Here is a 144,179-nt window from a genome sequence, read left to right on the forward strand (position 1 = left end):
TACCAGGTTTGCACACACAGTAGCTGGTATTTTGGCCCATTCCTCCATGCAGATCTTCTCGAGAGCAGTGATGTTTTGGGGCTGTCGCCGAGCAACACGGACTTTCAACTCCCGCCACAGATTTTCTATGGGGTTGAGGTCTGGAGACTGGCTAGGCCACTCCAGGACTTTCAAATGCTTCTTACGGAGCCACTCCTTTGTTGCCCGGGCGGTGTGTTTTGGATCATTGTCATGTTGGAAGACCCAGCCTCGTTTCATCTTCAAAGTTCTCACTGATGGAAGGAGGTTTTGGCTCAAAATCTCACGATACATGGCCCCATTCATTCTGTCCTTAACACGGATCAGTCGTCCTGTCCCCTTGGCAGAAAAACAGCCCCATAGCATGATGTTTCCACCCCCATGCTTCACAGTAGGTATGGTGTTCTTGGGATGCAACTCAGTATTCTTCTTCTTCCAAACACGACGAGTTGAGTTTATACCAAAAAGTTCTACTTTGGTTTCATCTGACCACATGACATTCTCCCAATCCTCTGCTGTATCATCCATGTGCTCTCTGGCAAACTTCAGACGGGCCTGGACATGCACTGGCTTCAGCAGTGGAACACGTCTGGCACTGCGGGATTTGATTCCCTGCCGTTGTAGTGTGTTACTGATGGTGACCTTTGTTACTTTGGTCCCAGCTCTCTGCAGGTCATTCACCAGGTCCCCCCGTGTGGTTCTGGGATCTTTGCTCACCGTTCTCATGATCATTTTGACCCCACGGGATGAGATCTTGCGTGGAGCCCCAGATGGAGGGAGATTATCAGTGGTCTTGTATGTCTTCCATTTTCTGATGATTGCTCCCACAGTTGATTTGTTCACACCAAGCTGCTTGCCTATTGTAGATTCACTCTTCCCAGTCTGGTGCAGGTCTACAATACTTTTCCTGGTGTCCTTCGAAAGCTCTTTGGTCTTGGCCATGGCGGCGTTTGGAGTCTGACTGTTTGAGGCTGTGGACAGGTGTCTTTTATTCAGATGATGAGTTCAAACAGGTGCCATTCATACAGGTAACGAGTGGGGGACAGAAAAGCTTCTTACAGAAGACGTTACAGGTCTGTGAGAGCCAGAGATTTTTCTTGTTTGAGGTGACCAAATACTTATTTTCCACCCTGATTTACGAATAAATTCTTTACAAATCCTACCATGTGAATTCATGGATTTTTTTTTTCACATTCTGTCTCTCACAGTTGAAGTGTACCTCTGGTGCAAATTACTGACCTCTGTCATCATTTTAAGTGGGGGAACTTGCACAATCGGTGGCTGACTAAATACTTTTTTTCCCCACTGTATAAGCCATGTTACATGCTACGTCCATATGATCTTCTGCAGTCTTGATGTGGGTGGCATGGATACCAGGAACCAAGGTTTCCAAGCAAAACATTGTACACTAAAAAGGTGCCTAAAGTTAATACCCTTTATCTTTCAGTCATTTTAATCTTGTGGTTTTTTTATAGATCATAAAAAACACCATGACTTGCTTCACCTTTTAAATTGCTACTTATATAATAACGTATTCTCTTTTTACAACAATATTTCAATAATTATAACGCACCAACATAATAGGTAGTTTCAACACTTTAGCTGAGAAGGCTCTTTACTTTTATGGAGGTGGAATATCGAATGAAGGACTTTCTAAGTGCTGGTGCACTTTCTGTGTGGAGTTTACATGTTCTCTCTGTGCCTGAGTGGGCTTTCACTGATTTCCTCCCACAGTCCAAAGACATCCATATTAGGGTGATTCTAAATTGTCTGTAGGTTTGGATTTAAGTGGTAATTGTAGTCTGTCTGTGCGTACTGGCAGCCTGCAATACAACATGTCTATCTAGCAGACAATCATTGTCTCTCATGTTAACTGTTTATGCAGAGCCACTGTATTGTACTGTCCACTACATTTTATACTCTGTAATACTGAGACACTTTGTGGACATCTGATATCTGCTGCTCATTTATTTATTTTGACTGTATTTAGTAAATCATTTTTGCTCAGTTTTATTGTGAATTTTAGCTATTTTACTTAATAAATCCACTTTCTCCTTCTTTTGGTTGATCCCTTTGGGGGTCATCACAGATCATCTGCCTCCATTTTACCCTATCTCTAACAGCCTTTTCTGTCACACTAAGTTCTGTATATCCTCCTTCACAATATCTTCTCTTGTACTCCTGCCTGGGAGCTTCATATTTCATATTGTTTGGCCAGTATATCCACTATCCCTCCTCTGCACATGTCCAAACCATCTGAGCCTCATCTGTCTAACTTTGTCTCTAAATATCACCTAAGCTATCTCTCTGATATGGTCATTTCTAATCCTGTTCATCCTGGTCACTCTCAACAAAAATAACCATCACTAGAAATACACTGAGTGAATTTATGAAGCCAGCTTTTAAAATAGTTTTTTAAAATACTGATGCATTGTATTTTATTATTTTCATTTATATTTTTAAATATTGAGCACCTTTAATTAGCTTTTAGCATAACATTCTGTTGGATTTTATTAAGAATTTTGCATTTGGGCCACCTTCATTTTTTAAATGTTATTTTATGTGATTAATTGAGCTCATTTCTTTCTTGCATTTTATTGTTTCCACTTTATTGAAATATTTGTTTTGCTTTGTATTTCTTAGATATGTATTCATTCTGCCTTATTAAAGGTATTTTGTTTTAGGTTATGTTTAATGTCATGCTGACATTGCTCTTTGCTCATATGCTTTTAGTGCTATTTTTTGTTTTGTTTTTTTTTCTGTTCCTTTCTTTTCTCATTTCTTTTCATATTTCTCACCGTGTTCATTATCTAATAGTTTGCGTGTTGTTTAAATTAACTGATTAGAAAGTTAAAACGAGACATTTGTGTGCGCATGCGCCATGACGAAACCAAAAATAAGGAAGTTGATGTAGTTTATAATAGGTGTAAACAATGCTGTGTTTGTGGCGCCGCTGAGAGCATTCCGAGCTACATGGACACAAGTGTGCTGTTTGTACATACCTCAGATAATGGTGAGAGAAGGAAACGCGCATTATGTGTTCGCGACTGTCTGTTAATGTTTGCTAGCTTTTGATAGCATAACTTCTAAATGGCTAATGTTCTAGCTAATTAGGTAACCAAAGTTCGCTAGCATTAATGCGCACTGGTACACAGTAAAATAATGGCGATTTGCTACGGTAAGTCAGGGTTTGTGAATTTAAGTGATGCTAGTAACTCTGCTTTATGTCGTATTATCGTAGTTCAGTGAATAAGGGAAGTCAATATTGCACACGCACCCCTACCGTCTTATTAGTTACATATGTGTATATTATATTTCCTTTAATTTCTCACAGTGTTTTTTTTTTAATCATTCCCCAAATTACTAAAGTTAATTTTTCTTCATTTAAAAAATAAATGAAGAAAAAAAAAGTCATCAAGATAAGTCCCCCTGAAAATAATTTTGTGATTCACTACGACATTATTGACATAACCCTGAGCTTTCCTGATCACAAATGGCTCTGTGTCGAATCGATGTGACAGCTGTCAGCAAAATAACAAGATGTTTCTGATTGCTCCTGTATACTGTGTTGATATAGCGTCCACAGTTTTTATTCACTGACTTAGTCTTCCTTTTTGGGATCCAAATTAAACACAACACAGGCCTTAAGAGAAATCAGATCACAGGAGTACTCAGATTTCTCTGAGTTCTTCTGGGGTAGGTCAGTGTTGCTGTATTTATTTTGGTTTTTATATTTTCTTTATTTTCTTGAATGGATGCTGCGTCATGTGAAGCAGAATAATCGGTTAAATTGTTTTTATTAACACTGACTTGCTTATTCGCGATGCATACGAGAAACTGTGTGTGGAATAGAAGCAGTGACCCTCACAAAATTCTCTTGAGTTGTTATCTGCAAGGATTTGTTACTGAAAAGATGGGGGCGGGGGAGTTCCCCTATTCCTTTTCACAAAATCTCTCTTCTATAATAAATACTTTAAATCAAGCTATTCCATGACCTTGCCTGATTTGAATGTTAACCGGTTTATCTGAGGAAGTTATCTGTTCACTGTTTACATGTTCAAGCAGAAGTGGAAATGAAAAGAGCAGATGAGTGTATCCCGGTCACTGGCCTCTCTGTCTTTTTACTGGGATTGCCATTTCAGCGGCATTTCATGGTTCCTATAAAACGTATCTGTGTTGAGAGCATGTATAAGTTTGACGACTGTGATGGATGTTGAGTAATCTTTTCTATTTCTAAATGCTTTGGGCAGTTTTATAAATCAGTGAGCAGAATCCTTTTTTTTTTCTTTCCCTATCAATGTTGAGCTTTAGTTGTCAGGTTGTTTTTCTCTGGATAGATCAAAAATAGACGGCTCTCCTTCAGCTCACGACACCGAACGAGATAAATGTAGCCATCTTGGATGATTACCTGTCTGTGCTTCTCTCTCCAAACAGCTTCTATGCCATAATGATGACAACTAGAAGCAACATGCTCACTGCTGGAATATCTAACAATAAGGTCAAATACTCACGGCTGGCTGCTGCTGATGATGGTTACATAGACTTACAGGTGAGAGACTTTGTAGATTGATGACAGAATGTTACTAAAACATTTCTCCACCACCAGCAGTGATTTGTTATGAATCGTTAAGTAATGATTCTGTGTAAAAGCTGAGGCCCTCTGTAATTAAAATGACTTTGCAAAAGTTTTAGGCATGATAAATGAAGCTGCTTTCAACAGTAATATCATGAGTAGGTTGTACATAGTTAACTTACAAACAAAGTGGAGTAAACGTGGAAGACAAATAATGAAATTACTGGGTAGTGTGATCACTGTTTGCATTTAAAAGAGTGCCAGTTCTCTTTGTTATATTGGCATTATTTCTAAATTACTTGCCAGGTAGGTTGTTCCAAGTATCTTGGAAAATGTTCACAGTACTTTGGATTTAGGCAATCCCAGCATCTTTCCATGTAATCTTAGGAAGAATTCATGATTTTGATATTAGTACTATACAGAGGAGCTTTCCAATTGTCATGGGGCAAGAGATATTTCTTGTTGCTAAACATGGAAGCAAGCTGATCTGGAGATGGGGAAATTCTAATTGCATTAAAGTAGATTAGATTGAGTAGCTGCCTCATGAAATCATATGATATCAATATATTCTGATGTACAAAATTGAAAAGTAACTATATTTTTCCACAATTTCACTTTTCACAGTTCAAGAAACCCCCTCCAAAGATCCCATACAAGGCGATTGCACTGGCAATATTCCTGTTTCTGATTGGCTCTTTACTAATTATCTTTGGGGCCCTTCTTCTGGCAGAAATCATACCGGTTGAGGTGAGTTTGGTTAGTGTGTTTAATATCTGTTCAAAAAAATTTACATTGATGGAGCCTTTACACCAAAAATAATTTTACTGTAAAGAAATGAAGGACTTTGTCCTTAAACAGAAATGATGTGTGAATTCACAGAAAATGTCATATTGTGCACTTTGTGAAAAAAAAAAAAAAAAAAAAAGAAACGTTGAATAAAAAAAATAGATACTAAAAATTGAAAAATAAAAGTGTATTTGTTACTTGCTCTGGTGAAATGCCATAGGTTATATATTTTGTTATTAAGAAGAGTAAAACTTATGAAAATACAGTTTCAAAGTTTAAGCCTTTAAAATGATCCGCATTTTCCAAAGCCATCCTGTGGGCCAGATTGGGACCCTCTGGTGGGCTTTTCCTGGCCCATGGGCCATACACTGACTTTTCAGTGAAACATGTCTACAGCCTTTAGGTTGAAAAACAATTTCCTTGTCTGCTGCCAAAAAACGGTTAGTGTTTACCAAGTCATTTTCTTTTGTTCCTCTTTTCTGAAATCCAACGGTAAGGCTTGTGTCAGGAATACAAGCCCCCAGAAATTCATTTGTGAAGGAACTCCTGTCTGAGCCGCTCCTGTCTTCTTCTGTTTAAAACGTATTTAGAGCTACAGATGGGTGACAAATCAAAGGGAAAACAAAGATAAATGTTTAGCTTCCAAGACTTGGATTATGTCTCATCCTGGACTAACTACTATTTCTAATGGGGATTGTGATTAAATGTTCTTTTTAGTCTAGGACTATGCTCAAAATGATTATGAAGCAGGCTGAAAGTTAGGTTTTTCACTGCCACATGCTGCCAGAGCAGCTTCAGTGTGCTGTCATGTTATCACTGATATAACAACGCTATGCCTTATTTAGCATGTACAACAAAGACACAAGCCAAACATTTGTGAGAGCGCGAGCAGTGTGTCGGCCTGTGCTAAAAGGGTACTACTTCAGTAGTATTGGCTATAAGAGATCAGACCTTCAGATAAGCACAATACTTTATAAATATGCAAGAAAACTGTTCCTGCTAAAATGTGGAAACAACAAGCTTGTTTCACCATTTCAGGAAAAAATGCAGTCGAGTGCACCCAGGCTATGAAAGCACGTGAGGAGGTGATGTGCAATCCAAAATTAAACAAATGACTCACCTGAGCATCACTGGAGCAATTAACTGCACTCATATGACTGGAAGAGTAATCACAATACAACACGACAGATAATAAAACTGAAAGATATTTTATATGTGACAACAATATACAGTTCCTTACAGAGTTGGACTGACAATCTGGTGTTATCTATACTTTTGTTGTTAAAATGTTATGTCTCAAACAAGTACTGAATGCTTTTTATATTTTTAGTAGTGTGTCACACAAACAGTAAATATTGTCAAAAAAATTAAGACGTCTTTGGGGGTGCTATGATTCATTTTGAGGTATACTTTTACCTCAAATTTCCAGGGAAAACTTTGCCAAAGCTACTTTTGTGATTACATTTGATTCATGCTGTGTCACTATTGTTGCAAAATAATGCTGCTGCTCCTGCTGGCACCTTGTGGCAAAAGATTCACACTTCAAATTAGGCAGTCTGTCAACATTGACCGGAACTCATTGGAAAAGAAGGCTGGAATATTCCCTTTACTTTGTATTCACTAATAAATGTTGCTGCCTGCGAGCTGCAATCACAGATACAATGTTCAGTACTTCTTCTATATCAAAAAAATGTAATTATTGCATAATTTCCATTGTGATATATTGCGTGTAATTGTAAGACTATGTTGCCCACCCCAAGATGGAATGCAAGTCAAATAGATATTGTCCTATTTGGGACTTTGATTAGTGTGGTGGGCACCTCTGTCTAACACAAGTTCAGTTTCTCAGAGGAATTCATTAAACCATGAATCGACCCCTTGTGCCCTGTGGATGGGGGCTTTGTTATACTTAAAGATGAGAGTAGGATAGAAATGTTTCTTCAAAGAATAACCATGATTACTGAGACCAGCTTTGTATCGATCCTTTGCGTGGAAATGCTAGAGAAATGCAACCGCATGCCCTCGCTGTAAGGGTCAAATCATCACCTCTCTCTGCATGTTACTTTATGTTCGTGTTTCTTCTGCAGCTTCCCTAAGATTTATGTATCCAGAAAATGTTTTCTACATCATTTGAAGGGCATCATCTATAATGCATTTCGGTGTTTGAAGAATAGTTTGTAGCAGTTTTGGAAATATGTGTTTCCTTTCTTACTGACAGTTGAAAAACTACCCCATTCTCATTTGAAGGTGGAGTCACCAGCTGGTTAGCTTTGTTTACCTGCTTAGTTGAACGATAACAGGGTGTGCTTGCCAAGATATGAAACTGATTAATGAGCATCTTAAATCCACACATAATCTGAAATGAATCAAAACCTAAAATGACTCACGTGCCACAGTATTTCTGTCTGTTTCTATGTTGTCTTTGGACAGAGCAAGAATCACTATTTGCCTGTTTTTTTTTTTCTTTTTTTTTTTATATAGCTGCTGTCTGTATTTATATGCTTAGCATACAGCCATTTGTGTGATATTGTTCTAAAGATGTAACTCTGACAAAAGAGAACAAATAGTCTTAAACCACTCCTCATTTCTTTGTGTTTTGAGGGCAAAATGGGAAATGAGTATAGCGATTTATGGAAACGTACAGTATATAGGGCAGAAACAGTTGGTAGAATTGTATTGAGCTTGTAAGTCACTGTTTGGTATGACCACCTTTATTCTTCAACACAGCCCAAACCCTCTGAGGCAAGCTTTCTTGCAATTTCTTTAAGTAGTCTTCAGGAACAGTTCTTTAAGGACATTCAGAGCTCTTCTTTGGATGTTTGCTGCCTTTTGTTCCATTCTCTGTCAAGATGATCCCACACTGCAATGTTGAGGTGCAGGCTTTAGGGAGGCCAGTCAATGACTTTCAGTGTCACATTATGTGTTTTTCTGCCTCAGCCTTTTCTTCCTGTTTCCCTTCCTCAAGAATGGCTTCTTGACAGCTACCCTTGTACAGAGACCATTTCTGATGAAGCTTTGGTGAACAGGTGATGGATCAACTGAAAGGCCAGATGCATCTCTCAGGCCATGTGCCAGGTCTTTGCTGGACCCCCCCTATTTCTTAAGGACATAACGTTCAGAGACCGATCATCTGTTGTAGATGTTCTTTTGTTTGTTTGTTTTTGTCAGGCCTGTGCTGCTTTTGTCCTCGTCCTTGTCTAGTTTCTTCAAATGCCTTTATTAAGCACACACTGCATAGCATGTGGAGATACCCCAAGTTATTGGCTAGCTCTTTGAGAATAATATAAAATACTATTATACACTTTTAAAATGTGTTATCTTGGATATTTTTGACTCATATGAAGTAAGTTGCTAGGTACTAGTAACAAAGGACCTAAAGATACAGTTTGACTGGTTGTTTACGAAGTTGTCTGTTATGTGTAGCCTTTCCATTCCTTGAGTTAGATGTTATCTGCCTGACTACTTGTTAACAGAAATATCTCAAATATCTAATCAACTCAGTATATCTAAAGCAACTCAGTGCACTTAGCCTTCAACTTAGAGAATGGTCCAAAAAAGAGAGCATATCCAGTGAGCATCAGCTGATAAATTTGCAGCAACTGTGTGATGCTGGCATTGTCAGTATGGACCAAAATCTCTAGAAGTGTTCTAGAGACTAGACCACAGACTCCTGTACCTTGATGAATCCATGCCAAAAATAGATAAGACAGTTCTGAAGGCATAAAGGGTTCCAGCCTGATTTGCTGACAAGAATAAGTAAACAAGACGGTCAACAGGGGCGATTTTAGCCCATTTTGGGGGTGCTGAAGCACCCCCAAAATGGGTACAAGGTCAGGAAGAACCAGGTAAAAAAACAGACAGGGAATAGTGACAGGCAAAACAGAAACTGTTAAACTGCTTGAGAGAGTTGATCACCAAAAAGTGATAGACAGATTTGCCAACCTCAAGGTGAGGCGACATAGTTTAAAATAAAATAAAAAATCTGCAGAGCCATATTAGTGCAGTAAAGATCTTTTCATACATTGTATACATTGTACCATAGGCAAAGTTGCCTCCATTTTTATAATTTTATTTATCAATATTTTGTACATTTCAAGGACTCTATTTTTGGGAGTTTATTTTTATATATCTGTATTATATTATACATACACATTAAAAGTGAATCTCTGTCCAAAAAATGCACTCGGTTAACTTCTTACTCACTATGATCATAATTATCATTTTCCCCCAGTAATTAAGGTTAGGATATGTATTTTTTTTATTCCAATCCATTCTTCATTTGCAGCATTTAAATAACCTTTATCTGATTTGATGGTTTTGTTACTGACTTTTCAAAATATGTGTTTTGCTTTTCTTTCACAAATGTGGGGATTAAATTGTTTTAAAATGTACAAAGCAGTAATGTCATGTTTTGTGACGAGGACCCAGGCACAGAGAGACTTAATGAATTTAAAAATCTTATGATTTAATAAAGAAATTTGCAGACTTACTCAGAAATGGTAAAATTATGATGACTGATAACGGAGACGAAGACAACAGACTATGAGGACAGGGAGGAACAGGGGTTTAAATGCACCAAGGAAACAGTCAGAGGGAACTTGGGACAACTGGAGACATTTAAGGATGCAGGAACTGACAGACATGGGAAGACGTCTCATCGTGACAAGTAAAGTTTATCTTGCCTGGCTGGGCAGCTCTCTGGGTGCTCAGCACCCCCAAAGCTCTGATCCTAGAATCGCCCCTGACGGTCAATCTGCCAGATATTCTTGTTATACATGACTGTTTTTGGTACTATAAAGACACTTCTGTCTGCACTAATAAAGCACTGTTGGTATTACCCAGCCCTACTTTTGACACACAGTTGGAGAGCCAACAAAAAATCCAAACTTTCATCCTGAGCAGCAATTAAAACACCCCTGCTGCTGTTACTCTTGTTCTTAAATAGCTATAATTGAACAGCTGTCCTGAGATTTTATAGTCCTGCTGTCAGATTTGTGCTATGCTCTTGCTTTTACTGGTCTCAGTGCTTTTATGTGTTTCTGAATATAACTAATGATTTTGATATTTTATAGCTTGGAGTTTAAACTTCAGTGGAACCCCTCCTTTGGGGTTTTTGCTTCCTAAATTCATGACACTGAGGAGATAACTCAGCCTACACATATTCGCATTATCAGTGGGAGGGTAATGTGAATTTTTTTTAACCTACTCTGCAGATGGTATTTGCAGAAAATTTGATCTGACGTGAAGGCAGCATCAGAGTATATGAGTCTGTTGTACTTGCCAGTTATCCCACACAAGTTAAAATGGCATATCTAATACTAGGAGATTATCCAAGGTTCAAGCGATAGATACTACAGCAATAGAAATCAGACAGGTTTGTTTGCAAGAGGCTGCATGGGTTTGGGGCTAAAATAATGTTTGATCTTTGTGTGTGTGTGTGTGTGTGTGTGTGTGTGTGTGTGTGTGTGTGTGTGTGTGTGTGTGTGTGTGTGTGTGTGTGTGTGTGTATTAGATAACAGTTGTTATACAACTGGAACCATGTCAAGGGCTTCAGTGAACATTGTGTTGGGAACCTTTGACTCAGCCTAGTCAACCATTGTAGTGGCAAAAACAAAGAAATTAACCAAGGGAAAAGAGGTTGAAGGAACGCAGCCAATTTAGGCAATAAATTCCTATTTATTTATTTTTGAAGAGTCAAGGGTCAGTTCACCCAAATTAATGCAAAGAGACTGAAATTAAAGATCTTTTTTTCACTTCCTGATCTTCTGGGACTTTTGTATTCTTTGCCTGTTCTTCCTTAATGATTGGAGCTTGCTCACTTCTCATGGTGGTGGCTCAGTTATCATGTGGCCTAAATATAGGGCATCTGTCATGCCAACTGAGCCATCACGTTTGGCGGGTGAGGAGAAGTCGCCTGCTGACATCCATCAGAAAAGGTGCTGTAAGTGGACACTTTACAAGACAGATAAATAGAACATTTCAGAAGCTTAATACAGACAAATGATCGACATTACCGCAGCCCAGTCCCTGTCTTTAAAAAAAAAAAAAAAAAAAAAGAAGAAGAAAAAACTGGTTGAGGGTTACAGTGACTCTGAGCACAAGACTGCCATCTGGTGGTAAAATTAAACAAATTAAACACATGTCTTTGGTGTTGATGGCCTTTGCCTCCTGGTTGTTAGATGCCATGCATATGAAATGACTTATCATTTACATGAAATCTGATGTCAGACTATGAAGTCATTATGGCTGCATGCCTCATCAGCGTAGAGTGTGTTCATGTAATGCTGACAGGCAGTGTTGAGGTAAGTATGTCAAAGCATGATGGAGAACATTAGTCTTTAATGACTTCCTCTTGCATTCTACTACTAAATGCAATATTTGGTATTCAGTATGTATGAAGTCTATCTAAACTTGGTTACAGAATGTAATAATGTGAGCATTAACGAGTATTTATTTAGGTAACTAACTGAAATCATAGTGTGTAAATTCTTTCTGATTACCAGATTTTCTTTATTTTTTTCTTGATGTTTTTAGCATCCCGACCGCACTATTCCTGTCATCATCATAGGGATACTCGTTTTTCTTCCGGGATTTTACCATTTGAGAATCGCCTACTATGCTGCAAAGGGTTACCGGGGTTACTCCTATGATGACATCCCAGACTTTGGCGACTGAACCAAATACCATCCAATCATCCCCTATTTTTCCTCATTGTGTATCTTGGTGCCTGCTGTTTTCTGACTGAATGTATGTATCAAAGAGTAAAACCATATAATTTTAGGATAGATATCTGTATTTGTCTGGGTGGGCTTACTGAAAGATTTATGGTGTGTGTGTGTGTGTGTGTGTGTGTGTGTGTGTGTGTGTGTGTGTGTGTGTGTGTGTGTGTGTGTGTGTGTTTTGTTTTTTTTTCTTCTCCTAACTTTCTTCCTAAAATGTGGCTTGTGTGTTCACATATCTGCCAAAGCTTTACAGAAGTTAGAGACTTTACATATATATGCAGCTTTATTAATATTAAAACACTCAGTGACTGGTGGATATCAGTCCATCTGCTTACCTGAAACAGCACATCAATGTTTTTGCTGTTACGCACCTCACTACATACATTAAGAAATGATCAGTGAGTATAGATTTTGACAGATGCCTTTAATTTACTATTCCTAGAGTGCACGACTGAGAATCGGTGTGATTATTGTATAGTACTTTAATGATGTACAAATAGGCATCTTGTATTTTAAATTTGTGGCTTCATAATGTGTTACATCGTAAAAGACGATGGGAACTTGCATGTCTCCTAAAGATTGTATTTGTATTGCTATCAAGATTTATTACTTTAATGATGTTAAGTATATTTTTTAACCAAAAAGTATCACTTCCCTTAAAAAGTATTGCCTTTTGTCTACATTTGCTTGGTTTTGAATATTTACCAAAATGTTATTTTGCATACACTTGCTGGAGTTAAAAATATTAACAACAATAAAAATGAGACTACAAATCTACAAAAAAGTTTGATGTTTTTTGTTTTTTTATCCTTTGTGATTGTTGGGTACAGCTGGATTACATCCTCTGCAAAGTCTTTTTTTTTTTTTTTATGCTTTTGATGTCAGACTGCATGAATCAAAACTTGAGTGTTTAGCAAAGAATCATGACTCACTTTAATAAATAATCTGTGTTAACATGTGTCTATATCAAAAAGCGAAAGACGGGGATCAAAAAAAGCAATTTTAGGAAAAACTTTCACTAAGTTAAAAAACAAACAAACCCCCAAACATCTGTCCTTTGTCTAAGAAGTACATCTGTTCTCCCCGTTTGGCCACCAACATCAGGTAAAGGACACCCTCTTGTGGTTACCGCTAAGCTGGATGCCATCAAGGGATTAAGGGCTAAAAAAAAATCTCCTTTCATCCTCTGCCTGCACAAACAAACACAGTTATTAAATCAGCATTGGCTCAAACATCCAGGGGCTTATAGGACTATGGTCTGTCAGTTTACTTTGTTTTGCTTTGAGCCATTTGAACATAACAAGGAAACAGGAGCAAGCAGCGGAGGGAGGAAGGAAAGAAGGGAGGGGGGAGGTTGGACTCGGGCAGGAAGAGCACAGTACGTCGATCCCTCGCTGTCACCTGTAAGTGAAATGAACACCTGTTGCCGGTGGGCTTTTAAAAGGAAAACGCTCAAATTTCAGGTAGTTTGCAACGCTACAAAGGAATAAGGCCCGTTTTTAATTTTTCAGCCACTGACCCGGTGTCTACAAACTCGGGCACAAGTTGGACTAATACTCGAGAAGGATGTGTTTTTAAAAGCAAAATCTGCCAGCGGCTAAAACGGAGCTACAGGTAAGAGAAGTAAGAAAAAATAGAAGATGTTAATGATTTTGAAAGTGTGTCTGACTTCCAGCAGCTTTAAAAGGATGAGAAATTAATGCTCGGAGCTCAAACTGTGGAGTGCCAAGTTCCCTCTCAATCCTCTGAACTGTGGCATGCATTTAAACGTCAGTAATGAAGTTTCTATGGGGGGATTTTCATTCTAATGCGCAATATGAAACTGACAGAAACTCAGGAACAGCCATTTGCCATGAGTAATTTAAACGTCCCAATGCAAACTTAAGTCTGTTTTCTATTGTTTACATTATTTATTTGTATGTTGTTTTTCCTTTATGGCTGTTGCTTTAATTGAGAATGACAACCTTTAGATTATTAAAGAATTTGGAGTCACGTTATTAGAGAAAAACAGGGCTAAGATATTGGCTGTTAGAGCGTGAGTAGATAAACACCGTACATTCACAAGGAGGGGATTTTATGCCGCATATGGATACAACTTTCACAAGTAGCAGTGCAATATGTAGAGCCAGAACCAGCATATAAGAGCTCATATTTTTCTGCTATTGTCTTTGTATTGAACCCACCGTCTATCTTTATTTCACCACTTATGGAAGAAATGGTCTCATAACTTTCCGAGACAAGCATCATTTAATGGTTTGAAATTCTATTCTTGGTTTGAATTGAGGTTGCTGATGTGCCAGATGGGTGCAGTTTCCCGTTATATATTATTTTCCATAAAGTTTATATCATCAGAGGGAGCAGAGTGGCAATTAATTCAGCAGGACTTGGTGGCACCTGAATAGTACATATGCAATAAACACTTCAGATCTGACACCTAAAGTGGATTGAAGTAGATCATTCTCTACAAAACTATTTCATTCCCAGTGGGTTTTTTTTTTTTTAGCTTCTGCGTTCCAGTGAGCCCAGTACTGATACTGGAGAAAAACCGACAACAGTGTAAATAAAAAAAAGTCATTCTTTAGGTTGAATAACATACAAAACATCTATGCAAGGTGGTTTCTTCAGTGTAATACACCTGTGGAAACCATCAACTGCTCAGTGTTTGAAATTCTAGTTAAAAGTGCAATGCACCACAATACAATGGTCCTTTAAAAAAGGAAAACGTAATGTATTAGTGTATCCCTTTACAAAACAGACAGCTGGGACTACATGAACAAAAATCTAATCTACTATGTGTTTATGCATTTAAATTTTGTAAATACAATAGTGTTATGATTCAAATGTTGCTAAGTCATGATTGGTCCCTTATTGTCACCTGTTAACAAACTCAGCCCCTCCCACTTTAAACCACAGAGAAGAGCAAAGGCAGACAGAAAGAAAGGAAACGTACAAGCCCCTACTATGGTGAAATACCCAAAACGTGTGTAACTTTGGATGAAAATTGTGTACAATGTTTAGGATAAAGCTGAATTTAAAAAGAAAAAAAGTGTTTCAGGAATTTAAAGCAGAGCTGTTGTGATCATTTCCAACTTGATATTTTTATTCTTGACTCTGCTGAGTTTCTTTGCACGATTCTTGCTTCAAAGTACTAATTCACTGTGGGAAACAAGCAGTTTCAGTTCCTCTCCCTTTAAGGCCACTCTCCCTTAAAGCAAACAGTAGATTTTGAACAGAAGCATTTAGAGCAGTCTGAATCCTTAGATTTGGACTTACAAACATTTGTACATATGCTCACCTCATTTGAAACATTTGGCCTTGTATATTATGAGCAAACACTGCCCTAATGTTTGAATTTCATCTGATTTTAAACCTTGAGTTGAATGAAAGCAATGCTTTCATGTCTCTTTTTTAAGACATGAAGACCTTAACTTGACACCAATGATTTAGACTTTCATGCAGAGTTTATCCCTTTCATTTGGAATGACAACAGCCTCTCCAAGCCCAAAGATTAAACACTTTGTCATAAAATCTTTTCCCTAACAACCACAGAGCTTTGAATGATTTCAGCAGTGGCCAGTCATGTTGCACGAGCTTTGGAGAAAGGTGCATTTGACAGTGCAGAGCAGCAGACAGACAGCAGATGATACCTTGTGTTATTTGATTCAGATGTCAAGACTCTGTGGTTATCAACAAAACACAGACAGTAGCATGCATAACAGCAGAGAAATGACAAATACTTGCTCAAAATTGGACCATTAGTTTACAGAGAACTGCATTATCTGAAATGTTTGGTAGCATTGTTAATATAGATGGTAGTTGACAGTGAATTTGGATTTATAACAATTTATTTATGGCTTGAAAGACAACATTTATGACTTCAGCTTAACCTGGAACTTGCGGCTCTTGATTTGGGACTCAGCTCTGTAACCTTTATATGATGGATTAAATGAAGTAAAGATTGTGGCATTCACCTGGATTCACAAAACGGCTTCTGAGCAGAGAGATGCAATACCCACACTGCAAAAAAAAAACAAAAAACTTTATTTTTCCAGTTTTCTCTCTCAATTCGAATGCCCTATTTTCGCTTAAGTGCACATCAAACCAAGCTACACAGAGAGGTTCCTATTGTGATGGAAAGTGTGTGTTTGACTTTGAAAATGGGCTTTTTCTAACCCATGTGCAAGCCATGAAAAAATACAATGTAGACTTACAGGGTGGGTTAGAGCAGGTTGATTGCCAATGCGCAGTATTTATGAACTCTGAGAGGGAGCTGACAGTCAGCACTCATGACATGACAGCTCACATTTGCAAAATTGTCAGTAATGAGATCAGCACATGGTCTTGGGATGGGTCCACGAGTCATGGGAGCTTCCTGTGGTGCCTGGCACCAGTGGATTGGCCGGAGTTCCCTAGGGCTTTTGTTGTCTGGCCACATCTGTGCTTAAGCCATGGGACCTTTGGGGCTAGTGGAGGGCACTGCTACCTGGGAAGCTGCGGAGACAAGGGTGTGTGGTTGGCTTGCATTAATGTTTTGGTGCATGCTACGTGTCAAAGAAGTATCCATGTGAATGCCAGTGCACAGGAATACCACTGCAGAATATTGCACTGTAACAAGATGATGTCATTTTAATGTTGTGGCTGATTTGTGTATATGCAAACTCAGTAGGAAGCCAGAACTGTGGGACTTCAAAAACCTACTTATTTTAGATCAAATGTTAAAAAGTACTTTTAACGTAAATCCGAACTCTTTTGGGAATAATTAAAGTTATATAGCTTTTTTAAAAGTTGTGTGAATACTATATATTTTTTTCAACTAGTTTGAGACCAAACCACGCAAAGTACTAAAAAAGAAATACTCTAGAGAGTTGGAAAATTTCGAGTCAGCGTTCCTTATTTCAGCCCACAAGTCTTTAAGGAGGGAAGTAAAAAAATCTGGTTTTATAGTAGTCCACTACAAAGCAGGACCATCGGTTGACATATATATATATATATATATATATATATATATATGTCAACCGATGGTGATGACATATATATATATATATATATATATATATATATATATATATATATATATATATATATATATATATATATATATATGTGTGTGTGTGTATATATATATATATATATATATATATATATATGTGTGTGTGTGTATATATATATATATATATATATATATATGTGTGTGTGTGTATATATATATATATATATATAGAGAGAGAGAGAGAGAGAGAGAGAGAGAGAGAGAGAGAGAGAGAGAGAGAGAGAGAGAGAGAGAGAGAGAGAGAGAGCGAGCGCGCGCGCGCTGGATGGTGTAGTGGTTAGACTACACACCTTTGGAACAGAGGATCGCAAGTTCGATTCCTGCCTGGGGGCGTCTGTATCCAGTAAGGGTCCTAAGGCTAGACCCCTTATGCTAAGCAAGCCTACCGCAGACATGAGCGAGACAGATAAATATGAAGGCATGCATATTTATCATATATATATATACATATATATATATACATACATACACACACACACACACACGGGGTGCAACGATACACAAAGTTCACGGTTCCATTTGGTTCGATACTTTGGTGTCACGGTTCGATATTTTTTTCGATACAAAAAAAATGTTCATGCTTTTTTAATTTGTCATTTATTAAAATCACAAATAAATATTTTAACTCAAAAGTGCAGTTTTTAAATTTAAACAACAAATGCTGACGTAATAAAAAATAAATAAATCTATCTGATCGAGGAATCACTCATCTTTGGAAAAGAGAGTTTATTACAGAGAAATGGCTCTTTCCAAAATAAAAGCTATACTATACGCTTCTTCTGGGCTATATTCTCAGCAGCATATTAAACATATATAAGGAGAATCATGTGCTAACAGCTGTTTAAATGACTCGGGTAAAGTTTGTAGCATGCATGCTTGTTGTTTTTGTCTGCTTCCACTTGTCTTTGCACTAGGATGATGTCAGAGTAAATGTGCAGTCATATTCGTTGTGTTCCCACTAGTGCTGTCAGCGTTAATCTGAAATGACGTTAAGGCCACAACACGGCAAATCTCCGTTAACGAGCTACCGTGGATCTCCCAGTGCATGGGGCTGGACGGCCAACACCTTAACGAGCTAACTGCGCTAACACAGTAATTCCCACCCATGTAATTGAGCATTGCTTGGCACATCCGAGATACTGTTTTACTTTTGTCCATGACGCGCCTACCTTCAGGGTCATACTTCACATAAAGACCAAAATAGTTCCAAAGGCCAGATCTGAATGAGGGTGGGGGAGGTTCAATTTGCCATGTTGCAACGAGCTTAGCTTCTGTCTTGCTAGCTTGTGCTGCGCTCAGTGAATCTGCGCTAGACAGTGCAGTCTAGGCGGAGTAGTCGAACGCAGATCCACTGAGCTCTCAACACAGACAGCATCGTCAGAAGAAAAGTTGATAAAATAAATTAAAATTTTAGTATTGTTCGATACATATGCGTACCGAACTGAAAGCACTGTATCGACCGGTTCAATATCAATACCAGTATCGTATATATGTATGTATGTATGTATGTATGTGTATGATAGCTTTGCCATTGTGAGACTATGCCATCATGCTATTATTAATTAATGAACCGATGTACCTAACTGTTAGTATTACGATGACTACACATTCTTGGGCTTGCTCAGATTTAAATCCACATACACTCTACCATAACAGCAACCTTGGAAATTCTCTGCGTGTCACGCTGTGTGAGCACACTTTGAAAACTCTTCAAATATGTGATGAATACCTGATGTTAAAGTATGTGTTGTATTCATCTCAGTTGGAGGCTGTTTGGTGCCCTGAGCTTTAAAGTGTTGATGGACGTGTATCACATGTGATTCACAGCGCAAGCTTTGCTTTGGATTACTGTCTTCACTGTGTTTCCCTCACAGTTGCACTATAATCTGTTTAAATCCAAATCCAACCCCTATGGAGGCCTTTTAGTGTGATTCGGGACCATGCCTGAAGTTTGAGTTCTGCAGCGCTATAGGAATTTAATATTTATAGTCATGCCTTTGGATTAATGATTTTGTTTGTCCAAAGCTGAAGCACCATTTTCTGTTAAACGCTGTTGTTTACCTCTTTAGGTCACAGCAAATGAGCAATTTGACTTCTTTCCCCTTTCTACTTGCACTCTGGTCAGAGGCTAATGTCCAATTTACTGTAGCTTGCTGGCAGATACAAACAGCCTTGAACAGTTCTAACCCACAAAACAAATACCCTTGGTTTCATATTCTCTAACGGATGCAGCACCTGTTGTTTTCCAAATCGATACCAGTGCTATTGTAACAGACATATTTTGAAAATAGGCCCAAACAAGCAGGGACCACAGCAAAATGCATGGATGAGAAACAGAATGAAAACATTTATGCAAGAGGAGCTCCTTTATCTTTAAGTTTTAATTGTGGTAGGTAAAAGGAGAGCTGGCTGCTGATAAATCTGTGACTGTGCCCTCTGTGATGATTAATCAGCTGCTCCCCATTTCTTTCCTTATGTAGATTAAAATGGCAACAACGCAGAATTTCAGCAGCAGCATGCCTGTCACTGACTTTTCTATTTCTGCCAGCTGATAAATCTATGCGAGACAGGGCGCTTTCTTTTGTGAGCTACTGGCTCATTTAGTATAGCTTTATACATTTTCCAGAGTGCTGTGCTGTCACCATGCTTGTGTTTATGTGCATCCTTTCAGTGTCAGAGGAAGGGATAATACGTCTGTGGGAAATGTCTAGAGACCATCTGTGTTACCATGGCTGAGAGCTTCACCTGTGCGGGCCGCTTTGTTTGGCATCTCTCTGAATTTTTGGTTCAAATTTAATGATGGAAAATGTCCTGCAGTTGATTTTTTGCCCCCCCCTCTTCTTGCTGTAGCCTCCCTTTCTTTTCCCTCTCTTTCAAAAATAATCTTTCTTTTAACTCATGTGGATCCACTTTATTGCCTTGCTATTTCACCATTCACATAAATAAGCCTTACCTTGTCAAGCAGTAAAACTATAAACATTTTTATTCAGCTGAAGCTTGCACGTATTTGCCAGATGCGGGGCAGAGGTCTGGTTATAATTCTTTAATCAGTGACTTGATGACTATCTGTACTCTGTGTTGAATCCTTATCATCTCCATTCTTATTAGTTAACAAGAGGCAAATAAGGGTGATAAATAATAAGTAGATGATGCTGAGCATCTGTTCATTAAGAGCCAAATGGGGAAGCTGAGTCATGGCAACAGGGAGTCTTCATTTGTATGTGTGTGCATGTTCTCACACTGTGTGAGGGAGAGAAGCAACAGATTCATAATGTTGAAGCTTTACCTTGGCTTGTCATACTCAGTCTCAGCAAACATGCAAGGCCTAAATCCAGCATAATAAGTTCAGGATAGACTCTGTTGTGTTGCTTTGCATGAAGCCATCTGGATGAAGGGCAGGAGCAGGGGAGTGTTCACTGTCAAACACTTTGCGATCAAATTTTTTATTTTTTTGCCTGACTTTCACTTTGATTTTGTGGAAAATCTGTGTGTGTTGTTCTGTTGCTGAAGTATGTGAATATGTTGGAACAAGCGCAGCAGCTATTGACAGCCTGTGTAATTATTTGTCTTGAGTTCAGACTTTGTCCTGGTCGTGAAATGAACAATCCAATAAAAGCCTTATGGTTATAGAGAGCTGATAAGGCCTTTGCTGCTCCTGCTACTGGGTCAAGGATAATAACATTGCTAATTATCAGGAAGTACAGAGATCACTCAAGATGAAATCATCTTCATGAATCTGTTACCTTTTAAAGTCAACACTGTGCTTACACCCAGTTTGTACAAACTACATAGTCATTATACATTAGAAACAACAAAGTTTCCATATATATTTGATAATATTCAGGTGATGTGATTCTATACTGATCATTTATTGTTGATACCTACAATTTTTAAAACTTTTGAAATGTGAAAAACAGATTTCCATCACAGGGGGTATTTGGGTCAGTACTGTATATCGGCAAGAAGAAATACAGTCTGAAAACTGTCAACGAAATGGTAATAAATTTGAAATCCTGTGAGTTTTTGACTCTCGTTTAGTCAAGAATTTCAAAAAAGAACAGGTTTAAAGTATATTTGGATTTCCATTTTATGCTTTTTCATAAATCACCTGTGACATTATGAGAGAAAGGACATTATTTTTTTTTTCACGTTTATCACTTTTGTCCCTTGCTCGGATGTTAAATAAGAGTTTAAATTTAGCCATTTACTGGTGTTATAATTAGATACTTTGATTCATCTTTGTAGTTTTCCCTCTGTACACCACAACAGTCGAACCACAATCAAACAATTGAGATGTGATTGAAATGCAAAGTTTCAGTTTTAGTTCAAGGGGTTTAACAAAAGCATAATAATAATAAATAAAGCAGATAAATATCTGAAGTTCATTCCAAAGTGTTGAACTTTTTGTTTTGTTTCACTGAAACACTCATTATATGATCCAAAGAGATTTTGATGCAAGCAAAGGAGGTCATCATCAGGCTGAAAACCAAAATAGATCTATCGAAGAAAAAGCAACAACTTTAAAGGTGGCCAACTCAACGTTCTGGTACTGTGTATGTTCTTAAAAATGAAAACTTCACTGGCCGGCTCAGCAACACCAAAAGGCCAGACCAGAGAAGATAAGTCAAGTTGATGATAGCAGAATTCTTTCTTTGGTTAGGGAAAGCCCTTTCACAACATTCAGCCAAGTCAAGAACTCTCTAAAGATTGTAGGTGTCCAAACTACTGGTTATACTTAAAAACAGGAAGGACATTCTTCCTAATACATTCTATCACTAACAGATGATTATAGTAAGAGGAAAAAGTATGAAGAAGGAAAGGAACAGCTCACAATCTGAAGCATGCCACATCATTTCTCAATGGCATGGGAATGGATGACTGCCAATGGACTCGGGTCACTGGTGTTTATGGATGAAGTATAAGGATGAATTCTGAAATGTACAGGGCTGTACTCTCTGCTCAGATTCAGCGAAATGCTGCAGAACTGCAAAAATGATTAGATGGAGCTTCACAAGGTGATGGATAGTCACCTGAAGTATACTGCAAAAGCAACACAAGAGAGTACATGGAAGGGAAACGAGGTCAGTTGGCGACCCTGTGTGTAGAAGCAGAGCAGAGAAAAGGCCCGGACATGACACAGGAGTTCAGAGCTTTGTCTTTCATCAGTTGATGGCATTGTTTTGCAATCTGCAACTAAGGAAATCAAAGGAATTGAAAAGCTTGGCAGAAAGCAATTCCAATTGATTGGACATTTTAACCTGAATCTTAGATCTGAATTGGGACAGTTCCAATGCCCTAGTCAGTAATGTGCTGTTGAATAATTTAGGCAGAGTTTTCATTGAGCAGCTTCCATGAAACTGAACTGACCTGAAAATGACCCATCATCTTGATTTCCTCACTCCTGTGTACATATTTGATCACATCTGAGCAGGGATTACTTTGACTGGATTGAATCAGCTGCTGCCTTTTGGCATTAAGTTGCACTCCGTAATGCTTAACTGTAGCCTGCGCTCCATCAGCTCAGCTCATCTCTGTCCTTGAGTGCTGAGTCTCCTGGCTGCTTCAGCCAAATGTCTTCATTGATGTGCTCTAAATAAAACACTTAGATGTCACTTTGCACGTGACTTGCAAAAGATTTATTTGACATTTATGACATTTACTTTCAGAAAACGATATAAGGCCGGGGAGCTTTCTGGCTGCAGAGGCCGCTCTGCCCATTTGTGTAATGATATGGGATGAATTCCAGTTATTGGAAAGCTGTATAAAAATCTGAATGCTCCTTTCCTCGTGTCTGTAAAATTATGACAGAAGTGGCAGCTCTGGTGTAGACTTTTTAGTTTGGAAATCTGTCACAGATGGCTGTCTTCTTGTGTGCAGCCAAGCAAGTAATGTGATTGTGACAATTGTGTCTCTTTTGCCTACAGATTGAACATGCTGCAGGTTGTATGAGTGACAGATATGGGGTCAGCAAGATCTTATTTGCAGACTTTCACTGTGGCGGTGGTTATTTGCCAATTTCGTAAGTTTTTTTTCAAATATCATTTTGCATTCCAGTGTACTTTCTCCATTTGCTCACTGTTATCCTTTGCTTTGTGAACTAACTGAAGCATATTCTCTGATTTTGCTTACAACAAACCCAACAGTAACCACTGAAGGTTTGACCTCTGAGGTGCAGGCAAAGGCTGGAAGCTCCGTGGAGCTCGAGTGCAGACTTCCGTCATCAGACCCAGCAGTTGTGTCCTCTGCATCCCAGCACGTGGTTGAATGGATTCGACAGGGATTTGACATTCCTGTTCTGATTAAATTTGGATCTTATGCACCTCGGGTACATCCACAGTATGAGGGTAAGCATCTGTTACTACATGCATACACTGTTTGCTGTAGTTGATGCCATTGTCTCAAGTAGCTTATCTTCATACTGTACATACATGCTACTGATGTAAAGTATAATTATTGTATTTTTATTTTAGGATTTACTCTAGATATTGTATTGTAAGAATATTAGCTTAGCTGAATTAGCTTAAGAAGCTATTGGACAGACTGTAAGTGAATCACGTAGAGAAAGTTTGTTTCTCCTGTTAATGATGGCTACTAAATTTGATGATCCCCTGCATGTTGGTACTGCTCTTATTTTTTTTTTTTTACAGGTGTTATAGTTGTTTCTGTATGTGAATATGCTTTAGTAAGGAACTTAAAACAGTGAAGGATTCTTATTTGTTGCCATTGTCAGTACAAAAGACACTCAGTGAATTTAAGTTGAAAATATTAGAATGATGGCTGAATATGACATGGTTTGGTCCAAGTTTCTTTTAACTGAAAGAATGTAACCAATATCAGGTTCTCAGAATACACTCAGTACCACACCTTGATGTCCTTTTCAGACCAATGTTATATTTGGAGCTACTGTTAAAGGAGGTGAAACATTGCATCATCGCCTATTGTGCGCACTCTGCACACAGCACAGAGAACAAAGAGTCTACAGGGGGAAAGAGCCTCTATAGTCCAAGGATACCTTTGTGTGGCTCCTGTTATCCTTTAAAGTTGCAAACAATGGAACAAATGTGGAGAAAAAGAAGGCATGTCTGGGTTAGTCAGATCTTTCTTTTGTCAGGGGCATTGTTTTTCTTTTCTGCTGTGCTGCCTGAAGAAAAGTTCAACCTATGGACCTCTTCGGTGTTTTTGAATTTCTGCTTGAGAACAATGTCGTCATAGAAAGAAAAATGCCAAAGGAGGCATGATGATCCCACTTCAAAGAGTAAAATTAATTTAAACAGTTCAGCTGGTAGCACAAAGCAGACAGCTAACTAACACTGAGTTGTTACCTTGTCATTTATTTTCAGTGATGAGAATACCGATAGGGGGTAGATAGCAGCAATCAACATTTCATTTGTATAATTACTGCTATAGCAATCCTCTTCTGCAATATTCTTCAAAACCCTTCTTACCCACTGTTGCATCAGTCTCTATAAACTCATTCGATGTGACTAAAAACTGTTCATACCGACACGAATCATTTTAAAATTCTGGCAGAGCTTCCAAAGCCACCAGATATATCAGATTTTTTTTCTGAGGAATGTGTATTAAAGATGAGGAACAAAAAATGTAGACTGTTTTGATCCGGTGCAGTTTCAAATATTGCACTGACTTTAAAGGTGCATGCGAGGAACTAAAAGAAGAAGTGGAATCAGAACTAAATGAAGTATGCGAAAATATAGATCACTATCACTAAAACTTAATTACCGATCATTTTAAGTTTCTTTTTGTGTCATTTTCAATATGTGATATTCAATTCAATTTCAATTCAATTTAATTCAATTTTATTTATATAGCGCCAAATCACAACAACAGTCGCCTCAAGGTGCTTTATATTGTACAGTACATTGTACAATAATAGATACAGAGAAAAACCCAACAATCATATGACCCCCTATGAGCAAGCACTTTGGCGACAGTGGGAAGGAAAAACTCCCTTTTAACAGGAAGAAACCTCCAGCAGAACCAGGCTCAGGGAGGGGCGGCCATCTGCTGCGACCGGTTGGGGTGAGAGAAAGAAGACAGGATAAAGACATGCTGTGGAAGAGAGACAGAGGTTAATAACAGATATGATTCAATGCAGAGAGGTCTATTAACACATAGTGAATGAGAAAGGTGACTGAAAAGGAAAAACTCAATGCATCATGGGAATCCCCCAGCAGCCTATGCCTATTGCAGCATAACTACAGTAAGGGAGGATTCAGGGTCACCTGGTCCAGCCCTAACTATATGCTTTAGCAAAAAGGAAAGTTTTAAGCCTAATCTTGAAAGTAGAGATAGTGTCTGTCTCCCGAATCCAAACTGGAAGCTGGTTCCACAGAAGAGGGGCCTGAAAACTGAAGACTCTCCCTCCCATTCTACTTTTAAATACTCTAGGAACAACAAGTAGGCCTGCAGAGCGAGAGCGAAGTGCTCTAATAGGGTGATATGGTACTACAAGGTCATTAAGATAAGATGGGGCCTGATTATTTAAGACCTTGTGTGTAAGGAGCAGGATTTTGAATTCAATTCTGGATTTAACAGGAAGCCAATGAAGGGAAGCCAAAACAGGAGAAATATGTTCTCTCTTTCTAGTCCCTGTCAGGACTCTTGCTGCAGCATTTTTGATTAACTGAAGGTTTTTCCGGGGGGTTTTAGGACATCCTGATAATAATGAATTACAGTAGTCCAGCCTGGTTGTCACAAAATTATAGATGTTAAAATGCATCTACAATTCCTGCTCCCTAAGGACTTTTCATTTATGTCAGTCTGTCAGTTTAGATTTCTTGCTTGAGCTCAGGGCAGTTAAAGAAATCAATGGATTAAAACGGGGCTGTCTGTTAGTCACAAACACAACAATGCTATTGGATACAGGTAATTGCTGATTCCTAAATGATTATTGCCTACAAATCCCATAAAAGATTAAAAACAACAATTTGTTGCCGAACTCACTAAATCAATACTTTTAGAAAAGTTGCTGGACACTGTAGTACCTTGCCAGGGGTAAATGGTGATTTGTTGAGGACTATTTTCACCTGTGGATTACACATTGTGTGCTGTGTTTGCACTTACAGCACCAGGGATGCTGTAATGCATTAAGAATTTACTCAAAATAAAATGCAGGGCTTGTGATCAGAACAAAAGGCCACCCAGTGCAATGCAAATACACGGTCGGACGATGAAACTCTATCACCCAGAGGAATGAGATAAACCAGTTTTTGGATGAATAAACAGTAACAGGCAGTTACATCAATTCATTGTTGGTGTCGGACTATTCATTTTTTAATATAGAATAATTCCAGCTTCATTTTTGAAGTCACTTTCCGTGTACAGTGTACCAATCTCTTTGGTGTCATGTCCATTGATTGCTCTAGGATACGGTAATGAGCTGCAAACACCGGCATTACGTGTTTCTTTGTCAAAGGATCAGAACCTACTTTCAGCTGAGTTAAGGCCTTTGTCATGCGAGCTGGATGCCACTCCCTTGCCCAACCCAGGCAGGAAATATGACACAGACATTTACATAGTAATAAAGTCGGGGCAAACGTTAGCTGATGAATTATCGTAAGTGGGAGTGGGGCAGACTTTAATTCCAGCCCCGGCTCATAAAAAGCAGTAGCCTTTTGTCACTTACTCTCAAGACAATCCGTCAACGTGCAGCTCATTACACTGCATGTTAGTTTTCAGACGAAGGCTTCTAGTAAAAAGCCCAATAAAAATATGCCTGCCCTTCAACCCATAAATTACACTATTTGTACTCAACTCGACTCAACTACAAAGCTCTCTTCAAGGAAAAGCAGCAGCTTTAATAGACGGGTTTGCTAATCACATGCCTCTCAGGCGACAAACAAAAAGCTGCAGTTTTATACAGGTTTGAAAAAGATGCTTTGTCCCATCTGAGGCAAAGCTTTCTCACAGGTACCAGCCGGTGTGGGAGTAACAGGTGCAGCATGGGAAACCAACGCTTTAGAGATGGAACGACTGGTGTGTATTTCACCCCCTCGGGCCATGAATGTTCTCGGGTGTCTCAATAGTTTGGCTTCAGGACTCAGTCTCCAACTGTTGTTTAGCTGTTGTGATTCTAATGGAAGTTATCCAAGTGATTCACTCTGCTGAGGCTCATTTTTTTTCGTTCCATCATTCCTCCCTTTTCATCACCTTAAACTGATTAAACTTCTCTACATGTAGTCCACCTCTCCCATCAACATTCCTTGTCTTTTGGCCGTGTTTGTAGCTTTGCAAAGTGTGAGTTACTTTAGATTTTCATCTGATTGCTCCCCTGAGAGGGTTAAGGGCTAAAAAGGGCTTAAATAAATTTGTGTAATAGAGCTGTAAAGATCAAAGGATTAGCATCTTCTCTGTGGAAAGGACAGAAAGTCCCTCAACACCCATACAGCTGCTGACTATAAAAAAGTAAATACAGCTGTATAAATGCACTGTTCGCAAGCTCTTCCTATTCAAATCCCATCATAATCAGCCTGTGTGCAGGAGCAACACATTACGCACAGCTGAAATGGCTAATACTTCCTTTTTCACATGGAAAAACATTAGAGCCTTCACTGGGATTACTCATGTTCGTTACAGCAGTGAGTAGACCTCAGCGTCTGACAGGGACAGAGACCTTCAATACCAAATTTAAAACCATGACACAGAAGAGCTTAACACACACAAAAAAAACAAAAAAACAAAAACGAGGAGTGAAACCTTATCGTTTTCTTTTCTCTAACCGAAACCAGAGTGCCTCTGCGAAGCTTGCCAAGAGCTGACGACATCTTATAGAGATGATGTGGGCTTGCTGCCCATGAGTATCACATTCTCAGGGTCATAAATGTCTGGGCTGCGCAAAATGGTATTGAATTTAAATAATTTTTCATACAAGCCCCTGTCACAGAAAACAAGACACTTTCCCCCTGAGATACGTCCCACCCAACCGAAGCCTTTCTTTAGAATTTGAAAACGTCATCTCCAAAATGTTACATATCCATTTTGGAAGAAAGAAAATCAATATCTCTGGTGCATCCTTCACTCTGAATAAAACTGGTAAAAATAAAAAGCACACTCCGCAGTCCTCCAAATGTCCCTTTTGTCAGTAAAGTGCCTGTTTTTTATTGAGCTCTATTAAGGACCTCAAACCTGTGGTCTTTTCATAAGAGTAGGTGTTTTTGTTTGGAATTTTAAAGCATTTTGGTACTGTGATCCCTGCCCTGATTTTCCTTTTTTTTTAAAACATAAAATGTATAAAAATTACGTGGTACTGTGGCTAAAATACAATAATGATGAGGCATAAACTCTTTAAGGTTCAATGTAAAAAAAAAAAGATCTTGAGCTGATGTGATTTTTGTGAAAGATCTTACTTCGTCTTAGTCCATCTGAAATAAAACGATGCCTTTTAATTATCTCTACTGAAGGAAAAGAGGCTCCTTTCCCCCTCATAGAGTTACTGTCTTGAGAAAGACGATGACCATCACTTTTAATAATGTATTCTAGTAGACTTTTCATTTCAGACTTAATTCCTTCATTTGTAGAGAGTTGTATTTCTTCACAGCACTGAATGGTTTCATGTTTCCCTGTCACCTGAGAATGTATTCAGGAATAATGCCTTTAGGCGGCTTCACTTGGAGACACTATATTCACTATATTCAGCCATGTTTTTGTGTGTGGAGTATGTTGAATTGAGCTGAAAGGAGGATAGCTGAATGAGTCTCAGACCTGCAAAGCTGCTCTTTGGCTAATTTATAATGTTTTTAGTGTGTGGAGCAGTGAACATGACAAGGAAAAGTATTGAGTCTTGTTGGTGCAGGCTGGGTGTCTGTTTTTCCAATTTAGGTTCATCATCACATTTTTTTTCCAGGTGAACACTGTTTCAAAGCAAGTTTTTTAGGGCAAGCTTTCAACAGTTTTTCTAAGGTACCTGTAAAGATCTGCTGCTATGCAGCCACACACTATTGGAGACTGCTGCATTTGAAAGTAGAATATGAATGCAAGAAAAAGAGGAGAACTTAAAATTCACTGCCTGTAATATAGACATCAGCATAGTCTGAGCATCAGAATCGGCAAAACAAACGAAAAATCTGTTAAAATCTCAATTATTCTATATGACTACAATTTTCCATTAAAAGCAGATACGCAATATCTGTTTTAAATTTGGATGATATCCTCTTTACCTCCTTATGAAACTCTGCGTTACTTCCAGCACTGCTGCTACGTGTGGCTCCTGTCTGGTCCTGTTCTGACCAGTTTTACGTGTGCATTTGCAATATGTGGATCTCTTCTCCTGTGTGAAATCAGCCGACCATCAGTTTGGATTTTCCTTATTTGATTTTGCGTAGATGGAAGGGGGGCAGGATTGCAGAGAGATAGTAGCACAGGTGGTAATGATTGCAAGATTCCATCATCTTCAGTGGTTGAAGCAGATCCTCATACAGTTCAGGTTGTTTGCACCTGATTTGTTCCTCAAACACTGAAGGATGTTACAGTGTATCTCTATATTTGCACAATTTTCATAGTACACAATCCAGTCACTAAAGACTGCTGTTTATTTTATGGGTCATAGGAGACCCAGCTCTCATCACCAGGGATGATCCTCAACATGCCAGTTTGACACTGAAGTTGATATTTGCTCTCTACCCAAACATCAGCATCCCAGCAGGGATGAGAGCACTGCAGCACTTTACAAGTAAACAACCTTCAATGAGATAGCGGCCAAATTTAAATCAGGTACGGTTTCTGCTTTTTATAGGCCGATTAGCAGATCCTTTTGATCCCACCTCGTATTTAACAGTTTATGGGTATAAATTATTCCATTAGATAGCCACTTATTATTTAACAATATAGTATCATAAATTATTCTGACTGATTAACACCCTATATTTAATAGTTGGTGTTATTTTTGATGGTCAGGAGTGAGTTTGGCTGAAGGACAAAAATGGAAATGCTGTTGTTATATTTACATCAACAATGCAAAGCCAGACTGCCTTCATTTTACTACACTCCTGATTTGTTGGCACACTTTACCTTTCGTTAAAACTTGATTCTCATGCATGCACACATTTTCAGACAGTGCCTCTCAGCACAAATAATCTATGTCTGACAGTCTGAGTCGTGCACACTGTCTAAAGTCTAAATTTCCTCTGTCTCTGCCTCTGTGTTGTATTGTTTCTGTGGCCTCACACTTAATTTACCTTTCATTCAAATCCTTTGCTATCACGCATTTTTCAAACAGCAGCAGTGATGGCAGTAGGCCATGCTCTTGTTTCCCCTCCACCCCTCTCTTCACTTTTATCTCATCACTCCCAGTTATGTTTCCTCAACATCCCTGCAGCACTACAACCCTTCCTCTTAAGGTGCAATAGTGACCCATATCAAACTGATCTCGTAAACAGGCAAGCAGTAGAAAAGGTGCCAGAGGTCAAAGGGTGGGATTTTAAAAAGTGTTAATCCCCTGAGTGTATGCTCATGTGTACTTTACTCTACCTTAACCCCCACCTCACTTTTCCCCTGTGGATTTTGTCCCCTTTGGCGGCTTGGAAAAGTAAATACACTGTGTTATCAGTGTCAGCATACCTAACTCCAACTTCCTGGTTCTTTTTGACTGTCAGGGCTTTCCCTCCCTGTCATAGTAAACAGAAATCAGAGCCTCTGTTAATAATTACCATCATAGCACAGGGATCCCAGTGGGTCTCAGGCTTCCACGGGGTAGTCTGCTTTCTGTTTACATGTCTTCATTTTGAGATGGTGCAGTGAGAGGCTGTGTGTTCTAACACAGTGCGTTCATTGACAGTTTCTCTTCGGCCATGCTTTCCCATGCTATTGGGTCACCGGACAATTGCGTGTCTGTTAAAGTGTGAAAAACTAGATGGACATGGAAAGATGTGGGCTGCAGACTGGAAAAGATAAAGGCTTGATGTTGCAAGCTACACTGGCTCCAGGGAGCCGTCACCTGGCAACAGGGAGATCAGATTTCTAAGTTTGTGCGTGCATGTGTGCTGCAGTTTGCGTGTTTGCTTGTGCATATGTTGCTGTGTGGTCATTTTAAGGCACCATTTGAGGACACTATTCATTTCCTGTGTGACAAAGCATCACAGACCAACAGATGCACACACCTGAGACCTGACAAGTGAAGTCACAATTGTCTGCGCTATTCCTCTGTCACGTTCCATGCACCTACCTTCTCACTTTTTTCCTGCACTCTGTTTCCGCAGGGCGAGTATCTCTGGTACGAATCACCACCCTCAGGCTGGAGGGCCTGCTGCTCGCTGACCAGGGCTTGTATGAGTGTCGAATCCTCTCACTGGATAAGCCAACAGATGAGCTGCAAAATGGCACCTGGACTGTACTTTCTGTTACTGGTGAGGTTAATGGAACAGCTTGTGTGTGTCATCATGGCTGCTCTCAAAGAAGAATTTAGTTGGCTTTTTTACAGTAAGCCAGAGATCAAAATGTAAATAAACGACAGGATTGAACCAGATTCGAACAGTAATTTCCATCTCAGCCCCCTGGACCAGTTTGTCACTCAAACCACTGAAAATGAGAAACGCTAACTTTTACTACAGCACAGGAAAGCCTGCCTGAGGCCTTGGTACTATTTTGTTACTAGCTGAAATGTTGCTCTTATGTCTTGTTTGCAATTTATTTGATGAGATTGATTTATTGCTATCATTACAACAGAAGCACACATCCAGCTTAGAAGTTATATTTTGGTCATGTTATACCAACAACTTTAGATTCTTTAGCAGCTCAATGGTGTATTTACCACATATACTGTATATAAAAGATGGACATAACGTCAGCCACTCAGCCATCCATTTGTTGTTTTATGTCTGCTTCTTCAACAGTAGTCTTTTTCGTTCCTCCTTGTTTAGTGAGGGTTTGATTTGACTAAAAAGACAAAAGGACACTGCTGATGCATATATTTGACTTAATAATCCTGGTCTAAATCCTGCCCTTTTTGTCATTTATTTTACTTTAAATAGGTTCTTAATTCACAAAATTACCATGTTCTATTAAATAAAAGAACATGTCTTTAAATTTGTTTTATCCTGTCTTATGTTTGCAGCCAGTGGAGTTGCCCCTTTCTGAGATTTCAAGGAATGCAGTTTTTAGGCACATTTTCTTTATGGCTTTACTTTTAAGACCCCTTTTTATATCATTCACATGCATTTATTTATATATTATACAAATCAAGAAACAAAATGTAACATGAGCTATATGCCTCTATTATAGGCTCAGTTGTGATGTTAGCAAATAACCACGCTGATAAAACGTAAAACAAAGTAGTCAGTCCTGAAGTGCTGCTAGCAACATTGACCACACCACAGTTATTAGAGGAAATTAAAAAAGATAAATTGGTAAGAAAAACTCTTTTTAGGCAAGTGAAGTAAAAAGAAATGCTTGAGTATAGAAAAAAAAATTACTAAATGAAGCAATATTATGTACTAACAATGCTAAAATAAAAATACTAATCTAATTTAGGCCTGTAGAGTCTGAGTTTAACCTCTTGGGTATTTTGTAATTTCTCTGAGCAATACACGATCTGACCTTTGGGTTAATTAGCTAGAATAGTCACTCCTGGGAACATTGTGGCATTTTGTCTACACACAAGTGAGGGTAGACTTTCTTTTTCACATGACTAAATGCGTGTTTTAAACTGAAAATATTTTGAGTGCTTCAAGCATAAAAATGGAAATGACTAGAAATGGAACCAAAAATGAGCATGCAGATAGATGTGTGTCATACAGCTTTTTTATCTACATTCAATTTTAAACCAATTACCAGGCAACAGCTAACCCCTCATGCTAGCAACAAATGAAACTATAATGCACTAATGCAGACTGCTCACTCTGCATTCCTGTAGCTTGGGATGTGGCAGTATTACATTCAGTGATGGGAGAAGGCGGGAGGAAAGGCGGTGCAGTCAGAATGGAAAGCAAGACCTGGGGTGTGGTTGAATAGTCAAATTTGCTTGGGAAGGTTCCCAACTAAGCCGAGTAAGCTGGGACTATCTGCGCGGCAACCATGATAAGAGCTTTTTTGCGTTCTCCACATACTAAGGAAAGGTGCTTCAGTGCTTCCTTTATTGCCACTTTTAGCCCAGGACCCACACGACCATCCTCAAGGAAAAGAGAAAAAGGTCATTCTATCCCAGAGTTCTGACCAGTTATGAAAACAACCAAGAAAAAGTGCTAAAGTGTGCAGATCATGTAAATGTTAATTATCAACATGTTTTCCAGACTTATCGAAGTGTCTGAAATGTAACATTCCAACTTCCCCCTTAGTGTGTTTGTTGGGCAGCTTAGATAATGTCACTTCAGAAAAGAATATCGCCCATATGGTTTTCACTGCCCTATGCATAGCCAAGAAAACAGTCCTCATGAACTGGAAAAATAAAAATAATCTTAATTCTAACCAATATAGAAATTATCTATTAGATTACATTAGTCTTGATACAGCCTCTGCCACCACATCAGATCAATTGCTCTGGGCTCCTTTGATCAGCTCCATCACCTAGTGGGGGTGGGGGGTCATAGTTTGGTCCCGCCTTCACTGTTGTGATTGGTGTGGGGGTAGGGACAGGCTTAGGGCGTCGGGGGGTTCCCCGGAGGCATCTTCCTTGGGGGGCTCAACCCGGGGTAGCGGTCATGTCCGGTTAGGGGCTCTGTTGGCTCTCCGGTGACTGTTCCTCGCGGCTGCGTGCAGCGGGGCTAGGGGAGGGTCTGTGCTGACGGACGTGGGTTACTGACCTGGTAGCCTGGCTGCCCCTGGGTGGGTCCGGGATGGGCGTGAGGTTCTGGGGGCGCTCCGTCTCTGGGCTGGGACCCGGACTGGGCCTCGGGGGCTTGGGTCCTGGTTGGTGTGTTGCCGGGGTTGTGGGCGGGTGGGTGCATGGGGGCCCAGCCCTGGAGCAGGGTGCTGCCGGTGCGTCGAGCCACCTGGCGGGCTCTTCAACTGGTGGGGGAGGTTGTCACATCTTGCAGGAGCTTTCCTCTCCTCAGGAGCTCCCTCTGCAGGAGGGGGAGATACAGGAGAGGTGGAGGAAGATCTCAGCCTGGGTGTTTATTGTCTTATGTAGTCTGGAAGATGAGTGGATGGTGGGGTGGGTGCAGTTTTCTCTGTGGTGGGGTTGGGTGGACTGTCCCGGGCTCTGTGGGGCCGGGCGGCGCTGCTGCACTGGGCCCGGTCTGGATGGGCCTGGGCCCCCTTTCCCTGGCGGGTCGCGGAGTATGGGGGTGCCTACTGGGGTCAGCGGGGGAGCTGGCCCCAGGGAGGGGTCACTTGCCCCTCCCTTCCTTCCCTCCCCATCTCCAGCTGCCTCCCTCTTCCCGCTCCACCACAACCACCCACACATGCAGGGCCTTGGAGTAGTGGTATGTCACCAGGGTGCAGAGGAGGCTACCCCCCCCTCTGTCCCCTTCTGGCTGCCTCTGCCTCAATTTTATCCCACAACTTAGACATTCACATTACTCACACTCTCATTACACATACATATAGGATCTTGGGGGTGGGCACGATACACGGAGTCCAAAGTACCATCAGGGTGTACACCCCACCCCTGGCATCGTTGCCCACCTCTCAATTTTAAATACACGTAGACATTGAGGGCTAGCAGGAGGGACCATGCGCTTACCTGCTGCTCTCTGGCAGGTAGCTCCATGCCCTCCTGGGTTTTAAATGCACCTTAAAACACACATGCATCAACATTACAATGAGCGGGTGGAGGGAGGTTTGGAGTCTTCTCTCACCCCCGTTCTCTGCGACCTGCTGGAGCAGGGGGGCTAGGAGGAGGAGTTGGCCGTCCGACTGCGGTCTGGAGTGTGGAGCCTTCCTGCTGCTGCGGAGTCGGGGCGGTCTGCCTCCCCCCACCGCAGGGAAAAGGGAAACACCACCTGGGTCTGGGTGCAGTTCCCCCCTCCAGGGGCGAGGGCACCTAGACCCGGTTTGTAGAGTACGCTTGGGGAGTGTGATCGTGTGTACAACGTCTCTTTATGTCTGTCTCCACGTTGGTTGAGTGTGGAGTAAGTGCATATGAGAGCATGAGGGTGGGAATGGATGTTTGTATCTGTGTGTGCCTGTATGTCTGTGTCTATATGTCAGGTTGGGTGTCAGGCGCCACCTCTCTGGGGACATCTCAGGCCCTCCAAGGTTTGGAGGCCTATCTCCCCCTACCACCACTTCCCCTGCCAGTGGCGGACCCCCTCAGACATCGGTGCGTTGGTGGTTCTTTGTGTCCGGGGATGGGCGTCCAGGTACACACCGGCTCACTCCTTGGCGGCCGCTTATCGGGGCCTGGAGCCTGGGGCTCGCTCGGGCCACTTCGGAGGTGGGGTGCCCCCGGTCTCTCGACCTGGGGCTCGGTCACTCAGGCGCAGCTGGCTGCCGGCGGAGCTCACGGGCGCGTCACTGCAACTCCCCCTGGCTTCTGCTCCGCGGCTGCTGAGTGAGCCCTCATCTGGGACTCTCCTCAGCTCTTTCCGGGACAGTGGCGCAGCTGCCCCTCTGTTGGTCTTCCTTGGTCTCTTGTGTTCTGGGGGCCTCTGGATGTCTGGAGTTTTGATCTCCTCCACACCTGCTTCACGCCCTGGAGGACGGGGCTGTGGCCCCCCCACACCCTCTAGCAGATTATTACATGAAGGAACCTTTTAAAAAAACAAAAAACAAGCGCGTCCATGCTCACAGGTGTACACACGGGTGATCACACCCACAAACTACACCCTTTTTGGCTCCTACCTCAAAGCACACTGTGTTCTGTTGATCTTATGTGCTGCACAATAATGTTTAACATTTAGTATTTACTGTCATATTCCCATATATCATTGTGATGTTGTTTATTCTATTACTCTTGTTCTCTTCTGCTTGCTTTCTTTTTTCTTTCTCAGCAGGTGATCCAGGTGATTGATATATGCATTTTTTTTCTCTGCCCGTTCGGTTGGTTTTTGTCTTTTGCCCTTCTCCCCCGTCCCTCTTCTCAGCTGTTTCTCTTTCCCTCTTTCTTTCTCCCCTTCTTTCCCCCAGTCAAGTCTGTCCCGTATTCAGTAAGTGAAAATAAAATAAACAATAAAAGGTGAATCAAATGGACCATTACGGCAAGGCTGGGATGGTCAATTTGGTAAAGTAAATCCGTTGGGCATCTTTCTTTGCCTTTAGACAACAATTCTGATGGCAAAAGAGCCAAACGGGACAGGCAAAAAAAACAAACAAAAAAAAAACAAAACATGTTTTCCATTTACAAAACTTGCTGATATGTTTTGATTTTTAAAGTAAAGATTATGAGTTATTTAGTTGTTAAATTGTATTGGTTTCCAAAGGAAGAAACATAGAAAACATGACTTAATTCCTTTATTTTTTTAGGCTACATTCTATATAATATATATTAATACAGTATAAAGAAGTTTATATTATTCAAATGTGATCTTTTAGCTTACAGTCTACCGTATGAACTTCCACTCATCAGGTAACTGCTGTATATACTACATAAAAAATCACCTCTTAAACTGAAAGAAAACGAACATGATGTTAAAAGAAGTTTTTTTTTTTAATAGTGTCTAAACTTTTTTAACAGATCAGGTAATTTGGATAACTTCTGACTTCTTTTACCTGGATTTTGGAAAGAATAGTCATTGACTAGCGTTAGCGTCATACTTCTTGATAGGTGTAAATAATAAATCGTAATATGAAATATGCATCATTATTTTTGCCCTTTGAAGTTTATCTATATTTTCGAAAACCTTTGCTACGATTCCACACACAAACATACAGAACAAAGTAGGAGTGCGCCTCAGATCAAAGCGGCAGAAACAGTTTCACCGAGCTGGTCTGTGTGAGCATCAGGATAGGGGTGAGAATAGTAATAGATGATGACTGTATACTTGAGGGCTTGGATGTTACTTTGCTGGCATGCCCTGCAAGTATGGGCTTTACCTATTGTTTGCACTCCCCTTCAATAATAATCTGTGCGACTGTCATGGGTTTGAATTGGCGAGATAAAAGAACATGCTTCTTTTTCTGTTTTATTAGTCAATAATATACTAAAGTTTATTTTCAGAGAGTAAGTAAAAAAAAACTTAAATATTCTTCATATACAGCTACAGTAAGGATATAAGTTATGGTGGCTTTTTAACTCTGAAGTGTTTGCAGACAAAAAAGGAAGGCCTGATTGTCCTTTGATAAGATCTGAGATTTAAAGTGTCAGCAAGATGTTCTAAAGGCACATTTAAAAGGCTGCATTTGCAACTGACATTTTCAGTTAGGTATGTGAAATAATAATGTGTCTTTCAGGCTGCTGCTGTAACAAAGCAGGCTGTACTGCTGTCATGTTGTATATAAATGTATTGTCTGCTAATCCAGTTTTTCCTCTTTTGTATTTTTTCCCTTAATACTTCTGCTTTGAAGACAGAGCTTTCTTGCTTTTTACAGAAGGCTAAACAGCTCGAACAGCTTTAATGCTCCTTACCATTGACTCACCAAGTCTGTTGAAATGTACTGGGTGGATGAAACGCCATTCTTCCAAATGAATTTCCCCACATTTGGTGTTTTGATAGTGATATTGGAGATTGCTGTTTAACACATCGGTCCAAAATTTCCCACAGGTGTTCAGTTGTTGGAGCATGACATGTGATTCACATCATTTCAAAACTTATCAAACCAATCAGTGGCACCTTTATCCCTATGGAGACCATTTCCATCAGTAAAGAAATATTTCATCATATGAAAAAGTTGAAAATCTTTATATTAATTTGTTACACTTCCCACTCAGGGGACACAAACTATACCATCAGAATGTATGAACATGTATATTTGTTTATGGATGGTGTGAATAAGTATTCAATCGGAATTTGTTTTTCCATAAATGGCGGAATCTGTTTTTAAGTTTTTTAAATTTAGATGGTTAATGAGCATCTTCTTAAAGCTGTTTTTATATCCATAGCCCCACCCGCCTTCACTGAACCCCCACCTCCTGTCCTCGAGGCTTTGGTTGGAAGTCACATTTCTCTTTCCTGCATGACTAATGGCAACCCTACTCCAGCCATCACTTGGTTTAAAGACGGCATTGCCATTCAAAAAAATATTTCTGAGGTATGTATTTTTTAAGGGGTTTTAAACCTGCAATACAAGTATAGCGCTATAGTTGTTACATGCATGGGGTGAAATAAATAAACAAAATTTTCCTCGAAAATAATATATAGTAGTACTCTCTCTCTTTTTTTCAACCCTCAGCAGTTGGCTGCACCTTTCTGAGCCTGGTTCTACTGGAGGTTTCTTCCTTTTTAAAAGGGAGTTTTTAAAAGGGAGCCATCTGATTATTCGGATTTTCTCTATATTATTGTAGGGTCTTTACCTTACTAGTGACTTGAGTTGATTGTTGTTGTGATAAATAAAAGTGCATTGAACTGTATAGTGTTCATGCACTGCAATACATACAAAGTTTGGGTAACACTGAGCAAATGTATCCAAGATACTTTAAAATCAGCCTCAGTTCAAATGCCCATCCATCCATCCATCCAAGTTGACACAGTAGTGTTGATGCAAAGTGGCACACGAATAGGTTCTAGAAAAGTCCTTGGAAGGAAAACAAAGGTGCTTTGGACACAAGCACCAAATCTGTTATTACTCCTACCTGTTGAAATATTGTGGCACAGGAACCATTGTGTGGATACATGTGAAGTATGCACGTAGGAAGTGAAGATTCTACTATATTACTATTCTACTATCAGCTGGATGCAAATGTCATACAGTACTAAATACTGACATTATACTGTAGGATGCCAATGCTTTTGCAGGCTACAATTGCTGCTACCTATTGTACTTTCTGTGTGTTTACCTGCCTGCTGCATTCAGCCACCTCTCCGTTTTTTTACTATGTCATATTTATCAGGATGGAGTTTTATCTCTGCGAGCGGTGAGTATACATTCAGCAGGACAGTACACTTGCCACGCCTCCAACTCTGAGGGGAACGTGACTTGCGTGACAAAAGTGAAGATCAAAGGTCAGTTGTTGCCTAACAGTCTGTCTGTCTGTCTTTCTGCCTGCCAATTCCTTTAGTTTCTGTGATGTCTGTGTGCCCAACTGGCTTGAAGCCACCATAATTTACATTTCTGTTTCTTGCCCTTGCATCATGCAACAGAGCAGTAAAAGAAGTTCAAACTGAACTTGACTGGTATTTAGCCACGCAGTGACTAAATAAGAGTCAATATCATGATGTGAGACAAGATATCATCTGGGACTTGCCGATGTTGCTTTATCGTGATAAAGCTTTGTGTTTTGCTCAGTGTGAAGGCTTCATTTTAGAGACGTTGACGTAACTTAGTGAAAAGTTTATTGTCTGTGGTCATGAATATATGTGTATATATGTGTGTGTGTGTGTATATATATATATATATATATATATATATATAAAACACCCAGCACGCCCCTGCGGGCGGTTTATCCTTCAAGCTCGGGTCCTCTACCAGAGGCCTGGGAGCTTGAGGGTCCTGCGCAGTATCTTAGCTGTTCCCAGGACTGCGCTCTTCTGGACAGAGATCTCCGATGTTGTTCCCGGGATCTGCTGGAGCCACTCGCCTAGCTTGGGAGTCACCGAACCTAGTGCTCCGATTACCACGTGGACCACCGTTACCTTCACCCTCCACATCCTCTCGAGCTCTTCTCTGAGCCCTTGGTATTTCTCCAGCTTCTCGTGTTCCTTCTTCCTGATATTGCTGTCATTCGGAACCGCTACATCGATCACTACGGCCGTCTTCTTCTGTTTGTCTACCACCACTATGTCCGGTTGGTTAGCCACCACCATTTTGTCCGTCTGTATCTGGAAGTCCCACAGGATCTTAGCTCGGTCATTCTCCACCACCCTTGGGGGCATCTCCCATTTTGATCTCGGGACTTCCAGCTTATACTCGGCACAGATGTTCCTGTACACTATGCCGGCCACTTGGTTATGGCGTTCCATGTATGCCTTGCCTGCTAGCATCTTGCACCCTGCTGTTATGTGCTGGATTGTCTCTGGGGCATCTTTACACAGCCTGCACCTGGGGTCTTGCCTGTTGTGATAGACCCCAGCCTCTATGGATCTTGTACTCAGAGCTTGTTCTTGTGCTGCCATGATTAGTGCCTCTGTGCTGTCTTTCAGTCCAGCTTTGTCCAGCCACTGGTAGGATTTCTGGATATCAGCCACCTCCTCTATCTGCCGGTGGTACATACTGTGCAGGGGCCTGTCCTTCCATGATGGTTCCTTGTCTCCCTCCTCTTTCTTGGGTTTCTGCTGCCTGAGGTATTCACTGAGCACTCGGTCAGTTGGGGCCATCTTCCCAATGTATTCTTGGATGTTCCTTGTCTCATCCTGGACTGTGGTGCTGACACTCACCAGTCCCCGGCCCCCTTCCTTCCGCTTAGCGTGCAGCCTCAGGGTGCTGGACTTGGAAATACATAAAAAAACACCCAGCACGCCCCTGCGGGCGGTTTATCCTTCAAGCTCGGGTCCTCTACCAGAGGCCTGGGAGCTTGAGGGTCCTGCGCAGTATCTTAGCTGTTCCCAGGACTGCGCTCTTCTGGACAGAGATCTCCGATGTTATTCCCGGGATCTGCTGGAGCCACTCGCCTAGCTTGGGAGTCACCGCACCTGTGCTGGTGTAGTTCTTCTTCCCACCAGCAAGAGTCGCTACAGTTCTTTCATGCCAAGATTTGTTTGTTATTAGCTGTAGAGTTAGTAATGCAGCACACTTTGAGAAAAGACTGACTCAGCATGTTGTTCAGATAAACATCTGCATCCATCCTCTTCGTTGTTTTACAGAAAGCATCGCTTGTGAGTATTTAAGTTGAACAAGAGTTAATGCAACTATATTTGCTATTATTTATGCACTTTTATGGTTAAAGGTGTACTGTATTCAGATTTACTTTCTTTCCAATGTTAGCTAGTTTAGCCAACTGATTTGCATTATCGTGTGAATATATAGGCTGAATATTGCTTATTTCTTCTGTTTGTAGTTTCACTCTGTTGATAATTGAAGGCAGCGTCAATAAAAGGGACGATACACCTGTCAGTTGTCGAGGAGTTTATCTATCTGCATAACTGTATCCAGTGTAGCAGTGAGGGCAGAATAGTGAAAAAGCGTCCTTCTACAAGACAACCTTTGGATGTTACGTCAACTCAGCTACATCAACCATGTCTGAAGCAAGACAAGATAAAGCATCATCTGTCCGTTCAGAGAAATCATATGGGTCAAAGGGTACAAGTAGGTCATCTGCCAGTATGGCCGCCCTAAACGCTCGAGCCAAAGCTGAAGCAGCACGCAAAAGAGCCGAATATGCTAAAAAGGAAATCGAAATGCAAGTTAAGAAAGCAGAGCTTAAAGTAGAGGAAACACGTCTAGAGGCCACATTACAAGCCCTCCAACAAGAACGTGACGCGGAAGCGGCACACGCCGAAGCAATAGTTTTTGAAACAGCAGTCAATGATCTTGAAGAAGAACACGTGAGTGTACCTCAAAGGGTTGACACTTTGGAACGCACCTTTAACTATGTGAAAGACCAGCTCATCATCAAAGACAGCACAAGCCCAATTGGCCATACCGAGTATAATTCAATGCCTGCACCAAATGTCACATTCCTCACGCCAAAACAAGAGCCAACCAGGTCGGACACCTTAAAGGAATATGTCCTTCAACCTCTGAGTACTGACAAAGGAGAAAACGTTTCCCAGTCTCCGAAATTAATGCAGAAAATGTCACCAGGTACTTCACCGAGATTTGAACATAAGGTGAGCATGCAACAAGGAAACATTTCTGACATAGCCAGGTTTCTTGCAAGACGCGACTTACTCACCGGTGGCCTCCGAAGGTTCAGTGACAAGGCAGGAGATTACTGGGGATGGAAATCTTCGTTTGAGAATGCAATTTGTGACTTAAACCTAACGGCCAGTGAGGAACTGGATTTGCTGATTAAATGGCTTGGCACAGAATCAGTGCAATATGCATATCGTTTAAGAGCTGTGCATATTAACAATCCCTCTGAAGGACTTGCTAAGGTGTGGGAAAGATTAAATGAGTGCTACGGCTCCCCCGAAGCTATAGAGAACGCACTGCTCGACAGATTGGACCGTTTCCCAAAAATCTCATACAAAGATCCACAACTGTTGAGAGAACTACAGGACCTGCTCCTAGAAATAGATGCCGCAAAGAGTGAAGGTTACATTCCAGGTCTACTCTACCTCGATACAGCGAGAGGCATTAATCCAGTGGTGGAAAAACTCCCCTATGCTATGCAAGAAAAATGGATGAACTATGGTTCTAAATACAAAGAGGACCATTGCGTGTCATTTCCACCATTCTCTGCATTTGTGGCCTTCATCAGTAGAGAAGCAAAAATGCGCAACGACCCCAGCTTTAGGCAGTCTGTGCCGCCTCCTCCTGCCCTTTCAAAGACGAATAAACTTTACGAAAAACACGCTAAAAGAGAACCTATCTCAGTCATCAGAACCGAAGTTGTCAGTACGGAGCCGAAATCAACTCCTACAAACATTGAGGACCCAAATAAGGAATGTCCTATCCACAAAAGACCTCATGCTCTCAAAAAATGCAGAGCATTCAGGGAAATGCCACTGGAGGAGCGAAAGGCCTATCTCAAGAAAAACATGATATGCTTCAGATGCTGTGCTTCTACAAACCACCAGGCAAAGACATGTAAGTCAGAAATACATTGTACAGAATGTGATTCAAAATTACACATTACAGCTCTTCATCCGGGACTGGCATCAACGACTACTGCGACAGCTACTATTGCAGAGCCGGTAACAGTTGACGGCGGGGAGCGCAATGCAGCACGGCCCACAGCTATCTCGACATGCACACAAGTATGTGGAAGTGAATTTGAAAGTCACTCATGTGCCAAGATCTGCCTTGTGTTCATTTACCCAAAGAACTCACCTGAAAAGAAACTTAAGGCCTATGCCATCCTAGACGACCAAAGCAACAGGTCACTCGCAAAATCATCGGTTTTTGACACATTTGGCATCACAAGGAACTCATTTCCATATAAATTGAGAACCTGTGCTGGATTGGAGGAAGTGACAGGGAGGAGAGCTTTTAACTTCATTGTGGAATCGGCAGATTGCACGTCACGTCTTGAGCTCCAGACACTTATCGAGTGTGATATGCTACCCGACAATCGCAGTGAGATTCCCACAGCTGAAGCTGCTCGAAACCACACCCACCTTCAGGAAATCGCAACCGAAATCCCGGCTCTCGACCAGAGTGCTCAGATCCTGCTGCTCATTGGAAGGGACGTTATTCAAGCACACAAAGTTCTCGACCAGCGCAATGGACCTCCAAATGCGCCATTTGCACAGAAGCTAGCTCTTGGATGGGTGATCATTGGCAACGTTTGCCTGGGTGGAGCTCACAAACCCGTGCGTGCTAACATTTTCAAAACGAACATCTTAGACAATGGTCGTCCAAGTCACTTCCTTCCATGCAAAAATGCCATTCAGGTAAAGGAAAGTTTCAACTCGCAAGGCTACAACAAGGTCAACACCCCAATGCGAAGAAAGCACTCTTCGATTGGAGAAACAGTTTTCAAACAAACAAGTTTGGACGAGAGCCTCGGCTACTCACAGGAGGAAAGGGCCTTTTTACAGATAATGGATAAGGAAGTCTACCAGGACAGTGCTAACAGTTGGGTCGCGCCGCTACCTTTTCGTTCACCCAGGCCACGGCTGCCGAACAATAAGCGGCAGGCTATGCAACGCCTTACATCAGTACGCCACATGCTGAGCAAACGCCCTCAGGTAAAAGGTCAGTTTACAGACTTTATGCAAACTTTGTTTGACAATGGCCACGCTGAGATAGCGCCACCACTCACTAAAGAAGAAGAGTGCTGGTACCTCCCCTTCTTCGGCGTGTACCACCCGCGCAAACCGGAACAAATACGCATTGTCTTCGACTCAAGCGCACAACACAATGGAGTATCCCTCAACGATGTTCTTCTTACTGGGCCCAACCTCAACAATAGCTTGTTGGGTGTGTTGATGCGACTCCGTGAAGAAAAGGTGGCAGTCACAGCCGATATCAAACAAATGTTCCATTGCTTCGTGGTCAGGGAGGACCACCGGAACTTTTTGAGATTCCTCTGGCACCAAAACAATGACATGGATCAACCGATCGTGGAATACAGAATGACTGTACATGTCTTTGGCAACAGCCCGTCGCCCGCGGTTGCAACTTACGGACTCAGAAGGGCATCAGAGGACCGAGACAAGCAAGACATCACTACACAACATCTGGTGGAACGACATTTTTACGTAGATGATTGTCTTGCCTCCTTCCAATCAAGTACTGATGCCATTGTTGTTATGCAAAACGCTCAAGACACTATGGCTTCATCTAATCTGAGGCTACACAAGATTGCATCCAACGACGTGGACGTAATGAAGGCATTCCACAAAAACGATCTAGCCAAAGGTCTAAAAGACCTCGACTTAGGAGCTGACATTCTACCTATGCAAAGAAGCCTTGGAATAAGCTGGGACATTGCAACAGACAAATTCACGTTTCAAGCGTCCACTGCTGAGAAGCCCTATACCCGCAGAGGGGTACTTTCAGTTGTCAACAGTCTGTTTGACCCTCTCGGGTTTGCAGCTCCGGTCAGCATCAAAGGCAGAGCTCTCCTTAGAGAACTTTCCACAGACATATGTCAATGGGATGATCCACTCCCAGAAAAGTTGCTCCAAGAGTGGAGTGCATGGAAAGAGTCCCTGAAACTTCTCGAAGAAGTCAGAATACCGAGAATGTACACCTCTATATCCTTCAATGGTGCAGAAAAAAGGGAGCTCTGTATATTCTGTGACGCGTCTACAAAAGCTATCGCTGCAGTAGCCTATGTCAAGCTAACAGACTCAGAAGGCAACAATGAACTGGGATTCATGTTTGGCAAAGCAAAACTCGCACCGCAGCAAGAAATAACAATCCCCAGGCTCGAGCTATGTGCAGCTGTTCTTGCTGTCGAGATTGCTGACATTATCACAGAGGAAATTGATGTTCCCTTCCATTCTACAAGATTTTTCACAGACAGCAGAGTGGTACTTGGATACATACAGAATGAATCCAGACGATTCTACGTCTATGTATGCAATCGCATACAGAGGATTCGAAAATCGTCCAACCCAGAGCAGTGGAACTACGTTCCAACAGAGCTTAACCCAGCCGACATAGCTTCAAGATCAATCCCAGCTAGTGCACTCTCATCAAGCACATGGCTCAAAGGACCAGATTACCTACTGAGAGCAACTCCTGAAGTGACTAAACATACCTTTGAACTAGTCAATCCTGAATCAGATCCTGAGATCCGTCCAACAGTGACATCACTTTCAACCAATGTCGTGGCTTCTTTCCTCGAAACGAGACGATTTGCGTCTTTCTCTACTTGGGGGTCACTGTTGAGAGCAATAGCAAGGCTCATTCATATTGCAAGGTGTTACAGGAATAGCACTCCCCCAAAAGGGTGTCATGGCTGGCATATCTGCAAAAGTCTTAGTCCAGAAGATTACAGTAAGGCAAAGAGCGTTGTTCTGAGTGGTCTTCAACACGAGGTTTACCCTGACATCTTCACATGTCTTCAAGCCCAAAAAGACATTCCAAAACAGAGCCTTCTCAGAAAACTCTCTCCTTTCAAAGACAATGCAGACTGTCTCAGGGTTGGTGGTCGCCTTTCACAAGCCAGCATGGAAAGCGACGAAGCACACCCCATTATCATCCCAGGCAACCACCATTTAACTACTTTACTAATCCGACACTACCACCAACAGGTGCAGCACCAGGGGCGCCATTTCACAGAGGGAGCCATGAGATCCGCTGGCTTCTGGATTGTTGGTGGGAAACGGAGCATCAGTTCAGTCATCCACCACTGTGTAATTTGCCGCAAGCTCAGGTGGAACACAGAAACGCAAAAAATGTCAGACTTACCCATCGATCGTGTGACAGTCTGCCCCCCGTTCACTTACGTCGGAGTTGACGTCTTTGGACCGTGGACAATAAGCTCTCGGAGAACAAGAGGAGGCCTTGCTAGCAGCAAACGCTGGGCCGTCATCTTCACCTGCTTGGGCATCAGGGCCATTCATGTTGAGGTCATCGAGACGATGGAGTCGTCTAGTTTTATCAATGCTCTGAGACGATTCATCTCTATCCGAGGACCAGTAAAGCAGCTGAGGTCCGACTGTGGGACCAACTTTCTGGGAGCGTGCAAGGAGCTCGGAATAACTTCAAAACACTGCGGTAACCAGGAAATTCAAGACTTTTTATCCAAGAATGAATGCACATGGATCTTCAACCCTCCTCATAGTTCTCATATGGGAGGAAGTTGGGAGCGCATGATCGGCATCGTGAAGCGCATACTGGACTCTATGCTAACTGTCAACTCAGTTCGCCTGTTGACCCATGAGGTTCTCGTTACCCTTCTAGCAGAGGTAACCGCTATTGTAAACTCTCGACCGCTACTACCAGTCTCAGCAGATCCAGATTGCCCCCTTCTTCTTACGCCTGCTACCCTCCTTACGCAGAAAACTGGATTACCACCTACACCACCCGGACACTTTGACAATAAAGATATGTTCGGACGCCAATGGAGACAAGTGCAACATCTTTCAAATGTCTTCTGGCACCGTTGGAAAACACAGTACCTGCCGACACTCCAAGAGCGAAGAAAATGGCAATCTGTGAGTCAAAACCTTCAAAAGGGAGATCTAGTTCTTCTAAAGGACAGTCGAGCTAAAAGAAACCACTGGCCCATGGGGGTGGTTGTTGAGACCTTTCCTAGCCAAGACGGACATGTCAGAAAGATTGAGGTAAAGGTCACTTCTGGAGGAATATCTAAAACCTTCTTAAGACCAGTGACAGAGACTGTACTCCTGCTGCGAAATACTAATAGAGACATTGATCCTTAAAGATGGTGATGACATCCAATAGATGTCAGACGGGGAGTGTGCTGGTGTAGTTCTTCTTCCCACCAGCAAGAGTCGCTACAGTTCTTTCATGCCAAGATTTGTTTGTTATTAGCTGTAGAGTTAGTAATGCAGCACACTTTGAGAAAAGACTGACTCAGCATGTTGTTCAGATAAACATCTGCATCCATCCTCTTCGTTGTTTTACAGAAAGCATCGCTTGTGAGTATTTAAGTTGAACAAGAGTTAATGCAACTATATTTGCTATTATTTATGCACTTTTATGGTTAAAGGTGTACTGTATTCAGATTTACTTTCTTTCCAATGTTAGCTAGTTTAGCCAACTGATTTGCATTATCGTGTGAATATATAGGCTGAATATTGCTTATTTCTTCTGTTTGTAGTTTCACTCTGTTGATAATTGAAGGCAGCGTCAATAAAAGGGACGATACACCTGTCAGTTGTCGAGGAGTTTATCTATCTGCATAACTGTATCCAGTGTAGCAGTGAGGGCAGAATAGCACCTAGTGCTCCGATTACCACGGGGACCACCGTTACCTTCACCCTCCACATCCTCTCGAGCTCTTCTCTGAGCCCTTGGTATTTCTCCAGCTTCTCGTGTTCCTTCTTCCTGATATTGCTGTCATTCGGAACCGCTACATCGATCACTACGGCCGTCTTCTTCTGTTTGTCTACCACCACTATGTCCGGTTGGTTAGCCACCACCATTTTGTCCGTCTGTATCTGGAAGTCCCACAGGATCTTAGCTCGGTCATTCTCCACCACCCTTGGGGGCATCTCCCATTTTGACCTCGGGACTTCTAGGTTATACTCGGCACAGATGTTCCTGTACACTATGCCGGCCACTTGGTTATGGCGTTCCATGTATGCCTTGCCTGCTAGCATCTTGCACCCTGCTGTTATGTGCTGGATTGTCTCTGGGGCATCTTTACACAGCCTGCACCTGGGGTCTTGCCTGGTGTGATAGACCCCAGCCTCTATGGATCTTGTACTCAGAGCTTGTTCTTGTGCTGCCATGATTAGTGCCTCTGTGCTGTCTTTCAGTCCAGCTTTGTCCAGCCACTGGTAGGATTTCTGGATATCAGCCACCTCCTCTATCTGCCGGTGGTACATACCGTGCAGGGGCCTGTCCTTCCATGATGGTTCCTCGTCTCCCTCCTCTTTCTTGGGTTTCTGCTGCCTGAGGTATTCACTGAGCACTCGGTCAGTTGGGGCCATCTTCCCAATGTATTCTTGGATGTTCCTTGTCTCATCCTGGACTGTGGTGCTGACACTCACCAGTCCCCGGCCCCCTTCCTTCCGCTTAGCGTACAGCCTCAGGGTGCTGGACTTGGGGTGAAACCCTCCATGCATGGTCAGGAGCTTTCTTGTCTTTATGTCAGTGGCTTCTATCTCCTCCTTTGGCCAGCCTATTACCCCAGCAGGGTACCTGATCACGGGCAGGGCGTATGTGTTGATGGCCCGGATCTTGTTCTTACCATTCAGCTGACTCCTCAGGACTTGCCTGACCCTCTGCAGGTACTTGGTGGTTGCAGCCTTTCTAGCGGCCTCTTCATGGTTCCCATTTGCCTGCGGGATCCCCAAGTACTTGTAACTGTCCTCTATGTCTGCAATGTTGCCTTCTGGTAGTTCAATCCCCTCAGTTCTGACTACCTTCCCTCTCTTTGTTACCATCCGACTACACTTCTCCAGTCCGAACGACATTCCAATGTCATTGCTGTATAGCCTGGTAGTGTGGATCAGTGAATCGATGTCTCGTTCACTCTTGGCATACAGCTTGATGTCATCCATGTACAGGAGGTGGCTGACAACTGCTCCGTTCCGTAGTCGGTATCCGTAGCCAGTCTTGTTAATGATCTCACTGAGGGGGTTCAGGCCTATGCAGAACAGCAGTGGGGACAGAGCATCTCCTTGGTAGATCCCGCACTTGATGGTAACTTGTGCTATGGGCTTGGAGTTGGCCTCTAGTGTTGTACGCCACATCCCCATTGAGTTCCTGATGAAGGCTCTTAGGGTCCCATTGATCTTGTACAATTCTAGGCATTCCAGTATCCAGCTGTGGGGCATTGAGTCATAGGCCTTCTTGTAATCAATCCAGGCAGTGCACAGGTTGGTCAGTCTGGTCTTGCAGTCTCGGCTGATTGTTCTGTCTACCAGTAGCTGGTGTTTTGCACCTCTGGTATTCTTGCCAATTCCTTCATATCGGCTAAGACATATATATATATATATATATATATATATATATATATATATATATGTATATATGTGTGTATATATATATATATATATGTGTGTATATATATATATATATGTGTGTGTATATATATATATATATGTGTGTGTATATATATATATATATATATGTGTGTATATATATATATATATGTATATATATATACACACATATATATATATATACACACATATATATATATATATACACACATATATATATATGTATATGTGTATATATATGTGTGTGTATATATATGTATATGTGTATATATACGTGTGTATATATATACATATATGTGTGTATATATATATATGTATGTGTGTATATATATATATATGTATATGTATATATATATGTATATATATATATGTATATGTGTATATGTATTTTAATTTCTCTTTCTTTTATGAATAAAATGCATAATTAGTTCTTATTTTGAAAAAGAAACTTTTCTTCTGATAATAATTGTTTCTAATTGCTTGTAATACATGCAGGTGTTCACACACGTGAAAATTACAAAGATGTTTTCAAATCATAGCTCTACCGTCCAGTTTAGGGAGAAATGCATGTAAAATATGCAAATAGGTTACTGTATATCATTGGATTACACCAACACACCACTGCGTAATACACTGTGGAATATATTTCTGACTTCTTCTGTACTCCTACTCCAACTCCTACTGCTGATTTTCCTCTGGAGGACCAGGATTCATCTGTAGCATGGTGTATGGGGAAATAATTTTTGTTTTGGCAAAAAGTCTTGTTGAGGCTTCACTTAATTTTGGAATCTCACAGATGCAGTGGCCACATTTAAAATAATAATCATGAGCACGTACGGCTCTAAGTCACATTATCTGAGCTTTGGCTGCATTCCTCTGAAGCATTGCCACATGGATGGATTACTGACTAATAGCTGATCTGGATGGAATCAAACTAAAAGCCTTAAGTAACCTCTAAACACTCACTCTTGCATATATGTCATGCATTTATGATTATAAACTTGTTCAGTAATGAGCGCTGTAATGATTATGATCTTGTTTATATATGTATATAAGACATGTGGTGTTAGAACTTTTTTATTAGCTCTGTGCAAAGAGCACACATGTTAATACAAGTTTGGAGTGGCTCAGGGAAGAGATAAATGTAACATTGTAATGGTACTAAAATAGCTGCGTTTGACAAATTCCTTTCAGTTTCTTTGGTGTACACACTGTTTTTCTTTTTGACTTTTGGTTTGGTTTGTATTAGCACATTTGTCACCACAACTAAAGGCTTCAAAAGAGTCATTGTAGAAACCCTCATGTGTTAAAAGATCCAGTCAACCATTATAACCTTAGGAAGCTAGAGACTGACTGATTTATTGGTGTATATGGTGTCAGGTCATAGACTACAGATAAGTGATGGATGCAGCCTCTGTGAGGTCTCCCATTAGTTTGGAAAGTCACTCTTGAAGCTTTGAGTTAAACATTTAAGACATAAGATAGCTCAGATTTTTGAGGGCACTCTGTGCTCATACTTGTCAATCAAAACATAGACCTGCTCTAAAGTATACCAAACCTCATCTTCCTTTTACCACAAGTGGAACCATACTTTATATACTAAACAGCATTCACTCATCAGTGAAGTTACAGATTTAGTCAAATGTTGGCTAATTTTGTCATATATGAATTGCATATGATATATATATATACTGTATGACATCCTATTTATAAATTCTTTCTCCAGACAGAGGAGTCACTTCCTCCTTAGAAAGAACACTGGTTAAGGCAGTTTTGCATTGGCTCCACTTTTCAGAACCAGAAACGTTATGTATAGTTAATGTTTCCAGTGTGCAATGGCATGAAAACAGAACAAAACATATTACATATACATTAAAAGATGCTTGGGGTAACTCTGCAAAGATTTTTTACATAGTTTGTCTAGTAGAGTGGTTCTGATTCATTCTTAAATAGTAAAGTAATGATACCTTAATTGTCTTTTGTCAGTAAAATTTTAATGTACTGCACTTACATACAGTGACTAACACTACCTATCATTAAAAACAAAAAAAAATGCAAATGTTTCAGAAAGCTGTAAAAAGCTCATTTAAAATTAAGAAACATATATATATTTTTATTTACTATACAAATAACAAACCAATTAAATCATGTTCTTAAACCCACATTTGAGCCAGCACACTGGACTTCTCTGACAAGTATATCATTCAACCACTAAAACTAATTTATCTATTCAGGAATGCAAGTAAATATCTGTAGTTTGCCATCTTAATCAAAAAATAATAATGTCCTTAACAATTTTTTTCTGCTTCTTTTGTAAAACAGTAAATTTGAAAATTAAGAGATAACAACAGTAATTAATTAAAATTATATTTTTAATGCTAAAATATGAAGTGCTTATGCATACTGATACATTAACCATCACAGAAAATATTCTAGTAATTGCCTATACTCTTAGTTTAGGGCATCTGTGCATCTATAGAGCACCCTTGTACTCTATATACTGTATATACTCTGCATGTATGGATTTTTGTCAGATATATTGATGTCATAATTTTTTACTTCACTAAAAATGTTTAAGCACTGGCCTCACATATGCACAATCTGAGCTGTGTTTACTATTTCTACAAAATAGTGTCTTGACAAATTAGTTACTAATAACAGGTGAAGTCTATACTCCAACTTATCACCTGTACGGCACATATTGAGAATATAAATTTTTAAGTAAGTACGTACTTTGGTTTCTGAACAAGGACCCAGCAGACCTTGGAGAGAGACAAAGGGCTGCTCATAAAGAATGTAAAAGATGTATAAATACAGTGTATGTGACATGTCTGGTCAAGCAAAGACATGATGGGGACCGCTGCAACATCGCAGAATGTTTTGTATATTTTAGTGTTACGGTTAAAAGAAATGTTTGAAAAGCCAATGGGGTATTAAGTTGGATTTTATTTTCATTTCTCAGTAAACATCTACTTCTTACAATTCAACTTTTGCTGTGTTGTATTTTGTTTCTTTTATTAGGTTTTAGCATCTATTTTTGTTGTTATTACGTTTCACCAATATACAACCTATTTAACCATTAAATATCCAGTTGTTTCCCACTTTATCTGTGGTTGTGTCTTTCGCTACCATGCATTTCATGAATAATTCATTCTGATATTTATTAGATTGATATTTTGCATCACAGACTATTTCATTTTTTTCTCTCCTATGAATAATACGATTTTTAAGGGAATGTAAGAAATTAGTAGATGTCTCAAGGAGGGTAAAACAGGTTTTGCTCTGAGACCAGCTAAAACAAAAGGAATACAACATACTATACTCCTCTACAAGAAGAATACTGTAGTCCAGCGTAATGTTAAAGGATAATACTGAGCTACTGATGTATTTATGTTGTACTGAAACATATAAGGCATCTTTTATATCACGCTTAAGTATTTTTTAATACTTGAGCAATATACTGTCTTTTGTTGCATCATAAAAAAGGTGTAAGATAGTGAAGGTTACAGTAAGTATAATTTAATTAAAAGAGAATGCAATATACTAGAATAGATGCAACAATCTATTTGAGTCTTTTATCATTATTTGATTATATTGCAGCTCTTTCCTAAGAGGTCCTTCCAATTCAGTTTTTTTTTTGGCAAAATAGTCATTAAAGTAAAAGGAGAATACGACACCTAGTGTAGATAAGGGACATATTGTGAGGATGAGTATTGAGAAAGAGAAATCTGTTAAAACTGTTATTTGTATGAGGTGAATTTATTCATCTAGATACAAAGGAATTGTACTTATGTAATTTATTAATTTTTTGTGTCCTCTGCCAAACTGACACTGTTTCTTAGATTTTTAGGTTATTTATTTAATAACTATAGAGACAAAAAAAAAGGAAATCTTTATTATTATACCCTGCACTCAGCCTTTTTGTATCCTGCATCTCCAGGTCCGCCTGTCATTGTCATACCTCCCAAAAACACCTCTCTGAATATGTCCCAAGATGCACATCTCCAGTGCCAGGCAGTGGCAGATCCCCCCAACATGACATACGTGTGGGAAAAAGGTGGAGAAAATGTCTATCACATAGAGTGAGTGAACTACCATTTTGATTATTATCCTTTTTTCTTTTCTTTTTTTTCCGAGAATGTTGGAAAAGCTTAGTGGTTGTTACGTAAATCGAATTTTGTGCTTTTTGTTCAAGATTGCCTTCATTATCTTTTGCATCATAAAAAAAGGAAAATCACAAAAAGCGGATTACTGAGATTTGTCACATTAAATCTTTAATTTAAATTTTTTTTAAAAAAGGAAAAAGAACCCAACATGTTGGGCAGGTTGTACAAGAGATGAGATTTACTTTATAGTGACTGTATTGAAAATTTACCAGAAGCTTAACCTCACCTCCTCCTACAGTATATCTTAGTAATAGGCATTATAGCACACAAAAGCCCAATTCTGTGGGTTTAACAAATCCAGAACATTCCTTAAAAGTATGTCTGACATCTACTTGTGTCAGTTCATTGAATACTTTCATGACAATAACTAACATGCAGTCTGCAGAGTGTCTTTATTAAACAGGCGCAGATCTTGTACGTGTTGGTATATACTGACATTTTGGTGAATGAGGGCGAGTCTTCAGACTCTGCATTAAATAAAGGGATACATGAGATCACAAAATGTGCTCATGAAATTTACAGCAAGATGTCATCAATTTTATATGTTTTATCATTCAATTATTTATAAGGCACTCAAACCCCCTGTCACTCAAGTTCAAAAATGTCAGGTAAACGTGGATCCATACGTTCTGTTGATCTGGAAACATGGATACATTCATGCAAAGATCACTTTATTATGAAACCCTCATTGATGCTGCATATAATGCATGGTAAATGCAATACATAGTATGGTTTCTTTGAGTTTAATAGCTAATGTTTGCATGCACTAATATAGCAACAAATTTACCAGGCAAATGTAAAATTGTTATAAAACTGCAACAGCACCAAGGGAAAATACACCCAATACAGCCTGTAGGTTTTTTTTTGTTATTCATAAAAACTGAGTATTTAGTGTCCCGTGGGAGTGTCTAAGGTGATCTGTGGTTTGTCTGCCAGAATATGCACATCACTGTGCTCAAGCTTTTTAGTGCCAAAAATAAGAAATGCTTTTAAAAATAACACCATGAATTGCTTTTATTTGTCAAGTTACTTCAGGGCACCTTTTCTAGCTGGAGATAGTCTTTCAGGCTATGCATTTGCAGTTGTTGTCATGCTTCAGAATTCATCATGGACCAATCACACGTCCCCACATACTGTTGAATAAGTATATAAGCACCTGACTTGACTTGTTGTTTTCTAGATACAAGTGAAACATCTAGACAGACCTGAATTAACGAAAATGAGCACTGAGTGATTTCTTTTCACTCTGAGGTAACATTGACTGCACAAACTGTTTTTACAGTCCTGTGGTGATCTAAGGGCCACGTTAAAGAACTCACAACTAAAAGGTTTCTTTGCTGGCCCAGAATTGAAAGCGCTTTGCAGTAATCAAGTCTGCTAGTGATGAAAGAATGCTTTATTCCTTCGGTATATGCCTAGGAGAGAGGGTGAGCTGTGCACCAGAAATATTCCTGAGATGATAGAAGGTGGATTTTTTTTTTTTTTTTTTTTTTGCTACTTCAGATGTGAAATTTAAATAAGGAAAAAAAGAAACACACACACACACGCTGAGGTTACTTGTTTGGGGCTTGACATTTTGTGCTAAGGATTTTAAGTCAGAGACTAGCCTCTGTTTTCATATTTTACCTGCAGTTCTTCTTAACTAGTGTGGCTTGTCTATGTTTGTCCAGGTGTAGACAACAGGGTAACACCCATTAGCTGATATGAAAAACAACATTGTATCACATTGAAGTTTCCTAAATCAGTGTTTATTTTCTTATGAATTAATGCCTCATATGCACTGGGCATTAAATATTAATGAGCACAGTGATTAAAAGTAGGGAAAAAACATATATTGCACTGCACTGTCCTCAGTCTCCAATTCTCTTTCTAGTATCAGCTGGTCAAAAGGTATGAAGTTAAAAGTTAGCTGATAGATAATGAATCAGTGGAATCAGAAATGTATCTCGGCAGGTGTTAGATGCAGAAGGTTATTAGTTTGTAAATACTGGAAACAGCATATTTTGTGTGTTTGTAAATGTGCAATTTCACCACAATGTTATAAGACAAAAAATAGGCTAAAATACTTCATTTATCTCATGGTTTTTAACTTATTTTTTTACCCCCAAATTATGTAAAGGACAATAAAAGATAACATTATGTTGTAGTCTCCAAACACAAAGAAAAATACACAAATAAAATAAAAATAGAAAAGAGAAGAAATTCTGATGTTGCAGTAGCATCAGTCGTGTCACTTTAAAAGAAGAAAAAAGATATTGCCCTGAAAACTGCAAAGCGCCAAATGAGCTTTTCTCTATGAGAGGTTTCATAAAAGCTCTGTTTTGTGCCAGAGAGAAGATGGAGTGAGCAGGGAATGGCTCATGATTGCCAGCATATCATGCACCAGACAATTGAACAGTCTCTTAAAAAACAGTGGCTGGGATAGGGTCAGTTGAGCAGGTTGGGGGCTTAATTTGCATTACTTCTCCCCTTGAGCATTTCTCTAAAACAGGTATTACTGTTCATTATACTCAGGTTAATACTCAACCAGATCTCAATTGGTGGGGGGGAGATTCAGAGAGGCTTTTTGGACCTGATATATATTGCTGTTAACAGCTGAGTAGAGCGTATGAGGATTATTCTGATTATCTATGACTAATGGTGGGAAATAAGCCTTTTTTTTCATTTCTTTGTTAAAAATAGTGAGGTGCTTTTTGACAGTGCCAAAATAGATTTCCTATATTCATTTCTCCATTTACACTCAGATTTCATGCTGTTGTTTGGGTTTAAGATGCAATCATGGCAAAAAAAAATAAATAAATAATCAACACATCCCTTTGAATTTGTCATATTTTCAGTGTATTTTGACCTTTGTACCTTTTAAGAAAGACACTATTCTCAAACTAATTATTTCATGTTCACAGCATTAATTACAAAAAGTAAAGTCATTCATGTGGAAACAGTAAGTAAAGTAAAGTCGTACAGCTGTAACACCTTCAGATCCATAAATTTCGGATCAGGTGTTCCAGATTGGGTGCCAATGATTGGACACTCTTTAGAAGTGAGAGCTGGAACCTGTCTTATTTAAAAAGTATGACATCAAGAGTCTGGTGTTTTCTTTGCTATTGAAGTGTGTCCTCTCATGTCAAGATCTAAAGAACTCTGTAAGGGAATCAGAAAAAAAGTTTTGGGTGCCTATGAGTCTGGCAAGGGACTTAAAAAGATTTTGTACAAGAATGGCTGCCCCAGCAAATTTAGCCCAAGAGTAAAGTGTTTGATGGAAAAAGAAGTCTCCAAGAACCCCCTGGACTTTATTCCAGGACCTACAGGAAACTCTTGCTACTGTTCATGTGCTGACCTGCAGATGAGATGTGCAAGGAAAAGACTTGGCTGCCTAAAAGTAACATTAGGCCAAAACCAAGACTCTTATGCCTGGCTTTTTGGGTTGCTGTGTTCCAGACTGGTAACTCAAATGTCGATTTGTCAAGTCACAAATGCTGTGACCATCACAAATGTGATGTGATGAGCATGTCACTTATGGACATTTGTGTGTAGTGTCATGATTTGGGGTCGCTGTGGACTGGGGAGTCTCTGAGTCCCAGTTATGAGCAGTTATTATCTTTGCTGTGTAAGATATTATGAATTTATTAAGTAGTTTAAAACTGAACCTGAAGGGTACCCTTTGATGGTATAATGGTTCCCATCAAATAAGCAAATCAGCCAAGGAATGGCTGCAAGAGAAGTGATGAAGAGTTATGAAAAGGCCTAGTCAGGTTAAAAGCTACGTTATCATCTTGTTGCCGTTCAGCAGAAATGATGTCACAAATAGAGCTGGCTATGTTTGTTTTACATTGTAGGAGGATTTAAATGGGCTGTACATGAAAAAAGCCCTCTATCATAATACAGTTGACTGAAATCTACATGTGGCAGTGGCAGAAAATTTTACAAGAGCCTGGTGGATAATTGTGCAAAAATACCTACAAGTTATTGATGCCAAACAGGGCAGTATTAGCTTAAGAGAGCAAGAGTAACGTGGATATTAAATGTGTTTGTTGAGTTATTAGAATAGAAACTGCTAATTAAAAATGCTAATTATTCCATGTATGAAAAAACAAACAAACAAAAAGCAAACAATTTATTTTTTTGAATGAGCCCTGTACATCTATCATTTTTCATAAGTAAATCACCTTAGGATAAACTAAAGCTGACACTTTTAACCTGGGAAAAAACGAATATAAGGAAATGTAAATATGTGGCTACATTCTCTATATGTCTATTTTCCATAGCAATTCATTCCATAGTTGATGGCATATTTTAGTTTTGACACTAGTGCTGCTGAATAAAATTGACGATAAAGAAATGTACGTCCAATAAACCTTTGACCTCTTGTTTTATTTTGTCCTGTAAGATGGTAAAAAACAACTTCTTACCATCTCCAGTTTTATTCTGCAGGTTGTCCTCTGTGTGTCTGCCTGTTCCTGAGGCAGTTAACATACCGAGGGTTTGATAGAGATTTGTTTGCTAAAGAAGCTGGCCCCCGCTGCAACTGACTGATACAGTAAATGCGCCGTAAAGCCTCATAATTGAGTTAAAAGAGCTTGAAAAGCTCTGTAGGCCTTCAGCATTGGCGATAAATCTTTGCGGTCACTGACAGTGACCCATATCACATTTTTCGATTGATTCTCTGTTAACATGAAACTGAAACAACTAAAATATTCAGTGGCACTGGCTATTTTTCTTCAATGCAAGAGGAAAACAGTAGTGCTAAGAAATATCCAAGTTTCTTATAGTACGTGAATGTGAATGTGGCTGAAGGTGGTCCCTTAAACATAACACCAAAGTCACAAGCCTGTTAGATGGATTTGTTTGTTTGTCTTTTTTTTCCTTTCTCTTTAAATATAAGGATGTATAACATGAGTGGGCACACTGCCTCTCACTCTAACTGAAATAAAATGAAATGTCCTTAACCTCCATCTGCACAGAACAGTGAATAACAATATTAATAATAACAAAAAAAAAAACCCCTCCTACACTTTTGATGTTCTGAAAATGTGCTAGAGAATATTTCCCTCTTATTCTAAAGTAGCTGGTTTGCTCTCATACTGATGTTTTTCTCAAGGTCTCTAAAGTCACGAGTGAAGATCATGGTAGATGGGACTCTACTTATCTCCAGGCTGATCCCAGAGGACTCTGGCAACTACACCTGTGTGCCAACCAATGGCCTGCTCATGCCGCCAACTGCCTCTGCCATCCTCACAGTGATGCGTACGTTTGTGTGTGGTCTGTGGCTAATATATAATAAGATGTCATAAGAAGAAATATTTACTGTGTACTTCATTTATCCCAGATTGGTCAATTCTTTTTAGCTACAACACACAACATCTTAAATAAGTTAAACATACACTAATTAATGTACTATATAGCAAGTAAAATATTTCAGTAACTCCAGCAGAAACAACATTTCAAATGGCTACAAAAGTGGTAAAGCAATTAATAGTAAAGCATTAATTGGCTCACAAGTGTCTGTTTTAACTAAGCTGAAATTAATTAAACATCAGGGTACAGATGACTGTCTGCTAGACAGATGTGTTGCATTATAGAGATATTGTATCAAGTATGAAACAATTTTCCGTGTCTGTCCTTGTGGCAGGGGAGCTGAATCAGTCTGTTAGAGAAAGTGCTTCAATGTTTGCTTAGTAACCTCTGCAGTACAGCATAAAAGTTGTCCAGTTTTCATCCAATCACAGAGCCACTATGAGTCCTTAAAAGACTATTTGTAATTTCCTTCAAATTTCATTTCTTTTCATTATTGTCTCTATTATTATGAATATTATTGTCATTAAGGCCTGAGCACTCACAGTGTAAAGGCCCCATTGTATCTGCTCAGTTTAATATTATTTCGACAAAATAATTGCCTGTTTGAGGGCCTAAATTGCATGAAAACTTGTGAAATCTGGCAGTAATTTGGCATTGATTAATTTTAGAAACAACTTCAATAGCAAGGTAAGAGTCCACATGGACTGCCTATGTAACATTTCTGGATTTTAAAACCTTGGTCACCTAGAATAATCAGGTCATTCCCAGTAACCCTCAAACCATTAAAACACACAAAGATGCAAAAAATATTATCAAAGATGTACTTCTATGGGGTGTGAGCATGACACATTAGATAGTGTTTCAGTGGATGGTGCTGACAGAAATCCATCAAGTGTTGGCATCACAGATGGCAGGAGGCTAACACACATAGTAGAGGAAGCTGACACACCTGTATGTAAGTCAGGCGTTGAGTAGCTTGGTCATCCAGAAAGAACCAGAGTCCATTTGCATCACAGTACAAATAAACTTTGACTTGTTCATCTTGTTTTAGTTCACTATGCTGCATTTTCAGCACTGATAACTTCTGAACAACTTTCCTCAGCACAGATAACCAAAGCTTTAGGATCAACTGTGCTGTGTGAATATAGAGTAAAGAAACTCAGCCTTTGCACAATCCTCCTTTTCATCTAAGTCCATTAAGGCAAGAACCAAGCTCCCCTATGCCTTGAAAATGTCTAGATTATTATTTTTTCTTTAGAGGCAAAAAAGAAAGTGGATTCTAAGAAACCAGCCGTGTCATATATTTTATATAGTTTATATATTGAAAGGGTGGTCTCCTTATTGAATGAAGGGTACATGTACATATAGAGGTTTTACAGTGTGTATACTTCTGTTATGTTTCTGGAGTGGAGATGATATATGTATTTTTGAAAACATATTTCTATTTTTATCTAGTATCTTTGATAGTCTTTAAAATACAAATATGTATCGAAATTAGGTTTTACTTGCCCATGGGCAAGATATGTTTAGTCCATGGTCCTGACAAAGATAAAAACAAAATTATAACTAAACTGGTGAATAGAATATTTAGGAAACCATAACATGATTAGTGTGAGTACATATATGATGGATTTATCTGCCAATGCCAATTAGCAGATTTACTACATATCTGACATGTTTTGCTTACTGTGGGTTGCTGATGACAAAGGGTCAATTAGTCTGAGCTTTCTTTCATATGTCGCATGTATTCCCTTCATGTGGAGTGGCAGTCTTCACTTTAGAAACATTGTAGCATCGTAAGGTAGACAAACACTGTGATGGACAGTCACAAACAATATTTTAAGCTTCATTTTAAGCACTAAGTCATAAAAAAACATGTCCTGATTAGTTTAATTACCACTAAGAAAGCCCCAGTCATATTTTATATATTGAAACAGTGATCTCAGAAAAAATATATAAAAGACAGTAGGAAAGTGAAAGTAACTGATAACTTTAATGCCAAGCGGCAAAGGATATCCGTACCTTCTTTCAACAGAGGTACAGTGGAAATTACAAAGTTCCTGGATGAGACTGATAACTAGTGTTTATTAAGGAAATCTATATAAATTAAATCAAAAAGATGAAAATAAGATTCCAGAGACATTAAATATGGTGTTTTATTGCACTGCTGTCAGCAGTAGAATTAGTTCTGAAATAAACTGTAATGAAAAAATGCACAGTTCCTAGAACCGATGTAGAAAACTAGACCATACATTCCCTTGAAACCCCAATTTTTGTCTTGTTTTTTCCGCTTATTGTATTTTTTATTTGTGAGGCTTCTTTAAGGTTTTGTAAACAGTTCCCTATTAACATTTTGCTCTTGCCTGTGAAATATATTATTCTGTCAGGCACTCAGTCAACTGCAAACTTCTTATACTGAATACACAGACTTGCAGAAAATGCACTACAACAAAACAATTGTTTTTCAAAATAAGTTATGGATCATGGCACAGTTCCTCTGCAGTGGTATGTGCAGTTTTCCTCAGTGTTGACACAGTAAAGTATTTGAATGCTTAACTATTACAAAAATAAATAATGTTTTATCTATATAACTGTTCTCAGACCCAGCCCAGGCACTAAAAATGCCCCAGGAAACATACCTCCCCACAGGTATGGATGGTGTGGTTTCCTGCCCAATGGTAGCTCAGCCCCCGCTGCTCCGTGTGGATTGGATGAAGGACGGAGAACCAGTCGACCTGTCTTTGGTAATAAGAATAATAATTTCCACATAACCGCACATTTTCCTTAATAATCAGCCTTTGCTGTGTCCTTAAAAAAATGCTATCCCCTGTTCTGTGCACCCAACACTAGACTATTGATTTATGATACTCACAAGGAATCACTGGCTGTTTTCTATTAGTACAGAATGCACAATTTGTCCAACATTGCTGTGAGCTTTATGACTCGATAGCTTTGAGCATTTACTATATTTATTTACTATTTATGTAGTTATTTAAACATTATAAATTCACATTTCCTGTGCTGACGCATCAAAATATGTTCTGTTTCCTAGGTCTAAGGCCATGCAATCACATACATTTTAATAGAGTGGCAGACTTTTTTCAGTCTTAAAAGCTATGAAAGCCATCCTTAAGGCATTCCTTACTGCCCCGTGTACTCCCATCTTTTTCTATTATTCTTCTGCTTTCACTTCAATCTACTGCTCATTTCATCTCATTGGATAAATGGGTGTAGGAACCATTACAGATGGGGGAGGGGAGTAGCTTTGTCCTTTCTTTAAAAAAAAAAATAGTTGCGCACACACACACACACACACACACACACATACATACATACATACATACATACATACATACATACATACACATATATATATATATATATATATATATATATATATATATATATATATATATATATATATATATACATACATACATACATACATACATACATACATACATACACATATATATATATATATATATATATATATATATATACATACATACATACATACATACATACATACATACATACATACATACATACATACATACATACATACATATATATATATATGAGGTGGTGCAACAATACTCGTATCGATATTGAACCGTTCGATACAGTGCTTTCGGTTCGGTACGCATATGTATCGAACAATACAGAGGATCGCAAGTTCGATTCCTGCCTGGGGCGTCTGTATCCAGTAAGGGTCCTAAGGCTAGACCCCTTATGCTAAGCAAGCCTACCGCAGACATGAGCGAGACAGATAAATATGAAGGCATGCCGGCTCGGACGCCGCCCGGATCAACAAGGTCCGCGTCAGGTGTTGAGGAACCAGGGTACCCTGACGAAAAGTGGGCTACTGGAACAAGAAGGCATCGGTGGGCAAGAGACGAAAACAGGGCGTTGTTGGAATGCTACTACGCAAGTAACCCCGGCGGAAGGGGCTACATGAATAGGATGAGGGACCTATGGATTCTTCGATACCCAACATCCACAATGACGGCGAAAAGTGTTCCAACATTCGAAAGAAGGGACTGCTCTCACAGCTAGAGATTGACGAGGTACAACACAAATGCTACGGCAAGGGGGAATCAGGACGCCCGGTCAGGGGGGAGATATCATCACCCCCACCCGAGATTGGGTACATAGCCCCAAGTGCGATAGGAGAAGGATCGTTGAGTGCGAGAGGAACTGACCTGAAAAATAGGATCATGGCCAAGCTTGAAACCTGGATCCCCCGTAGCCGGTTACCAAGATTACGTGAAGTACCCTCAGAAGGTCTGCTAGATGATGTTAATGCAGCACTACGGACAATACCTACAACCACGATTACCAACACTAACAAGCTGATCTACAATACGGCAGCAGTGATCAGTGAGATGCTTGGCTATAAGTAGAACAGCCACAAGGGGCAGTACCCTCCATGGATCAAAGTAAGATCAAAGTAGCACGGAGGGAGGTTAGCCAACTAACGGAGTTGCAGAAAGGTGCGACAAAGAAGGTGCATAAAAAATACAGCAAGCTGTCCATACCTGAGGCCTTGGAAACTGCCAAGCAAAGACTCACAGCCTTGGCCAGCCGCTTGAGGAGGTACACCAGAGAGATAGAAGGCAGGAGAATAAACCAGCTGTTCTCAACAGAACCAGCAAAGGTGTACTCTCAGTGGCAAGGGAACAATAAGAGAACAGCACCACCAAGGCTGGAGACGGAGCAATACTGGAAGAGCATATGGGAGAAGGACGTAACCCATAACGGCAATGCTCAGTGGCTAGTGGATCTGAGGGCAGACCACAGCGACCTCCCTGAACAGGGTCCAGTAACCATCACAGTGGCAGATATCCAAGAAAGGGTCTCCAGTATGAAGAGTTGGACAGCACCAGGGCCCGACATGGTTCACGCCTACTGGCTAAAGAAGCTGACTGCACTCCACGAGCGTCTGGCAGCACAAATGAATCAGCTGCTAGTTAACGAGAGACACCCGGAATGGCTAACTGAAGGTCGGACGGTCCTGATCCCCAAGGACCCCAAGAAAGGACCGGTCCCCTCCAACTACCGACCAATAACCTGCCTCAGTACTACATGGAAGCTCCTGTCAGGCATCATATCGGCTAAGATCAACAGGCACATGGGTCAATACATGAGTGAGACACAGAAAGGAATTGGCAAGAATACCAGAGGCGCAAAACACCAGCTACTGGTAGACAGAACAGTCAGCCGAGACTGCAAGACCAGACTGACCAACCTGTGCACTGCCTGGATTGATTACAAGAAGGCCTATGACTCAATGCCCCACAGCTGGATACTGGAATGCCTAGAATTGTACAAGATCAATGGGACCCTAAGAGCCTTCATCAGGAACTCAATGGGGATGTGGTGTACAACACTAGAGGCCAACTCCAAGCCCATAGCACAAGTCACCATCAAGTGCGGGATCTACCAAGGAGATGCTCTGTCCCCACTGCTGTTCTGCATAGGCCTGAACCCCCTCAGTGAGATCATTAACAAGACTGGCTACGGATACCGACTACGGAACGGAGCAGTTGTCAGCCACCTCCTGTACATGGATGACATCAAGCTGTATGCCAAGAGTGAACGAGACATCGATTCACTGATCCACACTACCAGGCTATACAGCAATGACATTGGAATGTCGTTCGGACTGGAGAAGTGTAGTCGGATGGTAACAAAGAGAGGGAAGGTAGTCAGAACTGAGGGGATTGAACTACCAGAAGGCAACATTGCAGACATAGAGGACAGTTACAAGTACCTGGGGATCCCGCAGGCGAATGGGAACAATGAAGAGGCCGCTAGAAAAGCTGCAACCACCAAGTACCTGCAGAGGGTCAGGCAAGTCCTGAGGAGTCAGCTGAATGGTAAGAACAAGATCCGGGCCATCAACACGCACGCCCTGCCCGTGATCAGGTACCCTGCTGGGGTAATAGGCTGGCCAAAGGAGGAGATAGAAGCCACTGACATAAAGACAAGAAAGCTCCTTACCATGCATGGAGGGTTTCACCCTAAGTCCAGCACCCTGAGGCTGTACGCTAAGCGGAAGGAAGGGGGCTGGGGACTGGTGAGTGTCAGCACCACAGTCCAGGATGAGACAAGGAACATCCAAGAATACATTGGGAAGATGGCCCCAACTGACCGAGTGCTCAGTGAATACCTCAGGCAGCAGAAACCCAAGAAAGAGGAGGGAGACGAGGAACCATCATGGAAGGACATGCCCCTGCACGGTATGTACCACCGGCAGATAGAGGAGGTGGCTGATATCCAGAAATCCTACCAGTGGCTGGACAAAGCTGGACTGAAAGACAGCACAGAGGCACTGATCATGGCAGCACAAGAACAAGCTCTGAGTACAAGATCCATAGAGGCTGGGGTCTATCACACCAGGCAAGACCCCAGGTGCAGGCTGTGTAAAGATGCCCCAGAGACAATCCAGCACATAACAGCAGGGTGCAAGATGCTAGCAGGCAAGGCATACATGGAACGCCATAACCAAGTGGCCGGCATAGTGTACAGGAACATCTGTGCCGAGTATAACCTGGAAGTCCCAAGGTCAAAATGGGAGATGCCCCCAAGGGTGGTGGAGAATGACCGAGCTAAGATCCTGTGGGACTTCCAGATACAGACGGACAAAATGGTGGTGGCTAACCAACCGGACATAGTGGTGGTAGACAAACAGAAGAAGACGGCCGTAGTGATCGATGTAGCGGTTCCGAATGACAGCAACATCAGGAAGATGGAACACGAGAAGCTGGAGAAATACCAAGGGCTCAGAGAAGAGCTCGAGAGTATGTGGAGGGTGAAGGTAATGGTGGTCCCCGTGGTAATCGGAGCACTAGGTGCGGTGACTCCCAAGCTAGGCGAGTGGCTCCAGCAGATCCCGGGAACAACATCGGAGATCTCTGTCCAGAAGAGCGCAGTCCTGGGAACAGCTAAGATACTGCGCAGGACCCTCAAGCTCCCAGGCCTCTGGTAGAGGACCCGAGCTTGAAGGATAAACCGCCCGCAGGGGCGTGCTGGGTGTTTTTTATTTTTATTTTATATATATATATGCTGGGTGTAATATATATGCCTATATCTATTTATATCTATATTTATTTCTTTTACAATGTAAGACCTTGGGAAGCAGCTTTTAAAATTAAATCATTCCCTTAGTTTTGTGTGCAAAACAGCCACCCGCTTCCTTTCCCCCCTCATCTTTACACAGTGAGCTGACCCCCTCCTCAGTGCTTTATGTCTGAGCTGTGGACATGTCAGCAGATGAGATGCACCACAGGAAATGCGTTAGATTCCTGCAGTGTGGGACACAGGCGCTAGAGTCAGGCTGTTATTCTGCCAATTATTCCAATTCTACCATGGACGTCACAAGCTCTCATACCCACAGTAATACTTTCTTACTGCCTCATTCTGGGAGGGGGGGCATGATAGCAATTTTGACTTCATTATACTGAGTGGCAACCTTTTGCACAGTCAAAGCTAAACACAAGCCTTCCAGCTGTGACTTAATGGAACAAAAAAATGACTGAAAATTTACGGTTTTAAAAGCAAATGCTTGAAAGCTTTGCAGGCCATTTCTGTTATGTGTGTTTTGACTGACCTGACTGAGAAAAATAAAAAAATAAAAAATCTTTTCTAATCAGACAAAAATCACATCTTTTAACATTTATTGTAAATCTCTTCTTGCAAAAACGGTGCCATTTGGATGGAATCTGTGTAGCAGGGACTACAAATATCAAAAACTGTACTTACTATACAGTGAATCATTCATACATATCTGAAAAGCGCATATTTTGCTTGCTTGGTTACGGATTTCCTGCCATTTAGCTCTTTGAGCATTCTGCCTACTTCCTGTTTAAAATATGTTTTTTACATTTACTTGGTGTATTATTCAAAATTGTGTGTGCTAGTTCCTTTTAACCTCTTACTGTGAGAGGTGTATACAAATTGTGCATTTCTCTCAGTATCCAGGATGGACCTTAGCACCAGATGGTTCTTTGTTCATGGCAACTGTCAACGATGATGCAGCGGGCATGTACAGGTGTACTCCGTACAACAGCTATGGCACTATGGGCACATCTGGACCAACTAGTGTAATTCTACAGGTTAGTGTGCAGTCCAGGCCACCTGGGTCTCTCACCACAGGGATGCTGTGTATCACATGAAGCCACTGTAATGATGTACGCAAGACAGATTACATTTCACGCACCACAAATACCGCCTTTGTGGTTTAGATGTGACCTAAAAGCTCATCGAATCTGCCTCCGAATCTGTCCTGTTCTTATGACTGAGCTGTCAATTGTGATAATTTTAATTAGCCACAACTGTATCTGTCACAGCGAATTAAAAACTTTAAGAGAAACGACATTTTATTGACCTTTTTACTCTGACGTGAGCCCTCTGACATTAATAGAAGTCAACTCAGAGTAACTACAATGGTGGCACTATTGGGGAGTTAATTGTGTGGCTAATCCTTTTGTTATTAAGATAATCTTGTCCAAAGCGGCAGTAATCCAGTCTTAAAATCCATTGTTGGGATTGCTGCGGACTCCTTAATTCAGCTATATTGTTTTGGCAATTCGCAGGATCCCCCTTCATTCAGCATCACTCCGGAGAAACAGTATAAAGTGGAGGCTGGTAGAACCCTGCTTATCCCCTGTCAAGGAAATGTGGACCCAACAATTAAAGTGACCTGGAGCAAGGTAAATTACCCACTGTGGTTTATTTAAAAAGCGAGCTGTCCTGTTTTATTCATGTCAGTGCAAATGCTTACACGGATCTTCAATTTATATTGTTTACTCAGAAATCAGAATCAGACACATGAGTCAGTGCTTGCACAGGACATAGAGTACATATGATGCAGTCTGGGTGTATATAAACAGATACATTTCCAGTTATTGTTTTCCTGATGTACTTTTCTAAATGAGTAAAGACAATATTTTTCACTCTTCCACCCTGCATCCATTTGACTCATGATGACTCATCTTGCACTTAGGGATGTATACATAAATGTATCCAGTAAAACACGTTGAGGGGTGACTGCCTAACCCCTCCCATCGTATAAATCTGTACTTGACCTTAGCTTGTGGGTAGTAGTAGCTGGTGGAGCTGTATCATGTAGGAGGCGTGTGTTTTGATTGCAGTTGGCAAAAATTTTGTTTAGGCTTCCAAAGGACAGAGGTCTAATTTATTCATTTCTAGTTGATCCTCCTCCTCCTCATCTAAGAACATGGATAAAGGAGGTGTGGATGGATGCAAACAGTGCTGTACAGCTCTATGATGTGTTGTGCTGTAGGCACTTAACATGCCATCTTCTTAGTTATCTAAAGGATTTGAGCTCATCTCCTGTATAATAATATCCTACGCAGATTTTCCAGTTCACTTGAAAATAAGTCGCATTACAGAAATAAGAGATGCTCTTGCTGCCATTTGACTAGTCTAAGAAGTAACTAGACGAAATGATGATGAGTGCAGCCAGAAGCAAAATCAGTGCATCAGTGTCTTTCCTTGCGAGAGATTGAGACCAGTCAGCAGTTGAAAGAGCAACTTTATCACCACTTTTTATTATGAAATTGCCTACTTTTCAATTAAAAAAAAGGACTTTATATCCACACTCACAGAAATAAGGGCAAAAATCGGATGGTTGTATAACAAAATTGCTATGCATGCTGTAAACTTTACGACTCAAATTTAGCAGAAATCTGCTGTTTAACATCCTTTGTCATTACATCTCAAATCCAGTCACTTGGAGTATAGACAGTAGACTGTATATAATGTGGGTATAACCTTAGTACACTCACCCAGCAGATATTTGAAGTTTTCACTTAACCATTTTGGCTACTGCCATAATTTTTGAAAACCAGACACTGTGAATTGGACCTTTGTTCCATTCCTGGTCTCTGTTGTGGCTCTGTTTGCTATTCTAGCCCACTTATCAAACAATCGGCATACACAGCATTGTCCATGTTGAGTTGGGGTGCAACATGTTTGCAGGGTTTGAAGGCTCTCCACAATACCTCTTCAATGGACACAACAACAGTATCATAAATGAATCATGTGATGTTTCTACAGTCATTGGTGTACAATCAGACCTCTTTTCACAAACAGGGCCCCCAGTGGCTATTAGAAGAATTGCAGGTTTAAGGCAGTTCTGCATTAGCTTTTCAAACCTAGAGGACTACATTCAATTTTTCAATGGAGCCCAAACAAAATCAATCAATCAATCAATAAATAAGCTTATCAATAAATATATTTCCCAATATGTCTGGTCAGCAATGCATATTAAATTGCACAAGTTAAATTAACTCTTGACTTGTGTTTGATTTGTAATTTGTTTGTCCTAATATGTCCCAGCTATTTGTGAAAGTTATAAGATGTTTCATTCATGCTATAGGTACATCTGATTATGCCAACGCAGAGAGTTTTCTTCCACATGTGAATGGTTTGGTGTTTTTGATAGGTCGGCCTGGCTCGTAGCGTTTCCTACTCCGTAGAACCGGATGGTTCTTTGCTGCTGCAGCCTTTGACCAAGGACCACCAGGGGGTGTGGGAGTGCAGCGCTTCTAATCGTGTAGCCTCAGTAAAGACCAGTACACACGTATTTGTTCTGGGTGAGTCCTGTCTAACAATACCATAACCACACAGTGATTACATGAGCTGTGCACATTTTTAGTTTTTACTTTCCCAAATTATTTTCTGTATACCTGTGTAAACCTTTATTACACCCAGCACAGGCCAGATGCCTGTGCCTCCACTCCGCCTCCGATGGATAAATGTGGTACAGAGAGAGATGGCCTCTAAACTCCAGGTAGTTGAAGTGCTGGCCGATTTCCCTCAACACCTCTCCATTCCCTCCATTACAGGAACCAGTCCCCATGCGGCTACCTCTCTGTCCATGTCTCCAGGGGTGAAGCAGGCCAACATATCCTGGGAGGCAGGCTTTGATGGAGGATCAGCACAGACATTTTCAGTTTGGTGGGTGTAAAGCCACCCACTTTCTTTTCGGGCAGTAACCATGGCAGCCATCGACAGCAGTGGTATCACTCTATTGATCTCCCGAATGAGGAGTTCATTTATCTGTTATCACTTGTTGGCAGCTTCAATAAAAAAAAACGCTGCTACAGAGCATTACTTTATAATGCAGTGGCCATGCTAGCTACAATACAAGGTTACTGACAAAAGAGAGGATAATCTGCCTACTTTCTTTTCCTGTGAATCAGCACTTTTGTTCTGATGAATCATAGATGAATGGATTTTGTTTTAGATATGCTTGTGGTGTGGTGGAGAGAATAAAAGGAATCTTAAATTGGTGGAACTTGGTCAAAAACAACCAGAATTATGTGTGCACTGTTAAAAATAAAGTTTAGCATGAACACGAAGTGTATATTTTCTAATTAATTTCAAGAAATAAATAATAAACTATATTTAGATCACTATGTATTTTTTATGTCAGAGAATACTAGTACAGAGATACACAAAAGTTCTTCAAAGACCACACTGTAACCTGAGAGTGCTACATCAGATGAACATGAGATGAGCTGTCTTAATCCTTGAGAGGGAACTGGGTCAGTGCTACAGTAAGGAGCACATAAATAAATCTAAACGACTTCAAAAATACTCAAATAGATCAGCCATGAAGGATAAACAACCTCCCGAGTCTTGGCTGCAGCTTCCTTTGATAGCCTGTGGTCACAGCATGTGTTGCCGTGACCACAGGTTAAATGAAAATACTACAGTGAGAAAAGCAAGAGGATGATCGTCTTACTATAAGAAGTTCAGCATATAAGGATATTTGGGTATAATGTGAAAGTTATACCTATTGAAACTTTAATCACCATACGTTTCAGTTATGTTCACAAATGATTTTTTAAAAAAAACATGTTCTTGTTGCACTTTGTTGCGTCTAGCAGAAGAAATGTTAAAAATCATGCATATGTGTTATAGCTCTTTGGGCAGCTTTTTATTCCTCTTGAAAATGAAACAAGTCTCTGCTCTTGTAATTTTCCTAATAAAAGTGATTTGCTTGTTGCAGAACACAGTAAAATAAGGTCTCTGCACTGAATTCTTTGTACACTTGAATATCAAAAGAGAAAGTCAGCTTAACCATGTTAATGTTACCAGTAGCACTGATGGAGTCCAAGTCATCATTTAAAAACAAAAAAAACCTGCTTTTCTGAAACTGGTATTAATATTTCTTCTGCTGTTTTTGAATAGGTGAATAGGGTATTTTTTAGCCTTAAGGTCAGGTAATTTTCTCTGTAGAGAAAAGACGTGTAGAACCTCAGCTCTGGTAGAAACATGAAAATCACTATAATTGGAGTTGCAAGCTCTCTGTGCAATTTCACAGGATACATCAGTGCCGTCTCTGCCACACATTCTGGAGCTGATGACGAATATGAATGTTTAATGAAACCTACTTTTCTGTCATGTTTCATAAAATCACACTCCCAGAATTCCCTGCTCCTCTTTTGTTCTCACTCCTTTTCTCTTTGTCTCGCCTCCTCTGCAGGGTGAAAAAGATTTCAGCAAGTGATGATGATGGGAAGCAGGACTGGTTCTCTGTGCCTGTGCCCCCCTCCTCTGGCACTAGGCTGCAGGTGACAGGCCTGTCTCCTTCCACCGACTACCAGTTCAGTATCCTGTCTCAGAATAAAATGGGAACTGGCCCCTTCAGTGACATCGCCACTACACGGACTTTGGGTCAGTATCATCCCCTGGTTTTATCTAAATCTGTCTACGGAGCTGCAATTTCAAAGGATGATCTTATTTTGGCACAAAATGGAGATTTGCTCTCTTCACGATTTCTTATTTTTCTTTTTTATGTTTGCTACACGTTTCAAATAAAAAAAAATTAATGTTAGACAAGGTCAACTAAATGAATAATATATGCAGTTTTTAAATGATGATATAATTTATTAAGGGGGTAATAAGCAAACCTACCTGTGCCTGTGTGTGGAAAAGAAGAAGAAGAAGAAAGTGTGTACATTATTGTACTTTATTGAGCCCCGTGGGGAAATTGCTCTCTGCATTTAACCCATTCACTCAGTGAAGCAGTGGGCAGCCATTGGGCGCCCGGGGAGCAGTGTGTAGGGACGGTACCTTGCTCAGGGGTACCTCAGGGTAGCTGTTAAGGGGAATCGAACCCCCGACCTTCCGATCATGGGGCAGCCACTCTACCTACTGAGCTATCCCTGCCCAAAAAAAGTTGGCCCTAAATCTAATAACCTTCTTATCGCTGGGGAGCAATTTTGGCCCACTCTTCTTTGTAGAATTGTTTTAATTCAGGCACGCTAGAGGGTTTTCAAGCATTAAAGGCCCGATTTAGGTCATGCAAAACCATCTCATTTGAATTTAATTCCAAACTTTGACTAGCTCACCTTTGTTTTGTCTGTTTGAACAATTCAGAGGTGGACTTGCTGGTGTGTTTCAGATCATTGTTCATAGGTTACTTTTTCACATAGGTTTGGATAGCTTTTTTTTTAAATTACATTTTGTATTCACTCAAGTGATCTTTGTCTAATATAAAGTTGTTGTTTTTACTTTAAACTAGCGATATCCCCATTAGCTTGCGCTAAATAATGCTAAGACACTAAACGGAGATAAAAACATATATAAAGCTTAGCATGTAAGCACTGTCAGAGCAGTATAAATAGAGAGAGCTGCCAGCATGCCTGTCACTCTTTTTCATGTTTAACTTTTTTTTTTTTTCCAGCATTGGGCCCATATGTTCAAAGGTATTTTGTGTGATTTACAGCTCTCTGGTGTCATCAAAAAATTATCAAAATTTAGCTTAGGGCAAAAACCAACATTAAAATGCAATGTTTATACACCCAGTGGCACTACTCTTTTCTTCATAGATGAATGGATAGTACATTAAAATCCGTTTAGTCCTCTGCCTCAGACTCGTGAAGGCTGGAGTTGTGGCTGTTGCAGTCTGTGGAAATGTTGTTAAATGCAGATTTTTCTTTTCCTTGCTAGAAACATTTTTTTCATTCCAGTCGGAGAAAATATATCTGTGAGACATCTGAGAGATCATGGAAATTAATTTGAAGGTGAAATCCATTGGATAGGAAGTAAAAAGATAACATTTAGATTTTTATTTTTTAAGATATTTATGTTGGGAGCCAAAAAAAATAAAATAAAGGCTAGACTCAGGGGAAACAAACAACCTGATCACGTTAGTTTGTCTTTGTTAAACATTCATGGCAGCAGTTAATTATAATAATATGATAATCCTGAAAATAAGGAGTAAGCATGCTATATCAGTGGTTTCAGTTAGGAATTAGATAGATAAAATTGGATGGATGGATATGTTTTATCAAAAAGTCTTGAATTTACCAAACTGCATAAAGATGACTATGTGTTTCTTGTTTGGTACACTGCAAAAGACTAATGTCAACCTCTCTCTTATTCCCCTCACATTCTGAAGATTGAGCATCAGTGGCTGTAGCAATTTCCTCTGGTGTAATTTAATTTTTCCGCCAGAACATATCAAGCTGATCGACTGAAGCTCTTTCTCATTCTCTCTGCATCAGATCCTCCACCAAGGAAAAATAAACTAAAGCCCCCTGCATTGCTGTCAGCTAATCGGAGTTCAGCAGGTGTTGTTCTGCAATGGTCCCTTTCTGAAGCACAGCACCCTCCCGTCACTGGCTTTGTTCTCCAATCCCGCACCGAGCAAGGGGAGTGGTTTAATTTGGACGAGGACATCAGTGCCAACAGTAGCGAGATAGTGGTTCCGGGTCTGCACAAGGTAACACGCCAGACACGCTGCTCCCTGCGAGACTAATCAGTCCATGCTCCCTGTTGAATGCCTTTGAGATTTTTATCTAAGCTTTCCTTCCGTGGTTTTACTTTTTCAGACTCTCAATTATACACACTTCATGGCAGTCATCACTTTTCTGTCATATTTCAATCTGCATGCGTTGCCTTTTTTTTTTTCTCCTCCAGTCTGTTTCATCCTTCCTCTTTCTCTCCTGTATAGGCCTACATGAATTCAAATGAACGTCATTAGCATTGCAAGCACAATCCGGTGTTGACAAAGTGTGGTTTCATCCTCTGTCCTCCCCACTGTGTGTGTGTGTTTGTGTGTGTGCGGATGCTGGTCTCAGGACTGTGTGTACGAGCTGCGACTTCTATCTCGACGTGGGGACTTGCTGAGCGAGCCCAGCCCATCAGTCAATGTCTCCACTGCAGGTAGGTTTGGTGAGCAACCTTGCTCACTTCACATTTGTTCCCCACCTTCTGTTTGAACCCATTCTACTTCCTCAGTCTCCTTGTCCTAACTCTTTCCCCCCTCTTTCTATATTTCTTATCCCATCCCTCTGTTCCCAGCGTTAGACTAAAATTAGAGCAGGGCCTCAGGGAAAGCTGTCCATTAGAAGCCTGAATGATTGAAATGGCTCCACTAATAACTTCTCAAAAGAGTTAGTGATTGAATTTGCACTTTTCTTATTATTATGTGAATATGGCATGAATGTTACATTAGCTAGAGTACAGAGATATTAAACAGAAATCTGCAACCCCTAATGGTGTAGGACCATCGGCACCAAAACAATATCCTGTTGATTAACACAGCTCTGCTGATAATCTCAGTTTTACATCTGACAGATTAAGTTATGCAAAATAATTAAGTTGCTGATTTGATGAACATTATTATTATCAGGGATGTAGACTGGAGATTAAATCTACCTAAAAACCTTTTAATCATGTAGAATGTAAATTCATTGTTTTAGTATTATTCTGTTGTTGCTATTGTTCTCAAGTTTGTGCTTTCCCCTTTAATCAAGTATATATTTAGGTAATCCTATAGTTCTATCCATCTATATCCTTCTCTCTCCATCTACACACACACACACATATATATATATGCATATATACATATATATCTATATCATGTCACAGGTATGGAGATTTACCCGTCCACTTCCCGGCTCCTGGAGTTCGTCCCAGAGTCGTTACTGGCCGGTGTCCTGGGTGGGGTCGGCTTCATGTTGTTGGCCCTGGTCTTGCTGCTGGGGTCCGCCTGCATCATCAACCGCAAGAGGAACCAGCGCTGCAGAAAGAAGAGCGATGGTAAAATGCTCCTCACTCCAGAGACACAGCAGACACTCACTTTGATGAACTGCATCATGAATATAATCATTTATTCAATAAAATATTGAAAGCACTTTCAATCCATTATATAAATCATGGCCCACTGCATGGATTTGGCGCTCCTCTTGTCCACCCCCTTCGTCCATTCACTTGTAAAAGTTATTGATGTCATTTACATTACTTGCTAATTAGGGTAATTTCTCATTAGTGGCTGATAAATGTAAGTGTAATTAACTTTTTGGACAAGCCTGGGTGCCTCGGGACCTATAATGGGCTCTTATTACGGTTGATTATGTTTTTACGTCTTGGTCAGTGTGGTTGTATCCTACTGAGTCAGATACCATCTTGCCCCTCTCCCTTCCTTTCAGAGCCCCCAACTGCCATCTATAAATGCTCCCCATCAATGTAAGTACCCCTTTATCATTTCATTATAATACCTCCCATTCACCTTTCCCTCTGCCTTCCTTTAAGTGTGCTGAAAATGCCAGCACTTCAGTTATTTTCTATTGCATATCTTTGTTTCCTTCCTCATCCTCTGCTGCTGCTGCTGCTGTTTTGGTCTCTCTCTATATATTTCTCCCGCCCCCTCTTTCACTTTTGCTCAGTCTTATTTTCTCTGCCTCTATTTCTCTTCCCCTCACACCTCCAGTTTTTCTTACAATTTTCTTCTGTCACCCCTCCCTTTCCCTCTTTTTCTCTCTCTCCCTCACAGAAAGACTTCAGGCACCAGCACTCCAGACAGTGTGCTGAAGAAAAGCCTGCTTCCAGCCAGCTCCCACTATCCCACATCTTCCTCTACCACCACCTCCTCTTCTTTGCAGACAGACTGTTCTTCATTTAGCACTGAGAATAATAATCGGAGGAAGCATCTTATGTCCAAGTACAGCAGAGACAGCCTCACTAAAACAACATCTCTAATTTCTCCTTCAATTGAGATGATCTCTAGAGGTCCAGATGGGCGATTCACACTCCCACCGTATGACACTGAGACTCTGAGTGTTCACAGCAAGAAAAGTGTAAGGTATGACCAACACTCTAAAGTTCGAAGGTCTGTGTCACTGCACTCGGAGAAGGAAGACAGGAAAGAGCATCCATTTGTGCTTTCTGTTGATCTCCCGCCTTGCAAGAAGTCAAGTTATGATGGCTTTCCTGAACTCAGCAGCTTGTGCTCTGACAGTAGTTTGGCCACTATTCATCATCACGACAGAGAAATGACTCCCGTATTTCCAGTGCTTCCACATATCCGAGCTGGCCTTGGTCAGCCATCTACAACTGCAAGCGCTCTGGTGCTCCAAATGGAACATGAGAGGGAAAGGGGGAACCTGCACCGCTGCCTGAAGCTGGCTCAGGAGAGGGAGGAACTAGAGAGGGAGCTGCAGTGGTACACGTTAGAAAGAAACTCCACAAAGCACGAGCAGTCAGACTTAAAGAGGAGGGAGGATGGTGGCAATGAGCTTTTATGGGAATACAAGAGCAGCACCTTGCCACACAGATACTCCCTAGCCAGCAAGGAGAACCGTTGTTTCTCACCAAGCTTTTTATCATCATCTTCTTCCTACTGGGAAACGCATCCTCTTGTTTCTCCACCCACTTTGATTCAATCCAGGACCCATCTCAACGCATCATCAGCTGCAGCTCCCTCATATTTAAAGTCCAGCAATCGTCATTCTTCTCCGTTTTTGCCCATACAGACTTCCTTTCAATCTGCGGAGGCAGGCAGTTTTTCGAAAGCCAGATTAACTCTCCCACATCTTTCCCTAGAGCACCAGAGACATGAAAGAGCAGGGGCAGCACCAGAAAGCTATAATGATTCACCACAATCCACAGGCCTAGATATGCAAACAAATGATTCATGTTCTGAGGCACAGAGACAGAACAATCTTAGTCATGGCAGCCTTTCAACATTGTCTTTCTACAGCAATAAATACACTGAAAGATCTAATTCAGCTCTTGATGCGTTGCCAGGCTCTTCAAATGTGGAGGTAGTGCTCCCCAAACCCACTGGTGAAGATTTGTGTGTTGAGATGAGTGTAGATGAGCCACACTTTGAGATGTGTCATGTGCGGCCTGCAAAGCCAATGTTGCACCAACGAATTGCATCTCATGTACAAGGGCACACACTGACCCGCAGAGGTCGGCATCATGATATGAGGAGGAGCACCAGCTTGAACTGCCGTGGCCCTGTTTCTGTGGATGATATATTCAGGGTCCCAGATTCTTCGCAACCTTTAGAACCACACATGTGGAAAGCTGCGAGCCAAGGCTCTAAAATATCACTCTCTAAGCAGCGAAGTCAGAGTCTAGACTTGAGAAGACGGAAGGAAAGCAATTTCCTGACTCCTGATGCATGGATAGACTCTCTTAGCCAAGAAAACTGCTCTGCTCCATCATCTTGTCCTCCAGACTCGCTGTTCTGGAAACCTCAAAGTGCTCCTCCTAGGAAGATTTCCAGCTCTCCTCCAAATGATCATGCAGATACCAAATATGCCACCTATTTAACTCCTGCTGCTGCTGACCCTCTATTTTCAATGAACCATCCAGAAAGGCCCACAATAAATCCTAATGTGCCTTGTCATTACGAACCAAGAAGAGAGACCTGTCTTGTACCCAGTGCTGCCACAATGCCAGGGGAATGCCAGGAGGACATGGAACAGGAGGGAGGTTATTTGGAGGCCGTGAAAGGAGCCGCTATATGCTTACTGCCCAACACCGATGCTCATGAGGTACTGGAATTGGAGGCAGGAGGCTACGATGGAGTGCCAGAGTCTGGCAGCAGCTACAGCAGTTATGCCAGCAGTGGCCTAGGAAGCATGGAGCCCAGTAATGGGCGCCTTTCCATGTGTAACCTTTCTCCAACACTCATAAGCTCACCTGAGACTATAGAGGACACCCAGGGGAACACCCAGGACATACAAAATAACAAAATGGAATCAAGCCAAAGGTATTAAGCCATAATGAATAACGGAAATTATGTTGTATAGAACAAAATGTGTGGGATTACATTTGCAACTTGAATAAACCCTGTATGGTAAATACAAGGCTTTCAAGGTTAGCCTAATATACAATTTAATGTAATTATAGAAAGACATTGCACATTGTGTTTTCAGATTACAGTAATATGCTGTATACCCAATTTTAGAAAACCAAACTTTAGAGCAAGGTTATTCTTTAAAACATATCAAAAAGTTAAAAAGAAGTTTTTAAAAAAAGGAATTTAATCCTGCATTTTTGTATAAACTCTATCAAGATAGAAGAGCATCTGATGATGTTTGTGTGTTGTTATTTTTTGGAATACAGTGTGAACAACATCAAAATAATTTAATCCATTTGAATCAAAATCAACATCAAACACTGATATATTGCATAAAGCAAAATATATTTCATAACTGAGAATGAGATGGAGATTATAGAGTTTCTTTGTTCTACAGGAAAGCATTTAATAACTGTTTAAAAAAATGATGATAATATTAAAGATTTCTGAATATTTGCAAGCACACCTTCAGCATTCTGCTCCGTCTGACAAACTATGAAGCAAAAAACATGAAATAGTTTATTCTTTGCTGGGAGAACTCAAAGTGTGGCTCATAGTACTTTTCCATTTGTAGACAGTCATGAGTGTGTGTGAGCGTGCATTAAACATGCCTTGTTTTATGTCCTCTCTAGGAGAAAGGTCTCTGTCGATGAGAACTACGAGTGGGATGCTACTGATTTCTGCTCACAACCTGCTGACGTTCACAGTAAGCATTTTTATATTCTTGTTATATTCTTATATGGCTTATGCTTGGGTACAGACAAGGTGGAAAGCTGTATAAATCTGCTGAAACTCACTGAGCAATTTATGTGATTGTTGTGTGGTTTATGATGCTCAAATCAATAGAAAAATCCACACCATTTAACCTGTGGGAATGTAATACTCCTCATGGATGGGGACACTGAATAAGGGCAGAGACATTATGCAAATTGTTTCTGTTTAAATGTGTAACGACAATGGAACATTAGCTCTCCAGCATTTCAGACTGTGAGCTGTATAACTGAACTAAAAATACAAATGACAATCACTTGTTCTAATGACTCTTTAATGTGCATCTTCCTCTTGAATGTGCATATATCTCGGATCCAGCACACACAGGTGCAAGATGCTAACAAGATGCATGTATTTTAGCTTGAATTAATTATTATATTACATTAATTATTCTTTATATGGAATACTTAGCAAACTCGTATTTGATCTGGGGATGTTTGTGACTACATATTGCAAGCACAAATTAAGAGAAACTTCAGATGTTTTCACTATTTAGCTCCAGTGAATTGACTTGAAAGTTAACCTGCGGTCAGAAGCCAATATTTAATTTCCAACCTGTAGCCTATGAGGGTTTCACATCTTTGGGTGTTTAAGATATGAGGGACAAAAGCCTACAGGGTGCACAATTTTAATGAAGTGAAATCTGCTGTAAAATATCAGGAAACTCACAGATACCACAATTTCACAAGTTTCTTTTTACCTACAGGCCTGTTTCCTTCGTTGAATCTGCTGAAGCCTGATCCGTGCCGCAGCCTACCCAGCATGCAGCGCTCCACTAAGGCACTGAAAAATTGCAGTCAGATTTCTCGGCTCCCAGAGCATCAAAGCAGCTGCTCTGCTGAGCTAGAACCAGACACTGTGCTGTTCTGACACTGCCAGCCTTTGGCTCGTCTCACCTGGTGTGTCCTTTCACTTACTGACTCGCATCAATGTCGACAAAAAAGTGCATGCGGCAGAATATGAGCCTTTGTGTGATCAATTTTAGTTCCCCTTTCAATCAAAAAAAAAAAGGGAAAAAACAGAGCGAGGCCAGTACAGAACTGCCTTTTTTACTAGACTATTCTCTTTGCTAAGCTCAACTGAAAAGAATAATTTTCAACACATGTAGGTCCCAGTAAAAGTAGTAGAGGCATAAAACCATCTCTGTCTTTATGCAATGCTTTTAAACTTTGTTTCCCTTTGTGACCCATAACTATCATGCTTTCGACATTTTCTTTTGAGACTGTCTGCCAATCTGCGAATATCAAATCTGGTCACCGTGTTTTCTTGTGCACTTTGATATGCATTCATCATCCAGGGATGACTCAGTAACCAAACAAAAGACAAAACGATCACAGTCATTATCAAGTTACTGGTCTATGCTGGGATAGAGCTTTCAATATTATCTATCATCTTTGAGTTTAACAGCAGATATGTTAATGAAATGTCATCCAATAATGAAGATGACTAAAATACAGAAGGTCATTCAGCTGCACTGTTGCACAATTTGTGTAACCATCTTTCTAGAAGTATAATTTCCCAGCAGAGATTGAACTTTTTTTTTTTTAGAATCCCAACATCTACTCAGTGTAATGAAAGGCTTCCTCACCATGCTGTCTCCTTGTTCAGTGCAGCAAGACCATTAATTATGTTCAGCAATTGAAGAGGGTCATGTTAGCTAAGATCATATTTCTTCTTGTTTATTTTTTTATGGTCATAAAGGGAAATTAGCCTTATTAAATTGTGTTGCCTAATTTGGCAAGGGTCAGCTCTGACTAATCAATGCTTTTTTTCCTCCTAGCAACACGTGCGTAAAAAACACTTGGGAGATAAGAGTGCTGCTGAAAAGTGGCCCCAGTTAAATGCTTTGCTTGTCAGAGTGTATTTTCACACATCCAGTCAAATAGTATATTAATACCATGGTGCAAAACGCACTTCTATGTTTTCAATGTCGAAAAACCAAAATCCAAAACAAAAACTCAGAGATCATTATAATTTACCTTTAAAGAAGGAAACTAAAATTGTGCAGTGCTTTATGCGGTTCTTATTACACGGTGATTGTAGTTTTTAATAAGTAAGAAAAGAAGGTTTAATTAAGAGTATGAAGTCGTGAGAAAGTTGTATTTTTCTTAAAAGTTGCAAGAGATCAGACTGGTGTAATGTAAGTCTGAAAAGCACTAAAACACATGAAGTTTTATTCAAGCCAAAGTTTTATTATTTAAGCCAAACTCTTTTTGGATATTGTGCTTTTATCAGTGGATACTAGTCATACTTCTGAGCTGTAGGACTGCAAATTCTGTTGTATGAAGGTCTTTTTCCCCCGTTCCCACTGCATGTTGCTTTTTGTTTAAGTTTAGACTCTCTTCTACACTGACTCACACATTTGCACCGCTGGTGACCATTATGCCCAGAGACATTTTTAGCCGTGTGGTGGGTAAGCTAAAGGATGCTGCAGAGCATAGAGAAGAAGAACAACACTGAAATCCAGATACTGAAAGAAATTTGCAGGCTGAATGTGTACAAGGACACTCATCTAGGGACTGATGTGCACTTTTATATCGATGACTTCTATGTTGGTCATTTGTTTAGCCCAGGAAGAATGACAAACGTGTACCAGGCTTCAGTAACATGAGTATCAGATATTATTTTGATTAACAAAAAGAACAAAATGTTATTAAAGCCAGTGGTTGTGAGCAATGCAAGGTTAAGGTTTGCTTTTATCTTTTAATATGCCTTTCAATGGCACACTATTTTGCGGAAAAAGAAGCAATGGCAGCTTTCGGCGTGCTGGTGTGATTAGGTACTAAGAAGTTTAAAGAGTTTGCTTTGTTTTAACGCGTAGTGGAACAAATTCATAACATAAAAAATCAGTTTTAATTAATGTGTGGAATAATTCCCATATCAAATTGTAAAAACTGATTTTTTCCAACCTCCTTTTCCTACTGCAGATTGTTTTTTTCCCCTGGAGGATCAAACCAAGCACAAATGTTTCACTGTTTCCGTAAACCTACTGAGAAAAAGAAATGCACCCATGCGCCACGCTCTTTTCTTCACGAACAATGGAGGAAAGGAAAAGAAAAAAATGGTTTTGGTTGCTGAACCTCTATCTTAAGGCCTGCACATTAGTCAAGCAAATAATTAACTCAGAACTCTGCAGTGTACCAAAGCATTGTGGGGTATCCATCCTATAATTGAAATTCACTCATAACAGCTACATTTACTGCAAATCAGTGTTTCACTTCTGTAGAACATTTTCATTTTCTGGTGTGCGTATTGTACCTCAAGTCGGGAAATGATAAAATCCTAAGTGCTTTGCAGACAATTTGTATTCAGCACCAGCTTTTTCTGTTTGTTTGGGTTTTTTCGCCCTACCTTTACAAGTATAACTAGTGCAAAATAGGTGGTAATATGTAACATATATATACATTAGAAAATGGAAAACACAACACTGAAAAGTGGTAATGAAGCATAATAATACACTTTTAAGGAAACCTGTTCACAAAGAGTTGTGGATAATAGCAAAAGCTCATAAAGCTGATTGTTATACTGCTACCTTTTTCAGTTATTGTGTGTACTTAGGAGGATTAGCTTCAATGCGAGCTCTCGTTTATTATGGCCATTAAGAAGTGATTGAATTATTTGCAAATGCCAGGAAGTGACTCTCCAAGCTAGAAACTAATGAAGGTCTCACTGAAAGGAGATGTCATACACAGACCAGAAAAAGGTGCTTACATCCCCTCTATAAAGTTGAGATAGCTGGAAAGTAACTGGAGACTTCATGTTTATTGAATATCAAAGTTAAACTTACAATCTGTGTGATTATACAGTGAATGAATACTGAAATGGCAAAGATTTGTAGAAAAATAAGTGGGGTTTTTTTTTGCCTGTCCCGTTTGGCTCTTTTGCCATCAGAATTATTGTCTAAAGGCAAAGAAAGATGCCCAACGGATTCACTTTACCAAATTGACCATCCCAGCCTTGCCGTAATGGTCCATTTGATTCACCTTTTATTGTTTATTTTATTTTCACTTGCTGAATACGGGACAGACTTGACTGGGGGAAAGAAGGGGAGAAAGAAAGAGGGAAAGAGAGACAGCTGAGAAGAGGGACGGGGGAGAAGGGCAAAAGACAAAAACCAACAGAATGGGCAGAAAAAAAAAAGAAAAAAAAGAAAATGCATATATCAATCACCTGGATCACCTGCTGAGAAAGAAAAAAGAAAACAAGCAGAAGAGAACAAGAGTAATAGAATAAACAACATCACAATGATATATGAGAATATGACAGTAAATACTAAATATTAAACATTATTGTGCAGCACATAAGATCAACAGAACACAGTGTGCTTTGAGGTAGGAGCCAAAAAGGGTGTAGTTTGTGGGTGTGATCACCCGTGTGTACACCTGTGAGCATGGACGCGCTTGTTTTTTTAAAAGGTTCCTTCATGTAATGATCTGCTAGAGGGTAAAGAGAAAAAATAATAAGAGGGTAGAGAAAAATAAGTTAAGTTCAGCCCATTTTGCATTTTGGCTTGTAGTCTAAGAAACACTACATATATTTATGGCTTTAAGGGCTATTGTCGTAACATTTTCACATGTTTAATTGAGTTCCATTTAGATTCAAGTTTGCCAAAACACATTTGTCATCTTTTTTGCTGTAACAAGTCATAGAAAATAGTCTTTTGTACAGCACTAAAAGCTTAAAATATACATTATGCAAAGCCCAGATAAAAATGGAGAGAAAATGCAAATAAGCTCCTGATTATGAACCAGTGTCCTTCTAATGATCAGAAACACCTCAAACTCTTAAAGAAGAAAAAGTTGGCAAAAACTCTGAATTAATCAATTCTTCAGGTTTTACAAAGCCCCTGAAAACGTGGCATCAAATCCTAGATATTGTTCTATAAAAAGAAAGACTGAATAGCAAAAGCCATGCTAGACTACATACCACCGGCAAACCCCCCCAAACCCCTCTTCATAAATCCATGAACTACGTCCTTAATTTTCCTGAGAAAACATAATGATTTCCAATTCTGTTATTAAATTTTTTACATACATTTGTGAGTATATGTGAAGTGTTCACTGTTGCCCTTCCTTGCCATGGTAAAGTTAATCCCTTCTTAGGTCCCTGCCTTAAGCTTGGTTAAAAACTACCAGGCAAGCTGACAACATAATATCTTACCTTTACCATTAGCATAATCAGTTATGAAAACGATGATAGGTTTTGTTACTGAACAACAGCATAAATCAGCTATACTAAATAGACCTTAAAATTTAGTATATATATTGCTTTTCACAGAGATTAAGGAGTAAAATTTTCTTCTCACTCTACTTCATTTGCACAATGTAAACTGTAGAAGCAATCTGTGATGACGTACAAATATTGAGTTCCATTCTGCTCGTTTGACACTGAGTGGGCAACTGACTTCACTGACTGATAAAGTGCTTGTATTACATATGAACCAGCTTCCAATTATACTAATGGTATTAGTACCGCAGCACCAGACAACCTCCATCCTGAGAAAACGATCTGAGGTAATGTCACAGTCATCTTTTTTAATCCTCGGCAATTCCATTTATTTAGACTTTTATATCTCTTTGACATCAGAGATTATGGGGTGGGACAAACACGTATTTCTTGTCTCTGGCTGCGGAGTAAAGATTTGACAATGCAAAGAGCAAACACTGAAAACATTAATGAGTGTGTACAAGTGCAGCCTGTGCACAGGTAGTTCAACAGCTTCTTCTAACAGAAAACACGTGTAGCATTCAAATGACAAGAACTTGACATAATTTTACCAGAGTGGTGTGAATTAATCATTTGCACAGTCTCTGACTTTAGGTAAGAAAGGAATTGTTCGACAATGTAAAGACTGGGCTATTGATTGGATACTAAATGTGCTTTATAACTTAAAATTCTTTGTATAAATTAACCTCCTCTGATGGGCTGATTAGTTACATATCCTTGTAATTAACATAATATTAATTATCTTTTAATTAATAACCTTATAGTATCATTACAGAGTTCTCTATTCTTAAATTGACTTCTGACTTGATTAGAAACAGAATTTCCTGGTTAATTTTGCCAGTAACTGTCATTTTAGGTGATAACAGCAAGCGTTGTATTGCACTTGATGTATTATACTACAATTCCAAGGCTAGCCACTGTGCCGTATCATAGTAGCAAAACATGTTGATTTAACAAAATCTCTGATTTATTTTAGCAGTAGTTGGCCTTCTTGTTTTGTTATTCCCTACAATATTTCTACCTTTAATAGTGGTAATTCTTAATTTAGTTTCACTAGTTTAATACTTTTGTTGTGTAGTAGTGGCAGCTGTCATGAATTTATGAAAAATAATGTCTTATTTTGTAGCCATCTTAACCTTGTTATGACAGTATTTTTGGAAACTTGGACGCAAGAAGCAAATAATACAACTAGCTATGAGTAGCCTCTCTTACTTTGCCACACAGGTGTCAGTCATTTAACTTAATATAATTTCATTGTGGGTGCAAAGTTATTGATTGCAGCAACTTTTCAAAAAGACTAATTTCATGTGGAATCTATTTTTTTCTCCATCATCTTAAGTGGCTCACTCATGCCCATCTCAAAGCGCAATTACTGAAGGGGCCTAAGAGTGATCTTCAGTTGTTTTACCTGGAGGCTCAATTAAAAGTTGGCAGTGTGTACTTTTTAAATCGCTAGAGGAAACATGGGTTTTCAACTATGATTAGATATATAATTAAAATAGACAAACAGGTCACCCTGAGATTAAAGTTCATTATATCACAACTCCTGTCAGTTAACAAGTCATTTAACAAGCAGAAAAGCCAAAAAAATGACTGGTTTCTCCTTTTCAAGTGTTGACATGTTTATTTTGTAGTGTTACACTGCTATAAATCTGGGCTTAAGCAAGCTGGATAAAACAAGCATATATAATATCTATATATTTCGTGCATGTGTGTATGTATTCTATATTTAACATGACACTGGGGGAAAAACAAAACACTTGATAGATAATATCTAGTTATCTTCATTACTATTATGTTATAGAGCTACAAAATAAAACAAACGTCCCATGTAAAATGCAGGTTCAGTGTTCTAGCATTTTCATGCTACGACATCCAGGTTTTTAGATGTGCAGACAGTCGTAATTATTTTTTTGTGCTTTTTCATCCTTAAGCAAACTACAGCAGGTATTTTATTTTGCATCGCAGAAAGAATGAGGATGGCAATTAATGCTTGTTGTTGAGGATAAGCTGTGGCTATTATCTCCTGCCAAGTGTAAAATTAGTGCGATTATCAGCAATATTACCATGGAAATATGGTTGGACGTGGATAATTTAAAGATGGAAACCTAAATGGGACTTTTTCAATCAGTCTATCTACACATCCAGCATTCAGCCTAAGAGGCAAGAATTCACAACATGTCAGCAAAGTTAATTACCTCTCTGAATGCCTCCCAGCAGAGAGTGGAATAATAGCATCAGGGGAGAGAATGACTTTTCTCCTGTTGTATTGCTTTTATTGTACAGCACAATCTTTCTTAACCCCTATTTCACTTTAATTAGGCATTTACCCAAGAGACAGAGGTTTTGAAAAACATCTGTGTTCTTGCTATCCCAAGGGCAATAACCTTGCAGTGGGTGTTTCTTATTCTCTCATTGATTACAAAGCGTGTTCATCCAGAATTGATGACCTTATTATATGGGGTGGTTTATTGTGTCCTTGAGAAGAAACATTTACCATGAAGATAAGTAAGCCTAATTTTCCACAGCCACTATTGATGTGATATAGCACTTTTTAGGGCTTTGAAATATGACAGTTATATTTGACTGATATTTAATGGATTTCTTTTCATTAACTGAATTAACTGTATGCGAGACTTCTGAAGCTAAGACTCGAAAAATGGAGACTTATTTTTTTATCATGAGGAAAATGCATCTATATTATTAAAAGCACAATATATGGATGTATATGGTTGAATTTATTTTCATTTCAACAATTATGACTTATATGAACCTTGTGATATGTGACATGAAGCTTATTAAACATGTTGTCAAAGTTGCAAAAGTGACTGTAACTACTTAACAGAGTTCATCTTGATGTTTAAATAATAGCTGAAGATTTCTTGTTTATTTTCTCATGAAAAAATATGATCTATAGTTATTTGCTCAGTTTTGAAAGTTGTATTTTATGTCAGACATTCAGATTTCTGTGTAAATATTTCATTATAATAATGTGTTATCATATTGTGATTTTGTTAGTTCACTTTTTTTTTTTAATGTTATAGCCATTTGTGTGCAAATGAATACTATGTTGAGGTCCTTGCCTCATCGGTCATATTTTAACAAACAATCCTGAACCATTTCACTGTTTGCCATTTACTGGACAAAAGGTGTTCACACACATTGAATAGACTCACCCACAGCAGGAGAGTAAAAGTGAATTCTTAAACTGATTTGCATTCTCTTTTGCTCATTTTGAATGATTTGTATGCATAAATGCTTTCAAAATCAATTGAACTTTGTTGATCCAAACCTTTTGAAGAATTTGGCTTTCTGGGAGAACTATGACTGGCATAGAAATTAAACCCAAAGTATATTCCCAAACTATAAAACAAGTGCAAGTACTTGTTGAGAAAGTTGAGCTTTTTAGTTTAACTTTTGGAATTTTAGTGTTTAAAGTTTAGAGCTTTCGGTTTGTAAGCCTCAGATGACATGACTCATGTTTTCATCTGCTTCTTTCCATCTCATCTGGAGTTGATCATCATAGATCACTAATGAAGACGATCTAAAGTCAAAATACCTATACATATCTTACTCTATCTATAAATAAAGCACATAAAAAATTTACAGATACCTTTCGACTGAACTTCGTTTCAGTTACAATTTAAGAAATATTGTTATTTTCATCTACAGTCATTTATATCTATTGGTATGACTCTGTACTGGGACCACCCTATCATGCTTTATGGTTTCTTCAGGTAAAGGTTAAAATAAATAAATAAAAGATGGTAATCTGTTGCAAAGTGTTCCCTGTTTTTAAAGCAACCATTTCAAAGGCAACACGATCATTACACATGGTCCCAATCATTTTGCTCATGACGATGGTTTTCCATGAATTGAAAATTGGTAAAATATTTCCTCTATTAATTTCTCTCTCTCTCTCGATTATTTAAACTAGATATGATAAAGTACAGTTCCCGAATCCCCGTGCGGACTGATTCCCACACTAATAGATAACTTTAGGAAAAAAATGTCGTAGGCAAATTGTGATATATTTCCTGTCGTGTGCACTCTGGCAATGCAGCTACATAACACATTTGTCCATTGTATTTTGACATTTAACCTTTCTCAATTCTGGCTGTCAAGAATGAAAAAAGTGCAATGGAAAAAAAAACATGCAAAACACAGTCTTTCAGAAATTCTCAGGTCTGTTTCCTGTTTAAGGTGTTACTGTGATATTTGCCTGCAGCTGTTCATTTTGATCGGAGCAGCTGCACATCACATGTCCCCACAATCTCCATATTGCACCTGTTGATTTGTTTTGTCTTCTTGATCCCCTAAAAACGTCCCAAATAGCAGACAGGAACCACCAGTGAAAAGATTGTCCTTGACATGTTTTTTGACTTTGCCTGTGATGTGTATACAGTATGATGAAATGGAATCTGTTGATTGCTAGCAGCTTCGCACAACAGACAGACCTCTTCAAAGACTAGAATGCCTGATGCAAACTAAGTGATGCCAATGTGACAGAAAAATAGCAGTGCACTGGTGTCAGTGTGAGCTGTCATACACTGACGACAAGCAAAATGTCCTGCAGGAATGCACAAAGGCACAGCTTGGTTGTTGCCTCATACTTCATAATCACTAGTCAGGGATGAGAATGTGATAAAACCAAATGTTTTCTGTTTCTTTTAATGCATAGCCCATGGCTTGAGGTATGAAGTACAGTGATTACACCGTGAATGGTCTCTTTTCACCTCTAAATACAGGCCATCAATAGGCTTACACAATGAATGTTTACTGTTTCAGACAAATAGATTATTCCATTAGTCTAATTGATTAGAAACAGGTTAGTGGGGCCAAATGTGTTGGCCAAAAAAAATAAATGAGATTAAAGCGTGTGGTGTCAGTCTGGTGTGTTAAGGTCAATGGCGTTTTCTTGCTTGTTATACAATTTCAGCTGCTCAACTATTCAGGCCCTGTTTTTGTTGTAAGTGATTATTTCTTAATGTTATAAATGTATTCAGTGAATGGCAGCTCTGGGCTGCAGGCAGATGAGTTTAGTGCCTGGACTTATAAAAGATCACTGATGTAATTTTGTGTAGAAAAATATGGTGACTTCACAAATGTGCAATGTTACCCATGCTACTCACCTATGCAGTTGTATATCATCACTAATGAACTATGCATTGATATGTAGCCAGGCTGTCAGTTTTATATGGTTATTTCAAAACCACCATTTTTTTTCCTCCTCAGTTCTTAAATGCTTAATAGTGGTAAAAACAACAACAAAAACAAACAAACAAACACACAAACAAAACGGTGACACAATATAGTGGGAATATGTCTGTGAAGGTTCTCAGTCATCCAGGTCATTGTAGTCAAAGGAGCTTGCAAAGAAAAGCGTCTGGACGTCCAGACGCTTTTCTTTGCAAGCTCCTTTGACAACATAGTGGGAAACATTTCTCCCTTTGTTTTTTGGTCTTGAGCAATAGTTCTACAGGAATTCTGAAGGTCTTTCACTTTTTTTGTTGTTTTTGTTTCTTGACTGCTTTTTCACTCATGTTCACTCCAGTCATTAATTTTCAGAAGAACATTTTTATTCTTTGTTACACCACTTAACACTGACCAGTATATAAGCAAACAAAGTCAAGTCCTTAAAAATCATAACGAAATATTCCAGCAAAGACCTGACACAAGACCTGAGAGAAGAATCTGTCCTTTCAGTTGATCCATCTACTATTTACTGAAGCCTTGTCAAAAATGGCAGAAGGTTGTCTGTCAAGAAGCCATTCTTAATAAAGGGATGCAAAGAGAAAGTGGTGGTCATTCAAGCATGTTGTGTTCCTCTTGACAGAACAGAACGAAAGGCAAGAAACACCCAACAAAGAGTTTTGTAGTGTCCTCCAAGAAGCACTGAGAGCTATTCCTGAAACTATTTACAGAAATTCTTAAAGAAATCACCTAAGAGAGTTTAATTTTACAGACTCTGTTTTCAACTTATATCCTCTATTTCCATTTATATTTTTACGTATTTCAATAAATTTGCTGTATTTTTATTTCTAGTTTCTTCCTTTACATTTGTGTAGGCGTTGTTGCATAGTGGTTTAATGATAACTGACACCTGTGGTTTGCACATCCTATAATGTTCCCAGGTGTTTATCGTACCAGCTGTTTGAGTTTGCCTTTCAAGTCTTTATATAACTTCTTATGTGTGTTTCTTACTTTCTTGCCATTTGGCTTTTTCAAGATTTATGTCATAATTTTTAACATTTGACCTTCCCTATCTTCAATCCACCAAGAAAGACGCTACAATTAGGGCATCAGACAGATGTTGATAGGAGTGCATCCAATTTATTCTCAAATTAGAATATAAAACTCTTTTTTGATTAAACTATAGTGATGTAAGGAAACCAAAATGCTGATGTAGATGCAACAGTATGCCATAGTTTGTAAAATCTCTTCTAGTAAAAGTTTCCTATGGTTGTCCTTATCTGCACTGTAGCTGGCAGTGCTCTGCTGGCTGAAACAGGGACAAAAGCAATTTGGCACCACTGGCAGATAATTCATATGGTGCAGTGCTACAGGATTAAACCAGGAACCACTAATGAAATTGAGCACAAGGCTTCTTCAAGGCTATTTTCAAAATGTCCTTGAGCAATCACAGTCACGTTTATGATGTGATGGAGGGAACGCTCAGTTTGTGGAAACATTAAATGTTTTTATCACTGCTTTCCACGTCCTTTAAACTTTCAGTGTATTGTAAAACAGAGACCAATGCCACGCTTAACAATTCAACATTCATTTTATGAGAGTTTGCAAGTATACGGCACATTGGATAACAGGAAACAAGGAAGTCAACAACCTTCCAGTTTCCTTTTAGATTCAGTCTGACATCATCAATTTGTTCATTTAAATTTTCATGCACAAAAGTGGAAAATTATAGGGTTGGGTTGTCTTTTTTTCACAGGTCACATACTGTACACATGCAGCTGATCTCAACAGATCACTCCATTTTTCTGTCAGTAAAGGCCAATCCTATGTCTTGGCTCTAATTAACAGTTCAGACACCCACTCATGAATCCTAAAGACTTCCAGCACAGTTCTTCTTTGTGTGAAATACAGTGAAAAGTCACAAATTTCTGCTCTTTTCCTTTTCGACTTTTTGACTCTTCAAAGCCAGACTGGATCCTTTGGTGGACCAACTCTAGCCTGTTTTACACCCCTGTTGTTAATAGTAAATCTAAAAAAAACAAAAACAAACCCCAAAACATCCACATATGTGATTTCTTGATATCGTACAGATTGTAACAAACTAAAAAAAAGTCTTTCGTATTGGACAAGTAAGTCAGCTCATGCTAATGTGGCTGATAAAATTACAATCCTCTTGTTATGACTCATTATGCTTTGATGCTGTCATCTTTCCTCACCTCTACACTGTGTCATTAACTGTAATGTGTTACCTTAGCAACTCTAGCGCCAAAGTGTCCCAAGCATCCCAGATGCAGCGACCGTGTCACCACAAGCTTTGACACGCTGTTCAGCAGAACCTCTAGAGCATTTCAGCTGCTTAAAATTTAATAGAGGCTTGTTGTGGTCATTTGTGATGAAGATAAATGTCGTTATAAATCCCACCCCCTCCATTTGAGGGTATTGCAGCACAGTATTGGCAGTACCAGGCCTATTCAAACAGCTAGACATACAGTAAATGTAATCTCATAGAGGTTTGGTGTGGTTTTTATTCATAGTTATTTGATATCATTGCTTCATATACTTTGTGATTTATCACATTACTCAATGTAATAAATATATACAAGTTTGGATTTCTGGGCTCAACATGGTCCAAATAAGAAATAAGTGAAAACATGCTTTTTGTTCTTATGAAATAACATTTTGTTTTAAAGTTGGTTAGCATGTCATAATAAAAGCACCCATGGACCAGCTAAAAGCCTTCAAGATCTGACTCCATTAAAACTTGGCCTTTAGTTTCTAGCTTGGCGTTTTGAGTCTTCACAGTCATTAAATAAAGTCTAGAAATAACTTTCCTTCTTTGTGCAGTTATTTCTGTCAAGCACAATGTAGCAACAGCCTCTTTGGGAATTTCGCTAGCATTTTAAAAAATGTATGTATTTATTATTTTTCGGCTTCTATAAGAAGTATAAGGAGATATAAAGCAGAACATAAACACCTGTTCTTCTACTGTGTGGCACTGTTATTATTCAGCAGGAAGGTCTTGGGCACAGCTGCTGTGTTTGAGGGGGCTTGCGATGGCCCTCCGGAGATGGAAGACAGGGACGTCTGCTGTTGTCAGCTGTGAGTGGACAGACTTATTTACGTCATAGAGATCCTTAAAATCTCAGTGCACTAAACTCAGATCTCCGGAGGTAAAGAAATCAGGCGCTTTAGAGCTTGTTGATGGCACTCTGAGGTTATGACAGGCTTAAGCTGAGTCTTGAGACATTTTTTTTCTTCTGTGCCAACATAGTTTTAGAGTGCGAAAGGTTGAATAGTACTGCCTAGGCTCAGGGGAGCTTCAGTGAATGAGGTATCCATTTCAAGCTGCAGCATGTCTTGATGTCCTGCTTTTTCTTTCCTAGATGGAGCTTTTAGTGATACTTCAAGCCAGCAGTAGCAGCAAGAACACTCATACACTTGTGGCCTTCCTTGGTGCAGATGGGACTTCTTTTCCTTTGCTTGTGGAAGAAAAAAAGTAGTATATGCTATGAATCACTGGCTTGTCACAGTACCTCTACATTCAGCGAGCAGATAACAACAAAAGGCTCTATGTTTTACTATTAAGCTGACCTTGAAAGTTGTTTGACAGCACCTTTGTAATGCTTGGGAGGTGGGAGGGCATTTTGGGCCCAGCTTCAAATACCTCGGAGTTGCTTGAGAGACTTCCAACTGCCCTCCAAGGTGCTCAGGAACTTTTACTCGTGCACCATAGAGAGCATCCTGACGGGAAACATCTTAACCTGGTTCGGGAACAGCACCATGCAGGACAGACGAGCTCTACAGAGGGTTGTGCGGTCAGCTGAGCGCACCATCCGCTCCGAGCTCCCTGACCTGCAGTCAATCTACAGCAGGCGGTGCTGGACCAAGGCCAGGAAGATCGTGAAGGACCTCAGCCATCCCAACAACAGACTGTTCTCTCTGTTGAGGTCAGGAAAGCGATTCCGCTCCCTGAAGACCAACACAGAGAGACTGAGGAGGAGCTTCTTCCCGCAGGCGATACGGTCTCTCAATCACACCACCACACGGTACTGACCCACACATATAGTTCTTACACATTACACACATTACACAGATCTTATTGTTCTATATTTCTTCATACATTCTTATATAGTTCTATACTGTGTATTTTGTTGTACAGTTATCTTATTTTAAACTTTAATTTATATATTTTATCTTATTCTTTCCCAGTTAAATTTACCCTTCATTCTAATTTGTTGTTGTACAGTTATTTCATTTTTAACCTTAATTTTTATATTTTATTTTATTCCTTCCTAGTTAAATTTACCCTTTTAATTTTTATATTTATTTCCTATCTTATTCATAGTCTTTTTTTCTTAGGTCACGAGCAGTTGTCTAAGCATTTCACTGCATATCGTACTGTGCATGACTGTGTATGTTTTGCAAATTATTTAGAATTTAATTAGAATTGAATTATTCTGGAAGAAGAACTTTTAAAAATAATAAATCGTTGTGGAAAATGAGTGGTATTAGTTAAACTAAAATAAAAGATGGTATAAAAAACCCCAGAAAAAACAAAAAACCAGAGCGCTCACTGTGACACAGACTGAACTGCCTGCATTGCCTGCATTTTAAAATTGACATCACAGCTGGCTACAACAAAACAAGAAATGCATTTTAATAAATTAATCATAATAAGAGTAGTCATAAGATTAATTACACAGGCAGAACAAAGAATGTTTATCATCTTGTCCACAGCTGCTTCTGCTTCACCAGCCTCGCAGCCTTTCTCATTCAGTCTACTGTGCTTCACCTCAGTCTGTAGCCCTCCTCAGCTCTGCTCCTCAGATCTGAAACCCTTCTCATTAGGCTGCTCTGCTCCAGATTTCCCTCTATATTTGCTCAGATTACTCGTCCACACTCTGGGCCCTCAGGTCAGCCACAGTCCCTCTGCTGACCTGCAAAGCCAGCAACTTATTCGGTCTATAGTAATTATTCATCTTCATTATTCATCAATTGCTGTCCCCTATATATGTAACTCTATCAAACTGATCTAGCTAGCTCTGGCTCATATGATAGCAGCCTTCAAAATGTGTTCCTAGGCAACCAGGCAAGACCCAAAGGCTGAGTGCACCGCTTTGCGGTCAGTTCTATGAGGTCAATATGATGTCCTTGGAGTTATTCTTCTTATAAATGGTCGCCCCAAAATTCACTTTATGAGGGATAAATCAATTTCAGCAAATGTCAGGAAATATGACGTGATGGTTTTTATTTTAAGAGTTGCACTAATTTAAAAATGCCAAGGAGTCAAAATTACCTTCATGTTGCAGATCTAGTGTTGTTTACTTTTATACTGGCTTCCCTTTTCATGTCATGAGGCTACGTCCATCTTTTAAATACAGTCTGTGATGGAAGCAAAGAATTTGAAAGAGTGGCACTGTGTTGCAGTATTTAAATTGTGGCATTTAGAGTTTTTGGTACCGAAAAGTTTGAATATATTCACCTCTGCCACTTTCAGTTTTACCTCAAATCTGTCTCATGCGAGTGCATACAGAGATAGAAGCGCAATTCCAAATTTCCCTTTTCAAGGTGAAATTTTAAAAAAAATATTGTGATTTTTAAAACTTAAAACAGTTTTAGAGGCCTTGCTTCAAGGGAAACTGAGCATTCGGGGTGCATCTTGGTAGTGGTTGTGTACGGATTTGAATGATAAAGGGACAAAATATATGAATAAAGAAGGAAAATAAATATTGTGAAGAGCGCTCAGTAGTTACTGAACTTTGCACTGAGGTTAAAATTAATTGCTAAAAGAGAGACAGACAGAGTTAAATTTGTACCACCACAGTGCCCTTTGCAGATCCAGAAAAACTCCTTTGGTGACAATTCACGCTTCGTTTTCTTGCTGTCTTTTCCCCACGTTGCTATAGTGAAGGACCGTAAACCCACACCAATTAACTCCCTCCAAGAACAACTCCAAATATCTGACAACTGGGCTGGAAGGAAAGCCACCATTCCCGCATCTCACATCAATGTGGTGTGCATCACACCTATCAGCACCTTCCCACCGCACACTCAATCCAGTGTGCAGAGCAGAAGTGTGCTCGCTTAGTTTGCTCTGTGTGACAGCTTGTAACCATCACATGAATATTTGAGTTCAGTCTCACATTTGAGTTGTTTCAAAATGCAAGAAACAAGGATAACTTAGCACAGAAGAATTTGGCAAAGGGAGTATTTACTTTACTTTTACTAGACTACACTAAGTCACAGCTACAGGCATGAGCAGCAAAAATAAACAGTGGTGATAACATGGATGACAAAGAGCTGCAGTAATAATTCTATTTTAGTCATTGGTCTTTTTCACAATTTAATTACTTGCAAATGAGCTGCAATTTGCTTCATTAAAACACAGTGTTACATTAAATCCTCCAGTGCTAGCTATCTTTAAATGCAACTGTATAGAACACAGTTTCAACCAGTATTAAAATTGGCCTGTGTCTGTTTTGAATAAAGATCTTAAAATCTGATCGGCTGGTCAAATGTCAAGCTTTTAGCTTTAAGTGTTTTTATTTAGCTGTCTATATTCTGACCCCTGACATTGCTTCAATACCTAATTTTCAGTCCAGTATTTTTAGTGACTCCATTACTTCACTTTTGAGCTCTTTAGTTTAACTGAATGTCAAAACACCTAAAGAGTGAAGTTTGGCAGCTATGTGTTAAAAGGTGCTCACATAATGCACTTTTACTTTCAGCATTGATCAGCTCACCTCAAGCAACCTTTTTAAACACAAAGACTGGCTGAGCTAAACTGCCTCACAAACTGCTCCATTTACCTTTTGAGTTGGAGAAATTATTTTCAGGGGTTTTAATGGATAATCAGAGAAATGTGCAGCCTTTTAGAAGAACATTGTTTCAAAATGAAATGTCTCTTTGAAATATAGAAAGTGACTTTTAGAGTGTTGATAAGTTAAAGAAAAAAAAAATCCTTAAATGTTTTATCCCTAAAATGAGGAAATCCAGTGGCTATTTTTCTGACACTACATCATTGAAAATCAATGCAAATTTGTTGTGAGTGATCACTTCAATCCTCTGATGAAACCTGCAGGACTAAAAATAGCTATCCTACTTGGGGACCATTATCTAAATTAGCTTTAATTTCACTGGTCACTGGGACAATGATTGCATATATAGTATAGTATATAAGTATTTTTTGAATGCCATCTCTACTCCTTATGCAGTGTCTCTGGTTAGACAGTTTTCCACCGAAATCATAAACAGGCGCAGTGTGACTAATTGGGTGGAGAGTCAGGTGGTTTTCCGGTGGGGTGGTTCCTGCTCACCTGTCTTTTGGGCTGGTTGGGTGAAGAAAAATAATTTTAACAATTACTTTATTCATCTAACAGCACAGATTCTGCATCACAGTAAACAGCTGTTCTACCATCTTACTGTAACTTCGGCATGCGTGTCCTTTTCACGCTTTGGAGAGGCAAAGCGTGAAATGAACATGATGGGCTGGCGTGTCTGTTGCACATTTTTCTGTGATACTGGGTTGAATAAAGGCGTATGATTTAAATAAGGAAAGATCATTTGGAGGAACTGAAAATGATTTATAGATAGAAAAAAGAAAGATCAACTCAGTGATTAGACTCCAATTACTCATCATGGCAGAAGTGTTAAGATTTAGGACAGAATCCCAGAGTCTAGATGGTGGAGGTAGTGGGGATGAAAATGGAGGCTTCGGTGGAAGTGGAGTGTCTCAGGTGAAGCTGAGATGGGGAGGAGACGGTTTGCATGTATAAGGATCTGAAAGGGAGAATGACAAAAGAGCACTGAGATTGAAAGCATACAGAGTGGAGGCTGATTGGCTGAAAGAAGCAAGAGGATGACTGAACTGTTATAATGATGTCAGTATTGAGTTTGACAGCGTGGGAAAGTGGACGTGATCTAAAGAAGAGGTTAGCAGTCGAACATCTGTAAAAGCAGGCAGATGAGTGATTACAGATCACTTACGCATGAGCCTCATTAGGAAGAATGGTGCTTCTTCACATCCATATAGTTGTAGAATCCATGATAAAGGTGCACTAAAGCTGTTTTGGCAGCATGTGGTGGTCCAGTACTTTGCTAAATTCTTCTTAATATTTTGCCATGCTAGAGGCAAGTCAGCATCTGTCAAAATTTCTTTTTAAAGTAGCCAGAAAATGAAATTACTATCACTAGGACTTTTTAAGTGTAGTGCCACTGCGAGCTTGACATTTGGCTTTGACTAAAATGTCTCAACTTATATTTGTTGGATTAAATATGACATTTGGTGTACACAGTTTTGTTGCTCTGAGGTTGAACACTAAAAACATGGATGGTCCCTTTTTAGTGTTTATATTGCACTATTAAGTGTCATGTGTAGAGTGTGTCGGTTTCTGGACCCAAATACAGAGTTTAAAAAACAAAAAAATGAACCTTTATTTTGTCTAGCTGATGTTCAACAATTTGATACATCCAAATAGGATGAGCACAAAGGGAAAACCTCACAGGCTGACAAAACAGTCAGTATGACACAACAAAGATCACAAGCAGTCTGATTAAGTACGTAAGAGATGGTGGGGGCAGAGTGGAAGCACCTGGGAACTACACACAGCAGAACTAAATCTGTTAATGAGACATGAGCAAGTAAACTAAAAACAAGGCAATAAGGAATAAGGAAAACAATAAATCTCAAACTATAACCAAAAACTAGAATTATGAAGTCTGACTCAAAATATTAAACATGAATTTAGCTGTCCACAACTCAAAACACTGGTCAAAGACCAGGACCTCAGCTAATTACACTTCCATGAGCTCCAGCTGTACTTTGAACTAAAAAGTAATGCGATGTTAAGAAAGTTCACACTATTTATCTGGTTCACCATCTTAAACATGTAAACATTTGCTGATGCAAAGTGCCCAAACTGTTTTGCTTCTTGACAGTAGAAAACCAAGACCATCAAAAATTTCCAGTTTAAGTGAAAATTGCACACACACACAACTACAGTACAAATTTCAAATCAATATTAAATTTCTCCAAATTGTTTTTTTTCTCTGTGATTATGTATAATTATGTGTAATTATAATTAATCTTATTTTGCATAAACACTAAGAAGTCTAACAAATGAAAAAAAATATACCTAATCAGAAGAAATAGCAAATGTAATTAGAAATTAAATCTGCAAGAGATTTTACAAACACACACACACACACACACACACACACACACACACACACACACACACTCTCACTCTCTCTGTCTCTCTCACACACACACTCACACACGCACACCTGTCACATATACACACTCCCACTTCTCTCTGTCTCACTGGTTTTCCTGCCACCCTGGAGAGTTCACTGCTCTTGCTGTTTTAACCTCCAGCCTGGGTTGTCCATGCTGCGTACACTGTGTGTCACTCAGTGAACTATTTGTTTGCCACTCATTGCTCACTGCCCTGCTCCTGTCCACACATGGCTCCCTGCAGGCAACAAACCACTGGAGAGATTTCACATCACAAGACCCGTGTGCACAAGCAACTTCCCCTCCTAGCAGCTGGTAATTTGCTCCAGACAAGGCACCTCTGCTCCCATCAGTGAGATAACTCTTTATTCTTTTTTCTCACCCCCACCCTTCCTTCTTCTCACTCCCTTTCCCTTCTTTCAACAGCTCCACATGCTCTGCATGCAGTATGACTCACCACACAAGGTGCTTTCAGTGATAATACTGCAGCAAATAAAGGCATCTATTTACACTTTACAAGCAGATTGTAATTAAAAGTCAACATCAGGAATAGCGTGCTTCCCTACCACTATATCAAACTTTCATAAAGATGATGACAGCACACGTGGATTTGCAATTTTGTAATTATCAGTACTTTACTTTGAGGGGTTGTTTCACATTTTCCAACAAAACCTGTAGCAGAGTTGTTTTTTCTCAAGCTAAATGCCAGTGCTGGGAAACTGCAGTATTTACTATGACCAATGGAAAGCTGAAGCCAGTGTGATTTGTTTTGCAGGTATCTGCTCATGATTTAAATCTTTACTGAAATACGCAACCAAGTCACGTGTGCAAACGGTGTCCTTTAGGTAACCTTTAGAAAACTTTTCAGGACTATTTGAATTCATGTCTATACCAGATGTTTAGTACACAGCTCTATTTTTTTTTACTACAGTATCAGGTTCTTCACTAAATTCAAGGGCACTCAATTCAAAGGTCTCCCCCCCCCCAAAAAAAAAAACACAAACAGTATTGGCCAATCAACATGTAGTTCACAAGTGGCCCTTTCTATAGCACTGTGATCATAAAAGCACATGAACACAACCACCAATGATGGCTCAGATAAAAAAAATAAACATAAAAAGTTAAGCTCAGAAATTGAATTTTAACTGATGCAAATGAAACCTGCATGCAAAAGTAAAACAAGATTTTATTTGTTGATGGGTAAACACTAGCTTCTGATGCCAATATTGTACTTGCTTTTTCACAGAAGAAGAATACATTTACTGATTAATCATTGTGTCAAATAACCAGTGTTGGGGAGTAACGGAATACATGTACCGCCGTTACGTATTTAAAATACAAAATATGAGTAACTGTATTCCGTTACAGTTACCGTTTAAAAAGGTGGTATTCAGAATACAGTTACTTTGTTGAAATAAATGGATTACACTGCGGTACTTTCCTGTTTCATTTTGTCGCGGGTCAGGACTGTTTGGGTTTTGTTTGAGAGCTACGGTCTGTTGTTCCAGGCGGCAGCGTTACGGTTGCCATGGTTACAGGGCGACGCTCTCTCTCTCTCTGCGACTGTGTGCTTCCTGGGTGAGAGAGGCCTTTTCGTTGTTGTTGTTGTTGTGCTAAGCTAACAGGCAGAATGCTACAAGCATAGCTCTAAAGAATGTAGCATCATGGGCAGTGTAGTCCGTGTTGCAGGGAGAATGGACTGCCATACACGTTAAGTGTCTGTGAGTGCGAGGAGGGAGAAAAAGGGGAGTGGAAAGGTACGAGTTGTCATCGAGGAAAAACGGGAGCTGGAAGCATCTAAATATAATAATAACCACTGCAGCCAAGAAGAGTGCCTGACGAGCCCAGTTGTAAGTAAGCTATTAAGACTCAACTGTACACCGTGTTCGTGTTTTCCTCCGAAAACAATAAGTTCCGTTGGAGCAGTCTTTCAACGCCTCTCTCTGTCAAGAAAAGTTGACCCACACAACAAGGTAAAGCTATTTTTCGGCTACGAGCCGACAGGGACCCCGCCGTATTAGTCAGAGGTCCCTTTACTACAGTTCGGAGTCGCGGACCTTCAGTAATAGTAATAAATCACACAGCAATAGTACATTCACGTTGTTGTAAAAAGCATGATAATATATTAAGTAATCCAAAGTATTCAGAATACGTTACTGTCATTGAGTAACGTAACGGAATACGTTACAGAATACATTTTGGGGCATGTATTCTGTAATCTGTAATGGAATACATTTTAAAAGTAACCTTCCCAACACTGCAAATAAGTAATTTTTATGTTTAAAAGTATGAAAAAAAACCCCAATCATTTCTATGGGAGGTACTTACATATAAACGTCAAATACTTTTGAATTAAATAACTTTAAACTTTTACAGACTCCTGACTTCCCTGCTTTCCAAGTAGACAGAGCCATACAGTCTTCACTGTCACCACACATGATTTATAATGTATTTTGTCATCCATGTACTGTATATTCTTCACTGTCATCAGTCTTTTAGAAATATTTCCACAAGGAAAGCAATTAAAAATATTCCTCAAGCTGCCACGGTAAAGCACTGGGGTCTTTATTATTCAAGGGGGAGAAGCCCAATCCTAATGGTTGTGCATGCTAATTGTATCAAGGTTACTTATAGTTCCACTGCATGATTAAACTCTCACTTTGTGTTATTTCAGGTGGATCAGTGACGCAAAAACCTCCCTCTCATCTAAACAGTGCTTCTAGGACAATGCGTTACATCAAGGCCAAAAATGTCAATTATTTAAAAGCCCAATTATATTCTCATTAATACCTCTTTTTGTTTAATTTAAGCCTGAAAGAATTTTTTTTGACTGAACAAAGACTGATTAACAATTTCACTGACCCCAAAGGAAAACTGCATGATACAGTAAACTGCATTTCATTTATATAGTTACTGGGTGTACCAAGTATGACCAATAAAGTAATGGACTGCAGAATACTTCCTGAAAGTCATACTTTTGGAAAATAACGAGTAGTTCTAACCTTTTTTTTCCACATATTAACTTGGTGAAAATGGGAGAATCAGAATGTTCTTCCATTGAAACACATCAAAAGAGTGCTCTAGTCAGCTGTCTCCTCACTACTGAACATACTTTGTGATACAGCCAGGATGCTGCTTAAGTACAGTTTACAGGAAGTGAGACAGGAGATGATCACTCACTAGCTCTGTATTTGCCAGGCAGTTGCCAGTAATATTTTCACATCTGCATAATCAGACATCACTGGAACCTTCTACTAGGAAGTAGAGATGAAATGTGGTCTCATTCAACTGTAATGCAATATCTAGAAAAGCTCAAGGATCCATTGTATCCACGTGCAGAACCTGTTAACATGCAAAGCCATTAGTAAACATGGACATAATATGTTTTAGATTTTTTACCTCTTGCTGTGTTTTTTCCTAAAAGCCACGTTCCTCTATTCAAGCCATAGTTATCCAACGTATACATATGCTGATGCATGCATTGGTGGACATTTGGGGTTAAATATCTTGCAAAGGACACTCAAAGCTGCAGGCAAGTGAAGTTGAGCATAAGTTGAGCTCTTTTGATTATTCAGACAACAGATTTTCTAGGTTCTGCACCATAGCCTGCCCTTAACGGTACTGCTGCCATGTAAGGTGCTCGAATGCCATCTGGAACAACTTTGGGTTCAGTCTAACCCACAGACACTTGGAGAGGAGGAGCAAAATACTGACTCATCAACCTTGTGACAAGTGTACAACCCACTCTACCACCTGTGCCACAGTAAATGAGCACTGATGAAAACATACACTGACTTCAGCTGAACAGATTTGACAATGATGATCCATTAGGAATCCTTCGTCATGCTATAACTTACTGCAGATGGCATTACATCAAGCCAGATTCTGGCTTCCTTCCATTGACTCACTGTGTGGTTTAGTATTGATGTTTAGATTCTACTGATCACTTTAAAAGCGCGTCTGGTAATGCCCCCCAAACAAGAAATGGTGATCCCACATTTGCCATTATGCAGCCTTGGATACTCAGGTGGTACGCTAATGGTCACAGCAGCTCCAAAGCTCAAGATTCAGATGAAAGATGAGTGTATTTCTCCCTTCAGAAATCCCTTGATTCAGAGATTTTACAATAATGTGGTGTCAATATATTTGATGTCAATTTTTATGTATTTTTTATAGCCTTTTATTGTCTGGTTATGATCATTCAATTGTCTTGTTTATTATTTCTCTCCCCCACTTTTATCTTTTAATTGTTATTATTCTCATTATTGCTTAAAATAAGTTTTCCTTTTTTTAACTTCCAGTTTTTCTTTATTTTGTTTCTTTCTTTGTAAACTCATCTTTTTAAATTGCTTTATACATTTGAAATTATTTTTCTACACCCCTTTTTTCTACCTTCTTCTTCTTGTCATTATTATTATAACAGCTGTACTCATTTTTTAGCCTTCCTGGTATGTTATATATTTTAAAAAATGCAGTGTGCAAAAGCTCCTCGTGCCACCCACAGCAAGCAGTCCAAAAATATACTACAGAATTACCACAGGGTCCCTGCGGTAATTCTAACCTACAGATGAGCAGAGTGAGGTGATAACATGCACTCATGCTCATATCGTGTGTGTGTGTTGTTGTTTTTTTTTTTTTTGAAGAGTGTAACTCTGTTAAACATGTTTAATTTTTATCATATTTAATTGCTACATGAACAGCAATAATAATTATATATGGAACCCCATGGAATTAAAAAGAAAATCTTTTTTCTTTATTCTGCATTTAGAATTGAGGCAAATGATCCATCAAGGTTAAAAAGTCAGGGTATATAAGCTCTTCTTATAAAAGTGCCATCGTAAATAATATGATACCTGCCAATTTCTATCAGTCCCATGCAAGTTAAGTGGCCAGACCAACAGAAAAACCATGCAATCCCTAAAGCATTATCACAGGTAATATTGAACATATTACCATATTACTTGTGACACTATCAAGAAATAGTGCACCACAACTCATGCCCCAGGAATCAAACAGTCCTTTCTCTACCCAAGTGTGAATTCAGTCTGACCTTTTTAGAGCCAGTTTTTAAGCCTATAAGGGTGAGTGTTTGATACTTACATATAGATTCTTCAGTGGAGTTTCCTTTATAACATTTTCTAACTTCAGGAGGTCAAAAACTCTATTTCATGCAGTCTTTAAAGGCCACCCAAAAGCCTGCCTTTAAACAAACAGTGACACAGACCAAAATGTGTCCTTAGGTGGTTTCTGAGTGTATGTGTGAGTGTGCACTTGTTTGTGTGTGTGTGTGTGTGTGTGTGTGTGTGTGTGTGTGTGTGTGTGTGTGTGTGTGTGTGTGTGTGTGTGTGTGTGAGTGAAGTGAGCAGCATGACAGCTTGGACATTTGAGAGGTCACTGGCTGACCTTGAAATCTGTCTCTTCCAACAAGGTAAGAGTGTGGACGGGAGCCACAGAGAAGAGGAGCACTTGGTCTGGCTTATCCTCTGCTCTGTGATGTCTGCTGTTTAATGACCAGTTTGCAGGGATTTATGCCCTCGCCTACATCAGCCTTTAGCCAGACAGGGTGACAGCTCTGCATCAAAGGTTTTAATCATCACAGTCATTGCAGACAGGTAGCTTGATATTTCCCCTTTGTGACCCTGGCAGCATCATTAAGCAGAAAACCCTTGAGCAATAAACATATTTTGATAGCTCATGTCTGGAGGCATATTCATAATGCTACTTGAATAATGTTATCCACACTAACCTCTTCTTCTGTCTGACGTAGCTGGTTTTTGACCAGGTTTAATGCAGAAGCAATGCTGTTATACGTGGATGGTTAATATTTTTGTTATTATTTTAACAAAAGAACCAATTTGTCACTATATTGAACAAAACCAGCAACTAATAAAACATGGTGAAAATTACCTTTGGGTACATAGATTTTATTAAATGGAGACAAAAATATCTTGGTGTTTTGATTCTTTTATTCTCTCAAGGGGTCTTGAATTTACGGAGTAATTAGTTGAGTAGAATCTAATTTTCCCCCAGCCCATCCTGCACTCCTCTGCAGGGAAGTTTACATTTGGTAATGAATTAAGAGCCTTGCGCTATTAAAGGGGGGTTTTGCTGACATCTCTATAAGCTTAAGATAAGCTGGGCCTAAATCAAGAAAAATGCAGACCAAGCACATTGCAGTCCAAGGAAATCTTAGCGAGAAAAGCTTTCAGCAGAAGATAACAGTAGGTGTATTAGCCTTTGCATTACCCATAAAACATCCTGGTTTGCCTTACTTTGAAAATGCTTTTATAGGGAGTCCTATAAAATTAGGAGATCTGAATGGTTTTATGTTACTGCTTTATAAAAGAAAAAAAAAACATTTTAAATTCAATTTAGTTCCAGGATTTAAATTTCCAAGACTTTTGCAACAAACTGATTATTTTTCATAGGTTATGTTGATACTATAGTTAAAGTTAATTCAAAAATGAACCAGGACAACGATTTCCAGTACAGTTCTGCAGCTATAGTGCAGTCAGTGTTATATAACTAGAAACTGTTTCTGCCTCTCTTTTTTCCTTGCTACCAATACTATATATACCCTGGAGATGGAAGGTCACAACAACAAAGTGTAAATTATATTTTGTATCCTTTTGTGTAAGTCCAAGTTATTTTGCTCTCCAGGCTTGGTCCCCGATGTTACTATCTTCCCCAGTCATTACATGAACTGTATACAGTGACTTTACACTGCCTGTAGGCTTGTATATTGACAGGCAGTGTGTGCCTATGTACTGCAGAGAAGCAAACTTTGATGTACAAGCTGACATCCAATGTATGCTGGCAGCTATAATTTTCCATCTTTATCACACCTCTCCCTAGCAGTTACATCATCCACACAGCAGCCAGCATTAGGAAAGTGTTCATCAAAACAAATGAGGGCAAGATGAATTTGAATTAGCTCCACTGTAGGGGTCAATAGTGTTAATTATGCAGGAAACTAGCAGTAATAGAAGTGTTATCGTAAGACTCAATTTACCTTGTAGCCAAAACAATTAGTGTTGAGAAGCTGTTTCCTTCCAAGTCACAGGTGTGATCCACACAATAATCAATCTGTCTATAGATCCTTGTTAAAGTGTCTTTGAGCAAGACACTCAACCCTCATTTGTTAACAAGGGCTCTCTCTTCTGGTGTGCATGTCAAAGAGAAATGTAATTTATACCTATGATTGTGTTGTATCTACAATAGATAGATATTTGCTGTGCAGATGTTATGTCCAGTGGCGTGTCCAGCGGGGTGGCCTGGGGGGGGGGGGGCACAGGCCACCCCCCCAACCAGACTGGCCACCCCAGGTGCCACCCCAAAGGCAAAACAATAAAATTCAATCAAATATCAAATGTCCGATTATGTTTTCACGGTGAAGCTCAGATATCCGAGTGTAAATGAATGCAGCATCGGCTTCTGCGCTATGTGCATCACGTTAGCAAAGGTAGGAGAGCCAAGCACGAAAGACGGCACTGCAGGAAACAATTTTTCGGTGAAAGAAAATGAGGACAGAATAAAGTAATATTAAGTTTGTTGAGTTTAGTAAACTTCGGTGAAATTAGAATACCAAAGAAAAAATAACACTTAAAGAATTATTGCAGCCGTGGAATATATCAGACAGTATGCTACTGAGGGCAGCTAACATAAGAGTTATGAGTTATAAGATATAATCTAAGTCGTAACATTGCTGTATGGAGCTGCAGATTTGGTTGCAGGTTAACATAGCTGGACTGGCCATCGGGCATACTGGGCATATGCCCGGTGACTTCTTTTTTTTTCTTTTTTTTTTTGTAACGGCATGAACAATGAGAGGTGGTGGATTGGCCAGATGCAGGTCGATGTGTAAAAATAACTCAGTTTTTTGGTGGTGGCTATGACGGAGCTTCCACAGAGGCCAGCAGGTGGATGAGGGAAGGGGAGGCAGGAGAGCCCCGAGGCGGCCACCAGTCCGAGTGTCAGGTGAACTGAACTTCAGGTAAGAAGTTATGACCTGCAGTCTATCTGGGTCAGATATAAACCAAGTTTAGGTGGAGTTTATTTTCGTTGTGCTGACTTTTTACCGTCAGTTGCAATAACTCGTACTGCATTCTAGCCAGCTTGACAGAGTTTATATACAGCTGGGTGGGTGCTATGATGTTACTGATAGTGAACTTTATTTTATTCATAAAGTTAGTAGAGTTGCCAACGGCTCCTTAAAAAAAATGGAATGGTCCCTCATTCAGAGAAAATATTACACGTTTCGTATTGAGCTGAGAAGAGACGCAGTTTGTCCCGAACTTTAGCTAGAATGGAAAAAAGACACAAAGCTGGAGTTATTCTATCGTTACGCTGCACAGCTGCCTCTTCTTCTCTCATTCTCTCCCCCTGCCTCTCCTGTTGCTACTTCAATCATGAAACTGATCAATGATCAGCTGATCGGCTTTTCTCTCTTGTTTATTTATCGCCCACTTTGGGCCAGAAAGAGGAAACCAGCAGATGTCGTGCTAAACAACAGCAGCACGTTTAAGCTTGATCAGCTGTTGTTAGAATTTATTTAATATTAATTTCTAGTATCAGCTGATGTTTGCTGGAGCCACAGCTGTAAAGCTGCTGGTCATGATGTCGGTTTGGATGTGTGATGAGAGGGAAACGTGAAGATGAAACCAGGAGATGTCCTTACTGAATCATCAGAGCTGAGCAGATGATGGAGAAACAGGTTTACCTTTTAGGTGACATGAATGAGTTGAAGGGAAGTTATGAACTGTTTCTGAGAGATAAATAGCACCAGGATCCTTTTTCTACGTAGCTGACAGCTGGTAACTGTGCAGGGGTGGATCTAGGAAAGTGTTGCCAGGGGGCCAGGTAGGGCATTAACAGGGAAAGGGGGGCACAAAGAAATACTTTTCTTTCTTATTCTCATTTAAGATATCTAGCTTTTAAAAAATAATTATCTAAATCTTACAACCAAAGTTTTTATCTGACGTAAAATGTATAGAAATCATACATATACCAACAAGACTGTACATCACTGTCACAACAGCATTTGTTTTCATTCAAAGGCTTTATGGCTTTAATACCTGGTGGGCCGGTCTGTAGTCAAAATGCCCAATTTTCTTTCCCAGTCCAGTCCTGCAGGTTAATACTGGCAGTGTCACCATGCCAGCTGACTGTATTTCATCATCAGCCAGTGTTGTTCTTTATACATCAATATTACCAAAGTTTACCATAAGGCAGCAGAGAAAGTATTTACTTGCTTTCAGGTTTCATTCAAATGTTAGTCTTTTCAGTTGTTTCTCCACTTTTTTCCTGTTTCAAAATCAAACACCAGTTTGTGAGAAGAGTATCTTCTTTTTTTAACAGGCAGATAAAGTTTTACATTGGAATTGGCTAATTTGTCAATTGTTTGTTACAAATGTTCGTATTTTAATATTCAAAAATGTTTTTGCCCAAAACATATGTGCACTACATGTCAGTAAAAATACTATGCAAATATTGATGTCCTTGAATGCTGAGTAAACACTGACTGATTGTATCTCTTCTACTTCATCAACGCAGTATCTAAAAGCTTTGCACCGTAGTGGTTAAAATCTCATTCTAATAAGAGTTAAAAGCGCATTCGGTTATTAGGTTTATAGGGTTATTGAATTATGGTTAACGGTTGGTAGAATTTTTTTTAAAACATTATCTGCCAATTACATCTGCCACCCTTCTCCAAATCTGTGCCCCTACCTGGCCCCCCCAACAAAAAATTTCTAGACACGCCACTGGTTATGTCTCAACACTACTGTTATTTTGTTATTTTCTTAATTAGTGTATTTCAAATCTAAAGATGCCATGCCAATGGTTGCCTATCAAGCTGCTACCTTAAAGCACCACTGCCAATTAAATCTGAAAATGAGGGAAAGCAAAATGTTATTTTGAAGATTATTTTTTAAGATGCCCCAGCAGCTGTACCTTTTTTTGCATGTGTGCCCATTTATGTTTGACGATAAGGGAATAATTTAAAAAGGTTAGCGGCATGTTCTGAAATGAGGTGAAATCAACATTTATATTGATCCTCTCCTTGTTTAGGAAGTTACAAATCTAACGGAACTATTTGATCTGCTACGTAAAACATCTGCACTCTAAAAAGTAATTCATCAGGCCTTTTACCACCACTTGATTAAATCCATGGCTGCAACATAAAAATTCTAATTTATTATTTTATATGTAATTTGAAATTAAATCCCAATGTTAGTGGGTTCAAAATAAAATTCAAGTTGTAATTACTTAAAGAAATTGAATAGATAACTTGTTTTTTTTTCCACTGTAACTTCTGATTTCAAATTCCCTTCATTCCCTCAGACTTGGTTACATTTTTTGTAACTGTTACATTTCAGTAATGTAATGATTAAAGATAGGGAAAGATATTTATTGGCTTAAAAGTGTGCATTGACTGCACAACTTCTGGCCATTACCAGTCTGGCTTTTTCAAAACAGATCTCAAAATCTAGATGCGGATCTGTGGAAATGTATGTCAGTCATAAAGAAGTCTCTATGTGGGACTGAAGTTTGAAAAAATGAACAAATTAGTGTGGATTAAAGAATGGTTAAAAATAGCGTTAGGAGAGAAAATGAGCAATAGGATAATTTGTAGAACATAGGTGTCAAACTCTGGTCCGCGGGCCAAATTTGGCCCGCAGCCTAATTACATTTGGCCCGCGAAGCCATACCATATTATTATTAGAGCTGGCCTACTGGTATTATACAGCTAATATATATATTGTTTAGTATTAAGCTTTGCTTGTTCCATATTCAGTTTTTTAAGCAAAACTTGTTTGAGTCCATAAGAAAAGATTCATTCTCATATCTGGAGGAAGATTTTTTTTCCAATAAATATTAATGTTAGCCCGCGACTTTGTTCCAGATTTGAATTTTGGCCCACTGTGTATTTGACTTTGACACCCCTGTTGTAGACAGAGGAATTGCCACCTGTTGGTGGCATGTTTAAGTCTTTGTGCTTATAAAATAAAAGCAAAAAGAAATTCAAAGTGCTGATTACATTTGTGAAACTTTTCAGGCTTTGCGTCTGAAATGTTTCACAATTTCCAGATTGTGTTTGTAAAAACTTTGCCCTCTCAAAACACATTTTACACTAGGATGCCTCTGAACACAAGCAGATGCATTCAAGTAAAATGTATTTTAAGACTTTTTTCTCCCCATTCTCACTAGCTGTTTTTTAAATAAAAATGTATACAGCAGCATGGGTTAGGTATGGCACTAGCTGACGAGCACAGCGGAACATTTAGCAGCTAATGACCACGGGATGTCCTTCACTGCAGACTAAACTGAAGCTAAAAAGGGAATGAATGTTGGATTCATATTTGCCAGATGGTCAAAAACACTCCAAATGGGTGTTAATTTGCTTGGTATCTGCTCAATGTTTAAATTTTGCCAATAGGTTTGTTATATCAGCTTAAAAGTTTATATTAGTGTTGTGTTCACAGCTTCTGTTCAGTGCCTCGAGGCTGGCAAAAGCAAAAAAAAAAAAAATGTCCTACTGAATGTCACCACATATTTAATTTACTTTTTTGTATTAACAGGCAGCAGGAAAACTTTGAAGAGTCCCTGAACTCCAACAGATTCTGGCAGTACTGACCGATCTGTGGAGGGGCAAGCGATAGAAGGATTTCTAGAGCTCAACAGAGGATCACATCATCCTAAGACAGTTCTGATAAGGTTTCATGCTCAAATGCAGCTCTTTCAGTCTACTGATGTAACACAGTTTACTCACCTGGCGAAAAGTGGAAAGAGTGTAAAATTGTACTATTTTTTTTCCTAATCCCTGAAGTTCTGGATCAGTTTAATGCAAAACACAGTACTGTTTGCCAAATTAAGATACATCATGTAGGAGATTCCCCTCCTTTTTCTTAACTGCTCAAGCATTTAAGGATTGCAGAAGGCGCTGGAGCCTATCCCAGCCATCATGATACAAAAGTCAGGGTATACACAAGTTGCCACTTCATCACAAGACTATAACATGTGGAGACAATCATTCACACTTACAGTATAGCCAGTTTTGATTAACCTTAGATTAATCTAGCAAGCATGTCTTCATACTGTGGGAGGAAGCCAGAGTCCTTAGATGGGGAACATTCAAACTCTAGAAAGGCTCCAGCTGCCCAGCACTAGGAACTAGGAAACTTCTTGCTGTGAGGTGATAGTGCTAACTGCTGCATCAACCACTGTTTGATGTATTTGTTATAACTCACTTATTCAATTTAGTAATAATAAAGCTTAACAGAAAATTTTGATAAACTGTTGTTTTTCTATACATATGCCATAAAGTGTGCATTATTAATCAGAAGCACTGATCTGATGGTTACTAGCTGCTCTGGCGTGTAGGCATTGAGCTTAGAACTGGGTTGAATTCACCTAAAAAGACACATGTAAGGCCATTTCAACATGATTTTGTTAACCATAAGTGGTGACAATATGAATAAAATATAAATAAAATCAGTTTTTAAAATATTTATGCGCTGTCCTTTACACTGCAATAAAAAGACCACAAGTACTGCTCTGTAGGAGTGGGCTGATTTCTAGTATTTGCTCTATCATAAGGTAATTACCCAAAGGATTACATAGAAGATTAAAACGAATGTCTACATTGCTAGATAAGTCTGCAAACAGTATCGATTCGAGATAAAAGGTACATTTTGCTGTTATTAAAAGGTGTTTAGATTGAGTTTAGATTGAATCCTGTTTTCAGAGGGCAGAACTATAGTGTGTAATCAAGTGTCATCAAGGGAAGAGTGTCGTATATTACTTACACTGTGTTTGCCGTGTACTGAGCTGTAATTTCTCTGTGGAATCAGGTAGTGAAAAGAGCTCAGAGATAACACATCAAAATATTCCTCAAGATCAGTAAGAGTTGATTTTGCAGAGGCAGTTCATGTTTCATGTTTCAGTCAGCTTCATAACCGGCGTGATATGTGATCAGGAGAGCTCTGAGTAGGTGCGAGAAAGTAGCTGATGCCTACTGAAATTGTCACTAGATTTGTTGCTTGGCCCTTGTTTGATGTTCAGTCACTAAAAGGTTCCCAGAAAGTTGCCAAATCTGGAGAAAAAGTTGCAACGTTGGCAACAGCTGTGCTTGGCAAGCAAGCAGTTGATTTAAAAAAATCTGAGCAATGATGGGTGGATCCAGTTTTGTTTATGGCCCTTTGAGCATGATGCTCCTGCCTCGACATAATACCATTTTTTTTCTCTTTTGTTTTTCATTTTTTCCTGCCAGGCACAGCAGAGTGTATCACTGTGTGAATAACAAAATGTTGTTGTCAGGGTGGAAATGGCATACTGAGCTTGAAAAATAGAGGACACTGCTTTCCATTGTAAATAATTTACTGTCATTACAATTTCATTTTTTCAAATTTACTTACCCGTCATTGTAAAACCATCAATAACATCTTGTCTAAGTATTCCTTTTCCAAACAAATAAAGACATATACGGAATGTGGAGCTATTTTGCATTTACTGAGTTCAATGCCATTTTCATTGTTTCTTTTTGATATTTGTGAAAGCTGAAAGTATGAATATGGTAATCATATATTTTTTAAAACAGTATCTGTTTACAGCTACGTATTAAAACACTGGAAATTAGATGTTGATAAAAAAAAAAGAAGAAAGTTCACCCGGATGACTTTTGTTTAAAAGAAAATGTAGTGTTTTCTGTCTAATGGACAATTTTAATCACAGAGCCTTCCGAGTCCTTATCTTTGTTGAGTTTCAGTACTTGCTATATTCTTTCTGTTCATGCTCCTGTTTTTTTATTTTTTAATTATTATTGAGGTTTTGATGTTTTCATCCCTGCTTGGATTAAGTTAATGCTCCAATGTTTAAGTGTGACCTTTGGCTCCCATTTTAATTGTTCCTTCTTTTGGTTCCCTCAGCATTTCCCTGCCAGCTACATGTTTGTATCCTCTCTTTTATTATATTTTGTCTCTACGTGTTGAGGCCTTTACACGCCTTTACATGCTTTTATATAATTTGTACACACAAAAAAAGGTGATAAACTGAAGTCAATATCAAACAACGATGATGTTTCTAAAGAAAAATGGAGGAAACAGAGTTCTGGGTTCTTCCATTTCTCAAGTCATGGTTTGATCCAGGAGCTGTATCACGACTGCTTTCGCTCATATTACAGGATGGGAGTCGGGCAGTTTGAGCTCTTGTTGGCAGAGTTGGGACCATATCTGAGGAGGCGGAGAAATCGTTTCCGAGAGCCGACTGACCCAGAGCAGTGTCTAACTGTGTGTGTAAAATAGTATAATTTTACTATTTCCATATATTCAGTGGGTGTTTTGAGCTACAAGTGCACTTTTTGCCAAATCCAGTGGTCTCATTGGTTAGATCTGCTTATTTGCATGTGAAAATCTAATAAATAGAATTTGATCTGAAAAAGTAAATATGGAAAAACCTTCAACAAAATCATGTGGTTGATGTGAATAGCCGAATGAAGAACAGGTGAGTTAGAAAAATCGTTTTAACGGACAAAAGATTTGCGCAAATTTTATGTGTCTGGTATGTGTAAATGCCTTTAGTTGTGTTTTGCTTATTTAAAGGTTAGATTTCTTTACTGTCATGTTGGTTGCCTTTCCTTCTTTTGTGATTGCCCTTTCCCTACGCTGAATGTCTACCCCTGCCCTCTGCTCCCAGATTTGCCTTGGCTTGTAATCACTTCCCTCTTTGTCCTTGTCACATGGTCTGGTTATGATCCTTGGTTTAGCTAACTGTTTTTCTAGCTAATGCCCTGTGTTTTTCTCCAGTTTGTTTCTTTGTGTTTTATTTCAATCTTTCATTTTTTTGGATGACTCTGTTCTATCTCCATTTCTTGTCTTGTCTTGTAATAAAGTTCCCTTTTTTTGCAATAAATCTTCAGCATTATGCATTTGGGTTCTTTCTCCTCTGACACACTATAGGGAGTTGTTTTTCAGGTTTTTGAATGATAGTACAGTTCATTGACATATAATCAAAAGCAGTGGGAAAGAATTATTCAGCAATAGCTGTCTCTTGTCTTCTAATTGTTCTCTAAAAAAAAAATCTGAAAAACAAGATGATAAATAGGTATTTCCTGTTTTTAAATGACCCAGACTTTACAAAAACTTTTATCTCTATCAGATTTAATATTCAGAATATTACAAAAAAGCCTCTTTACGATAAAAACTTTTTCATTTTTTCACTTTTAATTTGGTGTCACTGTTCCTCTGTTATTTATGTCACTTTTGATGTGATTTACTGTACTCTTTGTTCTCTTGTTTGCTTCCTTTAAAACATGCAAGCCTGAGAAGCTTTTTATCAAAGTGTTTTTCTTTTTACAAATCCCTTGTTTTTGTGTTTCTAAAGTACGCAGAATAAATTGCAGGACTTCACAAACTAAAGTGCTTACTACATATTGGATCAAATAGAATAGAAAAGCAAGGATTTCTAATTACTGAGTAGGGAAAATGCTTTGTTTCTGTTTTCTTTCCTACCTCAGGTTATACATTTCAGTATACAAAATCCTATTGCTCTACTGCTTTTGTGCACTGTCTTAAAGTTTCACAAACTCATTTACATAAACATGTGATAATAAGGTCTGCAATTGTCCACACCTTATTTGTTTGTCCTTTGTTTGCATCATTATTTCCATTTAATGCACAGATGGATGCATTAAAATTAAATTAGTATGCCCTCAGACAGCACAAGCTAAAACAACAGCTCCCACATTCTCCTGAAGCTTATTATTGCAAGCTGTCAGGCACTGTGTTGTTGGGAAACTGTAAAATTGTTTTTTCTAAGGGAAACGCTTTCAATTATAGAAACATTTATGTAATGCTTGTTTCATTTGCATATGACCATGTCCACTTTGTGGGGAAAGCAATGAAATCACTATGAGATTATTGTGTGCTTCCCTCAGACGGATTTATAGCTCAACTGCAGCTCTGCACCAGCCCTTCAACTACACAGATTGTATGGCATTATTTTTGTGCCACTATTCTGAGCGCACATAAAAAAAATTGCAGGTGCAAGTGTTGCATTTTGAGAAGAAATTTATTTTGAGCAAAGAAAAGCTAAATTTGAGTGAACAAAATTCATTGCTGTGTGCAAAAAATGTATTTCAGTGTTTGCTATTATTCACACACACACACAACAGCAGCCCCTCTCGCTCAGTTTTTGTAATTGCGCTCACTCGCAATGTGTTGCTCGCGCTCTCAACATTTCTGCCCGTGCGCGCTCAACTCTTTCTCTACACTGTTATATTTGTGCCACAAAACCAGCCAATCACAGACTTGGATGCAAAAAATCTGATTGGCTGTTTTGGTCTCTAATCAGCTTGAAATGACAAAATGCAATATCCCAGAATGCATTTCGTCCAAAACTCAAACGAGGCAGTGGCGGAGGAACCAACAAAATCCAACAAAAAAGCCATGACACCTACGTTGACAATGAACTATTAACTTTGGTGAAAATATGAAATGTATTCAAAAAATTTTCTGCTCAGCTCACTCTGCTGAAACCAAGAATATGGAGATATATCTTGCAGCATATCATTAGTCCATGAATAAGTGTACAGGTTTTTGCTAATGGCAGTCAAAGCAAAGCCTTGAGCCTAGCTCGCTGTCACCCACTTCAAGATGTGTTGGCTCAGCTTCTTTTGTGTGTGTGTGTGAGGGTGTGTATTTTCTTCAGGTACAGAGGACTGGAGCGAACTCACTCTTTCTCTACTCTAACAGAAGATTAAGAACATGGAAGACATAGCATTTGTACACTTTGCAGTTTTGGGTAGCCTTTTATTGGTAGTCTTTTTACCCATATTATGGCAGACCCTTTAAAGAGGCCTTCAATGAAAATAAAATGACTCTTTAAGAATGTTCTCTAGACACAGTAGATGATTTGTGCCTTGTTAATCTTACTATAATGATCATAGCAAATGTATGTATATATGTGTTTATGTATCGTATTTCTTCCTTAGTGTCTATTGTGGCTCTAACCCAAAATTTCGTGTCCTCACGCTGAAAAATGAGTCAGTTTGAGGTTTGTTGGTTGTGGGACTCTGGAAGCAGCTGACAGTTACCAACAGGCTAAGCACAGTGAAGCCAGGCTTCCAGTTGTAACTTCTTCTACTCTTATATTAATACTTCTGTCCCGGTACTTTCTGAGTGTTGACTCCTATCATTCAGAATACTGCAGCTGCTTCCTGCTCCTTAATTATACAGTGGAACCCCGACTTACGAAATTAATTTGTTCCCGAGGGTCTTTCGTAAGTTGAAAATTTTCGTAAGTCGAAGCACCCATCGCGCCTTTTGAGTGAACAATAGGCTATAGGCTAATTGCTAACTGCAACAACAATACGTCGTTCAAGTGGAACAGCGAAGCACAAGTACAAAAGCCAAGGCGGTTGTCACATAATTCGGAAGGAATTGTGGGCATTGTAGGCATTCTGGGATCAGCCAATCAGAGCCAGCGGATTTCGTTACTCGGGCATTTTGCCGTAACACGGGCAGAAATATTGCCGTTAAGTGCCTTCGTAACTTGAATTTTCCGTTAAATGGGGTATTCGTAAGTCGGGGTTCCACTGTATATAAATAGTGACTATGAGACGATGTTGCGGCAGCAAGCTAAGCAACCATTACGGTTGGTATAGTGGGGGTTGATCTATGAGCCTCAAGCTCTGGGTGGTGACCGAAAGAATGAGATCTCAAATTCAAGTGAAGGGAAATGAGCTATGCCCAAAGGGTGGCTGGGCTGTCTGTTGGAGATGAGGTGAGGAGCTCAGTCATTCGGGACGGACTCAGAGTACAGCTGCTACTCCTCCACATCGAAAGGACGCCTCCTTAGGTGAGGTATTTCAGGAATGTCCCATGGGGACAAGGTCCTGGGGGAGGCCCAGGACATGCTAGAGGAGTTATGCCTCTCTGCTGGCTTGGGAATGCTTTGGTGTGCCCTCAGATGAGCTGGAGGAGGTGGCCAGGGTGGGTGTCACTACTTAGACTTGGCAACCTGAAATCAGAATGGATGGCTGGAAGAATGGGTGGAGGGTTGGATGGATGGTTTATTTATGTGTAGTGAGCCATTCAAATTATCACAGACAATGTAGCAGTTTGATTCACTGTACCAGATGTTTTTCTTTTGTTTTTTTACTTTTACCTCTTACTCCACACATTATGCATAATTTTTACATTTAGTGTTGCAAGAAAATTGCATTTCTAATATAATTAGATTTAATTTTTGCAGAGCTAAGAGTTGATCTTTTTACATTAAGAAAACATACATTCACATCCCCACAGCATCTGCTCAGAAAGTGCATTTCATTATATCTTACAACAGAAAAATGAAAAGTGAACTGTATTCTTTCTTCTCTTCTGGCCAGATTTGTCTTCAGGTTAGGATGACTTAGAAGTGTGTCCCTGACTCATATCTTCTTTTGTTAAATCTATTCTTGAAATTCTATTGCTGTTGCTTCTATCTAGTGTGCGTAAGGCATTGGTACAAGACTATCAAGAGTGCACTCAAGAGAAACAATAATCCTTTTTTTCCCTTTTTTTGCCTACAACCTAAACTAACATATGCCGACCTTCAAGGAACAAAGACCTCCATTCAAATGATGTTAACACAGCATAACAAAACAAGGACTTTATCCATGACTGCCGTCATTACCTTAACTCTAATTATGAAATTAGAAAGAGACAGATATTGATTTTGTTGATAGATTCTACCTCCATCAGGAGACCCTCGGGAACAAATTAATTTTGTAAGTCGGGGTTCCACTGTACCTGAAATATTAGAATATAATATAGGAAGACATTTTTTACATGTTAATGTACATAATGTATTATTATAGTGTTTATGTTAAACTGGTCTGTCATAAAGTACAACTAAGTGTTCTTTTTTTAATGTAAGAAGGACTTCTGTGCACCTACTTAGCAAGAAGTGTCTCACGTGTTGAGGGTTATTAGAGTGAAAGCAGTGATTCCTTAGATTTCAGCTTCATGTATTTATAATAATGTGTCAAAAAAAACACCCACAACTTCAGTTTTTTAGCATCTGCCTTTTCTCAGAAGCTGTGCAGTGACATGAACCAACCACATGGCAGGTTTCCATTCATAGGTATTTTTATGTGTTGCTATTGCCTTCAGAGAAACAGCACGATAGGTGTTCTCATTTTGATTCAATGAGCATTGATTAACACCTACAGTATTAGCTATCCACTCTTGGCTGAGATAGCAGGATGAATGGAAAGGACATTGCTATATGTGTTAACGTGTAATAGACACACCAGTCCAAAACACATGCAGAAGTTGCAGTAATCTGCAGTAACAGCAGAGGGAGATGTTGGTTTTATTTCAAGCCAACATAAAAAAAAAATCACGGGAAAGACATTATTAACACATTTCTATGTAAATCCATAAGAGTGTTTCTGACAATTAAGAACCCTGAAATGTACTTTATAGCCCCCCGCCCCGCCGCCACTGATTTCTTGGATTTAAATATATTATCTCCCCCTGCTGGTAACGCAACTTCAGCATGCGTGTCCATTTGAAGGGGCAAAGCATGACATGGACACAGTGGACAATTACACATTTTGCCGTGAGACTGGGTTGTGCTGTGGCTACGTTTACCACATTTCAACTGAGGAAAGCAGATGTCACAGCATTTAGTCATAGATTTTTTCTTTCTTTAATCTTCCAAGAAAAAACATGAACTCATGGGGTCTTTTTTTTTCATCCAGGTCACATTGGAACAAAGTTGTGGCTCCAGATGCAATATTAGGTGACAAATTACCTTAAAATTTGTTAAGCAAACATTGTTCAATTTGCCTAATCTTAAAGTAATCAACTTTGGGATTTTTTTTTATGTTTTGCATAAAAACAATGTTATGTCTGAAACATACACTACTATAGACAGTATAGGCAGTAAAAAATATCTTAAGAGCAAAGTTCATGTATTACAAATTGGTTTACATTAACACGAAGACTAATAAATAAAATAATCTAAAATCAGACAGTACACTAAATCAAGCATTGAAATTTTAATCAACAAATAAATTTAAAAAGACTTGAAAAATTGACCCATTCATTACAAATCAATTCAATAAATGATTTATAGTCAGGGCACAAAAAATGCTCGTGGTCTGTTTGATATCTGCTGGTAGGCAGACATAGACACAGGCTAGCTGCATCTTCAATATTATCATAAGAGAGGATCTTGATATTTCAGGACCTTCTGCTTGAGTTAAAGGTTTAAGCAATTTGAATAATTGCAAACCAACAAAAACAAAGCTTATTCTAAAATGTTTCTAAAACACCCAGATGTGGTCTCTCTTTATTTCAGCTCAAAAGTCTAGCAGCAGAGTTCTGAGTTCATGTGTAACTTGTTAATTGAGGTGTTAGGAAGGGTTACCAAAAGGCTGAACTGTTCATTTTTGATATATGGCCCAAGAGTAAAAATGAGCTTTTTCAAATCTTAATAACTGAAACTTCCAAATGAACAAGATGGGTGACAGACAGAGAGAGTGAGAGCCAGAGCGAAACAGCTGGTTCAGTCTAGGTGTCTTTATATACACTGGGACTGGCCTTCTCAGGTGTGCTGCATCTATAATTGGGTCAGCTCCACCTACCTGCAAGAAACAGGTAACAGAAAAAGCAAAACACAAGGCCAGCCCACTGGCCGTCACAGTACCTAGAAAAATACATTTCTTAATGACAAGTGTACACTGTATTTGATAACTCAGTTGATCCAGTTAATGAATGGGAGATGTACTGCACACTGTGGTGGTCAGTGTACCGTTCTTGAATAATAATTCCCAAGAAGGAGCATATATAACATCTAATGTCTTTTAAATAAGACCGATATAGAATTGATCAGACTAACACAGATTTTGATGCTGCTGACCAAAACTAGCCTGGAACCCTTCCCCCCCAAAAAACCTTTATTTGTTCATTTGTTCTTCTTCTTTTTTTTTCTTTCTTTTTTTTCAATTAACAAAAGCAAAATGACACAGGTTTTGGTACCATTTGTGCTTCTGTCATTGAGAAATGGCACTGAAGAGATAAAGATTCACAATGAAAAGAGGAGAGAGAAAATATTTAAAACATCTGTCGCTCTGTGCTCCCGCCCAGCACATCTGCTGTGCATTCTAGTGGGGCACCAGTCACCAATGCAGACTTACTGCACAAACAGGGTCTACATGGAAAAATGATCAGAAGGAAACAAGTCACTTTATCACATACTCCAAAGCTGAAATATGCAGAGCAACAACCGGATATGGCATTGTCATTTCAGATAAAAGAGTTGTTTACAGTCAAAGATAAAGACGGGAAATGCTGTGGATTGGAAAATTGTACAAATTCTTGTTCCAAATTGCACACATTTGATGTAGAACTGCACGTTGAACATCAGTGAAAATCTGTTCGTAGATCTTCAGCATGGTGTGCAGCTTGAAAATAATTGTAATATGCAGGGAGGTATGGGCCAAATCATCAATATCAAGAGTTGAAACACTTTAACTGCAGATAAATGATTTCCACAACAGGAACGATTATGAAGTAGTACAAAGATTTTTTTTCTTTCTTTCTTTTTTTTCCATTTTGTCTGTTTATTGTGTCTTTTCAGAAATCATCCAACTACAAAATGTGCCCAGGGTTGCACAAGAAATTGGAAGTGACAGTTTGGTAGGCACTAAAACCTGGCTTAGTATGTTTATGTAACTCATCTCCTTTGATTTATTCATTTGATTGATTCATTCAGGTAATTATTTAAGAAGTCTCTGTACAGATATAGTTTCTTGAATGTGGGCCTCATGGTTCTGGATCAAAGACATCATCATTGTAACTTTGGGATTTCCAAGAACTTTTTGTAGGATTCAGCTGCACATTGTAAGAAAACAACTGTGATCTTTTCAATTAACAGCAGGGTAGAAAAGTCATATGGTCACATAAATCAGAAAGTTTATGTTTTTGCAAAAACCAGGTCAATCAAAAGCATGACGAGGAATACCAGATCCATGAGAAGATCGACACATTAAGCTTTGTTTACTAAAAAAGGCAAAAAAACAAACAAAAACAAAACAACAACAACAAAAAAGCAAATAGATTTACTAAAAATGTTTACTAAAGAAAGCTCGACTCAAATTAGCAAAAGTGTGTAGAAGGTGTAGTTTCCACGGAGGACAAATAGTAGCCCAGTTTCCAGGATAATAAACAAGGACAAAGGCAGCGTTTCACAATGGGTGGCAGGATAAAGCCTCTAATACAGCAGTGTATTAAACTCACAGTGAAACATAGAGGAGAAATATTCAAGCCTTGGGGTATTTGGCCATTGGAACGGGACACATCAATTCCTCCCTGACCATGAAGAGGCACTCCATTTTTATTTATTTTTTTTGACATGCTATGTGACATTGCTCACCCTCAGTTTTATTTTGTGGAGTAGAATTCATCTTACAGATGGATTCATAACTCAAAGAACACCAAAGTGTTTGTCTGAGTAATAAATGAAGTGTTCATCTACAGTTGAAGTTTACAAACCTGATGACAAAACTAATACGATCTAAGAATACAAATATAAATAGAGCGATCACAACTAAAATAACCAAAACAAGGAAAAGAATCTTAACCTCTATTTAAAAAAGCACATAATCAAAAGTCCAAACACAAAAACGCTGGGTGACAGACGCAGGACCATGACACACACCCATGACGAGAGTACGTAAACTTCTGACCACATCTTTATGTTTAGGTTGGTTTGTTATTTAAATCATAAAAAGCCTAAAGTAAAATGCTAACTAGAGTTTGTGTGTGCATTTGTTAAAATTGTTCAAGTGATTTAGGCTGTTTATTCCCCCCCCCTCTGCTTTGTACAGTTACAGCACTTAATTGTATGTTTGTGCTCCAAGTAAGGTGAGTACAGTAGAAACATATTTTGAATTACCATGACATTCACAACCATGATGAGTGTATGTAAACATCTGACCACATTTAGGCTGATTGGGTATTTCGGTCATAGAAACCTAAAATAAGATGTATAACAGATTTTTTTTAAATTGTGTTAAATTGTTTCAGTGATTTGAACTGTTTAATTTGCATTTTTTTCTTTTTATAGTTTTTCTTTAATTGTATGTTAGTATTGTTTGTGTCCCAAAACATTTCTATCTGCAGTATCTTTCATTCAATAAAGAGCTAATTAAAATGCAATTGTGTTGCAGGTGGTAGAGGAGGAACGTCAGTGGCACCTCCAGTTTGCATGTTGAAGTATACGTAGCCAAGATTCTGAACCCCAAATTGCCTCATTCATTCGATGGCGTATGAACATACGTATGATAGGTTAAAAAAAAGAAGTATACAAAGGTATACAATGTACCAATGCAATGCTGTACAAATATATGTGTGAACAGATGAATGCTATCTGTCATCTAAAAAGCACTTTGCACAGTACGAAAAGAAATGCACTATATAAAAACCAGTCCTTTTTAATATCTTCACATCACAAGAAACTCTTTGAAACATTGTTAGATCATGCTGGTATAAGATGGTTTATCTGATTTCCCACAAAACTTGGGATTCCTTGCAGCTTAAATGCAGCTGTCATTAAAGGAAAAAGCAGGGCAAACAGACTAAGATATTCATAAAATCATGTTCCTTTTTCAGAGATTCAACTTCTCAGTATCAAACCTCCCACACAAAATAAATGGGAACCTAATTTTGGCTCCCACAATTTATATATAAAAAAGCTCTTATTTGTAAGCAATCTGGTGTTTAATAATCCAGTTGTAAAGTGTTGAGATGGCAGAGAAGTAGCTTGAGGAGAAATGTCCCCTATGTTAGTCTTAATGACTGTCTTTAGAGTACAACTGTTCTTGGAACCCACACAGCAGTTGTGTTGTGACGTGGGTCCATACCAAATGAAGGAGAAGTGCTTGTAGAGAGACAGAGACCCTCCGGGCATTACACTGTGACTTTAGTTCTCATGAGTTTTAGCAGAGGTTTTTTTTTCCCATCTGTTAGGCTTCTCCTGAGGGCAAGATGTCGAATTAGAGAGACGGAAGGGAGGCAGCATGGGTAACAGGCAGTGGAACTGGAGACTGCTTTCTGCTTCATTTGTGCATTTGTAATTGGAAGTATGGGAGAAATGAGCTGGGTCATGATAGGTGGGTTTTGGAAGGGGTGGAGGGGATAGCATTTGCATTAACCCCTCTACCATTAGCATTGGGGATTTTCGCAAAGGCCAATGTCAGCAAAGTTTTCTTTTTACTTTTTTTTCCTTCACATTCTCAGTGTAGAGTGGCTCTCCAAACATGCCATGCCTCCTTTATTACATGCGCACCTGGAATATGACAAGTTCAGCTATTTTGTGCAGGCTTTTCTGACGTGGCCTAGGACAACATTAGTTATCCACGGGGAAGGTTGTTTTTCAATTTAGCACCTCTATAATAAGCAAAAGCAGTTCATTATGGGTCAATAGCTTTTATTATTACTACTGCACAACAGGGTGCTAGAAGCACTCTGACTTGTAAAGGGCCAGTCAAAAGAAACCTTAGGCCACTCTCAAAATACACAATTCAGAAATCAGAAGGACTATTCATGGCAGAGTTCATGGCAGAGCTCTTTATAACAAAGTTGTTTTTTTTTTTAAATGAAAATGTGTAATTTTTTTCCCCTGTCTTGCACTCAGAAGTTAAAGCAGGGTACACAACACTCTGGTCAACAAGCTTTGCATGGATTTTTAGTGTCTTTGAACTTTTCTAATATCAAAGCAAAGACTCCCATCTTGTTTATTGCTTTTATCTAACCTGGCAGGTAAATCTACACAATTACTATTTTTAAATTAACCAAACACAAATCTAAATCTAAATCAGTTTCCAGTCTGTTCCAGTGTTTTCCCCACATCCAAAAATGCTGTTAATAAGAACAGCTGTAATCACTGAATTATATTGGTGCTGGACCTAGAGAGGTAGTCACACATTACAGGAAAGTCTCTCAAACTTTCCTAAAGAGTGATGCAATCTTTTCTTCAAGGGTAAAATTATGCTCCAATGTAATTCATCCTAAAATGAGCGATTTATTTATGACACATGTCAGCTTCAGCTTTTCAAGCCGGTTACAAAAAAAGAGAGATCAAAACATGAAATGCTTCCTGCTGTGTCGCTTAGCTTGAAATACACTGCTATTTTGGCAGAAAGCAGTCATCCTCAGCCAAGAAATCCACTGTGTTAAGCCGTGCCCACCATCTCCTTCAGACTCCCGGGAGTTTCTCTGTCCCTTGTTAGTTTTAAGGAAAAAAGGAAAAACAAAAACACAGTAAGTGCATGGGTTTGTGCTTTGTTTTGACGAAGTATTTGCCTGTGTGTCATCACAAATGTTGTTGTGTGCCTCTATCATTCTGCCTATATTCATAATTTGTGGGCTTTGTACAGATATGATTCCTGAATGCCAAAAGGCTCTTGCCTTTGTTTTGTTTCTAACGCTGGCATGACCCTCTGAAGTGCAGGTTAGTAAGCCTAATGTTTATACAGCAACAAAATCCAAAAGAACAAAGCACTCCTGGAGGCTGCTGTCTGTTTCCTGGCCAATCAGAGATGACAGCCAGAAACCAGTTCAAAATGCGTTTTGTGGCCCACAAAAGTCAGCATTTATTTTCCAGGGAGAATTCTGATTTTCATTGTATGCGTGTAGGTGTATGTACTGTATAGACATGTAAAACTCTGAATGTAAAAAGCTAGGATATTCATGCAAACAAAAACAAATACACTAAAAAGACACTAAAAGGATTATTTGAACTAGTGATCCTTTTTTATGCCACTATTGCATGTTACTATTATGTGACACTATGTACACTTTTTCTGTTTTTCCCTACCTTCTGTTTACCTCTCTGTGCACCTCATTTCTGTATTTTACTCCCTCACATCCTAATGCGATCGCAGTAGATAATAATAATGGATTGCATTTATATAGCGCTTTTCCAGGCACCCAAAGTGCTTTACAATTCCACTATTCATTCACTCTCACATTCACACACTGGTGGAGGCAAACCACAGTTGTAGCCACAGCTGCCCTGGGGCAGACTGACAGAAGCGAGGCTGCCATATCGCGCCATCGGCCCCTCTGGCCAACACCAGTAGGGTAAAGTGTCTTGCCCAAGGACACAACGACCAGGACAGAGAGAGAGAGCTGGGGGATCGAACCGTTACAGATGAGCTACCCAACCCCCTGAACCACGGTCGCCCATGATACTGGCTGTTCATAAGGGATATTCAGGTAATCAGGATTCTCTCTCTCATTAGTATTGTAAGGTCTTTTTCTTATACACATTTCTTGCTGAATATTTATCACACTTATATGTTTCAGATCATAAAAAAAATAATATTACACAACGATATCTCAAGTAACTACAAAATGCAGTTTTTAAATGATAATTTATTAAGGGAAAACAGCTGTCCAAACCTCACTGGTCCTTTTTGAAAAAAAAGTAATTGCCTCCCCTGTTAAATCACAAATTAAATGTGATTTCAATTTTTTTGAAAAGCTGAGTACAATTTCACGAGTCACATCCAGGCCTGATTGCTACCAGACCTGGTGAAAGAAGAAATCATTTAAATAGGACTTGTCTGACAATACGAAGCAGACTAAAGGATCTTAAAATTCAATACACGATGCCATGATCAAAAGAAACTAAAGATCAGATGTGAAATGAAGTCGTATGCCAGTCTGGAAAGGGGTTTTAGTTCAGTGTTTATGATTCAAAAATAATAAAGCAAAAATGACACTGAGAGAGTTCTAATGCAACAACTGCTGACCAAAAAGAACATAAATGCTTGTCTCACATTTGACCAAAAACCTCTTAATGATCCCTGAGATTTTTGGGAAAATATTCTGTGGACTGATGATACAAATATGGTGGTCTAGGGCTACTTTGGTACTTCAAGATCTGAAGAAAAAACTGGAAATCTGCTCTCTGAAAAGAAAAACACAAAAAACAAAGGAGAATGTCTGGCTATCATTTCATGTCCTAAAGCTTGGGCTCACTATGTAGCAGGACAATGATCCAACACATATCTGCAAGTCCACCTCAGCATGGCTCAAATTTTTAAAAAAAAGAAAAAAGAAAAGGAAAGGGCTTGAAGCAGTCTACCCAAAGTCTGGATTTAATCCATTAAATCCAGGTGAGATGTTTCACCATATCCTTAAACAGGTCATTCATGATTAGCAACCCTCCAATATCGCTGACGTAAAACAATTCTGCAAAGACGAGTGGACAAAAATTCCTCCACAGTGATGTAAAAGACTCATTGCCAGTTATCACAACTGCAGTTCCTGCTGCCAAGGTATGTTTGAATGTTTTTTTTTTCATTAATAAATGAAACCATCATTTAAAAACTGCATTTTTTACTTGGGTTATCTTTGTCCTTTGTCTTTTATATTAAAGTTGATTGATAATCTAAAATATGTAAGTGTGAAAAAGATGCAAAAAACAAAATTATGAAAGAGGCATTTTTGATAGCGCCGTATGTAACTGAATTTCTTGTATCAAGTTATGGAACAGGCCATTTCCCACTGAAAAAACGAATACATAATCAAAAACAGGGTTTTCTCGTTACCTAAATAGATGTATAAATCTCAAGGAATCCAAATTAGGAGGCTTATACTACTTCAGGTTGTTGTTGTTGAGCTGTGGCTCATTGTGTTTCGCAAATTATTATCAAGACTGATAAACAATCATATAATGAGTGTGTTTTGCTGTAAAGGTTTTCTCCTTTTGTACTGACATTACCTAAATGTACAATACTCGACACCAGCTTTTAATGACACACTAACTTGTATAACTTTAATATACTATTCACTGCTTGATTATGGTTATGGCTTTGATTTAAAAAGGTAGTGCAACAGGGAGCACGAGAGAAGAGGAAGTATGAATGATAAATCTTTGTATGGGGATTAGGTGCATACATTAAACAAAAGTAGTTGTATATTCTGTCAACATGTGATTGTTGTTGTTGATGATGATGCTTGGGGGAAATAAACAAGGGAGCAAACTTATTCCAAATGAAGGTTTAAAAGCACTGATTTATCAAAAGCACGACAGGACAATGCACTCAAGCTTCATTACTTTTTGAGAAGCTGTAACATCCTGCTCTCTCACACAGAGCCAAAGTGCAGGAGAGATAGTGATGCATTTTCTAAAGTTATGCTTCAACTTTAAGCATTTTTTAAAACAAAAAACCAACAAACAAACAAAAAAGACAAACTGTGGTGTGTTGACTCAATCAGTAGTTTTACAAGATATACATCCCATGTTTCATTAGCTGCTTTTTGAACTAGTAATAATAATCAGTGGACTTAAGAAAATTCTAGAGCTGCCTTTAGACTGTAAAGCTCTGCTATTGCAGAGCAGAAAGCTAAAATGTGGAAATCACAACACTGATTCAATGATAGCTTCCTATATTTTTAACTGCTACCTTAAATGAGGAGGTGGGAAGTAACAAAATACAAATACTTCATTACTGTACTCAAGTAGAATTTTTAGATAACTGTATTTAATTTTCTGACAACTTTTTGCTTTTACTCCTGTACTTTCTGCTTCTTACATTTTTAAAAGCAGACTTGTTACTCTTTGTTCATTTATAGCGTTTATACTCGCCAGCTGGAAGGAGTGCTGGTGTCTGTACGTTGTGTTTGCAGTAATTTAGAATCTAGCTAGCGCTACAGAAAAGGAGCAAGCAAGTAGACAGTGACATTTTGTGTAGTGGCAGGTAACTTGAAATTCAAATTCAATAGCTAAAAGTCCAGCTGCTGTATTTCACAGGTAGAGACAAGAGTGAGAGCTTCACTCAGAGATGGAGAAAGATGTGGGAGACCAGACAGGACAGGAGAGGAAGAAGAAAGGCTAGATTTAAATGTAATGGCTGCTCAGTGACACTTGATAAAATGCAGATTTAAAGCTTACATGTGATGTCATTATTTTAAAATTTAATTACACAAAGATAACCTACTGATTCTTATATTAAAGACCTGCAAGTCCACCTCAGTATGGCTGAGCTTGTGAATTGGGATTCTTTTCTCTATGCTGAGCCACTACATAGATGTCAGGGTTCTCCGCCTAAATGTTGTCTGAGTAAAGAAAGTCTGTTTATTTGCCACCTCTGCTAAAATGGAAATAGTTTAAAGAGTGTTTGCAACTGGTCAGTGTTGCATATTTGTGGGCAAACTTACTTTGGCGCTACATGCAAATCCGAATGTAGGCACAACCGAACCCTAAGACATATCAGTTACTCCTTTCAATTATCACACTGTCACCAGTCCTGCACTCCCAGTGGTAGTGACCTCAGTAACATAGCTTCAGTGTTTTTCTGTTTTTGTTTTGTTTGTTTTTTAACTGGGAACTAAGCCAATTTGTATCACCAGTGGCTACTTTGCATGCCATCATTGCAAGTTGCCAAAATTGACATACCATGGTATCTGATCAGCTCATCGCTCCTAGTCTTTTCCAGCCCTCCAAAGCTGAAATAATAACTTAAGGATTTTCAATACTTTGAGTAAACAGATAACTGCGGCTCTAATGAGTTGCAACAACTGATAAAATATTTGCCATCTCCACTACGTCATGTGGTGAGGTAAGGATGTGTTTGTGAATGAATAACTTTAAATTAAAAAGGGGGGAAATGAGAAAAGTCAGTCAGTCTGTAATTACTTGTTTTGTTAGAGTTAGAAATAACAAGAGGAGGTAGTTAACCTAGGTTTGTAACCTACTGTTTTCAAGGCTGATTGAGAAAGGCTGATTGTCTGTGATTATCACTGTGGCCATGGGATGATGCTGTCACAGCAAGGGTGACTGGAGCCATGGCTTTGCTTAGCTTCTGGCTGTGACACATTAGCTCATAACAGGTGTAATGCTAGCTAGATGCAGCAGTTGTGTGTGTGCATAGTGGCCTGGCGTGGTTGTTCTGACTGAGTGAATGTTGAACAGAAGCAACAGTAATCCCGTACTCCTGTGGTGAGTCTGTAACACATCTGTCATATCTGATAAAACCACTCCGGGCTCAAATCCTGTGTTCGGATGCAGTCGAATCAACCACAAATGCAGCCAAAGTCCTGGCAGTAACCATACCCAGCGTCAGAGCCTCAGCCGGCACAGTTCAAAGCAGCTGCAGCTGTCCTCCCAGCTTGTCGCTGTATTTTCACAGCCTGGCCTTTTGAATGGAAAAATAAGCAATTAATTTCAAATGTCACCAAGGGTCACACCAGCATGGTGAATGCAAAAAAACTTAAGAAGGAAATAGGGAAGAAATGGTTAGCAATCTTCAAGGTTACAAAAGTAGTTAGTATTGCAATTTAAATGTTTATCATTAAAACCTTGCTGACTATGGTGTGGATTGTAACAGGCAACACATGAAAAACTCCTACATGTATGCAAGTCTCTTTTGATAGTTTGAAGCTGGAAATGCTGTGTAGTTAATCAGTCATGCCTTTCAGTATAAGATGTTCAACATGGAATGGGAGGAGCATTGTTTTTGACGTTAAGCCAGCAGCAGAAGTAGTCACAGAGTCGAATTGTGTGTTACGCGTGTTACCCACCTATGGGGGGATTTCACAATCTCAGAGGAAACATTGAACACTGACCTGCACCTAACAAGACACACAAATCTTAATATGCATGCACATGTCGTTGTGCTTGAATGTTGTTTTCTGAAACTGTTCTAAACACGGATGGGTGAAATTCTCTCCAAAGTGAGTGGTAACTGCATTCACTGTTATCTTGTGATTACTAATTTTCTCATTTTCACAAGTTTTGTTTTATTTTGTCCATATGCAGTAAGTCAAACCCCTGTTATGATGATCATGCTTCAACATACTCCTTTATGTCACAAACAAATCCAGTTCCCTAGGTATATTATGGCGTAAATCAGATAGTATCCAAATCAACTGCCAGAAGCTTTCAGCAAGTAGACAGTGCTATATCAAGCATCAAATAGAAGAGCCTATGCTCATCCACACATCTCCCTGTGCCTGTTTTCCTGCCTTGACAGCATCTAACACTGACCTCTGAGATTAGAGCTGTTTCTCATACACTGAGCCATCCTTGGAAATGTGCCGTGTTTATGTTTCTCTCCTTTTATCCTTTACTTCTACCCTGCACTGGGAATATTCTGATGCACAAAACCATCATCATCATCATCATCTTCCATCCCTCACAGGATGCTACTTAACATTACATTGCATTAAATATTTTATTGTAAGTTGTACTGTCATTGACACTGAGTTATGGCTTTGTCTCAGAAAGATTTTGAGACAGCGCTTCATGCCTGACTGGTTGTTCGATATTCTGCAATTTGATTCAGTGTTCTCGGATCGATTACATTTTGTTGTGTTAAAACCAAGTACACTGTAAAATGTAATTCTAGATGTTTGTTATTTCAACATATTATTCTAGATCAGTTTGACGATAGATGACTGGAGTTGTTGTTAAAACATAAAATTACAAGTTAAAAATGTCCCAATTACACCAAAAAAAGCTAACTTGAAAACTCATGTCCAGCTAAATCAGCAACTTATGTGAACTTGACAATGTGGGGAAGTTGAGCACAGCAGGATTCAAAACTGTCCCACGTGACTGCTATCGAAGTGCATCATGGGGAATTGGCGGTTAACAACATGCTCACTTTACTTGGACGTTTTTTAATTGTCTTCTTTGGAATATGCTTTCAAGGTGAGTAACATTGGTTATAACTATAAGGAAAGAGAGCTACAAAAGTTGGAACATGTTTTGAACTTATGGCATGACGTGGGTTTTCTCTTTTACCGAAATGTTTGCTTTAGCTAATGTAACTTTTGCTGACAAGGTCCAGCTTGTGTGTCATGACCAAATTTGACCTAATAAACTGACATATGGTCTTTTTTATGGGTTTAATGTGGCACTGACCAAATCACAAGTATTGTGCTGCTAGGTTTAAGGTTGTGCACTCAACCACTGTTGCGATATTAGCAAGCTAACTCAGCTAATTAATAAAGCTTATTTCATATTGTCTCTGTACTTGTAAATTTCTTTCAAGTTCAGAGGCTGTTGTATTTTGGTGGAAGTTCATTTTGGCAATATTTCCAATAACTGGCTGGGTTCAAAAAGAACTTTTTGGCAGGACTCCGATGCTTGTCATCTGTTTACCCCTATGTAATCACTTAAGTTGTTATTTACTGCTGCATGCTAAGCTGCAAGAGTGCACTGAGGATTGAGAAAAAATATGGTCTACAAACCAGCATTATATTAGTTTTTATCAGATAGTCCTCCAGTGTGTTTATTTTTTGCTTTAATTATATTGTGCAGTTATTTGTTACCCTGAAATGCTTTATGCTTAACAACAGCTCACTATTTTAACTTATTTTTGAACTCTTGTGATCAGTATGACTAGATTGTGTGAGTTTCCATACTAAAAGAGCTGTAGTGATAAAATAATTGGCATAAGAGACACTGATTTTTGGCATGGTATACTGCAGAAGTTTGTTTGTTTGTTTTGTTTTTTTTCATAATTTACCTTTTAATTAAACTGAATTCCCTGTATTGTAACAAAACTAACATTGTTCATATGTCAGAAATTTAGCAAACATGAATAAATGGCCAAAACAAAATAATTATAAAATATATATTTTTATTTTACTTGTTTTAGGTCTGTGAAGCCAAACTTGATGCTGGGGATTTATTTTTGTCAGTGGAGTCAAATGGTAAGTCACAATTTGTGCATTTTGTCATACTGGAAACAGTGGCGTGTCTAGAAAATTTTTCAGTTTCATGATTGAAGTAGCAACAGGAGAGGGAGGGAGAGAGAATGAGAGAAGAAGAGGCAGCTGTGCAGCGTAACGACAGAATAAATCCAGCTTTGTGTCTTTTTTTCATTATAGTACGGGACAAACTGCATCTCTTCTCAGCTCAATACGAAACGCGTATTGGCAGATAATTGGCAGATAATATTTTAAAAAATTCTACCAACCGTTAACCATAATTCAATAACCCTATAAACCTAACAACCGAATGCACTTTTAACTCTTATTAGAATGAGATTTTAACCACTACGGTGCAAAGTTTTTAGATACTGTGTTGATAAAGTACAAGAGATACAATCAGTCAGTGTTTATTCAGCAGTCAAGGACATCAATATTTGCATAGTATTTTTACTGACATGTAGTGCACATATGTTTTGGGCAAAAACATTTTTGAATATTAAAATACGAACATTTGTAACAAACAATTGACAAATTAGCCAATGCCAATGTAAAACTTTATGTGCCTGTTAAAAAAAAGAAGATAATCTTCTCACAAACTGGTGTTTGATTTTGAAACAGGAAAAAAGTGGGGAAACAAATGAAAAGACTAACATTTGAATGAAACCTGAAAGCAAGTAAATACTTTCTATGCTGCCTTATTGTAAACTTTGGTAATATTGATGTATAAAGAACAACACTGGCTGATGATGAAATACAGTCAGCTGGCATGGTGACACTGCCAGTATTAACCTGCAGGGCTGGACTGGGACAGAAAATCGGGCATTTTGACTACAGACCGGCCCACCAGGTATTAAAGCCATAAAGCCTTTGACTGAAAACAAACCCTGTTGTGACAGTGATGTACACTGTCTTGTTGGTATATGTATGATTTCTATACATTTTACGTCAGATAAAAACTTTGTTCGCAAGATTCAGATAATTATTTAATAAAAGCTAAATATTTGAATTGAGAATAAAAAAAAGTATTTCTTTGTGCCCCCCTCTCCCTGTTAATGCCCTACCTGCCCCCCTGGCAAAACTTTGCTAGACCCGCCCCTGCACAGCTATCAGCTGTCAGCTACTTAGAAAAGGATCCTGGTGTTATTTGTCTCTCAGAAACAGTTCATAACTTCCCTTCAACTTATCCATGTCACCTAAAAGGTAAACTTGTTTCTCCATCACAGCTCTGATGATTCAGTAAGGACATCTCCTGGTTTCATCTTCATGTTTCCCTCTCACCACATATCCAAACCGACATCATGACCAGCAGGTTTACAGCTGTGGCTCCAGCAAACATCAGCTGATACTAGAAATTAATATTAAATAAATTCTAACAACAGCTGATCAAGCTTAAACGTGCAGCTGTTGTTTAGCGCGACATCTGCTGGTTTCCTCTTTCTGGCGCAAAGTGGGCGATAAACAAACAAGAGAGAAAAGCCGATCAGCTGATCATTGATCAGTTTCATGATTGAAGTAGCAACAGGAGAGAATGAGAGAAGAAGAGGCAGCTGTGCAGCGTAACGATAGAATAACTCCAGCTTTGTGTCTTTTTTTCATTCTAGCTAAAGTTCGGGACAAACTGCGTCTCTTCTCAGCTCAATACGAAACGTGTAATATTTTCTCTGAATGAGGGACCATTCCATTTTTTTAAGGAGCCGTTGGCAACTCTACTAACTAACCTTATGAATAAAATAAAGTTCACTATCAGTAACATCATAGCACCCACCCAGCTGTATAGAAACTCCGTCAAGCTGGCTAGAACGCAGTACGAGTTATTGCAACTGACGGTAAAAAGTCAGCACAACGAAAATAAACTCCACCTAAACTTGGTTTATATCTGACCCAGATAGACTGCAGGTCATAACTTCTTACCTGAAGTTCAGTTCACCTGACACTCGGACCGGCGGCTGCCTCTCTCCTCCTGCCTCCCCTTCCCTCATCCACCTGCTGGCCTCTGTGGAAGCTCTGCCATAGCCACCACCAAACAACTGAGTTATTTTTACACCTCGACCTGCATCTGGCCAATCCACCACCTCTCATTGTTCATGCCATTACAAAAAAAATAAAAAATAAGTCACCGGGCATATGCCCAGTATGCCCGATGGCCAGTCCAGCTATGTTAACCTGCAACCAAATCTGCAGCTCCATACAGCAATGTTACGACTTAGATTATATCTTATAACTCATAACTCTTATGTTAGCTCCCCTCAGTAGCATACTGTCTGATATATTCCACGGCTGCAATAATTCTTTAAGTGTTATTTTTTCCTTGGTATTCTAATTTCACCGAAGTTTACTAAACTCAACAAACTTAATATTACTTACCGGGACATTTATTCTGTCCTCATTTTCTTTCACCGAAAAATTGTTTCCTGCAGTGCCATCTTTCGTGCTTGGCTCTCCTACCTTTGCTAACGTGATGCACATAGCGCAGAAGCCGATGCTACATTCACTTACACTCGGATATCTGAGCTTCACCGTTAAAACATAATTGTACATTTGATATTTGATTGAATTTTATTGTTTTGCCTTTGGGGTGGCACCTGGGGTGGCCAGTCTGGTTGGGGGGGTGGCCTGTGCCCCCCCAGGCCACCCCGCTGGACATGCCACTGACTGGAAACACCACAGATTATATTGTAACTTAATAGCTCTGTAGAACAAATGATATAAAGATTGTAGTGTCAGGGTACTTCTTAAGAAGTAATTGTAACCCGGGTTAAAAAGATGCATAAATAGTAAAAGATAAGTGAAATCTGAGAATATAAATATCAAAGAGTTCATTTATTTAAATTTTCTTGTATATTTAAAAAGGTAAAAGTTCATGTAAAATGATTAAAAACATGTTTGCATTGTTTAAAACAAGTTCTTTCTTTTCTTGTGAATTGTTTGTGAGAACTGTAATTTCCTACGGGGATAAGGTCTGTGAAGGTAACACAGGGTGGAGAAGGAAAAGGGAAAAAGAGACGAGAGCGCGAGAAGAGAGGGCGGTGGTGCGTGAGTTACACGGAGCATCCGGAGAAGTTAGCTTGTTTTTATGTACTAAGAGTAAGTGTGTTTTGACTTTTCGGAGAGATAAGTCACAGTGTCGGTAAGCTAGTGACATAACACGTAAAGTTTCAGCGTGAGTCTGCTGGACTGTGTGCTTTGTTTCTTGTGGCTGTGCACGCATTAAGTTAAAGTGAGGCTAACCCAGCCGTTCGCTAATAAGGACTACTGTAGGCTGCCGTTTCGCTATAGTTGTGGAACGTAACAAGCTGCAGAGGATCGTTACCGAACTGGATAACGACGGACACACCCCAGATAGTCACTCTGAGTGCCCGCGTCACTCAGAGTACCTCTGGCAACGTGGGAAGCTAAAACAGGTAGCTTGTGGAGCACGTGGAGATCACGGACCTTCCTCATCTTTGTGCTACTGCATTCAGAGCGGAGTGTTTCTGAAGGAGCTGAGGACAACTTGTTGCCTGGATTAAGCTGGTGGGGATTGCACGTTTCACAAGGTACTGAGTTTATTTATTTATTTTTTGCTCGTTGAGTGAAGAACTTCCGGTTGGGAGATCGTTTTGGATTTATACTGGATCAATACAGGCCTGCAACGTAGGGTTTATCTCTGCCGGCTTTAGGTTTAGTTTGGGGACTATAATTGTTTTATCACTGGTGGTTTACACTGTATGTGTGGAGATTCTGTGTACAGTGGGTAAATTGCTGTGTGTGTTTGTTGGTTTGCCTGAATACTGAAATCTGCCATTTTATTATTTTCTTGTTTTCATTGTTTGGTAAATTAAAGGAGGGTTGCAATGCTCTACTTTACATGGTGTATGACATGATTTACTGCACTATAGACACTAGTGTTAATTTTTGCGTGTAGTGCTACTGTTAAGGAATAAGCTTCATTGATCCCAGAAACAAAAGAGAAGTTAACTTAAAAATATCGTACGAGAGTACACTAGAAAAAGAACCCAAAGCCCATTTATTTAATGGTATTGAGTAAATGAGGGCTACATAATATTGCACTATTGATGATCGCATGCAGGTGGCATAAACTAAATAGTGTTCTTTTAATCGCACGTTTACTAAGGTTTTACATCACATAAGTAATTTTCACAATCATTCTACTTTAAAAGATTTCAAGACAGAGCTTATTGTTCTCTGAACTTCCTTGTTTGCTGAACGGCAGGTAAAGTGCATCTTTTTGTTTGTTTGCTTTTGTGTGTTTGTGTTTTCTCTAATGGACCTCAGATGACGGTTTGCTTAAATTTGGGTCTCAAAGAATCTTTTCTGTCTGTACTCCCCACCCCTCTTCTTCTATTGCTCAGGTTGAAGCAGAATTTGCCCGTCTTACATCTGTTGACCTGAAAGGGTTCCTTTTTGCTGTGCTTGACCATTATGGAGAGGTTCGTGGAGCTGTACAAAATCAAGAGTGGCATAGGAGGGCTATAGGCTCATAAAATGCTTCGGTGATGATGTAAGTGTTCAACTGCGAAATCTAATCCTTTGTTTAAGTTTTAGGTTATCCAGTTCAACTGATGAACTCATTGAAAGAAAGCTGATAAGTAAAGTCTGTCATCATATTTCACAACTGGACATTTAGTGTGGTAACTTTTACAGAATCTGTGTGTATTGGTGGTAGGTTGGATATCATATTCTACTTGAATGTCCTGATAAGCCTGATTCAAAATCTCCAATGATAATCATATATTGATGGAATTATGTATCAAAAAGCTGTGAATTTGGAGCTGTCTACATGCTTCATAAACACTGTTTAAAAAGTGTTTTTGTTTTCTTTTTGACTTTGACCAGAGCCCTACACAAAGGAAGAGGACAGAGGACCTCATTTTCTAAAGGAAGATCCCTCACACACTTTCAAGACTGTGAAGGTTAGCATTGTTTCTTTTAGTAAATTTAATAATGACAGCACCACAGTGGATTTTAAATTAAACACGTGGCATCTATAAAACAATAGATGCCACATGATAACATGTGTACTTCTTCCTCACCAAATGTATTATTACAAGATCTTTGACACTGGAGATGGTCTGGGTTTCAGAGAAACTAACTGGCAAACTAGCATTGATATTATTACTGTCTTGTGTTTATTCATGTCTTCACCAGGGTCTTTGACATTTCGCTGCTGTACTGTTCACTTCAGCTTTACGTTTGATTTCTCACATTGTAAATGGTAAATGGCCTGTATTTATATAGCGCTTTACTAGTCCCTAAGGACCCCAAAGCGCTTTACATATCCAGTCATCCACCAATTCACACACACATTCACAAACTGGTGATGGCAAGCTACATTGTAGCCACAGCCACCCTGGGGCGCACTGACAGAGGCGAGGCTGCCAGACACTGGCGCCACCGCCACCTCTGACCACCACCAGTAGGCAACGGGTGAAGTGTCTTGCCCAAGGACACAATGACTGAAACTGTCGGAGCCGGGGCTCGAACCGACAACCTTCCGATTATAAGACGAACTGTCAACTCTTGAGCCATGATTCAGTCATCCACCCATGTGTGTGAATGACTGAATGTGTAAAGTGCTTTGGATTTTGTTTGAAGACATGCTCAGTTATTTATGAACATGGTCTTTGTTTAAAGCAAGAAATTGATCTGTAACATGGGGGTGCATATCTCATTCTGAAAAAACTAATAATTAACCAAAACAACTAATAAGTGTTACCCAAAGCCAATCACCATCATCCAAGGCATCAGTATGGCTCTTCTTTGGAAAGACATGAATTCTTAAGCACAAGGGATATTGTGTAATTGTAATTGTGTAATTTTATTTTATTTTTTGTCTTTGAACCCTTTTATAGCCGACAGTTATTGAAGACACGTTTTCTAAAAGGATGAAAGTTGGCATTGTGATGGTGAAAGAAGAAGACATCTTCGATGTGTTGGTTGTCCTTGAGGCAGCAGTAATCCTGTCTAATCTGAGGGATGTCTCAAGTGCCATTTCCATGCTGATGGGCCTTCTTTTTGCCCTCAACATAGACTATCCAAAGGAACTTAAGGGCATCTTTGAAGTCATTCAGAATGTCCTAATGAACATTGGTGGAAGGCAGTGCATCTCAGTAGTGCATGGTCTAAGAAACAGACTCTTGGGTAGTGACACCGCCACAGCCTTAAAATTCAGGGAAATGAAGGAGGCATTTGAGGGCCGCATTTCGAGCAGCCTGTCACTACCCGATCCGTACCGGAAACCCGATCGGCACCCCGCATACGCGAAAGGTGTCTACTTCCGGTCAAAGCATTTTACGATAGCTACAGGTATCTGTTAAGATGTTAAGAATAACAAGTATCTCTTAAAATGTTTCCGATAATGAAACATTTAATATAATGTAGACAAAAACAAAAAAATAAAAAGATAGTGACAGATCGGGACTCCCGATCCTTACTGCGCATGTGCAAAGTCGGACCGTACAAATCGGGCCTACCCAATCCGTACCGCGCATGTGCAAGGGTTTTCTTCTTCTTCTGTTCGTTTAATGGCAGTGTACTCCCCAGTGTACGAGGATACCGCCACCTGCTGACTGAGCGAATGAACCCTATTGTAAACTGAATTAGCGTCATTACAAACGTGTGTTAAATTTGATTTAGTGATAATCGAGTGTGTTTACAGTGGGGCAAAAAAGTATTTAGTCAGCCACCGATTGTGCAAGTTCCCCCACCTAAAATGATGACAGAGGTCAGTAATTTGCACCAGAGGTACACTTCAACTGTGAGAGACAGAATGTGGAAAAAAAAAAATCCATGAATCCACATGGTAGGATTTGTAAAGAATTTATTCGTAAATCAGGGTGGAACATAAGTATTTGGTCAATAACAAAAATACAACTCAATACTTTGTAACATAACCTTTGTTGGCAATAACAGAGGTCAAACGTTTACTATAGGTCTTTACCAGGGCCCTATTTCAGGAAGCCGGTTTAGAAAACTCAGAGTGAAAAACGATACTCATGGTTGAGTAACCCCGAACTGTCCAACTCAGAATATTCGGTTTCAGAAAGGCTGATAACAATTAGTTCAGTCAACGCGGAGTTGCTTTAACACCAAGTTAAGCGCGCGCACGAGGATACATAAAGCCCTGATTAGTGGAGCACAGATTAAGCGAGTCACCATGGAGACGGAGGGAAAGAAGGCGCGGTCAATGTATTTTACAGCGCTTGAGGCCGAAATTCTGATGGCAGCATATGCCGATAACATGCAAATTGCGCGGAAAAAAAGTAACACAGCCTCAGCTGCAAAAGAAAGGGAGCATGCATGGCAAAACAAAGCCGACAGAGTCAATGCGTGAGTGTTAATTTAAACATTGATCTAGGGATTTCCACCCATTTAACACGTTATTTTATTTTATTTTATTTTGTATTTCATACATTTTATTTCGTGATGTGATGTGAGCGCAGGTGCAACCCAACAGGCCCCAAACGTTCCTGGCAGCAAGTAAAAATGCAATATAAAAATATAGTCCAAACAGGTAAGGTGTAATTGTATCATGAGCCATAGTGCTTGGTCTGTTTGTCCGATGTAAATCAATTGCAGTTAGAGGCTACATTAATTTTCTTTCTGTAAGCACTTATTGAAATTATCTGAGCACATTACAAGTACATATTTGCTTACTCTGTATGCTCAAATGTGACCCGTTATAGCCAACAGAAAAAAAAGGCCCGAAAAACAGGTGGGGGTCCTCCACCACCACCACTCACAGAGGCTGAGCAGTTGGCTTCCACATTTGTGATAATGTTGGCAGCATCACATATGATCTTCACAGTGCAGTGAACACAAATTAGCATCCATTACTATAATGAAATAATTTGTTAGTTTGAAATGCTACAGGGAACCATGTACCTGTACGTTAATGCTGTGGAAAGACTTCCTGTTCACATAGTCTCCTTCATTTACTGAAGGAGCAATGATTGGAATGTGAGTGCCATCTATACAGCCAATCACGCCTGGGAACCGTGAATATAAATGTAAGATTTAAGTAGTAGTTCAAGTATCACCACATCATGAATTAAGTTTTGTTCATCCTGATACCTGCAATTTTGTGGAATCCCTCTTTGATAAATCTTGTGGGTCTATGACCGGGGAACACCACAAACGAGTACAGGAGACGTTTCAGTGCAACTGTAACATTCCTGACTGCCCGACAGACGGTAGCCTTGGAAACGTGCTCAGCGTCATCAATATTATACAGAAAGCTCCCGTTTGCAAAAAACCGAAGTGCAATACAAATAATATGTACAGAACTGAGAGAATGTCCGCGATGTGTCACATGAGCAATATCAGGCCTGAGGATGTTATTCAAATAAATTATAGATTGTGCTGAAAAATGGTAACGTTCACACAGGAAATCATCAGGAAATGATAAAATGTCCAAACGCGCTCTAATCACTCTCTCCCGGCGGAGAGCTCTGCGGAGAATTTGGGCTTCAACATCTACTGGCTCTTCAAGGAAGGGACACGCCATGTCTGACACTTCCTACAGTCAGGTTTCCGACAAAGAGGCGGAGAACGTCAGGGTTAGTTGAAGTAAACCTGCTAGGGGGCAGGTTAGCTTCACGGAGTGTGTCGTCATAGTAACTCACTCAGAATTAATCTAAACTCGCTTTGTGAAACCGAAAACCCAGAGTTTTCGTTAACTCAGGGTATACTTACTCAGAGTTTGCACTAAACCGGCTTCCTGAAATAGGGCCCAGGTTTGCACACACAGTAGCTGGTATTTTGGCCCATTCCTCCATGCAGATCTTCTCGAGAGCAGTGATGTTTTGGGGCTGTCGCCGAGCAACACGGACTTTCAACTCCCGCCACAGATTTTCTATGGGGTTGAGGTCTGGAGACTGGCTAGGCCACTCCAGGACTTTCAAATGCTTCTTACGGAGCCACTCCTTTGTTGCCCGGGCGGTGTGTTTTGGATCATTGTCATGTTGGAAGACCCAGCCTGGTTTCATCTTCAAAGTTCTCACTGATGGAAGGAGGTTTTGGCTCAAAATCTCACGATACATGGCCCCATTCATTCTGTCCTTAACACGGATCAGTCGTCCTGTCCCCTTGGCAGAAAAACAGCCCCATAGCATGATGTTTCCACCCCCATGCTTCACAGTAGGTATGGTGTTCTTGGGATGCAACTCAGTATTCTTCTTCCTCCAAACACGACGAGTTGAGTTTATACCAAAAAGTTCTACTTTGGTTTCATCTGACCACATGACATTCTCCCAATCCTCTGCTGTATCATCCATGTGCTCTCTGGCAAACTTCAGACGGGCCTGGACATGCACTGGCTTCAGCAGCGGTACACGTCTGGCACTGCGGGATTTGATTCCCTGCCGTTGTAGTGTGTTACTGATGGTGACCTTTGTTACTTTGGTCCCAGCTCTCTGCAGGTCATTCACCAGGTCCCCCCGTGTGGTTCTGGGATCTTTGCTCACCGTTCTCATGATCATTTTGACCCCACGGGATGAGATCTTGCGTGGAGCCCCAGATCGAGGGAGATTATCAGTGGTCTTGTATGTCTTCCATTTTCTGATGATTGCTCCCACAGTTGATTTTTTCACACCAAGCTGCTTGCCTATTGTAGATTCACTCTTCCCAGTCTGGTGCAGGTCTACAATACTTTTCCTGGTGTCCTTCGAAAGCTCTTTGGTCTTGGCCATGGCGGAGTTTGGAGTCTGACTGTTTGAGGCTGTGGACAGGTGTCTTTTATACAGATGATGAGTTCAAACAGGTGCCATTCATACAGGTAACGAGTGGGGGACAGAAAAGCTTCTTACAGAAGACGTTACAGGTCTGTGAGAGCCAGAGATTTTCCTTGTTTGAGGTGACCAAATACTTATTTTCCACCCTAATTACGAATAAATTCTTTACAAATCCTACCATGTGAATTCATGGATTTTTTTTTTTTCACATTCTGTCTCTCACAGTTGAAGTGTACCTCTGGTGCAAATTACTGACCTCTGTCATCATTTTAAGTGGGGGAACTTGCACAATCGGTGGCTGACTAAATACTTTTTTGCCCCACTGTATGTAGAGGCTCTGAAACAACAAACATCACTAATGTCACACAGTTTTGCCGACATGTGGCCAACAGCAATGTTTTAATGTTCTTCGTTATTAAACATTCGCACATAAATAAGTGACATCATATTCAGTACTTACTTGTGACAGTTCACTCTTTGGCCTCTCCCTTCTGCCGTATTTTGCGGCAAAATTATCCACTCCCACCGCCGCACTATGAATTGTGGGATATATGGGACCACGAAGCGTGCACCGGACCACGCTTGATATTTGGGGAAATCGACGGCGCATTTGGAGTACGCATTTGAAGTACACTTCGAATTGGGACAGCCATCGTCGCGTGGCAGTGACGTAATCGCACTTAAAATGCGTACTTCAAGCGTGCAGACCCTGAATTGGGACACAGCCAGTATCTGCACACAGCTGTTGCCACGAACGTCGCACTCGCTTACGTCATTGTCATGAGACACTCTCGCAAAAAAATCACGGTTTTAGTAACGCAGTAACGCAGCGTGCTTACGGGAAAGTAACAGTAATCTAATTACCTTTTTTACAATAGTAATCCCTTACTTTACTCGTTACTTGAAAAAAGTTACTGCCCATCTCTGCTCATTACTGTAACCCTATTTTGGAGGCAATAAGAAAGAAAATGTCAAGTGTGATCAAAAGCTATTAATATACATATTTGTCATATTCTGAATGTTATACAATTATTTTTTTTTTTTTTTAATGAACCTCAAATCTATTTTCTGCTGCTGAGGTTAATTCAGAAGGACCCTACTGTGTGCCATTCTTTGATGGCTGCTTTTACCAAAAGACATTAATAAGGACTAACTGCATTATTCGAGCTCTAAATCTTTATGTGTGCCTTGGCTGCAGGACCTGACAGCATATTTGGTTTATCTGACTACAGTAGTAGCAGGGTTTGATAAACTGCTACTGACAGCAGCACTGGATTCTTCTTCCCAAAATCCTGTCACTTCAAAGCACACTCCTGTTCGGGGACTGCAGTATTCACGCGACTCTGACTACAGCCGCCATCCACTTATCCATCTTGTCATATTACTCAGACTAACTGAATTTGCTCCCAAATTGTGAGTCAATAGAGATTGTTTAGATGGCACTGTGGGAAGATTATTCACTTTGGTTCTGTCAACGGGTTCTCCTAAGAAGCATGATCAAACCATAAAATTACAACCATATGTCACAATTTCTCTCAGATTGTGACTGTAAAATCCTCATTCCCCTACTCTCAACACACTCATCCCCACAAACACACACAATGCATACATGCACTTCTGTTATTTTCCTCTCTTTATATTTTCATAAATATCAAATTTTGACTAGTCTTCTGCCAAGGCCACTGCTCTGTTTCTTATAGAACATGATCTGGATCATCACCAGGATTTTCTTTGCTCGTGCTCCACTTTTTCACCAAATCTTGTGAAATCTTGTGATTTTGTGGCTTTTGTGTACTCTTGCTGACAGACACACAAACAAACTGACAAAAAAAAGAAGGAAAAGGAAAACAAAAGAAAAAAAATCCCCCAAAATAAAATAAAATCAATAAAAAATACCACCCTGGCAGAGAAGTAAACAGATGACAAGCAAGCTTGAAGTCACACAATCGAGACATCATGATGATGAGGGTTTGAGATCATTATCTTTACTTGCAGTTTTTCTGCTTTTGGAATGCTAAGTGAAATTTAAAAAATAACATGTAAAATCTTTCCAAATGATCTCTTAAATCTACATTTCAGAAATACCATTTCTCATTAGGGCATTTAGACTGAAGACTTATGCGTGACTCCTGATAGTTTGAGTAAATGTTGGTTTCACATGTCTTTGTGATCAAAATATATTTTTTTATGAACTGAGCTCTTAAAATATTCTAGATTTATATATTATTTTCTGAGTCTTTACACGTATAATAGTCAGTCTGATTATGGACAAAGGATTGAAGCGACATGAGTTATGAGGTTAGTGAGAAGGAACAGGTTCAACACAAGGTTCAGTGATTTCCAGTTTAATCTCTATGATATGTTATCATGTTATCACACACAGATAGTTTGGTACTGATGTCTCATCTTGTTTTCTTTGTCATTTTTAGAATATTCTTTTTCAATTACTGTAACAGAACTTCAATATACTGTGTAACCACAGTATGAAAAATCTCCCCCTCCCCCACCCCTCTCTCCACCCCTCAAAACTTATTCAATAATAACCTTTTTTTTTTTTTTTTTTTTTTCAGAAAGGAAAACCGTAAAACTTTCTGCAGCAGAAGGTTTTACGTTTTCCTTTCCTTTTCCTTTTACGTTTTCTTTTCCTTTTCCTAGGGCTGGGTGATATATCGAGTTTTTAAAACATATCGATATATTTTTATACGAGATATAAGATGTGACAATATCCTTTATATCGATATAGATTCTTCTTCCGGCGCCCCCCGTGTGCGGCAGCCTGTTACAGCAGCTCTGCTCATTCTGAGTTTCTTTCTTTCTTATCTTTTCTTCTCGTAATTTTTTATAACTAACGTATCAGTAATTAGACTCTGCAACCATGTTCTACCGTTTTGTGCTAGTTCTGGTCGTTTTTCTTAGTTTATTTCTACTTTTTTCACGCGTGTCTGGGGACCCAGAGCAGGGATCCTTTGTTTACAGTAAGGATCAGCTGTTAGCGCTGCGTCCCGCAGCGGTACTGCCGGCGGACAGACCCGACATTCCCAGCGAGCTGAGGAGGAAAAGACGGGGGTGTCGTGCTGGGAAGGAGCGCCGTCGCCCGAGAAGGAGACCTTATCGACCATGTCTTCCTTCTGTAATCATTGGAAACGTAAGATCTTTGCCCAATAAGATGGATGAGCTCACGTCGCTAACCTGGTCACAGAGGGAGTACCGGCAATGTAGCATCATGATGCTAACGGAGTCGTGGCTAACACCGCTAACTCCGGACACAAGCGTGACACTACCGGGATTTCAGATGCTGCGAGCGGACAGGACGAGAGAGAGCGGTAAGAGGAAAGGAGGGGGACTGGCAGTTTTTGTGAACGACAGATG

General features: G+C 39.5%; 2 protein-coding genes and 1 long non-coding RNA gene across 3 annotated transcripts; all 3 read left to right on the plus strand.

Moving 5' to 3' along the window:
- The first annotated feature begins 2,882 nt into the window (after window positions 1-2,882).
- On the plus strand, window positions 2,883-12,883 carry LOC147325639 (transmembrane protein 230-like). Its single transcript, XM_086300237.1, has 4 exons — window positions 2,883-3,031; window positions 4,453-4,567; window positions 5,216-5,338; window positions 11,912-12,883. The coding sequence occupies exons 2-4, from the start codon at window positions 4,466-4,468 to the stop codon at window positions 12,050-12,052; spliced, it is 366 nt and encodes a 121-aa protein (XP_086156363.1). The 5' UTR covers window positions 2,883-3,031; window positions 4,453-4,465; the 3' UTR covers window positions 12,053-12,883.
- Window positions 12,884-13,384: 501 nt separating this feature from the next.
- Window positions 13,385-88,445, plus strand: igsf9a (immunoglobulin superfamily, member 9a). Its single transcript, XM_086300238.1, has 22 exons — window positions 13,385-13,502; window positions 13,611-13,713; window positions 23,074-23,168; window positions 23,293-23,493; window positions 31,363-31,509; window positions 38,082-38,230; window positions 39,030-39,141; window positions 53,273-53,414; window positions 58,597-58,742; window positions 61,395-61,537; window positions 66,773-66,913; window positions 67,394-67,510; window positions 69,268-69,418; window positions 69,671-69,782; window positions 71,317-71,507; window positions 73,343-73,560; window positions 73,919-74,003; window positions 74,712-74,882; window positions 75,272-75,308; window positions 75,616-77,844; window positions 78,567-78,640; window positions 79,412-88,445. The coding sequence occupies exons 3-22, from the start codon at window positions 23,108-23,110 to the stop codon at window positions 79,573-79,575; spliced, it is 4,791 nt and encodes a 1,596-aa protein (XP_086156364.1). The 5' UTR covers window positions 13,385-13,502; window positions 13,611-13,713; window positions 23,074-23,107; the 3' UTR covers window positions 79,576-88,445.
- A 45,631-nt stretch (window positions 88,446-134,076) lies between these two features.
- Window positions 134,077-137,720, plus strand: LOC147325641 (uncharacterized). The gene is made up of 4 exons (XR_015130579.1): window positions 134,077-134,615; window positions 135,432-135,580; window positions 135,916-135,992; window positions 136,932-137,720. It is a non-coding gene; the product is annotated as an uncharacterized LOC147325641 (long non-coding RNA).
- Window positions 137,721-144,179: the final 6,459 nt, after the last annotated feature.

The sequence above is a fragment of the Aulonocara sp. 'chitande type north' Nkhata Bay genome, linkage group LG7 (genome assembly GCF_057382095.1).
Source record: "Aulonocara sp. 'chitande type north' Nkhata Bay isolate Kocher_YH1m ecotype deep benthic linkage group LG7, A_spYH_male_GT1.1, whole genome shotgun sequence".
Taxonomy (NCBI): Eukaryota; Metazoa; Chordata; class Actinopteri; order Cichliformes; family Cichlidae; genus Aulonocara; species Aulonocara sp. 'chitande type north' Nkhata Bay.

Excerpts from the sequence above, each read along its gene's own strand:
- igsf9a (XM_086300238.1), top strand. The coding sequence starts at position 23,108 with ATGGGGTCAGCAAGATCTTATTTGCAGACTTTCACTGTGGCGGTGGTT. Across the intron at positions 61,538-66,772 it reads AACCAGTCGACCTGTCTTTG|TATCCAGGATGGACCTTAGC; the intron begins GTAATAAGAATA and ends CATTTCTCTCAG. Across the intron at positions 77,845-78,566 it reads AAAATGGAATCAAGCCAAAG|GAGAAAGGTCTCTGTCGATG; the intron begins GTATTAAGCCAT and ends TGTCCTCTCTAG.
- LOC147325639 (XM_086300237.1), top strand. The coding sequence starts at position 4,466 with ATGATGACAACTAGAAGCAACATGCTCACTGCTGGAATATCTAACAAT. Across the intron at positions 4,568-5,215 it reads ATGGTTACATAGACTTACAG|TTCAAGAAACCCCCTCCAAA; the intron begins GTGAGAGACTTT and ends CACTTTTCACAG. Across the intron at positions 5,339-11,911 it reads CAGAAATCATACCGGTTGAG|CATCCCGACCGCACTATTCC; the intron begins GTGAGTTTGGTT and ends TGATGTTTTTAG.